At 45.2% G+C, this 124,051-nt stretch overlaps 5 protein-coding genes across 6 annotated transcripts; 1 reads left to right on the forward strand and 4 right to left on the reverse strand.

The window, feature by feature from the left end:
* Positions 1-3,696: 3,696 nt before the first annotated feature.
* elac1 (elaC ribonuclease Z 1) lies at positions 3,697-10,076 on the reverse strand. Its single transcript, XM_007906781.2, has 3 exons — positions 9,877-10,076; positions 7,005-7,475; positions 3,697-4,574 (listed from the first exon to the last, which is right to left on the reverse strand). Exons 1-3 carry the CDS (start codon positions 10,031-10,033, stop codon positions 4,096-4,098), a joined length of 1,107 nt encoding a protein of 368 aa, XP_007904972.1. The 5' UTR covers positions 10,034-10,076; the 3' UTR covers positions 3,697-4,095.
* An 8,064-nt stretch (positions 10,077-18,140) lies between these two features.
* On the reverse strand, positions 18,141-44,452 carry me2 (malic enzyme 2, NAD(+)-dependent, mitochondrial). The gene is made up of 16 exons (XM_042336003.1): positions 44,288-44,452; positions 43,037-43,158; positions 42,325-42,458; positions 41,837-41,986; positions 39,785-39,860; positions 36,472-36,633; positions 35,099-35,202; positions 34,291-34,400; positions 32,223-32,320; positions 28,281-28,394; positions 27,607-27,721; positions 26,329-26,471; positions 25,123-25,225; positions 22,193-22,263; positions 21,233-21,331; positions 18,141-19,625 (listed from the first exon to the last, which is right to left on the reverse strand). The coding sequence occupies exons 2-16, from the start codon at positions 43,142-43,144 to the stop codon at positions 19,464-19,466; spliced, it is 1,749 nt and encodes a 582-aa protein (XP_042191937.1). The 5' UTR covers positions 43,145-43,158; positions 44,288-44,452; the 3' UTR covers positions 18,141-19,463.
* A 13,665-nt stretch (positions 44,453-58,117) lies between these two features.
* LOC103187338 (mitogen-activated protein kinase 4) lies at positions 58,118-75,053 on the reverse strand. Its single transcript, XM_007906783.2, is given in 6 exon segments — positions 58,118-58,923; positions 58,926-59,290; positions 60,071-60,272; positions 61,211-61,372; positions 62,105-62,249; positions 74,473-75,053. Coding segments are annotated over 6 exon segments (1,737 nt in total). The 5' UTR covers positions 75,019-75,053; the 3' UTR covers positions 58,118-58,606.
* Positions 75,054-89,881: 14,828 nt separating this feature from the next.
* ska1 (spindle and kinetochore associated complex subunit 1) lies at positions 89,882-103,692 on the reverse strand. 2 transcript variants are annotated; one of them, XM_042340659.1, is made up of 7 exons: positions 103,590-103,661; positions 101,597-101,717; positions 97,858-97,982; positions 96,631-96,725; positions 95,238-95,372; positions 91,469-91,638; positions 89,882-90,741 (listed from the first exon to the last, which is right to left on the reverse strand). In XM_042340659.1, exons 2-7 carry the CDS (start codon positions 101,682-101,684, stop codon positions 90,593-90,595), a joined length of 762 nt encoding a protein of 253 aa, XP_042196593.1. In that variant the 5' UTR covers positions 101,685-101,717; positions 103,590-103,661; the 3' UTR covers positions 89,882-90,592. The 2 variants fall into 2 exon arrangements, with proteins under 2 accessions (XP_042196593.1, XP_042196600.1); XM_042340666.1 differs by lacking the exon at positions 101,597-101,717 and having other exon boundaries at positions 103,590-103,692.
* Positions 103,693-104,163: 471 nt separating this feature from the next.
* On the forward strand, positions 104,164-117,827 carry cfap53 (cilia and flagella associated protein 53). Its single transcript, XM_042340669.1, has 9 exons — positions 104,164-104,180; positions 105,337-105,445; positions 106,453-106,679; positions 107,348-107,521; positions 108,671-108,974; positions 110,302-110,520; positions 113,840-114,056; positions 116,294-116,396; positions 117,427-117,827. The coding sequence occupies exons 2-9, from the start codon at positions 105,374-105,376 to the stop codon at positions 117,659-117,661; spliced, it is 1,551 nt and encodes a 516-aa protein (XP_042196603.1). The 5' UTR covers positions 104,164-104,180; positions 105,337-105,373; the 3' UTR covers positions 117,662-117,827.
* The last annotated feature ends 6,224 nt before the right edge of the window (positions 117,828-124,051 follow it).

Consider the following 124,051-nt stretch of genomic DNA (forward strand, 5'->3'; position numbering starts at 1 on the left):
AAGGGGAAAAAATCACTGGCTTTTATGGTTAATGGCAATCAACCTATATGTAAAGGGAGCTAACAATTGAGAGGAGAGACCATAGAGATTATATACAAAATATACAGTTAATTCACTTCACAGTGTATTCTGTGAAGGGCTTTGAGAAGTCTCGAATACGTGATAAGGCGCTATATCAAATGCAAGGATTCTTATTATTAAAGGGCAGAATAGAGCAATTTGAAATGACAACATATAAACTCTACGTGTACTCCATGTTCACTGGTGTTTTCAATAGCTGCTTAACCCACTTGAAAATGAGAGGCATTGATGTGACTTCAACAGCCAACAATAGTTTCACATCAATACTTATTTAGGAGATTTTTCAAAGGAAATAATCAAATGGTGTGTATAGAGGTGAAAGTCACCTTTCATTGCTGTGAAGGAGTATTGAAGCATTTTCCACTCAATTTAACAAAGTGTGTGTGTGTTTTTAAATCAGACACTTCAAGTAAATGGAATCCCATTTTCAACATTCATACAATTTATGATCCTCAGTTATAGACACAAACTGTTATTCATGGGCCAAATTCTGCGCTGTATTTTCTTCAATAATATACCATTTGGTTCAGCATCTCACCAACAACAACAAGATTCCATTTATAGAGCGCCCTTCACGTCGGGAGGACGTCCCAAGGCGCTGTACAGTTGGGTCAGGACCCGAGCAGGGGGGAAATGGTCAGGGTGAGGGGAGGGAGCGAGGAGGGGGTAGGGAGTCGAGAGGGGAGCTGAAGGCTGAAGGTCAAAGAGAAAAGTCTTGAGACCGGCCTTGAAGGAGGAAAGGGAGGAGGCGGCGAAGGCACTGGGGGATGGAGTTCCAGAGCCTGGGGGCTGAGAGGCTGAAGGCCTGGCCACCGATGGTAGGGCGGTTGGGGCGGGGGATGTGGAGCAGACCGGAGCCAGAGGAACGGAGGGTACGGGCAGGTAAGTAGGGGGATAGTAGGTCGGAGAGGTAGGAGGGAGCGAGGCCGTGAATGGCCTTGTAGGTGAGGATGAGGATCTTGAATTCGATCCTCTGGGGGATGGGGAGCCAGTGGAGGGGAGCGAGGGTGGGAGTGATGTGGTCGCGAAGACTGGTGCGGGACAGTACACGAGCTGCAGAGTTCTGAATGACCTGCAGTGTGGAGGGAGGTAGCGGGAAGGCCGGCGAGGAGAGAGTTCCCATAGTCCAGCCTTGAGGTGATAAAGGCGTGGACCAGAGTTTCAGCCGCGTGAGGGGTGAGGTAGTGCCGTAGTCTGGCGATATTCCGGAGGTGATGGAAGGCGGTGCCAGTTGTGGCGCGGATATGAGGGAGAAAGGACAGTGTTGAGGCATCTCAAAGCACTTCAAAGGATTTATTGTAAAATGGTGTGATTGTGTATTTTGTGGGAGAACATAACAGCCAATTTATGTACCGTAATGGCCCACAAGCAGCTATGGAGTGAGAAACCAATATTATTTCAGGGATTGTTGGCCACTACACAAAGATAAACTTCCCTATTTTTTGAATAGTGCCATGGGATCTTAGTGCCATGGAATCTTGCCATCCACCCAAACAGGCAGATGGGACCTTGCTTTAACATCTCACCTGAAGGACAGCATCTCGACAATACAACACATTCTCGGATTGATCAGCCTAGACTATATGGATCCCAGGTCTGCCCATCTCTCCAACTCGGTTGTGAATGCTACCAACTGAACCAGACTGACAGTTGTTAATATATCTGGGACCTGCTCACTCCATACACACCTGTCCGTTCCCTGCGTTCAGCTGGCTCAGGCCTGCTCCATGTCTCCTGCCACGTCTGCCCCACCATCGGTGGTTGGCCTTTCTACTCCCACCCTTTGCAGCTTCATCCCATTGTCCCTTCCCCTCCTTCAAGACCGTCCTCTTCGACCACGCCTTCGGTCACCCTCCACCCGTCCTGATCCCAACCCCAGCTCAAGTCCAAATCCATGACTGTCCAGTGCCTTGGGACGTCCTCCCGATGTGAAAGGCCCTGTACAAGTGTAATTTGTTGTTTTGATTTAATACTATTTCAATATCTGATTATCTTCATCTTCAAAAGTCTTAACTTTTTTTCGCCAATTTACTTCTCCTAACATCTGCTGTGGAGAAGTTCCAAGGTTACCAACCACCCAAGTTGACTTGAGCATTCCCTTTTATATAAAGTCTCAGATAATTCTCTAATTCTCATTTTAAAGCTATTATGGATTCAACCAATCATTGTTATAAGGACATTGCATAACACACTGCGGCAAATCAATTTTCACCTGAAAAAATATAGTGGCAAACAGCCATGGAGTGATGACCAATATCCGGAGGATTGTCGGCCAGGACACCAGGAATAGCTCCCTTCACTTTTCAATGCCACAGGATCTTTAATGTCATGAAGGGCCGTCAGGAAATCAGTTTCATGACTCATCCAAGAACAGCACCTCCCATAACCCAGCAAAACTGATGTGTCATCTGACATACAAGGTTTGAATCGCCAATCTTTTGACACAAGTAGTATCAGTTGACACCATAATCTGCATTTGCTTCTTCTTGAACATCCCAGTAAAACCATTTACCTTCAGCGAATATTAGCCTCTTCCTACCAACTCGTCCGCAGTCTGCGTTTTCTCATTTTTTCCCTGCTACTTCAGTCCTGCCCGAAATCTTAACTAGTCTTTCTGTTTTGGATGCCGATCGACTTCAAGCGTTTGTTGCGTTCTGTCAACATCTCTAATTTTGCTTCACTCTTGGTGATTTTGTTCCTATCTTCTAGTCATGCAATCCTGGTTTGAGTTAAATAAATTCCCCAAATATGCGATGAATTAGATGCATCTGCAAAAGTGGGAGGATGGTTAAGACATTTTAAGATTCTCGGCTCTAAAATATACTTTCATTTCTGAAAATAAAGTGAATCCATTAAAGTTTAGAAATGCATACAATACAAAAATTATATTTGTTTAGCACCTTTCACGACGGAAGGACGTCCCAAGACGCTGGACCTGAGCCTGTATATACAGGACCCTTCACCCAGGGCAGCGACTTGGAGCGCTTAACAATAATAATAATCCTTGCATTTGATATAGCGCTTTTCACGTCAGGAGGACGTCCCAAAGCGCTTCACAGAACACACTGTAAAGTGAATTGACTGTATATTTGTGGGCGAACGCGGCAGCCAATTGCGCACACTGATGCCCCAGGAACAGTCGTGGATTCAAAATTACCAATTTCTTATTGATTTTTGTTTTGGAGGGTTTATTATTAGACTCTGTGTGGAGTAAGGAAACTTGCCCAAGGTTTCGCCCTCTGCCTGGAATTGAACTCAGGTCTCTCGTTTGCAAAGCGAGTGTTCTAATCACTGAGCTACAGGACTCCACTTAACAGTGGCGGAGCTTTACACTGAGCCTGGGGTGGAGGCGAGCGTATTCCCGTTAACTATTTTAGGACAATAAAATCGCAACACATAATATTCTTGATAAAAATGATCCCCCTTCCCCTAAACAAATGGATATTTTCTGACTACTCTGCAATTTGTAAGCACTGTCATTCCACACAGCGTACAAGCACATTTGGTACATTGTTCCGGCGCTTCAGAAACAATGTCTGCATTGCTGATGCACATTTCACCAAAACAAGCGCTCAGTTCATTAACAAACGAAGACGCTATCACCAATAAACAGAGAACGTTCAAATGCATTCTCTTTATTGAAGAACGTGAAAACAGCTGCAGACATCATCGCTTCCCCCGCCACACCGCACATTTAAGAGAAGCCACTGGTTAAAGCGTTATCACCAATTTGTACCATTTTAATAAACTTGCATTACAGCAACAAACGGAAGTGGTTGGGAACACTTAGCAGATCAGGCAGCAGCTATGGAGAAAGAAAAGTGAGTCAACATTTCGGGTCCATGACCCTTCGTCAGAACTCTATTCTGTTTTTGTTTCAGGTTTCCAGCGTCTACATTACAGTAAGATGGAATTACAATTAAAGTTCAGCAAAATTAAATCAGCACTGATTTCACAACTAACCTAAGGCTATAATTTACCGCAAGCGATTCTGTCTTTATATGCAGGGAAGGATTATTTGTTGCTTGGTTTTTTTTTGGAAGGAATTTCAAGAACCAGAAAGTCTTCAGCTAGTGTTACCTCCTGTCCTTCCAATATCAACTCAGCCTGCGTCTTCAGTTCCAAGACATTGTCATCTCCTTCATTGATCAGGCTTGCCGGTTTGTACCGCTGACTGAAATGAGTCAGGACCAGCCTTTTAACCTTACACGACTTTGCAAACTCTGCCGCCGTTTTTGGAGTGCAGTGTCCGTGCTCCTTGGCCTTGTCCGCCTGGCTGTCGTCCAGAGTCGCCTCGTGTACCAGAACGTCAGCATCAAGGCAGAGCTTCTTACCTACATCACCCACAATCCCAGAGCAATCTCCTAAAATACAGATTTTTCGGCCCGGTACAGGACCCTCGAGCACATCCATTGGAAAGACAGTCTCTCCATTGTCCAGAGTAATGGCTTGTCCATTTTTCAGTTTCCCATACAAAGGTCCTGGATGAACACCTAGAATCATAAAGATATATATATATATGAACAAAACATTCAGAAACAAAGAACAGATGTAAAAAAATAGAGGTACAGTACGTAAATACTAACTTTTCATTCCTAATCCGCAAGTTGCTCTGCTCCTCTCAATTTCACATTTTGAATATTCAATTAATTTCTAAAGACATCTGAACTGAGAAAAAACGCAAAACTGTAATATGCAATCTCCTAAATTACCTACCGATCACCTCCCTTCCGGACTATTCCTTCCACAAAAGCCTAATGTATCATTCATGTCTAACTCATTTCTCATGTTAAACCAAGTGTCCCATCCGATAATAATAATACTTGCATTTGATAGAGCACCTTATCACACCTTCAAGACATCTCAAAGAGTTTCACAGAATACACTGTAAAAGCAAATTGACTGTATATTATTATTGAACCTCGGTAATTACAAAATGAAGACATTGAACATAGTTACAAAATGAATAGGAGTTAATTGAAGATGTGAAAACAGTGATGGTGAACAAATGCTTAACACGTTACCTGCCTCTCTGGACATTTAAACGGGATTACCATCCATGCCATTATGGCAGAGTACTTTACAGAAGGAAGATGATTTCACCTACTGAGCAACCATTTTAATACAAAGCAAAGAGAAATTCAAAATATTTTACCAGTAATGTTCTTTAGTTCTCATATTAAGCCCTTGATCAACAATGTTTTTCTTCACCTCTGCCACACTGCCCGTCCCTGCCCTCTCACCAAATGCCGCCGAAGACTTTATTCCTGCCGGTTACCTTCTACAAGGACTATTCGGATGTGCACTCTTCGCTCGTTTCCCTAGTTCCATTACCAATAAGCTCCAGCTAATTCAAACCTCCACTATCCACACCAAGCTCCACGGCTCACATCCTCACACACTCAGTACACACGTCCATTAACTCAGTCCTCATTAGTATCCCAGTCTCTCAACAGATGGACTTCAAAGTTCTAACTTCATGCCCTAGAACCAACCTAAGTCCGATCTTCCCCTAACCCACTCCTACGCTTGTCCTTCCTTCCACTGCTACCAGGTTTGCTGTGCATCCCCCGTCTAAAGGATAGAGGGATTAAGGGATATGGGGATAGGGCGGGTGCCCTATAATTGCGAAGCATTTTGACACCTTATTGAATGTGAAGGGTGCCATGCAAGTTGCTGTTGACAACGGCAAATTAAGATGCTCCGCTGAACAGCCAACTGGGAATATATAAAGCTTAATTCCGCAAGTTGTAGTCAACACCTCGGCCGGTGTTGCCAAGTACACCTCCTAACTGTCACACCATGGTTGTGTGATCCGATTCCAAACTCTACCCACTCAAACAGATTTATAAATAGTCGTAGTCGCCTCCAATAGAAACATTTTTAAACTGAATTTTGAGAAGATGAGATCCTTGCGTAAAAGGAAAAATAATTATTTGAGTAAGGCAATCACGGCCCACACATTTAATGAATAATTCAACTAGCAATGAACCGGGAGCATTCTTCTTCTCCTAAGCACCCAGGAAAGGAATCCTGGCAGAGAGAAAGGCAGAGAGAAAATACAATATCTATTATACGCCCACGTTTTTTGAATTTCGACTGTTACCACAAAGAAACAGCCATTTGGTGCCTCAAACCAGAACTGTTTTTTTTCCCCCCACACAGATTTATTCTAATCCCACTCCTACTCACTCACTCCTTTAATTGGCTGCCACCTTTTGGACACAAAATACACAGTTAATTCACTTTACAGAGTATTCTGAAGTCCTTTGAGGCGTCTCAATGATTTTAATATATATCAAATGCAGGGGTTATTATTATTATTTTTAAATGTCCAATTCTTTTTTTAACCTACTGACAATTGACTAGTAGTAATTCCACAGGATCTACTGTACATTGGCTAGTTGTAGGAGCTTGACGGTCAGCACGCCACTCAACTGTAAATGATGTAATTGGCGAGCCTGATCTCTCCCCAACTGGCTATATATATACACATGTGTTCAATCTGTAGTTATATTCTAAATAATTGCCTTTTAACATAATTTATGGACTCCTCCTCAACACAATTTGTAGCAGAGCACTGAAAGAGCGGAAAGAGCCTGAAAGAGCGGTGGAAGTCGACTGAATAATAACTTTCAAAAGGGAATTGTACGTATGCTTGAAAAAATAAAAAAAAGCAAGTTTATGGGGAAAGAGCGGGAGGGTGGGACTAACTGGATCTTTCAAAGAGCTGGCACAGGCACGATGGGACGAATGTCCTCCTTCTGTGCTGTAGGATGCGATCATCCTATGAGAATTCCACATACGGCCGCCCTCTATCCCTGTTACTGCATAATGTCCATTTTCAAAATAACGTTTTAAAGAATAATTTTCTTTAAAAAAGGGAAACAGCATTTAACTAACTGCAGAATGGAAACCAATACCCATATCCTTCAGTTTTTGTGTCAGAAGTCTGCCTGGACGCTCCTTTTCCTCAATGACAAAGCCGAAAGATGGTATTCGATGGAAGAGCTTGAAAGCTTTTACGGTGAAGTGTTTGTGGTCAAGGAGATGATAGCAGTTTTCCTGAGGATCAAGATGAATTGTTTTTCCTTGCTGTTCCTGAGGATGAAGCTGGTCATCTGCCTTTTGATCAGACGGGTATCTCCATTCTTCGGGAAAACATTGATCTTGGGTCGGAATCAGCTCGTGCACCACGTACGGGAAGTTCAACTGCGACTGAGAAATTCCCAAACATGTCCGCAGATATTTCCGTAATCCAACAGGTCCGTAGATCTCCAAAGGCTGCTTTACGGACGTGGAACTGCACTGAAGGCTCACTGTACACAGGAGGCCCGGCAAACCGAACAGGTGATCACCGTGGAGATGAGTAATGAAAACCTTAGAGATTTTTCCTGAAAAACAAAGATTTCAGAGGAAATTACCACATCATTCATTCATTTAAAAAAAAAGGAACCATAGGAGTGGGTTTTAACGAAAAACAGCTCAACTGCGGCAGCAAAATACACTGCAAAGAACCAAGTCCAGGAGCCAATTAAGATGATGTTTGTTGGGGGCGCGGGAGGAGGGATTGAATTTAATAATAATAATCCTTGCATTTGATATAGCGCTTTTCACGTCGGGAGGACGTCCCAAAGCGCTTCACAGAACACACTGTAAAGTGAATTGACTGTATATTTGTGGGCGAACGCGGCAGCCAATTGCGCACAGCAATGTCCCACAAACAGTCGTGATTGAAAATGACCAATTTATTATTGTTTTTGGTTTTGGAGGGATTATTATTAGGTGTGTGGAGTAAGGAAACTTGCCCAAGGTTTCGCCCTCTGCCTGGGATTGAACTCAGGTCTCTCACTTGCAAAGCGAGTGCTCTAACCACTGAGCTACAGGACTCCGATGAATTAATTAATTTGATTAATGACGCAAAAAAAAAGTCTCTTTGCTGCATTTTGTGGGAGATTCGGTGCTTCAGACAAGATCCTTGTCTGATCGCGGGGCGAGGGTCTGATTCTCACGGGGTCCCGTCCCGGCCAACAATCCCTCCAATAAAATCGGTCCACGACTTCACGTGTGTTTGTGGCAGATTTCCGTACGCAAATTGTCAGCAGCGTTCAGCTACAAGATCGGTGCTCCTTAAAGTATATCCTTGGGTTTATAGCCGCTACGCCCCCAAACTCTGGGACGCTCTCCCTTAATCCTAATGCCTTGCCCCCCCCGCTCCCCCTTTTCACACCCCGCCTGAAAACCTTCCTACATCGACCGTGCTTTCGGCCACCACCGGCCCCCCGGCTCGGATTCAGGCTCCGCCACCGTTAAGCGCTCCGAGACCCGACCCTGCGCTGCGCGGAGAGCGCTGTGGAGTCCTGTGGCTCAGTGATTAGAGCACTCGCTTTGCAAGTGAGAGACCGGAGTTCAATTCCAGGCAGAGGGTGAAACCTCGGGCAAGTTTCCTTACTCCACACAGAGCCTAATAATAATCCCTCCAAAACAAAACAATAATAAATTGGTCATTTTCAATCCACGACTGTTTGTGGGACATTGCTGTGCGCAATTGGCTGCCGCGTTCGCCCACAAATATACAGTCAATTCACTTTACAGTGTGTTCTGTGAAGCGCTTTGGGACGTCCTCCCGACGTGAAAAGCGCTATATCAAATGCAAGGATTATTATTATTATTATTATTATTATAAGTTGTGGAGAAGCAATCGGGAGACATCCGACTGGAGTGAAAGGTCATATATTATGTAAAATATAAAAAAGGAGTTTTATACAAACGCGTTATTTAATGAATAGTTATATTAATGAATTAACCATCAATTAATTAATCAACAATTAAATAATGAATAAATAATTAAATGATAACTAAATAATTAATGAACGATTTGTTGACAACTAAATAATGAATTAATAAGAATTAAATAATTAATCGACAACCGGACAATAATTAAATAATTAATTAAAAATTAATGTTAATTGAATAATTAATTAAAAAATAATTTAAAAAATAATTTAAAAAATGTAAAAATAAATAACAATTAAATAATTAATTAATAAACATTCATTGATAATTAAATAATTAATTGATAACTCGTCGATGATTAAATTATGAATTAACAGTTAAATGGTAATTAAACAATTAATTGATAATTAAATAATAATTAAATAATTAATTAGTGATTAAATGATAATTAAACAATTAGTTATTAATTAATAAATAAATAACTAATAATTAATTAACAGTTAAATAATGAATTAATAATAAATAAATAACAATTAATTGACAATTAAATAATGAATTAATAATTAATACATAAATAACAATTAACTAATTAATTGATAATTAATGAATAACTAATAATTAATTAACAGTTATATCGTGAATTAATAATTAATAAATAAATAACAATTAATTAACAATCAACTGATGAATGAATAATTAATAAACAAACAAATAACAATTAATTGACAATCAACTAATGAATTAATAATCAATAAACAAATAAATAACAATTAATTGACCATTAAATAATGAATTAATACATAAATAAATAACGATTAATTAACAATTAACTAATGAATTAATGAATAACTAATAATGAATTAACAATTAAATAATGAATTAACAATTAAATAATGAATTACTGATTAATAAATGAATAACTAATGACTTAATTGACAATGGAATAATGAATCACTAATCCCCGAATGACCGTTAATAGTAATGAACCGTTGACCATATTATTATTATTATGACAGTGTCGCGGCCGCGCAGTGCGGTCTGAGCCCTGAGGGCCATTACCCGCTCTCAGAGCGCTCCTCAGGACCTGTGTCTGAGTGCCTTCGCCGCAGTCGAACAGCCAACACTCGCCCTCGTGACGCCACGCGACCGCCGAGGCTCCGCGGCTCCGGGACGGGAAGGCCGCGCCCGTCCCCAGGAACGTCAGGTCCACCGCCATAGCCTCCCCTCACCCTCACACTCACTCACTCACTCCCTCTCCCTCACTCCCTCTCCCTCTCCCTCACACTCACCCTCACTCCCTCACTCTCTCCCTCTCTCTCTCACTCCCTCCCTCACTCCGCGCCCGTCCCCAGGAACGTCAGGTCCACCGCCATAGCCTCCCCTCACCCTCACCCTCACTCACTCCCTCACTCACTCACTCCCTCACACTCCCTCTCCCTCACACTCCCTCTCACTCACTCCCTCACTCACTCACTCCCTCACACTCCCTCTCCCTCACACTCCCTCACTCACTCTCCTCACTCTCTCACTCCGCGCCCGTCCCCAGGAACGTCAGGTCCACCGCCATAGCCTCCCCTCACTCACTCCTTCCCTTCCTCTCTCTCTCTCTCCCTCTCTTACCTCCTTCTTCCCTCCCCCCTCTCTCTCTCTCCCCCTCACTCCCTCCCTCTCTCTTACTCCCCCCTTCCGTCTCTCTCTCTCACTCTCCCTCACTCTCTCTCACTCACTCTCTCTCACTCCCTCCTTCCCTCTCTCTCTCCCTCCCTCTCTCTCACTCCCTCCCTCCCTCTCTCTCACTCCCTCCCTCCCTCTCTCTCTCACTCCCTCCCTCCCTCTCTCTCACTCCCTCCCCCTCTCTCTCTCACTCCCTCCCTCCTCTCTCTCTCACTCCCTCCCCCTCTCTCTCTCACTCCCTCACTCTCTCTCACTCACTCCCTCCTTCCCTTCCCCTCTCTCTCTCTCACTCCCTCTTACCTCCTTCTTCCCTCCCCCCCTCTCTCCCCCTCACTCCCTCCCTCCCTCTCTCACTCCCTCCCCCTCTCTCTCTCTCACTCTCTCTCACTCACTCCCTCCTTCCCTTCCTCTCTCTCTCTCTCACACTCCCTCTTACCTCCTTCTTCCCTCCCCCCCCTCTCTCTCCCTCTCACTCCTTCCCTCCCTCTCTTACTCCCTCCTTCCCTCTCTCTCTCTCACTCCCTCACTCTCTCTCACTCCCCCCCTCTCCCCCACTCCCCCCCCCTCCCCCCCTCTCCCCCACTCCCCCCCTCCCCCCCTCTCCCCCACTCCCCCCCTCCCCCCCTCTCCCCCACGCCCCAAAATCAATCGGAAATAATCTTTAAAATTAAGTAAAATCGATAAAAGTCTAACAAAAAGACAGGCATCTCACATCGACATCGACTGACCGGTCGGTCAAGGGGAGAGAGAGAGAAAAGATATCTCTATATATAAATATAATACTGAATATTAATATATATATCGATAGATAATTTAATATATATTTATATATAATATATTTTATATATTTTACCTAATAATTATATATAATCTAAATACGAATGCAATCAAAAAATTAGAAATGTTACGACAAATGGGAAATAGCAATGAATCACTTGATAGAAGCGAATAGATATTCACCAGCGAACAAAGAAATTATAAGTTTTGATTTCAATATGAAACAAATGAAAGAAAGGGTCTAAAATCCTGGCAGAGAGTCTCATCCCCTCCCTCGAGCGCCCGAACCAACCGTGCGGCTGAAGGGGAGAGAGATGGAACTGAATTAAATCATTGTAAATGAAATAAATGTTAAAACGATTCAAGAAAAATACGAAATTAAAGCCTTGGCAACGGATCTGCTTCTCTCCTCTGTGGTTTATACACGTGGACTGACTAACGCCATCGCCTGGTCGTCGACTCATTCAATAAAATAAATGTTCAAATGATTAAATAAACCTGAAGAAGAATATAAAAGCCGACAAACCCGGCTGAGCGTCCGGTCCCTGGCGCCAACCAACCAACAACAACAACTTGGATTTATACGGCGCCCTCCGCGCCGGATGGCGTCTCAGAGCGCTTCACGGTAACGGATCCCGGGGCCGAGCCAGGGGGAGGAGGAGGAAGGTGAATAAAGGTGCGTTCGAAAAGAAAGGTCTTCAGCCGAGACCTGAAAGTAGGAAGAGTGGGAGCGAGGCAAAGGCAGTGAGGAAGGCAGTTCCAGAGCCTCGGGGCGTAGTGGCTGAAGTCCATGGCCGCCGATGGAGCGGAGGACTCGGGGGACGAGGAGGAGGTCAGACCCGGTGGAGCGGAGGCGACGGGCACTGTTGTGAGGAGAGGAGAGAGGTGGTCAGAGAGGTCGAGGGTGGGTGGGGGGGGGTGCAGAGGAGTGGAGGGATTTGAAGACGAGAGTGAGGATCTTGAAGTCGATCCTCTCTGGCAGAGGCGGCCAGTGCAGTCTGGCCAGGACTGGGGGGATCGGGGAGCGGAGTTTTGTGCGGGTCAGAATGCAGGCGGCGGAGTTCTGGATGAGAACTGGTCCAACAGGGTTGTTAGACATTAAAATACGTCTCTCGCCCCAATTCAACCAAATACCAGCTCAGTATTCTAAACACAAAACCATGCGTTGCCTCCCTACGGATAGCAAAGTGACCGACTTAGGTTTTGTGCAAAAACAATCCGCCCAATCTGGCCGCATTGCACCCACCTTACGTGCCCACCCACTCATCTACCTGCCTACCTACCCACCCACTCGCCTACCTACCTATCCAACCACCAACCCACCCATCTACCTCTCCGCCCGCCCATCTACCTCCACACCCACCCACCCACCTACCTACCTACCTACCTACCATACCGACAATGTTGACCGGGTTCTTCTGCGAAAACAAAATTGGCCGCCGTGTTTCCCCCACAAAAATATACAATTGACTTTACAGTATATTCTGCGAAGAAGCACTTTGAGACGTCTCGAAGACGTGATAAGACGCTATATCAGGTGCAAGGATTATTATTATTTCTGTGCATGGAAAAAAAACAGCTTTGGGTGGGTGCCTAATATTTTTTAAACCGCTATGAAGACCTTTTCCTATACAAAAGGACTATAACCTAAATCTGCCCACTCATCTACCCACAGTAGGCAACGCTTAATGTTGGCCGAGTTTTGGGCTACTGTTTGGTTGTCTTTGGGCTAAAACGTTATTTTAATTTCTGGTAAACCTGCACACCTGATGGCCAAGAGGGAAGAGGGAAATAAAATAAAGAAATAAACACGTTAGAAGAAGAACAAATTCGAAGGGTGAGAGGACGAGTGAATGGAACAAATTGCATAACGAAATTAACCGAATCAGTTAAATAAAGGAAATAAAATAGGATGTACTGTAAAGTATTGTGACTGGGCCATTTGAGAGTGAAATCAGGAAGAATTTTTTCACTCAAAGGTGGGAGAAATCTGGAATTCTCTCCCCCCAAAAGACCGTGGATGCTGGATCCATCCAGACCTTCAAGAGTGAGGTTGATAGGTTGGTAGGTCAGGGGATTAAGGGATATGGAGAAAGCAGAAATTGGAATTGAAACGATTAGTTGAGGTACAGATCAGCCATGATCTAATTAAATGGCGGAACAGGCTCAAAAGCCTGAACGGCCTCCTTATGTTGCTATATATATATATTTTGTAGGTGAAACGCATTCTTACCCGCACCAAACTCCACTCGCCGATCCCCCCAGTCCTGGCCAGACTGCACTGGCTGCCTGTCCCAGAGAGGATTGACTTCAAGATCCTCACTCGTCTTCAAATCCCTCCACTCCTCTGCACCCCCCCCACCTCTCTGACCTCCTTTCTCCTCACAACAGTGCCCGTCGCCTTCGCTCCACCAGGTCTGGCCTCCTCTTTGTCCCCCGAGTCCTCCACTCCACCCTCGGCGGCCATGCCTTCAGCCACTATGCTCTGAGGTTCTGAAACTCCCTTCCTCACTCCCTTCGCCTCACCCCCTCTCTTCCTATTTTCAGGTCTCGGCTGAAGACCTTTCTTTTCAACCGCGCCTTAGGTCACCTTCCTCCCTCCCCGTGGCTCGGCCCCGAGATCCGTCACTGTGAAGCGCTCTGAGATGGCGCCCGGCGTGGAGGGCGCCATATAAATCCAAGTTGTTGTTGTTATTGTAGCAGCCAATTGGCAAAGCAGTGTCCCACAAACAGCCGTGGATTGCATGACTAAATTATTATTATTATTTTTGAAGGGATTAATTCCTCCGGAAAAGCGATCTGCCATTCGACTAACATCCGGATTCCTACTTACTGCGAGGTAAACAGAGACGTGTGGTGTAAGGAAACTTCCCTAAGGTTTTGCCCTGAAATAAAAATATTAATACCAATCCTTGCATTCGGTACAGCACCTTATCACGTCAATGAGACGTCACAAAGCGCTTCACGGAATATATCGTGAAGTGAATTAACTGTGTATCTTGCGGGCGAAACGCAGCAGCCAATTGGGGATTATCATCCCATGATAATTAATTAATTAAACAATTGATTAAATGATTAGTTGATTGAAGAAACCCAGGAGGGGACGCCGAGAGCAGAGTTCGCCGTCCCTTTTTCTTCGCCAACCGCCTCGCTGGGCTGACGGAAAAAACGGGAGCGAAAAATAAACTCGGGCGACGATACAAGTCACAGACCAAAAAAAAGTACAGCCGATATTTTGTGAGTTATTCACAGTACGTTCCGCGCGGCGCTTTGGAGAGGTCTCGGTGAGGACGCGACGACCGCTGTCGTCATTAAGAATAATCCGTAAAAAATATCAACTCGGAAACGCTTCACCAGGATGTGCCGTAAAGTGTAGTGACTGTTGTCTTTTCTTTTTGCGCGGGCGATAACGCGGCAGCCGACTCCGCGGGGCAGCGTCGCCCACAAACAGCCGCGGATTCAAGCCACCAAACTATTATTATTATTTTTTTTAAAAAATCTCATTAAAATATAATTTATTTTAAAAAAGAATTGTTTTTTTTTAAAAAAAGCAGGAAAACAATGAGATGAAATAAATAAGAACAAAACGATATTAGAGGAAGAAAACGCCGAGAAACCCCTCCCCCCCCGTCTCACCCTCGGTAACCGTCACTTTCTCCAACTTTCCTTTTAAAAGATAACGGACTTTCGAGACCACTGCTGTTTGAAATCGCCGGCCTTCGCGCGCTCGGTTTCACGCCCCTCCTCTACGCCCCCCACCCGCATCGGGCGGTTTCACGCCCGAATTAGGCGGTTGCGCTCTCTCTCGCTGCTTTGTGCTTGAAGCTATATATATATATACAACTCCTTATCATGTCATTGAGACGTTTCAAAGCGCTTCACAGGATACGCTAAAGCAAAGCCTTGAGACCCTAAAAGACGTGAAAAGCGCTATATCAAATGCAAGGATTATTATTATTTTATTATTATTTATTATCGTACACTGTAAAGGGGAATGACTGTAAATTGCAGGCGAACGCAGCAGCTAATTTGCGTGCAGCAGTGGCCCCCCCCAAACAGCCATGGAGTGAGTGACCAATTTTATTTGGGGGATCTTTTTGGACAGGATACGATAAAACCACTTCCCTCACCCACCCCCTCTTAATCTCTTTTAATCTTAATCTTAATCTCTTAACCATGTCTCTTAATCTCTTTTTTTTTATTGTCGGATAGGTGTCTCAGCCCCATGGAAAACAGCCATCATGTGTCCAAAGAATACCCAAACCAGCCAATTCCAGAGGGCGTGAGGCACAGTTGGCAAGAGCCAAGGATTGAAAACCCAAGGGTCCTCTGAGAGCGTAACTCCTGGAGTTACCACAGCTTGCCATTGAAAACAAACGTCGAGCAAGCTTCCCACTGCTTATCCAGCTCGGAAGATTGAACTGGGTAGGGAGTTAAAGCATTATGAGCCCCTGACAAAGTACAGTAAGTCCAAGTCAACCTGGTTCAGTTGGAAGTGCTCTTGCCTTAGATCAGAAGGTTCTGGGTTTAGGCTCCATGTCATAAATCTGAACTCAGTCTTGGCTGATAATGCAGCGCTGGAGGTGCCATCCTTTCAGAGATGTTAAACGGAGTTCTCAGCTGCCTTTCCAGGTTGGTGATGAAGGTTCCAGGGTAGTAAAAAAAAAAGTTCTCTTAAAAAGAGAAAGGAGTTCCTCCCGGTGTCTTGGTGTCCTGGCTAACAATCCCACAGATAAAATGGTCTATTCGCTTTACGGCTGTTACTGTGCATAGATTTGGCTGTCAAGAATTTTGACAAGAATGCACTCTTCACGTCAGGATGACATCCCAAAGCACCTGGATAGGCACCTAAACTAGGATGCCCTGAATAATATGTGCTCTGAATGAGAGTAGGGATAGAGTCAGAGGGACTCCGGGATGGTGTTCCAGAGAGCAGCTGCAGAATGGCTGAAAGGTTGCTGACAGTGGAGAAGACAGGACAGGGACATGAGGCAGGTTGATGCTCGCTGAGCAAAGGGAGTGGCCGGGTCAAGAGGGTTGAGGAGATTGCAGAGATCCACTGGAGGATAGAGAGCCAAAGCAGCCGAGCGACAATAATAATAATAATCCTTGCATTTGATATAGCGCCTTATCACATCTTCGAGAAATCTCGAAACGCTTCGCAGAATATACTGTAAAGTGACTGTACATTTTGTGGCCAAAACACAGCAGCCAATTGCTGTGTCCCATTTATTAGTGACCAATTTATTATTTTATTTGTTTATTTATTTTTTAGAGGGGACTTTTATTCCCAGAAAAGCTTTCTGCCAATCGCCCAAAACCAGGTTCCTATATAGGTAAACAGAGGTGTGTGGAGTAAGGAAACCTGCCCAATGTTTCGTCTTGTCCAGGAATCAAACCCAGGTCTCTCGCTTGCAAGGCGAGTGCTCTAACCACTGAGCTACAGGACTTCTACGTGGGGGTGATAGGCTCACAGAGACACAAGGCTTTGTGCTAATAGCAGGAATGATTATTACCACAAGTTGAAGTGAATCTTTGCTGTCTCTAAATGTCCGTGGTTATGAACCAATCTACTATCCACTGCTCATGGTCTGTTCATGTCGCCACTATCTTTCTGAAACAATAACAAATTACACATGTACAGCGTCTTTCACGTCACGGGGACGACCCAAGGCATTGGACAGTTAGGGGTTTGTACCCGAGCTGGGGGCTGGGATCAGGAGGGTATGGGAGGGCAGAGGGGGTAGGGGTAGGAGGGTGACCGATGATGAAACTGGCTGTTGTGAATTGGACAGCATATCCGACAGTGGTGACAAGAATACATAAAGATTGCTGACAAAGCCAACCATCTGCAGCAAAATGTAGAGATGTTTAGGATACAGCCTTGCTGGAGAAAGGAAATACTGTATTCTGGGTTTCCGCTTGAGATCATTCACGCAATAACTCGCTTTGTTCGGCTTGGCAAACAGGACCGACAGTTGCACCAGTCTTTTTAAAATAAACTTTATTCCAAGATAAGCAAAGACACGTTATACCAATTAAAAAATTGCACCACATGAACCTCATTTCACACTTTACGTCCAATATATAAGTCACATTAACCGATCACATGAAACCTCCAAAACATAAGGAAAAAATTGGTTAGGGTGAGAAAGAGGACGACTGATGGAAAATAATTCAATACTATTCTCAACACTTAAGGACTAGCCAGCCGGTATTACATAAGTTAACCTGTAAAAGTTGAACTCTTTCCACAAAGTGCACATTGTTACAATAACAAGACTTGCCGTTCATTTTCAGGGTTGCAGACAATCTCCATTTGCACAGAAACTGCATCAAACTCCAGTGGTAAAGATCGAAGAGGGGACAATCTTTCACTCACTTTTACTTCTTAAAATACCTTTGCCTTACAGATTTGCTTATAGGCTCTCAAATAATGCTGGTATCTCAAGCTGTCACATCAAAGCCACCCTACACTGTATCACAGCCTTAGACATGGATCAAGAGGCTCAATGGACTCCTTTAACATTGGCTTCAGGAACTTATTTGCCCAGAAATCTTGTGGACTGAAGGGACGGGTGGCATTTGGCCAACTATTATGTGCAACATGTGAGCACTCATGATTTTAACAGAAAAACTGATATTTGTCAATTTGAAGCCAGCTAGTTTTTTTCTGCATGAAGTACAATAAGAACAAATTACACTTATGTAGCGCCTTTCATGTCAGAAGAACGTCCCAAGGCGCTGGACAGTCAGTGGTCCACACCCGAGCTGGTGGTTGGGATAAGGAGGGGTGGAGGGCGGGGAGGGTAGGGGCAGCAAGGTGACCAAAGACACGGTCTTGAAGAAAAGGGAGCGAGGCGGAGGGACTGTGGGATGGAGTTCCAGAGGGTGGGGGACAAAAGGCTGAAGACCTGCCTGCCAATAGTGGGGCCGGCAGGGGGGGGGACATGAAGCAGGTCGGAGCCCGCTGAGCGGAGGGAGTGGACAGGTTGGTAGGCGGTTAGAAGGTCACAGAGGTAGGGAGCAAGGCCATGCAGGGCTTTGAAGGTGAGGGCTAGGATCTTTAACACGTCATCACTTGCCATTATTTGTCTACGTACCAATTCACAGTATCTAAACTGATTCCCTTAATTTCATTGCACAAGATACTGGAGAAGTGGAAAACTAAAAACTAAATTTATATGTAAATAAAACCAAAGATTTCTCAATTTTCCCACATCTAACAAGCACACTTAATCACTGCAGCCCTATCCCTTTGTTAGCCACTTCAAGTGCTTTCGTCTCTCCAAGGGCAGTCTAGAACACACAGGGCAGTCTACTCAAATATTTACAGCAAACCCGATATTACAGTTATATTTAAATAGTGCAGCACCTCCTGAAATAGTGCCATGAGCAGTCATGATCACAAACCTACCACGTTAGGAAAGAGTCAGTCCTGCCATCACCTCTCTTATTAAAAAAAATCATTCATTCATTCCTTTCACCGCTGCACATAGATGGTAAAGAAGGCACTGCACCGCTCTCCCCTGATTTCCGAAACCACTCATAAAGGGACTTTTAACAATAAATTACCAACAATTTGGACAGGGGTGGAAAAAGAAATAATGTCACAACTCAAATACTATGGTTCACACTGACAGTGTAAACATGGCTTCGATATTGCTCCACTCCAGCAATGCGAACACAGCAATACCAAATGTGCAAAACATTATGGGAACACCTTAATGAAGCATCTCAACATTTAGACATACTAAGTATTCTTAAAACAGAAGCTGCATTTATGTTAAAGAGGGAGCAAATAGGATTTGTCAGAGGGAGAGGTGGGTCAAATGTTTTTGTCGAGTGCAAATCAGTCTCTTTATTCTCTACTGAAACGTCAACACATCTTGAACTGAAGGTAGAGGAAAACTAGTTCAGCGCTATAACTTAGTGGGTTATGAGAGAGATAGAACTCCTCGTGAGTTTAACAAATACAGAAACCGTTACTTTCCAATAAAAATATTAAATGACCAAAGTTTAGTAAAAATCTCGAAGAAGAAGGCTTTTCATATGTGAAATTATTTTAAATGTTACTTAACCCAAAATAAAATTTGGCAAGTGAGATCTAGGAGCAGTTAGATACCAGTAAAGACAACATATTCAGTGTAGTTTTTGTACTGACGGTCCCTTCTTCAGCAAGATAAGTGCTATTACTAATTATTTGTCATTTTCGTTACAGATTCTGGCCAGTCGTAAACATCAGGCAGAAAGGACTCGTAGTCTGTCCGCCAGAGTTTTCTTCGAATGTACTCCTCCTTGTTCTTGGGCTCTGGGTATTGGAAAGCCATTTTGTTCGAATACAAGAACTCTGCCACCTGCAACAAAGCGAGACGGTGAACGCAAAAATTATCCAATAATAAGTAACATTCCTTACACTTGATATAGAGTCTATAATGTCAAAATATCTTGGGAGCACTTCACAGGGAATTTCTATCAAGTATGGGCTTCAAGACTGAGGCACTGATTGGCTCGCGCCAGCGCCTCTGCATCTCAGGCTCAGGCAACATCAACCTCCATGGTTGCACAGTACAACTCACTGCCAGTCAGGAACCTCGGTGTCTTGTTCGACCCTCAACTGTCTTTTCTTCCCCACATTCAAACTATGACCCGCTCTGCCTTCCCTCACCTCCATAACATTGCCCGACTCCGCCACTACCTCTCCCCTCAGGCCGCTGAAACTCTTGTTCATGCCTTCATCACCTCCAGGCTGCAAATGCTCTGCTTGTCGGCCTTCCCAACTCCTCCCTCCACTGCCTGCAGATAATCCAGAACTCTGCAGCCCGTGTCCTCCCGCACCAAACTCCGTGACCCCATCTCCCCCACTCCTCTGGCTCCCTATCCTTCAGAGGATCCAGTTCAAGATCCTGGTCCTCACCTACAAAGCCCTCCATGGCCTCGCCCCACTCTGCGATCGCCTAAACCCTACCAACCCACCCGTCCCTCCGCTCAGCCGGCTCTGGCCTGCTCCACGTCCCCTGACCCATCCGCCCCACCATTGACCGGAGAGCCTTCAGCCACTCTGCCCCCAGCCTCTGGAATTCCATCCCCCAGTCACTCCGCCTCGCCCCCTCCTCAACCTCCTTCAAGTCCCGCCTCAACACCCTCCTCTTCGACCATGCCATCGGCCCCCCTTCCCCTCCCCTCTCCCCCCGACCCCAGCTCGGGTCTGAAATGCTGTGCACTGTCCAGCACCTTGGGATGTCCTCCCGACGTGTAAGGTGTTATACAAATATAATCTTGTTGTTGTTGTAAGCCTTCAGCAGCCAATTTTAAGGGCAATTGTGAGAAACTCTTTTCTCAATAGTATCAAGAATCTTAACGTACACTTAATAGGCAGACGGAACCCCAGGTTTTAAAGGCTTAACGAATGTACAGTATATCGAAAAATGGAGCACATATCGGCATTACTGACCTGTTTGCTCCCTCTGCTCGCCAGGCCCTGGCCCACTCCACATCCTGTGCTCAGCCCGGCCCACCAACGGCAGTCGGGCTTTCAGCCTTTCTGCCCCCACCCTTTGGAACTCCATCTCACAGTCCCTTCGCCTTGTTTCCTCCCTGCCCCCTTTCAAGGCACGTCTCAAGTTCTTCTTGTTTGACCGCACCTAGGGTCACCCTCCGACCCTCCCTGCCCTCCACCCCTCCTGATCCCAAACCCCTGCTCGGGTCCCAATCTTTGACTGTTCAACGCCTTGGGACGTCCTCCTGATGTGAAAGGCGCTATACAAATGTAATTTGATGTTGTTTCATCAGGTCATTTCCCATAAAGAACCGAAATGAGTCCCAGAGTACATCCTTCAGGATTTTTGAATGAAGGAGAGCAGGATAACAAGGTATTGAGGTGTGGTTATCTTCAAACCTCAACAGGTCACTTAGTGCAATTGGTATCTTATGCTTAAACAATTAAAAATAAAAATGCACTCACCTTAACTGCAATGCGGATGGAGACTTCATGAATATTAGACATGTGTGGGTAAAGTCCACCTTCCTCCAGTTCCTTATCGGTCACCTGCTCAGCTAATGTCTGTGGGTGGTTAAGAAAGATTATGCAGGACTGATTTTAAAGCCTCCTGGTGCACAGTAGGAGAATGGCACCATTGAATTAAAATGATATTTTAAAGCAATTTCAACCACAAACTGCAACACCACATCAAACGACTGCAGCTTCAGTAGCCAACTCTAAGGTTAATTCTCCTTGAAAACTGCAGATTGTAGACGATATGGATATGGAGGCAAAGTGAACAAACAAAGACAAATGGAACTTATAGAAACAGAAGTAGGCCATTCTGTCCTGCAAGCCTGTTCCACTATTCTATTAGCTCGTGGCTGATCTGTACCTCAAGTAATAATTAAAAATGGGGGGGGGAATAGAAGAGATAGAAAAACTGCGCGGTCCATCCTTTTTCAAAAATAAAACAGGACCCAAACTCAGACACCTCAGGCCCTTTTTACTTTAAAAATAAACAGCTCTCTACAGGAGAGCGCTCACCTCATAATATAGCTCTCATCTCACCCAATCAATGCTCCAATGAGTACAAGGATGTTTGAACTCTGACCGGAATTTGAAGAGGACTGTCGGGATGAAAAAGGCCCTTCAGCCAATTTGATCGCCACCTCCTAGAATACTCATGCAAAACTTTATTACAGCTTCAAAACATTTCTCAAATGAGACCAGCATCCTGACCTCAACCACTCTTCCTTGTAACCCAGTCAACTGTTAATTAGCCTCCGAGTAAAGGAATCTCCAGCTAAGATTGGAACAAAAACCTTTAGAGCTACAAAGCTCCCTGTACTAACACTGGAGTTTGTGGGTAGAGGGTGTCAGTGAGAAGACTATTTTGTCTCTCAATTCAAATGCCACTTCATGAAAATCTGAACTACAAACCTTAGACGCTTCCAAGAAGACCTCATCACTGATATGACGGGCCTTACTTGAGATCACCCCCAATGCCACACCTGCAATGGGAAACGGCTACATGTAATGATGGTAAGATGACAACACTGAATAAATGTAAAAATAAAAGGAATGGGTATTTGAGAAAGAATTGCTTACAGATTATGTTCAGTTAAAAATAACGTTTCAAACAAGATATTAAACATTAAATAATTTTGCTTATTCACTCGGGGCGGGGAAATCACAAACTGAGTTTCTTCAAAGGCACTGACTTTACAGACAGGAGTAAAATTCCTAGAGTCCATCAATGGCATCAAACTACTTCAACATAAATATATCCGAAGGGCTTAGTTGATAAATACAGCAAATTGTGTTTACATAGCCCTTTCATGTCAGGAGATGTCCCAAGGCCCTGGATAATCGAGTGGGGACAGATAGGCTGAAAGCCTAATTGCCAATGGTAGAGGGGAGTAAATATGAACTCAGGCCAGTGCAAAACTAAAACATCAACAACATTAAATTTGTATAGCACCTTACATGTCAGGAGGATGTCCCAAGGTGCTGGACAGACAGTTTCGGACCCGAGCTGGGGTTCAGGATCAGGGAGGGTGGAGGGCGGGGGATGGGGTGGGGGAAGTAGGGAGATCGAAAGCACAGTCAAAGAGGAGGGTCTTGAGATGGGTCTTCAAGGAGGCAAGGGAGGGGTTTTTTCTTCAAAAAAAACCTCTTGACTCAGTGCAACAACAAGATTCCATTTATAGAGCGCCTTTCACGTCGGGAGGACGTCCCAAGGCGCTGTACAGTTGGGTCAGGACCCGAGCATTGGGGGGAAATGGTCAGGGTGAGGGAAGGGAGGGAGTGAGGAGGGGGTAGAGAGTCGAGAGGGGAGCTGAAGGCACGGTCAAAGAGAAAGGTCTTGAGACCGGCCTTGAAGGAGGAAAGGGAGGAGGCGGCGAAGGCACTAGGGATGGAGTTCCAGAGCCTCGGGGCTGAGAGGCTGAAGGCCCGGCCACCGATGGTAGGGCAGTTGGGGTAGGGGATGTGGAGCAGACCGGAGCCAGAGGAACGGAGGGTACGGGCAGCTAAGTAGGGGGATAGTAGGTCAGAGAGGTAGGAGGGAGCAAGGCCGTGAATGGACTTGTAAGTGAGGATGAGGATCTTGAATTCGATCCTCTGGGGGATGGGGAGCCAGTGGAGGCGAGCGAGGGTGGGAGTGATGTGGTCACGAAGCCTGGTGCGGGACAGTACACGACCTGCAGCTTGTGGAGGGAGGTGCCTGGAAGGCCGGCGAGGAGAGAGTTCCCATAGTGAGGGGTGAGGTAGTGCCATAGTCTGGGGATGTTTCGGAGGTGATGGAAGGCGGTGCCAATTGTGGCGCGGATATGAGGAAGAAAGGACAGCTCAGGGTCGAACAGAACACCGAGGTTCCTGACCGGCTTTGAGAGGTAGAGAGTGCAGCCTTGGATGCTGATGCTGTCAGCGGAGGCGCTGACGTGAGCCAATCAGGAGGGCCTCAGTTTTGCGCACGTTGAGCTGAAGAAAGTTGTCTCTCGTCCAGGACTCGATGTCGGACAGGCAGCTGTCAGGACATCGGTGGTCGTGGAGTTGAGGGTAGAGGAGGAAAGGTAGAGTTGGGTGTCATCCGCATACATGTGGAAGTTAACCCCAAGTCTGCAGATGATGTCACCGAGGGGGAGCATATAGAGGGTGAAGAGGAGGGAACCGAGGACAGAGCCCTGAGGGACACCGCACGAGACAGTGCGGGGGGTGGAGGAAAAGCCGTTTGTGGAGACAGTGGGAGAGGTACGACCTGAACCACTCAAGGACAGGGTCTTGAAGGTTGAGGTGGGAGGACAAGCGGTGGAGGAGGATAGCATGGTCGACCGTATCGAATGCTGCCGATAGGTCGAGGAGGACGAGGAGGCAGAGGGAGCCCTGGTCACAGATGGTCAAGATGTCATTGGTGACCTTGACCAGGGCGGTTTCTGTGCTATGGGCAGCACGGAAACCCGACTGAAAGGGTTCGAATAATGCATGGGTGGAGAGGAAAGAGCACAATGGTATGGTTGTGAGCTGGACAGATAAAAATGACCCCGGTTGCTCAGGAGCACCGCTGAATGAGTGAATGAATGAGCTGAGGAACAATGATGCAGCTAAAAGCGTAGCAACACTCAGCTGATTTTTCTAATAGACATCCAAGGCATATAGGTATCCAAGTGCTTACATTTAAGTTTCCTTTATGCACCATCACAACTATAAAATTAAAGCAGCTTTATGGTGCCATGAGAGCCTTCCGACTCAATAACAATATATCGCCCTTCACAATAGGTGGAGCCTGATGTTGAGCCGGGTGTGGGGGTGGGGGTGGGGGGGGGCAGGGAGACGGGGACCTTAAGCAGTCTTCAGTTGTAATCTAAAAGAGGGGAAGGAGGGGGCAAGGCCGAGGGATTGAGTAGCGGAGTTCCAAAGCTTCGGGGAATAGTGACTGAAAGTGCCTTCGCCAATGGTGAGGGACAAGCAGGAGGCCAAAGTCAGCTGAGCGAAGGCAACAGGTAGTGGAGTGGGAGAAAGGAGGTCAGAGCCAATTTTTCATTTAAGCATTGAGTATATTAATTACCTAAATAACAGGTAATTATAATAGTTAAATTAAATGAAACAAATTAGCTCTGCACAAGCATGGAGGATGGGTAGAGGGTCGGGTCGGATTTTATACTGAAATAATTTCTCTTCAGTTAACAAAAATCAGGTACCTTACCAGAAAACAACTTGACTTAAATCTAGAATTGGGATATGTGGACGGACAGTCATTATCACAGGAATGTAACCATTAGGCTTGTGTTTTATTAATGAAAATCTGCAATCATATGGGCAGTGCAGAAAAATAAATATGCAAAAGCTGCAGTATCATCCCCAGCACTAACCAGGAAAGATGTAAGCATTATTTCCTTGTCCCGATTTGAATGTGCGTCCATCTGGCAGGGTCACTGGGTCAAATGGGCTGCCGCTAGCAAAAAGGCACTTCCCCTGTGAACGCAAATGTAAAATTTGCATTTTTACAGCTCCTAGAATATCAAAACATCTCAAAACTACTTTACAGTAACTACTATCACTGTTGTGACTGTTTTTGTCAGTAAACACAGCAGTCATTTTGCACCCAATAAAACCCACAAACAGCCATGAGGTGAATGACTGTAATCTGCAAACTGTTGCTGTAGTCAGCCTGACACAGCAATGCTGAAGAGGCACTGAGCATCTGAAATAAGCAATTTTAATTTCAAATATTCCCATTCCCCAATATTTTTTTTGGTCATGTGGAAACCCATCACCGTGCTTACGAGTTTACACTCTCAATCCCTCCGCCTTGCCCCCCCTTCTCTCTCCTCTTTCAAGTCCCGCCTGAACACTTTCCTGTTCGACCATGCTTATGGTCATCTCCCCCCGGCTCAGAGTCAGACTCCGGGGGGAGAGTTAAGCACTCTGAGACGCTACCCTGCGTGGAGGGCGCAAGTTGTTCTTATTGTTGTTGAGATCCAAACTAAGAATTCCGTGCATCCCTCCTATACACGGAAATCCCAGAGATAGATTGTTGGACTGGAATGCGCTCTCTCTTTCCCTGGAGGGAAGTATCTTCTTACCTAATTCTGGAAAGTGTTAGGCACAGGTTAGCAAGAGCCAAGGCTTGGGGACCTCCAGGGTGTGTAAAATCACACAGCTTTCCATTGAGAGCAATGTCTGTCAAGCTTTCCTGTCCAGCTAGGATCATCGTACCCAATATGGCTTTGGTTTGCAGGGTTAAAAGGAACTGAGTGGGATGATTCCTTGCCCCCAGTGACTGATCTGAAACTCCTGGGTTGCAAACCAAAATTCCTTTTTTATTTAATTGCAGCTCCATAACTGACCAGACGGTGTCACAAGAGGACAGACATTTTGAGATCTTTCTTTTAACCGCAACAACAAAATCGCATTTGTTTAGCGCAACTGGCTGCCAAGTTTCACCCACAAACCAGTCAATCCACTTCACAATGTATTCTGCAAAGCGCTTTAAGACGTCTCAATGATGTGATAAAGCACTATATCAAACCAAAGATTATTATTTGCCCCATCCTACTTCATTTGGCATTCCATACCTCTGTAATCGTGTATGCGTCCTCTGCACTGCATTCAGCCTTTGTAGTTGGATTACTCAGTGCAAAAATGATGGGACGCTCATTGATGGTCCCCATGGCACTAATCACTTCCCTGGTGAACAGTCTGCCAGCACCTGCCACTCCTACAAAACAGATTACACAGAATAAACCTTAAGCGATCAGGGCACGTGGCGTTGAACAAATACATTGCAAGCAAAATGACCCGGGTTTGATTCCCAGGTGGGCGAAACCTTAGTCAAGTTTCCTTTCGCAAAACATACAGAAAATACAGTCACTCCACTTTACAGTATATTCTGAGTGCTTTGAGACATTCTCAAAGACGTGATAAGGCGCTATATGCAAGGATTGGTATCATTATTATTTGAGAAAGCAGTTGGCTCCAAATCAACAACAACAACAAGATTCCATTTATAGAGCGCCTTTCACGTCGGGAGGTCGTCCTAAGGCGCTGGACAGTTGGGTCAGGAGCTGAGCAGGAGGGAAATGGTCAGGGTGAGGGGAGGGAAGAGAGGGAGCGAGGAGGGGGTAAATGGTCAGGGTGATGGGAGGGAAGGGAGAAGAGGGGGTAGAGGAGGGGAGCTGAAGGCACAGTCAAAGAGAAAGGTCTTGAGACCGGCCTTGAAGGAGGAAAGGGAGGAGGCGGCAAAGGCACTGGGGGATGGAGTTCCAGAGCCTCGGGGCTGAGAGGCTGAAGGCCCGGCCACCGATGGTAGGGCGGTTGGGGCGGGGGATGTGGAGCAGACCAGAGCCAGAGGAACGGAGGGTACGGGCAGGTAGGTAGGGGGATAGTAGGTCGGAGAGGTAGGAGGGAGCGAGGCCGTGAATGGCCTTGTAGGTGAGGATGAGGATCTTGAATTTGATCCTCTGGGGGATGGGGAACCAGTGGAGGCGAGCGAGGGTGGGAGTGATGTGGTCGCGAAGCCTGGTGCGGGACAGTACACGAGCTGCAGAGTTCTGAATGACCTGCAGTGTGGAGGGAGGGCCGGGAAGGCCGGCGAGGAGAGAGTTCCCATAGTCCAGCCTTGAGGTGATAAAGGCGTGGACCAGAGTTTCAGCCGCGTGAGGGGTGAGGTAGTGCCGTAGTCTAGCGATGTTCCAAATCAGTTTGTGAAAGCCATTGAGCCGGCGCTCAGCTCCTTTTGAACCTACTACCTTGTTTTTAAAGAAAATATCAGAATTTTAAGATTCCAATAAAAGACCAGTTGCAGGGTTGCAGACATGCAGACATAGCAGCTAAGTTGAAGCCTCACCACTTACCGATAATCGCTGTAGGCCGGATTATATTAACTGCATCTAAAAACGTCTTCGCTTGGCGGTTAGGACTTGGTTGGGCAAAGGATTCCTGGTCACTTTGAATCCCCTCTGAACGCCCCTAATAGACAGACACAAACATGCTTCGAACTTTTAAAGAGAGTTATTCACATACAGTCAGTATAAAACTAGAGGGATAGAGCACATGTCAAGGGAAGCAATACATATTGTACAAAGAACTGGTTTGGCTCCACTGAATACATGTACAATTCTGTACATGAAGCATACAGAATTGAAGCATTGAACCAACATAGGATGTTTATATGACTAAAGGACAGAGTGAGGGAGGAACCAATCAATAAAGCAGGAATTTGCAGGTACGCAAGTTACAAGGAGAGGCTATGGAAGATGCGAATGCTCACTTTGATGAGCATTATTCACAATCAACCTTGAAACTAAGATGGATTTGCCTGTGCTGACTAGAACTCAAAATATCCAATGGATCCACAATTCATCTCCAAGGGAACAGAAGATACGAGAGGGGAGAGGGGGTAGGAGGGAGGGTAGAGAACGTGGAGTATAAACATGGTCACGTTATTGGGCTGGATGCAATCTGAAGGAAAATCTAGACTCCTTTAAACCAAAATATTTTAATAAATCCATCCAGTCTCCTCACTCACCAGGACAAGCAAGCCATCCTTGTCAAACATCCAGATTTTCCGCTGTGCTTCCTCCTGAGGCACTCCAGTCTCCTTCATTGCCATTACAATCAGATTAGCTATGCCCAGTGCTGCCTGAGTGAAGTAACAAAGGAGAAACAGGCACTTAACTCACAGGCTTAACAATACACAATGTCCATCACTTACTGTAATATTACAGAGGCCATTACTGATAAAATAGGCACTGGATCAGAAACTGCATCATCATGACTCCTGTAATATACTGTATTTAAAAAAAATCCTGACCTCCTACGTCACCTCTAGGTATCAGAAATTATTTGCAAAGATTATTATTTGGCAGAGGTGACTACTTCGCAATCTCTTTAGAAACCAAATCAGTAACCCTTCATACAGGCCACAACTGCCTTCTTGGTAACAGTGCCTTATCACGTCATTGAGATGTCTCAAAGCGCTTCACAGAATATATTGTAAATAATAATAATAATAATCCTTGCATTTGATATAGCGCTTTTCACATCGGGAGGACGTCCCAAAGCGCTTCACAGAACACACTGTAAAGTCAATTGACTGTATATTTTGGGGCCGAAACGCAGCAGCCAATTGAACACAGCAGTGTCCCACAAACAGTCGTAAATATTATTATTTTATTTCTTTTTTTGAAGGGATTATTACGCCATTTAAGTGATATGCCAGCCAAATAATCGTAAACAGAGACATGTGATATAAAGAAACTTGCCTAAGGTTTTGCCCTACCCGGAAATCAAACCCAGGTCCTCTTGCTCATGAGTCGAATGCTCTAACCAATTCGCTACAAGACTCCACCAAATTTCCTCCCATCCCCATAAATTTGTAGAGATTACAAATGAGAGATTACCTGCCCTGCCATCTTCAAAGAGGGGAGGTAAGGATTTTTATATTGCTTCTCCTTATTCTTCCTCCCAAAATACATCACTTTGCATAAACTTAATCTGCCACGTGTCTGCCCATTTTACCAGTCTGTCTATATCCATTTGCAGTCTGCTACTATCCTCCTCACAGTTTACTACTTTTCCCAGCTTAGTATCATATGCAAACTTGGAAATTGCACTCCTTATCCCAGGTCCAGGTCATTTATATAGATCAAAGACAGCAATGGTCCCCCTGGGGGACACCACTGAACACTTCCCTCCAGTCAGAAAAACAACCATTCACCACCACTCTCTGGTTTCTGTCTCCCAGCCACCTTTAAGTCCCATCTCAAGACCCTCCTCTTCGATCGTGCTTTCAATCTCCCTGCTTCCCCCACCCTCCCCCCTCCCCAATCCCCAGCTCGGGTCCATAACTCTGTCTGTCCAGCGCCTTGGGACATCTTCCCGACGTGAAAGATGCTATACAAATGTAATTTTGTTGTTGTTGTTTATCCCTTCTGTCCCTGTTTGTATAGGGAAGTAACATTTGCAATCCTCTAGTCCTCTGGCATCACCCCGGTGTACAAGGAGGATTGAAAGATTGTGGCCATAGCCTCCGTTCTTTCCACCCTTACTTCCCTCAGTAACCTAGGATGCATCCCGTCCGGACTGGGTGAGTTATCTACCTTGAGCACCGACAACCTTTTTAGTACCTCCTCTCGGTTTATTCTTATCTTATCCAATTTCTGTGATACTGTGGCATTGTCTGCATCCTCTTCCTTTTGTGAAGACAGATGCAGAGTACTCATTCAGTACGTCAGCCATGCCCTCTGCCTCCACAAGAAGATTTCCTCTTTGGTCCCAAGTTGGACCCACTCTACCTTTAACTATCCTTTTATATGCTTATAAAATACCTTAGGGTTCACTTTTATGTTACCCGCTAATCCTTTCTCATAAAATCTCTTTGCCCCTCTTATTTCCTTTTCCAGTTCTCCTCTACTTTCTATATACTATTTCCTATAGCTCAGTGGTTAGAGCTAGCGAGAAACCTGAGTTCAATTCCAGGCAGGGCGAAACCTTGGGCAAGTTTCCTTACTCTACACGCCTGATAATAATCCCTCCGAAACAAAACAATAATAAATTGGTCATTTTCAATCCACGACTGTTTGTGGGACACTGCTCAGCCAATTGGCTGCTGCGTTTCACCCACAAATATACAGTCAATTCACTTTACAGTATATTCTGTGAAGCGCTTTGAGATGTCTAGAAGACGTGAAAAGCCCTATATCAAAATGCAAGGATTATTATCTTCTGTATTTTGGACCTGACATTTATCATAAGCCTCCCTTTTCTGTTTGATTTTAAATCCAATTTCCTTATTCATCCAGGGATGTTTGGATGCCCTACCTTTCCCTTTTGTGGGAATGTATTTGTTCTGTCTTCAAACTGTCTCCAGATATCCAGATGCTCTCCTATTGAAACCTACTCCACTTACCCCACTTCATTCCCCAGAACTAGATCCAGCACTGCTTCCTTCCTCATTCGACTGGAAATATACTGCTCCAGAAAGTTCTCCTGCATGCATCTCAGGAATCCTTCCCCCTCCTTGCCCTTTATACTGTTATTTTGCCAGTCTATTTTAGGATCATTGAAGTCCCCGCATTATCACCACTCTATTGGTTTTGAATCTTTCTGAAATCTGCTTGCAGATTTGCTCGTCTATCTCCTTCCCACTATTTGGTGGTTTATAGTATACATCTAACAGAGTAACAGCTCCTTTTATGCTCCTTAACTCTAACCAAATAGATTCTGTTTTTGTACCTTCTATCATCCCTTTCCAGAGCTATAACTGTGTCTTTAATCAATATTGCCATCGCCACCCCCACCTCCTTTTTTCCTTCCTTATCCCTCCTGAATACATTGTAGCCAGGAATATTCAGCTCCCATTCCTGCCCTTGTTTGAGCCATGTCTCCATTAATGCCACTACATCATAACAACACAACAACAAAATTACATTTATAGAGTGCCTTTCATGTCGGGAGGACGTCCCAAGGCGCTGGACAGTCAGGGATCAGGACCCGAACGTGGGGGAGGTATTAGGGAAATCAAGAGAGGTGGGAGAGTGACTGAAGTTACAATCGAAGAGGAGGGTCTTGAGACTGGCCTTGAAGGAGGCAAGGGAGGAAGCGAGGCGAAGGGACCATGGGATGGAGTTCCAGAGTGTGGGGGCAGAGAGGCTGAAAGCCCGGACACCGATGGTAAGGTGGGTCAGGCGCGAGACATGGAGCCCGCTGAATGGAAGGAGAGGGCAGGGTGGTAGGGAGTCAGCAGATCAGAGAGGTAGGAGGGGGCAAGGCCATGGATGGCCTTGAAAGTGAGGACGATGATCTTGAACTCGATCTTGAGGGATGGGGAGCCAGTGGAGTCGGGCGAGGGTGGGAGTGATGGGGTCGCGGAGCCTGGTGCGCGAGAGTACACGAGCTGCAGAGTTTTGAGTGGATGATCTACAGCTTGTGAAGGGAAGAGTTGGGAAGGCCGATGAGGAGGGAGTTTCCATAATCGAGCCTTGAGGTGATGAATGTGTGGGTGAGGGTTTCGGCAGCCTGAAGGTGAGGCAGTGGTGGAGTCTGGCAATGTTGCGGAGGTGGTGTTAGGCAGTGCCGGTCATGGCGTGGATGTGGGGGAAGAAAGGACAGTTCAGGGTCAAACAAGACACCCAAGTTCCTGACTGGCTTAGTGAGGTAACCCCATGTGGCAACTTGAGCCTGCAGCTCACCAATCGTATTTGTCACACGCCGTGCATTCACGCACATGCACTCCAAGACCGACTTAGTCTGTTCTGCATTCTCCCCCGTCTAATTCATCCTTTTTCTGGATTACACCTTATTACATTGCTATTTGTCTCTCCCAGCCCTCTATGCAACTTGTTTGTAATTGCTAAGACATCAATATTGTTAAGGGTCTTACGTATGCAGAATGATATTTGCCGTAAACGGTGTCTGAATGTCATTTAAAACCGCCAGCTTTAAGGTAATAAAGATTCAATTAACTCACCTCTCCAGCCCCAAGAAACAGAAAACAGTGCTCACTGATTGGTTTGTTAATCACCCTCCGTGCTGACAACAACCCCGCCAACGCCACTGCTGCAGTCCCTGTACAGATACAAACACAAAACAAAGGCTACAGAAGCAAATCGAAGAATCTGAATTAATACACAGCATTTATTAAGAAAGGACATTGTGAACTACAGTGCTGGGGGACACTGCATTGTCAGAGATGCCACATGATGAGATTCCTGCCTGTTCAGGTGGTCAGTAAAAATCCAGCAAAACTACTCGAAAAGAGAATGGCTAGACCAACAATTCACTAGATGCAATTGTCTGAAATGTTTCAATGATGTTATAAAGTACTATAGCAAATGCAAGGAGTATTATTATATAAATTTGTCACTCACTCCTTGGCTGTTTGTCGGACATTGCTGTACACAAATCTGTTTGCCACGTTCACCTACAAATTCACTTGCCAGGAAATACCTTTTGAGACTGAGGCTTTGAGATGTTTTGACATTAGACATAATATCAGATACAAGGATTATGAAAATATTCTTGTGTTCTTGTACAATTTAGGGAATACACTTACAATTTAGGAACCACACTTACACATATTTCATCAGATTTGATGTATGAATCATTTAACTGTTATGAAACGATGCAAATTTACCACCTTAATTTTTACCCACTTGAAGACAGGCTAAATTACATTTGGATTACATTTGGATTAGGATTGCTTGCTGTTAAAATTCAGGCAATATCCTGAAACATAATCCCTTACAAGGTTATAAATAGATCACCATTTCCGTTGGATTAAGTTACTTAAGAAGAGCATCAACCCAGTGAAGAACCGAGTGGCTTTAAAGCTTAAAGTGAATGAATTTCAATAGCTTCGCTATATTGTCTCAACAAAGCCAAATGTCTGTACTGAACAATACATCAATGAAATCAAAGGACAACTGTGGTTAAATGGAGCCATTGAATTCAGTTACATTAGAAGAATAAGTTTGTGTTGTACTTTTTTGCAAGAGAATGAATCCATTTTTGAGTTAGTGGCATGATCAAGTCATGAAAGCGTAACAAAAATGTCTTTTGTGTCTCAGACATAAAACACAGCTGAGGACAAGTAGCATGAATTTCAAGAGTTCTTCAATTCCAAAATCAAGATGACCTCAGAGAGACCAGATTACAATAACTTCATCTGTTGAACTTCAGGGAGACAGTAGGCATTTCATTCCAGACACAGGAATTCACATGTGTATGTGGCATGCATTGAACTTGGTCTGGTTTGGATACTCTAAAGCATAGTAATGGGTTTCTGTACTCCCGCCCCCCCCAAAAAAAGAGTTCCTGATGAAATTTCTTTTTTAGGTAGCTGTGTAGTCAGTTTGGATCTTATGATGTCCACCTATCCATGGGGTTTGTGAATCTGTTACGGTTCCATGCCAATTAGTGTGGAAAATCGACTATCTTCTCTAGTTGTGGGATCTTTAAAGTCCACTTGAATAGGAAGATGAGATCTTGGGTTCACCTCTCATTTGGAGGACAGCACCTCTGACAATTCAGTGCTTTCCTCAATACACTGTTATAAACCCAGTTATAACTGGGGGAATGTGGAACTAGCTACCTATCACAAGGAGTAGTTGAGGCGAATAGCTTAGATGCATTTAAGGGGAACCTAGGTAAGTACATGAGGGAGAAAGGAATAGAAGGTTATGCTGATAGGTTTTTAGTTGAGGAAGGGCAAGAGGAGTCTCACGTTGAGAATAAACCCTGGCATAGACCAGTTGGGCCAAATGACCTGTTTCTGTGCTGTATATTCTATGTAATCCTATGTAAATGTCCTTCATTACTAACAAAAATTTGGATTTATATAGCAGCCTTCATGCAGTGTTTTTTTACAACACTGCTTCGCTTATAATAAGGCATTCATGGGCCAGACGTTTACGCTTGACTCTCCCCACTCTTCTCCCCCCTTAAACAATACATCCCTCGAGCAGGTGATATGTATTCTGTGTGATACCACAAACCCAGAAGTGCTGGCTGTTGATAGTTAATCTGTAAAAACATACCTTGAATATCATCATTAAATGTACAATACTTCTCTCTATATTTCTTTAGAAATGTGAAGGCATTGTGGTTTCCGAAATCTTCAAACTGAATGAGTGTGCCTTGACCGTACCTGTACAAAAATATTGTTGGAGCATAATTAAAAAGCAAATTCTACTGCAGTTCCATAAACAATAAAGTCATTACACAAATTTAATTCATAAAGCGGCTCATAGTATTTTCTAGTTCAACTAAATAGAGAATCAAATATTTACAGCTCAGGTCATTTGAGTCCTGATTCCTGTAGTGTCTCCTCACAAGCGAGAGGACCCAGGTTTGATTTCCAGACAGGGCGAAACCTTTGGCAAGGTTTGCTTATTCAAATGTCTCTGTTTACCTATCAGCACTTAGGAACCCAGCTGTTAGTCGATTTGAGGATTGCTTTTAATATTGCGTATAATAATCCCTTAAAAAAAATAAAAATGATAATAAAAACAATTGGTCACTCAATCCATGACTGTTTATGGGACACTGCTGTGCACAATCACTGCAGCATTTAGCCCACACATATATAGTCAATTCACTTTACAGTATACTCTGTGAAGCGCTTTGAGAAGTCTCAATGACGCGATAAGCTCTATATCAGATTGATGATTATTATTATCTGGCCCAGGTGCTCCAAGTAAGCAATTCATCTCATGGCTAAGACCACATAGTAAGACCTAACTGGCTGCCAAGTTTCAATGAAACAGCCACTTCAAATACTAGAAGGAACCTTGAGATTCTGTGATATAAAAGACGCTTCAAAGATATAGTTCTTCTTCTACTTACTTATCTGTAATCGCTTCCATAAACTCGTCAATGAGATCGTAATAGCGTTGTGAACGGTCTCTCTTCTGATAAAGACCCAGGTAGAAGGGATCTTTCAGTAGATCCTGCAAGAGAAAAGCAAAATTTAAAAAGGATGTTAAATCAATTCAAAAGATACATTAAGCATATTAAAGCAAGATCTTCATCGTGCTTCATCTGTCCTATAAATCATACAAAATAAATTATGTAGAAAGTGTTATAAATGACAATTTCAGGCTGGAATACTCCAGCATCTGTTGGCCGATGAAGAATAAACTCCTCATCTTTGGATAAACTGTGATTAAAAGAAGCAATAGAGCAGCCTACATGAATGAGATTCCTCGCTTCAGACCCAAATATTAGGCAAGTTTCTTTTTATATTTCTGTCTGCAATTTATCCTTTGTACCCCGTCATAGCTCTTTGTCATCCAACTACTAAATGAGTGGGGGGAAAGGAAAGTGAAGACTTATCAAGTCAAAAATGGCAATCTGTTTAGAATTCATTATACAAAGAAGAGCGTAGCCAGTTGAATTTTACCCCATAGTTCCACAGTGATCTACATCAACAGCAATTAAGGATCAAATTCCAATAAGACCTCTTAGAATAATGGTGGTGTGGTGGGGGAGGGAGAGGAAAAAAATTCAGGAGAATTTTGCCAGAATTGACAAAATAAACTTTAAAACAAAAAGACTTCATGTCATGAGGAACATCTATTCATAACATCAACACATTTATATAGCGCCCCTCACGCAGGGTAGCGTCCCAGAGCACTTGATTTGTTCATACATTGAACACCTGGGTACAAAATGCTGTTAGGATTAACTGAATCCCTTCATCAGCTGGGCAGGTGCAATGAAAGACGAGGCCATGAAGAAAAAAACAAGGAAGCAGGTAGAAGGCTTTTGGTTGAACTATGGTTTTAATTGGCACTCACAAGTGCTAGAAAAATAGTAACAACTCAGAACAGCTCCATACACATCCTGATGAAAAAAAACGGATTCTTTGACTGAACTGAAGCAATTTGAAGTTTTAAAGTGGGGAAGTTTCAGGCTTCATTTAAGATTGAAGACCAGCAGAAAAAGCAGAGAATTAAAAAAATACAACTGAGCACTTTACGAAAAGTCTCACCTTCTGAAAAATGGGGGGAAAAAAATCAATCAAGTGGCATAAAAGCAGGGGAGTGGGACTAGTTGGACAGCTCTTTCAAAGAGCTGGCACAGACACAATGGGCCAAATGGCCTCCTTTTGTGCTGTAAAATTGCATGATTTTAAGTATGATCCAAACAGTAGTACAATTTTCAGAGATAAGTTAGACAAGCACCAAAACCCAATTCTGTATCATGGACTGACTTACTTTATTGTCGGTACCAACATCGATGCAGACAGGAAGGCACATCTGAGGTTTGATTCCAGCACATGCTGTATACAAGCACAACTTTCCAACTGGTATTCCCATTCCATAAACCCCCAAATCTCCAAGGCCCAATATGCGTTCTCCATCAGTTACCACCACAGCCTGGGACAACAAATTGCAGACATTAATACCACTACACTCTACAGAGGAACACAACATAAGAATTTGCTGGGCGAAAGAAGACCAAGGTTCATCCTGTTCGCCTAATAGCAATCTGGCAGTCGCATGACATGTCGTGTCCCAAACTATAGATTATATCCCAAGATATTATTCCCTAACAGAAATCTAATTTGTTCAATGAATCAGCACTTCCTGCTTTCACCAACTCCCTAGGGAGCCAGCTCCACACATTTACTACTGGCTCACTGAAGTAAAATTTGTGCAGATTGGTTCTGAATTCACTATCTATAATCTAACAAGCAACAGATCTATATTTTCCAATCATGTAATAAGCACTTTGAAAGAAAATTACAGCACAAGTGCCCAATTACATTGAACCTACACCTTTCATGTACAATGTTTCAAAACACTTGAGAAAATAAGATTGCAGGCAATCTGTGCCGTAAAGAACGAAATGAGCAGCCAATTTCAATCTGGCAGTAAATCTGGATGAGTAAGGAATATGAGCCAAGATAACAAGAGAAAAACTCCACATTCCTTTGAAACAAACGTGTGAGCAGGCGGCAAAAAGCAGTGCCTTGCACACAATCTAATAATATCAAAAAGGAGATACAGAAATACAATTTTATTTAATATAGAATTCTATACATTGCATAAAATAGTATATTAGTTGACAGCCACATTTTATATATCTAGAACAGGTATGAGAGAAAAGTTATCTAATTGCCCATTGTGCTAGTCCTATGGATTTCAGGACTAATGCTGCTCTGGCCAATTAATTGCCTGTCAGACATCAAGTCCTGGATAAGCTCCAACTTCCTTCAGCTGAATGTCGACAAGACAAAGTCTCTACTGCTTGGTTCCCATCAGCACCTTCTCACCTCAGACATTCACAGTACCACAAGAGATCAACAGCAAATCACTCACTCAGTTCTCTTTCCAACATTATATAAGTTTATAGACGCCAATACAACAACAACAAAATTACATTTGTATAGTGCCTTTCACATCGGGAGGACGTCCTAAGGCACTGGACAGATTGGAGCATTTCAGACCCGAGCTGGGGTTGGGGGGGTAAGGGAAGGGAGGGGAGAGGAAGGGAGTGCCCGATGGCATAGTCAAAGAGGAGTGTCTTGAGGCGGAACTTGAAGGAGGCTAAGGAGGGGGCGAGGCGGAGTAACTGGGGGATGGAATTCCAGAGATTGAAAGCAGAGCGGCTGAAGGCTCTCCCGCCAATGGTGGGTTGGGGGACGTGGAGCAGGCCAGAGCCGGCTGAGCGGAGGGAACGGGCGGGTTGATAGGGGGTTAGAGGTCACAGAGGTAGGGTGGGGCGAGACCATGGAGGGCTTTGAATGTGAGGACCATGATCTTGAACTGGATCCTCTGAAGGATAGGGAGCCAGTGGAGTCGGGCGAGTGGGGGAGATGGGGTCACGGAGTTTGGTGCGGGAGAGGGCTGCAGAGTTGTGGATTATCTACAGCCTGTGGAGGGAGGGGTTGGGAAGGCCGACACGCAGGGCGTTTGCATAGTCGAGCCTGGAGGTGATGAAGGCATGAACAAAAGTTTCAGTGGCCTGAGGGGTGAGGTAGTGGCAGAGTCGGGCGATGTTACGGAGGTGAGGGAAGGCAGAGTGGGTCATGGCTTGGATGTGGGGGAGAAAAGACAAAGGTTGATACTGCCAGAGCCTGAGCTGCAGAGGCGCTGGCACGAGCCAATCAGGAGGTCCTCAGTCTTGTTCACATTCAACTGTAGGAAATCTGCCCTCATCCAGGACTTGATGTTCGACAGACAGTCTGTCAGGACAGCAGTGATCCTGGAGTTCAGGGTAGAGACAGAAAGATAAGAGTTGGGTGGAAGTTGACCCCATGTCTGCGGATGATGTCACCAAGGAGGGAGCATGTAGGTATTAAACAGGAGAGGGCCAAGGACAGAGCCCTGGGGGACGCGAGACGTGACAGTGCGGGGCCTGGAGGAGAAAGCATTAAAGGCAACGAAGTGGAGACGGTGAGAGAGATAGGAACCGAACCAGGCAAGGGCAGATCCATGTAGATTGAGTGAAGCGGAGTGGCGATGTTTGAGGATGGAGTGATCGAGAGTGTCGAAGTCGGCAGAGAGGTCAAGGAGGACAAGGAGGCAGAGGATGCCCTGATCATGGATGTTCAGAATATCATTAGTGACTTTGACCAGAGCTGTTTCCGTGCTATGGGCAGCGCGGAAGCTGGATTGGAGGGGTTCAAAGAGGGAATGGCGAGAGAGAAAGGAGCGGAGTTGGGATGCAACGACTCGTTCCAGGACTTTGGAGAGGAATGGGAGGTTAGAGATAGGGCGGTAGCTGGAGAGAAGGGATGGATCCAGGGAAGGTTTTTTCAGGATGGGGTTGATCAAGGCTGTTTTTAGGGGAGTGGGAAATGAACCGGTGGACAGGGCATCGGACAGGAGAGGGGCCAGAAGGTGGAGCTGGGAGATGAGGAGAGAGGTGGGGATGGGATTGAGGGAGCAGTGGGTTTGAGTTTGTGGACAGTCGTGACGAGGGAGGAGGGAGAGATAGGGTCGAAGGAGTATGGGGTGGGGTGGGTGGGGGAGTGGTTCATGAGGGAGAGGTGATGTGGGGGTGGCTGTGGACGGGGTTGAGGTAGCTGAATGTATCCCCTCGATTTTAGATTCCAGGAAATCCAGCATCTCCTCACAGTTGGCGTTTGAGGAGAGGATGGGCGAGGTATGGGAAGGTGGACAGAGGAGACGGTTTGTGGTGGAAAATAGAAGCCGGGGGTTGTCCTTTGCCTCCAAGATAACCGTGGAGTAGAAGCGAGAATTTGGCGGAGGCAATATACATCATGTCACCCAGTTACACAAGTTATGGCAACTCACTTGCCAAATAGTCCTTTCAGCCAAAATCCTGAGGCGGTTTTGCATACGTGTGCACAGATTGAAAAGAGATAAAAAGGTGGAAAATCCCTGGATTCAAGCCACAGACACCTGCACAAGTTTTGGGCAAACATCTAATTCTTGAACTGGGTCACTTGCCAGTGCTTGTTCCTTACTCTTCAGATTATATGTAACTACATGTACAGTTAACATTATGCACACTGGAGGGTTGCCAACAAGGGTGTTTAATCACACATTTATTTTTTACCTGCACATCTGGTTCTGGCCAGTTCTCTACGATCGACCTAACGTGACCTTGGTCCAGGATAGAAATAAACAAACCTCTGTTCCAAACAAAAAAAAGTTAACATCTCGTACTCAGGGATAAATAGACAAAACTGAAAAAGTGCATAAGGCACCAATTATTAAGTTTAATTATTGGAGAGAAGTCAAATATTATATCACTAAAATGAACTATTCAGCACAATATATTTGCTAGCCATCTGAAAGAGCCATTGTTTAGTCCCATTGCTTCTTTATTTTACACTTCAAGTATACTGGAGCCATTGGAACGTACTGTTCTGAATTAAATTTCTCTATTCTGTTCAGCATACCTCTACAATTAAAAGGTGGCCTCTCCAGAATCATTGCATTTGAGAGGCTTAATTAAGTACCTTGTTACTCCGCTCAGCAGACTCCGGCCTGCTCCATGTCCCCTGCCCAGCCCATCCCACCATCGGCAGTCGGACCTTCAGTCTCTTTGCCCCACCCATTGGAACTTGACCCCACAGTCCCTTAGCTTCGCTCCCTCGTTTACCTCCTTCAAGGCATGACTCAAGACCCTCCTCTTCGGTCACCCTCCAACAACAAGAAGATTACATTTATATAGCGCCTTTCACGTCGGGAGAACGTCCCAAGGCGCTGGATATTGTACAACATTTTGGACCCGAGCTGGGGTCAGGGTTGCGAAGGGAAGGGAGGGGAAAGGGGTTGACCGATGGCATGGTCGAAGATGAGGGTTTTGAAGCGGAACTTGAAGGAGGCTAAGGAGGGGGCGAGGTGGAGTGATTGGGAATGGAATTCCAGAGATTGGGGCCAGAGTGGCTGAAGGCTCTCTTGACAATGGTGGGGTGGGTGGAGGGGGGGATGTGGAGCAGGCCGGAGCCGGCTGAGCGAAGGGAGCGGGCGGGTTGGTAGGGTTTAGGAGATCGCAGAGTGGGGCGAGGCCATGGAGGGCTTTGTAGGTGAGGACCAGGATCTTGAACTGGATCCTCTGAAGGATAGGGAGCCAATGGAGTCGGGCGAGAATGGGGGAAATGGGGTCACGTTTGGTGCAGGAGAGGACACGGGTTGCAGAATTCTGGATTATCTGCAGCCTGTGGAGGGAGGAGTTGGGAAGGCCGATAAGCAGAGCGTTTGCATAGTCGAGCCTGGAGGTGATGAAGGCATGAACAAGAGTTTCAGCGGCCTGAGGGGTGAGGTAGTGGCGGAGTCGCGTGATGTTATGAAGGTGAGGGAAGGCAGAGCGGGTCATGGTTTGGATGTCCTCCTACCTCTATCCTTCCTGCCATCTGCCCCCCCAGATCCCATCCCTGACCGCCCAGTGCCTTGAGACATCCTGCTACCATGAAAGGTGTTATACAAATGTAATTTGCTGTTGCTGTTGTTATCTAGCTTTTATAGGCCAATTCTATCTCTGGATGGTAATCAGTCATGTTATTTGCACTAGAAAACTTAAAAGCACTACTTATGGAAATGTGATTAGCAATGCAGCCCAGAATTTAACACGGCGAGTGACAAGTTAATTAAAACTACTCTGCTCCTGTCTATAAAGTAACTGTCACTGAGCAAACAATACATGTTGTTGATTTATCCTAACAAGAACACCAGTATCAGATGGATAAGCTATGAGAAACAACTGGATAAACTAGTTCGGCTTTGAAACAACAATACTTAGAAAAACTGATGGCTGATGCATAAAGAAAATAAACCCAAGATACACTATAGCAGAAGGATAAAAGGGGTCACGTTTGGCATTGTGAAGGGCAATTTAAGACAGAGGCTTAAAGATGTTTATTTACACAAAGTTCTGGCTAACAGAAACAGTGATTGATTACAGGGCACTGTACCCTATGAAGCACTTTAAAATTGTGAGATAATTCAGCAGAATATACAGGAGGGTGGGGGTGGAATAGAGAAAGCAAGAATTGCCCTTCACAACGTCTTTTGTCCTTCTGCTTTTTGTCCTTTTGAGCCGCCCTCCATAGGTCAAAAACCTAAGAGGTCCATAAAACACAATGGCTGAAAGTTTAAGGCTTACTTTGGTCTCCTAAATATTTGTCCATACTGTGAGCAGGCCAAACCTACTGTAGGAGTGTAAACAATTGGCATCAGCCTTTCAATGTCATCACGTAGAACTCTATAGAACAGCTTTTCGTTTCGTTCCTGGATTCCCATCACATAAATATACCTGTAACAAAACAGCAAAATGTGCAACACATTGACACAAAACCACGTTGCAAAGTTTTTAAACAATGATGACACCAACATCTCCAAGCTTTGAGTTTGCGCTATATATTGGAATCCTTTTATCTGACACAGCACCTAGAACATAACATTTCACAATAGTTGCCATCCAGTGTAGTGACTATTTGTAGGCAAAAGTGGTGGAAAATTTATAGAGAAGCAAAAAGTGAATGGGCAATTTATCTGGAGGATTTCTAGCGAGAATACCGGGAGAAAGTTTATTGTTTATTCTCATTTCAAACAGTGCACAGGATCTTAGATATCCAAAGTAAATGATCTTACTTTACTAGATCATTGGCCATATCACCTAGGTTCTTCTTGAAACGCAATGCTTGTATGTCCTGAGTTTCTACTTTGGGAGGTAGAAGTCCATGCAGCCCAAGAATCTGACGTTCTTCCAATGTGAATGCCATGCCCTGGAAGCAACAAACTGTAAATTTCACTTTGTCCAAATAAATGCTCCTTTTGTGCCAATAACTTCAAAAGATTTCAAAATATGACTTCACAGTAATTCGGTGATTTGTAGTAATGCAAATAGCCAATAGGGTAATGTATTGAAAGGCTCCTCTTTGAAGAATACAGCAGCAACAAATTACATTCGTATAGCGCCTTTCATGTCGGGAGGACATCCCAAGGTGCTGGACAGTCAAAGATTGGACCCAAGCTGAAGGTTGGGATCGGGATTGGTGGATGGCCGGAAGGGTAGGGTAGGAAGGTCGATGAGGAGGGTCTTGAAATGGGCCTTGAAGGGGGCAAGGAAGGAGGTGAGGCAAAGGGACTGAGGGATGAAGTTCCAACGGGTGGGGACAGAGAGGAAGGCTGAAGGCCCGACCGGTGGACAGGATACGAACAAGTTAAAATATACAGCGCACAAAGCCTTGGAATGGAAAGGTAAAAAAAAATCCAGTTTCAGACACTTTCAACACTATTACCCCTTTCCTCATGGCTAGATATTATAGCTTCCTTTGAGCAGGTTTTATTTTTCCTCAGTTACCTTGTTTGTTCGGGGACTCAGCATCAATGGTTTGCCCATCTCCTTTAGGTGGATGTATCTGCACGTGGATGCACATGATTTCACAGCCAATTTTAGTTGCGTCAACATGTTTGCGACTAAATCTGTTAATGAAAAATGTAATGTCAGTTAACATCTTCAGATATGCTCAAACATCTACAGGTCTTAACAGACAAATGGTCAAAGCACATTAAACACAAATATTAACAATTTACCATAGTTACTTGCTACAAGAAAGATCTTCAGTTTCCAGGTAGATAGAATGATCACCACATCAAGACGTCAATAGTACTCCACAGGTAATTACTGTCAAATGCAGTGATTGTATCCATATGCAACTACAGCAGACAATTGGGCGAAAAAGACTGGAGAGCTGTTTGCCAGGCAAACTAACCATCTTTTATTAATATTGAAGGCATTTGAGGAATATTTATCATAATAATCCTTACATTTGATAGCGCCTTTCACGTCAGGACAACTCACTGGCTTCCCAGAATATACTGTGAAGTGTTTCTATATTTTGTAAGCGAACACCTACAAAGGTAGAGCTCCTGAGTTAAGCTAACATCATGAACAGTGGCTCATTGTGTAACTGGTGTTTTTATTGCATTTAGGTGTTGTTCTAGAAACTGATGAACTGTACTATTTGCCAGAGATCCCCTGCTCTTTTTGAATAGTGTCATGAGATCTTTGGTATCTACCTGACCAGGCAGACTTTTACTGACTCATCCGACCAGATAACCCAGAGTCCAAGTGCTATTGCCTAAGCCAAAGAGTTCTCTCTGCTGGAGTCCTATGGAAGCATGAAACATATAATATAAAAGAAGCTTTTTAAAATTATACTTTATAATATTATTAAAAATATTATATATTATATTCACAATATAATACAATATAAGCTGTCCGGAGGTAATAATCCCTTCAAAAAAATATAATAACGTGGTCATTCAATCCATGGCTGTTTGGAGATACTGCTGTGTGAATTGCTGCTGCGTTTCCCCCCCAAAAAAATACAATCAATTCACTTTACAGTATACTCTGTGAAGCGCTTTGAGACACATCAACACCTGACAAGGAGCTATATCAAATGCAAGGATTATTATTATTAAAATCTGACAGCAGCTTCTGGCGGATTAGAGAGGGAGAGGGAGGGAGGGAGAGAGGGAGGGAAAGGGCTTCACTTTCTTTATCCTCCCGGGTATCACATCACACACGAACACCAGCCGCTGTTACCTGGCCTGACTGACTGTGAGGGAACGCTTGCTCTGCCCGAGGGAAAGCAATCCCCCCCCTTCTCTCTCGTCGCCGCCCTCAGGTACTTCCTCGCGCCATCGGACCTGATCGACGCCGCTCTGACTACTCCTCGCGTGCCGGCGCCCACCAACTGTCACATTCTCCCCGCCCCCCCACCTGACCGCTACGCGCCACCCTATTGGCGCACAGGCCATGATTGACTACTGGAATGACCAATCGGAAAACGAACCGGGGTTGGAGGGAGGGGTGGGGTGGGCTGTGATTGAGGGGTGACGCTGATTGACGGCTGCATTGGCCAATCCATCGCCGCCTCTCGTTGGGACTAGAAACCAACCAATGAAGTAGATGCAACACGTACGAGGGCGCGTTGACGGACGCACACGTGACCCGCCCCTCCAGACGAGAACCAATAGTCGAATGAAAGAGCGAGCAAGAGGGCGGGGCAGACAGTGATTGACGTAGCAATTGGCCAATCGTTTACGGATGCCTCTCTGGGCTGAGCCAATGGAGCGAGAGGAAAGGCGCGGTGGAGGCGGGGGAAGCGGCGCTGATTGACAGAGACTGGACTGGCCCGGTTGCTATGGCCAAATTCTGGTTGCTATGGACATGTTGGCAGGAAGGAGAACAACAACAACAACAACAGCAGCAGCAAAATTATTCGTGTAAAGCGCCTTTCAGGTCCGGAGGGAGTCCGGAGGCGCTGGACAGACAGCGTTACGGACCCGAGCCGGGGGTGGGGGGGGAGGGGGGGAGGGGGGAAGCGGGGAGATCGCAAGAGGGGTCGAAGAGGAGGGTCTTGAGATGGGTCTTGAAGGTGGTGAGGGAGGGGGCGAGGCGGAGGGACTGCGGGATGCAGTTCCAGAGGGTGGGGGCGGAGTGGCGGAAGGCCCGCCCGCCATTGGTGGGGCGAGCGAAGCGGGGGGACGTGAAGCAGAGCGGAGGGAGCGAGCAGGATGGTAGGGGGTTAGGAGTCCGAGAGGTAGGGGGGAGCAAGACCATGGAGGGCTGAAGGTGAGGACCAGGATCTTGAATTCTGTCAGCACAGCAGTGGTCCTGGAGTCAAGGGTTGTAGACAGAAAGGTACAGTTGGGTGTCATCGCATACATGTGGAAGTTGACCCCATGTCTGCGGATGATGTCACAAGAGGGAGCATATAGATGTCCCCCAAATCCTCCGCTCCACCATCGCCGTGCCTTCAGCCACCTGAAGTGATCCAGGTTTGGTTAGAGCACTCTCGAGACCTGGGTTCAATTCCTGGCAGGATGGAACTTTCCTTGCTCCACACGCCTGATAATAATTCCACCTGGCAATCTTCCAAGTAACAGACATCTGACATTTAACGTAGAATAATGATTCACTTTAACAAAGTGCTTAGTATCTTGGTGACTCATTCAGTCAGCCTATTCCTGAAAAACATCTCAACTTTAACCACAATACTCACGAGTCTATATAACGGGATTCTCTACGACCTTCTGGCATTATCAGTGAATGTTACACCTGCTTTAAGAAATTTTAATTTAAGGGAAAAGTCATTACATCCATCAAAGCTGCTCCTCCCACATAGAATAAGGTGACACAACACCTATTAAATGCCTCTGTCGCTCTTTCCCTTGAGAAAAATCTCTGAATAGATCCTGTACTTCCTAATACCCCAAAAGCAATCAAGCAAACCTTCAGAATCTCCATTATCCCGCTTTTAAAGGATGACCTCAGCCTGGGGTGATTTGCTAGCAGAAAATAGACCAAGGTTCATCAAGTTCACCTTCTACCATCCAGGCAGGCACATGCTACAATAATGGAGATGTTGATAGCAATTAATTCTGTACGGATTACTCTACAACAGAGTGGAAAGCTTTTGGAACCGTAGATCCAAAGTTGCCTGGTTTCTTCCAAGCATACTAGGAACATAGGAACATAGGCCATTGAGCCCCTCGAGCCTGTTCTTCCATTCTATAAGATCATGGCTGATCTGTACCTCTCAACCCGCCCTTGCACCATATCCCTTGATATCCTTACCTAAGAAACAAATCTACTGCACTTACGATATGTCATGTCTCAAATTACTCAGATACTATTTTCTAAATCTGTAATTTTTTTACAGATGTTTGTTACACATCACTGGGCATAAATTGGATTCCGTGTTTACCCACAAATACACAGTCACAACACTTTATTTTAAAAATCCTGTCACACGCTCTGATCACACGTCCCATCATGTGTGACTGGTGCTATACAAATACTAGTTGTTGTTGATCAAAAGCACATTGTCAATTTCAAGGATTAATTTGTCTACACTCACTACACTTGGCAACGATTCCTGATGAAGCACTTTGGGATGCTTCAAATGCAGGACGCTTCAAATGCAAATGCAAGGTAATAGTAAATATCATAATAATCCTTGCATTATGATAAGATATAACATCCTATCATGTCTTCGAGACGTCTCAAAGCGCTTCACAGGATATACTGTAAACTGAATTGACTGTTTCCCCTGGTTGGATAAACTAAAACCAGGGGTGACAACCTTAAAATCAGAGGCCAGCCCTTTCACATTGCATTGAGGAAGAACTTCTTCACTCAAAGGATGGTGAATGTATGGAACTCGCTACCCCAAAGGGCTGTTGACGCTCAGTGCTTGAACATATTCAAGACTGAGATAGATAGATTTCTTATTGCAAAAGGGATTAAGGGATATGGGGATAAATCAGGGTCAGGTTATTAGCTGGAGTTAGATTAGAAGATCAGCCACGATTGAATGGCGGGGCAGGCTCGAAGGGCCGAATGGCCTACTCCTGCTCCTACATGTTATGTTATGTACATGTTATGTAGCTCAGTGGTTAGAGCACTCGCTTTGCAAGTGAGAGACCTGAGTTCAATTCCAGGCAGAGGGCGAAACCTTGGGCAAGTTTCCTTACTCACACAGAGCCTAACTCTTTTTGAAAAGTTCCACGGCATCTTTAACATCCACTGAACAGGCAGTCAGGACCTCGCAGGACCACACCTCCGACAATGCAGCATACTAACAAAATTGGAGTGTGATCTTAACAAAATACATTTCAAGTCCCAAAGTGGAGCTTGAACCCACAATTTTACAACCCAAAGGCTAGAGTGCTACCAACTGAGCCACTAAGTATTCCAACAAAATATAATACCAGCAATTCCATGAACTGCAAAAAAGAATATTTTCTCTGAAATTAAAATGTGCATGACATACCAAAACTGCACAGTTTACCCAGTTTTCCTTCAGAGAATGTGGGTTCCCCTCCCTCTTTAAGTGGTTACTTCCATCAGCGTAATGCTGGTTAGTTTACGTGCACAAAGGCTCCTTTTAGCCAATGCTACTTGTGACTATGGTTCTATCAAAGAAAACCACAAACAGAATGCAGAACAGAATCTCTAACAGACAGCACAATCATTGAATTTGTCATCGAACTTCCCTTTTTTGAATAACAGATGGGAGATAAAATATCAGTTGGATTTCAAAACAGCAATGAAATAAAATCACTGCGATTAAATAATTTGCAATAAAAACAGTTTAGGTATACCCATCCTTATATTTAGAATATATTTCTGACTTGTATTACGCTAGTAACAGCTCCGGGGCACTACCCCGCATGAAGGGCGCTACATAAATACAAGTTGTTTTAGTACAGCTAAAGAAAACTAATCCAACACTGCAATTAAAAGCTCCAAATCCATTCCTCATGGTGACCACGAGTACAGTCAAAGAGGAAACTCTTCAGTCATGATACAAAGGAGAAGGCGTAGGCAAGACAGAAGGATTGAGAGAGAGAGAGAGTGCATTTGACAGGGAGCACGTGTGCCCATATTAGAGAGACGATTTTCTTTTGATAGGCTATTGGGATAGTTGAAAGTCATGGTTCTTTAAGTATTGTAATGAAAACGTCCTGCATTTGGCAAAGCGCCTTTCACTTCAGAAGGACGTCCCAAAATGCATCACAGGATATAATGACTGGGTGTTTTGTGATCGAGCGAAGCAGCAATAGGAAGCGTGTCTGCACTCACTGATTTTTCCGGCTGCATCAGTCAATTGCAGATTTATTTAAGAACAGACACAGATGACACCGAGGGATCTGAAAACTAAAGACCAACCGAGGGCATCAATCAACAAGGAAAATGCATTGATTAGCAACTTGCAATAACACCTCATTTACACAGCTGGTTATGAAAGAATACAGGGCAGGACAGTTCGGCAACTTTTCAAAATGAAAGCATATATTGCGGTTTGGAATTATAGTAAACATTTAACCAAACGGATTAACAAATCCTATTTATTTTTTTAAAAAATGTATTACAGTAACTTGTGAATAATGTTTGAATTTTTTGATACTCAGCAAATGATACAGAGCCTTACCATGACGCTGAGATGTCTCGTAGCCCTTCATGGAATATACCACAAAGTGAAATGACTGTATTTGTTGGCAAAACGCCAACGTTTCAGAGGGAGTCAGTGCAGTCTGGAGAGGATTGGAGTAATGGGCGTGCGGGGTTTAGAGTGAGTAAATGGGGAGTAAAGTTTCGAATTTGTTTTTTTTAAGCGCAGTGGAGTCAGGGAGACCTGCAGGAGTGCATTGGAATAATCGAGGCGTGAGGGGACCAAAGCCTGGTGGAGGGTTTCAGACGGGGTTGGGTTAAGGGCCAGGATAACACTTGCAGATGCCACTGAGCATCCCAAAGGTTGCTACGGAAGCGGTGGCAGGAGTTAAGTTAAATTGAATTCCATCCCGCTACCTTCATCCGCGTCTCTATCATCGTACTCGTCTCTATGAGCGTATTAGTCGGAGCGCTCGCTGAAACGCCGGGCAAGTTTTCCTCACTCTACGCGCCTGTGTTTGCCTCGCAAGAAATAAGAACCCGGCAGTTAGCCGACCGGCGGGTTGCTTTACCGGGGTGGGTGGTAAAAGTCCGTGACTATTTGCGGGACGCCCGCTGCGTTTCGCCCGCGAACCGCACAGCCGTTCCGCTTTCCGTGGCATCCGGCGACGCGCTTTCGGGGCGCCGCCGCAGGGCAAACGCAAGGGCGGGGGGGGGAGGAGGGGGGGGGGGGTTTGGTTCTCGCCTCAATTTTAATCGCCTCAAATGATTTCCGACCGCCGCCGGTGCGATTCAAGGAGAGAAAAGGAAAGAAACACACACGAAAGGGGGAAGAGGGAAGCAAGTTCGGGGTTCGCAAAGAGACACGAGAGAGTGAGAGAGAGGAGAGAGAGAGAGAGAGTGAGAGAGAGAGAGAGTGAGAGAGAGAGAGCATTTCCTTATACAGACGAATCACGTCCCTCGACAAACTAATCTAATAATAATAATATTAAACTGATATACTCCGTGAAGCGCTTTGAGGCGTCTCGAAGACCTGATCGGGCGCTACATCAAATGCGAGGGTTATTATCGGTGTTGTTGTTTTACTATGAACTATAAAATCTGACAGCAGCTTCTGGCGGATTAGAGAGGGAGAGGGAGGGAGGGAGAGAGGGAGGGAAAGGGCTTCACTTTCTTTATCCTCCCGGGTATCACATCACACACGAACACCAGCCGCTGTTACCTGGCCTGACTGACTGTGAGGGAACGCTTGCTCTGCCCGAGGGAAAGCAATCCCCCCCCTTCTCTCTCGTCGCCGCCCTCAGGTACTTCCTCGCGCCATCGGACCTGATCGACGCCGCTCTGACTACTCCTCGCGTGCCGGCGCCCACCAACTGTCACATTCTCCCCGCCCCCCTCCCCACCTGACCGCTACGCGCCACCCTATTGGCGCACAGGCCATGATTGACTACTGGAATGACCAATCGAAAAACGAACCGGGGTTGGAGGGCGGGGTGGGGTGGGCTGTGATTGAGGGGTGACGCTGATTGACGGCTGCATTGGCCAATCCATCGCCGCCTCTCGTTGGGACTAGAAACCAACCAATGAAGTAGATGCAACACGTACGAGGGCGCGTTGACGGACGCACACGTGACCCGCCCCTCCAGACGAGAACCAATAGTCGAATGAAAGAGCGAGCAAGAGGGCGGGGCAGACAGTGATTGACGTAGCAATTGGCCAATCGTTTACGGATGCCTCTCTGGGCTGAGCCAATGGAGCGAGAGGAAAGGCGCGGTGGAGGCGGGGGAAGCGGCGCTGATTGACAGAGACATGGACTGGCCCGGTTGCTATGGCCAAATTCTGGTTGCTATGGACATGTTGGCAGGAAGGAGAACAACAACAACAATAACAGCAGCAGCAAAATTATTCGTGTAAAGCGCCTTTCAGGTCCGGAGGGAGTCCGGAGGCGCTGGACAGACAGCGTTACGGACCCGAGCCGGGGGTGGGGGGGGGAGGGGGGGAGGGGGGAAGCGGGGAGATCGCAAGAGGGGGTCGAAGAGGAGGGTCTTGAGATGGGTCTTGAAGGTGGTGAGGGAGGGGGCGAGGCGGAGGGACTGCGGGATGCAGTTCCAGAGGGTGGGGGCGGAGTGGCGGAAGGCCCGCCCGCCATTGGTGGGGCGAGCGAAGCGGGGGGACGTGAAGCAGAGCGGAGGGAGCGAGCAGGATGGTAGGGGGTTAGGAGGTCCGAGAGGTAGGGGGGAGCAAGACCATGGAGGGCTGAAGGTGAGGACCAGGATCTTGAATTCTGTCAGCACAGCAGTGGTCCTGGAGTCAAGGGTTGTAGACAGAAAGGTACAGTTGGGTGTCATCCGCATACATGTGGAAGTTGACCCCATGTCTGCGGATGATGTCATCAAGAGGGAGCATATAGATGTCCCCCAAATCCTCCGCTCCACCATCGCCGTGCCTTCAGCCACCTGAAGTGATCCAGGTTTGGTTAGAGCACTCTCGAGACCTGGGTTCAATTCCTGGCAGGATGGAACTTTCCTTGCTCCACACGCCTGATAATAATTCCACCTGGCAATCTTCCAAGTAACAGACATCTGACATTTAACGTAGAATAATGATTCACTTTAACAAAGTGCTTAGTATCTTGGTGACTCATTCAGTCAGCCTATTCCTGAAAAACATCTCAACTTTAACCACAATACTCACGAGTCTATATAACGGGATTCTCTACGACCTTCTGGCATTATCAGTGAATGTTACACCTGCTTTAAGAAATTTTAATTTAAGGGAAAAGTCATTACATCCATCAAAGCTGCTCCTCCCACATAGAATAAGGTGACACAACACCTATTAAATGCCTCTGTCGCTCTTTCCCTTGAGAAAAATCTCTGAATAGATCCTGTACTTCCTAATACCCCAAAAGCAATCAAGCAAACCTTCAGAATCTCCATTATCCCAGCTTTTAAAGGATGACCTCAGCCTGGGGTGATTTGCTAGCAGAAAATAGACCAAGGTTCATCAAGTTCACCTTCTACCATCCAGGCAGGCACATGCTACAATAATGGAGATGTTGATAGCAATTAATTCTGTACGGATTACTCTACAACAGAGTGGAAAGCTTTTGGAACCGTAGATCCAAAGTTGCCTGGTTTCTTCCAAGCATACTAGGAACATAGGAACATAGGCCATTGAGCCCCTCGAGCCTGTTCTTCCATTCTATAAGATCATGGCTGATCTGTACCTCTCAACCCGCCCTTGCACCATATCCCTTGATATCCTTACCTAAGAAACAAATCTACTGCACTTACGATATGTCATGTCTCAAATTACTCAGATACTATTTTCTAAATCTGTAATTTTTTTACAGATGTTTGTTACACATCACTGGGCATAAATTGGATTCCGTGTTTACCCACAAATACACAGTCACAACACTTTATTTTAAAAATCCTGTCACACGCTCTGATCACACGTCCCATCATGTGTGACTGGTGCTATACAAATACTAGTTGTTGTTGATCAAAAGCACATTGTTAATTTCAAGGATTAATTTGTCTACACTCACTACACTTGGCAACGATTCCTGATGAAGCACTTTGGGATGCTTCAAATGCAGGACGCTTCAAATGCAAATGCAAGGTAATAGTAAATATCATAATAATCCTTGCATTATGATAAGATATAACATCCTATCATGTCTTCGAGACGTCTCAAAGCGCTTCACAGGATATACTGTAAACTGAATTGACTGTTTCCCCTGGTTGGATAAACTAAAACCAGGGGTGACAACCTTAAAATCAGAGGCAGCCCTTTCACATTGCGTTGAGGAAGAACTTCTTCACTCAAAGGATGGTGAATGTATGGAACTCGCTACCCCAAAGGGCTGTTGACGCTCAGTGCTTGAACATATTCAAGACTGAGATAGATAGATTTCTTATTGCAAAAGGGATTAAGGGATATGGGGATAAATCAGGGTCAGGTTATTAGCTGGAGTTAGATTAGAAGATCAGCCACGATTGAATGGCGGGGCAGGCTCGAAGGGCCGAATGGCCTACTCCTGCTCCTACATGTTATGTTATGTACATGTTATGTAGCTCAGTGGTTAGAGCACTCGCTTTGCAAGTGAGAGACCTGAGTTCAATTCCAGGCAGAGGGCGAAACCTTGGGCAAGTTTCCTTACTCCACACAGAGCCTAATAATAATCCCTCCAAAAAAACAAAACAATAATAAATTGGTCATTTTCAATCTACGACTGTTTGTGGGACATTGCTGTGCGCAATTGGCTGCCGCGTTCGCCCACAAATATACAGTCAATTCACTTTACAGTGTGTTCTGTGAAGCGCCTTGGGACGTCCTCCTGACGTGAAAAGCGCTATATCAAATGCAAGGATTATTATTATTATTATTATATTTGTGGGCGAAATATTCTACAGTACAGCTAGCATTAGTGCAAGTAACATTCTTTTTGTGCACCCAGTATAGTAAATACAAGTAGAAAATGTTGAACAAAAGGCAAGTGCAGTGCACTCCAATTGAACAACAAAGCATAATCACATTAAAATTACCACCAGGAGATAATTCTGAAAACAAACCGACTTTTAATCTGGAGTTATTTACATCTACAATGCGTAATATTTCCAACAAAAGGAATAACATAGCAATTATGGTTTTAAAAAATAAAACACCAAAAGCACTTGTTTCCATTTCAGACATTCCCGAGATACCTCGATGTACTCTCTTTATAAAAAAAACGCACGTTGGAAATTATGTATTGTCTAAGGATTACAGTATTGTGCAAGACATTCATTTCTGTCACTATTTGCAAGTACAGATTTTGTTAATACAGTGCATTATCATGAGTCGATTTCAACTAAGGAGCAACAGTACCCATTCCCACTTCCTCTTCGCTCCATGGCCCCCCGACGTTCACAGTAAAGTATAATGAAACCCTCTGTGTCCACTTTGAGGCAGATCCAATGAGCTGCCAACCTCCCTCCCCACACGACTAGGTTGTTTCAAAGGGTGGTGAAAACGCCCAATCCCTATCCCATTTTGCTAGCCACGATTTGAGGCTCAAAATCCAACCCACTCTTAACCCGCGAGACAACCTTGTCTTAACATTATAAGTTGGCGCTAAATTATGCAGAATTTTTGCGCAGACTAAGGCAAGGTGGAAGGAATCTCCTGCCTCTGAATCGTAACTGCCATTTGCTTGGGACAAATGGTCCCCAACTCTTTGTCGGCTCTTCTTCTTTTCTCAACACCATTCTCCCACACAGAGTCACTCCACTTTGCAGCGTTCCCTGCGAAGTGCTCCAGGACGTCCTCCTGACGCGAACCAATTGTAAGGGTTATTAAAAAACTTTTTTTTACATAAAGGAGGCCTCCATGTTTAACCAGAGAGGGAGAAAGTAATAACTTGGAAGAGCTAACAGCGTAATTATAAGGCACAGCTATGGTCACACGTCCCTTCTTGCTAGACATCAGTGTGAGGGGTTTGTTGGAGCTTGCTGGATTGAGGGTTGAGGATTTGGGTAGAATTATGGTTTATTATTCGCCAAACTGCTTGCCCTGTTATTAGTAGAGTTCTCACCCGTACCAAACTCTGCATGTCCATCATTCCAATCCCTCGCCAGGCACGCCATGACTCCAAAACGATCGATTCCAAGATCCTTACTCTCACACACAAATTCCTTCACATCCAAGCACCTCCCTACCTCTCTCTGATCTGCTCGTACACCACTCGCCCAACCCTTTTCGCTCAGCTAATACAGTGCCCTATACACGATCATTCGTGGCGGAACCACCAATTGTTATTGTTTTTAGTGATTGGGTTTAGTGAATACTGTTGCATTGGATAAGTTGGGAGTTACTGTCGCAGGATTCACATTGAACTGTAATACACAAAGCGGTCATTAGGTGGCAGCACCACACTGCCCATTCTGAATATGATACACTACCTCAAGCCAAGTCCCTGATCTCAATCTGAGTGGAAAAATATTTCTGGGTCACAATTTTGCTCTTCCCCCCAACCTCAACTTATATAATAATAATAATAATAATAATAATGCTTGCATTTGATATAGCGCTTTTCACGTCGGGAGGACGTCCCAAAGCGCTTCACAGAACACACTGTAAAGTGAATTGACTGTATATTTGTGGGCAAACGCGGCAGCCAATTGCGCACAGCAATGTCCCACAAACAGTCGTAGATTGAAAATGACCAATTTATTATTGTTTTTGGTTTTTGGAGGGATTATTATTAGGCTCTGTGTGGAATAAGGAAACTTGCCCGAGGTTTCGCCCTCTGCCTGGAATTGAACTCTGGTCTCTCGTTTGCAAAGCGAGTGTTCTAACCACTGAGCTATCGCGCCCCTCAGGGGCATCCTAGAATGTTTGATGGTGGTGGAGCACGATAAGGCGGGGGGGGAGGTGACCATAGGGACGGTTGAAGAGAAAGGACATCGACGGGACCTGAAGATGGGGAAGGAGTGGGGCAAGGCAGAGGGATAGAGGAAGAGTGTTCCAGAGTTTCGGGATAACCCGCCCCCTCCCTCCCGAATCTGCAGATCCAGCCCACAAAAAAAACCTATTAAGCACTGAGTTAGAACATACTCCAAGAGTGGAGGTGGGGGGGGGGAGAGCTACAATAGGAAAAAGTGACTGGTTCAAAAACAATATGGCAGTGTGCAAGCTGAGAGCTGGTGGAGGCATTGCCACCTCGTGGCAGTTTGCTGCCTCGCACCATGTGTCGTCTGAATCTCACTTGTAACCAGTGCCGAGCAAGTGAGCAATGTGCACAATAAACCTCACATAACAACAACTTGCACTTCTATATCGCTCTCCGCCCAGGGTAGCATCTCAGAGCGCTTAACATTTGCGGAGCCTGGGGGGGTGGGAGGTGGCCGTAAGCATGGTTGAAGAGGAAGGTTTTCAGGCGGGACTTGAAAAAGGGGAGAGCGCGGACAAGGCGGAGGGATTAAGGGAGAGTGTGCCACAGTTTTGGGGAGTAGTGGCTGAAAGCGCAACTTCCGATGGTGGGGCGGAGGGTACCAGTTGAGCGGAAGTGCCGGGTGGTGGATTGGGTAGTGAGGAGGTCGGAGAGGTAGGCAGGTGCAGGGATTTAAAGAACAACGACAACAACAAAATTACATTTGTAAAGCGCTTTTCACGTCGGGAGGACGGCCCAAAGTGCTGGACAGACAGAGTTACGGACCCGAGCTGGGGGGTCGGGGTGGGGGAAGGTGGAGGGCAGGGGGGAAGCAGGGAGATCGAAAGCACGGTCGAAGAGGAAGGTCGAGTTGGGTCTTGAAGGTGGTGAGGGAGGGGGCGAGGCAGAGGGACTGCAGGATGGAGTTCCAGAGGGTAGGGGCAGAGTGGCCGAAGGCGAGCCCACCATTAGTGGGCAAGCGAGGCGGGGGACATGAAGGTGGCCGGAGCCTGCTAGGTTGTTAGGAGGTGAGCAAGACCATGGAAGGCTTTGAAGGTGAGGACCAGGATCTTGAACTGTATCCTCTGTGTGATGGGAGCCAGTGGAGAAGGATGGGGGTGATAGGGTCGAGGTGCCTGGTGCGGGAGAGGACACGGGATGCAGAGTTCTGGATGATCTGCAGCCTGTGGAGGGAGGAGTTGGGGAGACCGACAAGCAGTGAGTTTGCAAAGTCAAGCCTGGATGTAATGAGGGTTTCGGTGGCCTGCGGTGTGAGACAGCATCGGAGCCGGGCGACTTGCAGAGAGAAGGCAGAGCGGGTCATGGCACAGATGTGGGGTAGAAAGCACAGTGTGGGGAATAAATACGAGAGTGAGTATCTTGAAGTCGATGGGGAGCCAGTGGAGCCTGGCCAGAACTGGTGAGATGTGGGTATGGAGTCTGGTCCAGGTCAGTATGCGGGCGGCAGTTCTGAATGAGCTGGATCTTCTGAATAGTGGAGCTGGGGAGACTGGTGAGTAATCCAGGCGGAATGTAACAAGCGCATGCACGAGGATTTCGGCTGAATTTGGGGTTAAGGTACAGTCGACGTAAGTCGTATCAGTTGGGACCATTCATTTAATGTAACTTATGCAAAGTATGAGTTATGTCAAACTTGCATAGAACATAAACTCTTGAACGGGACTCAGGTGATCGTACAACTTAAGAGAGAGCAGACCAATGCGGGTTTTACTGTGGAGGTCACTGTGCACAATGGAACCAAACCTCTTGCAATCGTGAGTTTGTGCATCAAATTGCTGCTGTCAAAGTGTTTCACCATTGTGGCTTTCCCCCTCCATAGGCCACTGAAACAGTGACCAGTGGCATGGGTTTAACGTTCAATAATTTAGCAGTTTATGAAACACCCTAAGGTTAACCCAAAATCCTTGTCAGCCTAGACACCATTTCATCTTAAAATGTTAAGGTGGCGTAGGAAGATGGAGAGTTCTCAGGTTCAAGTCTCAATTCGTGGATGGCAATTCTTAAGGAAAAACAGCTTCCAAAATGAGAGTTTTCTTGCCCATTAAATTTTGAGAGGCTTTCAGCTGTGCACTGTGGAAGGAGTGAGTCTGAACAGCGAACTAGCCTTGCTCCCCAGTTTACTGTGTGAGTTCTTACACGGTCAGAAAAAGAGATGTACTGTCACCTCGCTGTGAAATCGGCTGTGCAAATGGGAATTTACCCCTAGCTCTAAGAATCAGCCGCCGGAGGAAAAGTTTGCAGCGTTCGTTAATTATTGCCACCAGAAGGCAGCACGCCCCTCTAGCGAAGTAGTTTATTCCTTCCTTGCAGCCCCCATTTTCTTAAAATGAATCTTTGTTTTCATAAATTTTAGACCCTGGCCTAGCCTCGCCTCCATGGTAATAATATAACAACAAAAATCCTTACAATTGATACAGGGCACTATCACGTCGTTGAGATGTCTCAAAAGCGCGTCACAGAAGATATAGTAAAATGAATTGACTGTTATCTTTTGTGGGCAGAACCCGGCAACCGGTGTCCCTTAAACAGTCGTGGATTGAATGACCTAATTTTTTGTAAGTAATTATTATCCCCCAGAAAGCGATCTGCCAATCGATTGACAACCGGGTTTCTACTTACTGCTAGGAAAACAGAGTAAGGAAACTTGTCTGAGGTTCCCCCCGCCCGGGAAATCTGGGTCCTCTCGCTTGCAAGGTGAGTGCGTCGGAGTCCTGTGGCTCAGTGGTTAGAGCACTCGCTTTGCAAGTGAGAGACCTGAGTTCAATTCCAGGCAGAGGGCGAAACCTTGGGCAAGTTTCCTTACTCCACACAGAGCCTAATAATAATCCCTCCAAAACAAAAACAATAATAAATTGGTCATTTTCAATCTACGACTGTTTGTGGGACATTGCTGTGCGCAATTGGCTGCCGCGTTCGCCCTCAAATATACAGTCAATTCACTTTACAGTGTGTTCTGTGAAGCGCTTTGGGACGTCCTCCCTACGTGAAAAGCGCTATATCAAATGCAAGGATTATTATTATTATTATTAGTGCGCTATTCACCATACTAGGGCATTCCACAATGATGGATTGTGTTTTATTTCATGATTATTTTTCTTCAGGACTCGAGCTCCACTCTGCCCTCTCGGCAAAAAGGTCTCGAACATCTCAACGATCTGAGGCCATGTATCAAATGCAAAGATTATTATTATTATTATCAGTGTCTGTCGACTCTCTGAAAGGATTATCTGTTCAGTCCCCTACCCGTCCCCTCCCCCCACATCTTTTTTCTTTTTTTCTTTTCCAAATATTGGTCTAATTCCCTTTTGTATGGATCGTATGGATTCTGTATGTCATAGGGTCCCAATAAGAGCCCCCCACCCTCTTTCTCCATACTTAAAAAAACACATTCTCTTCGCCTCTCTTGTTTACAATAATCATTGTAAACATGTATGGGTGGGGGGGGTTGGTTGCCCGCTTGTACATCACCCAGTTAACACTGGCGATAGTTAAGGAACGCCGCAAAGTTTCACCCTCCCTGAAGTCTACCACCTCTCCCTCTCGGTCATGTCTGCCTGTACAAGTTCGTTGGTGTGCTCTGGCTTGCAGGTGCTGTTGAGTTCGTTCAGTTTCACGTCAGCCATCTCCTCCTGCTTCCCGCACAGCTTCAAAGCTCGGGATATGAAGACGTCAAAATCGAACTGCGCGGCCCCTCTGCCCGTCATCTCGGTAGAACCCAGGTTCCGAGGGCTCGAGGGAGGACTCCTCTCCTGGATGTTGGGCAGCGAGCTGGAGCAGTCGATCTTCAAGGGGCTTCGTTCGCCCTTGCAGTCGGACACCTTCAGGAGGAGGTCGGACTTCCTTCGTCCAGCGAGACGGCCACACAGGAGGTGGTCACCGTCCGCTTCCTGTGCGACAGATCCAAGATGAGTTTGGGCTCCGAGTAGTGGTGGGGTTTGTTGTCTCTCCACAGCAGCCTGTCCAGGTAGGAGGGAGACCCGATTTTGTACTCGCACGAGCGTCCATAGTCCATCTCGCATGGTCGGTCCACCGAGGCATGGGAGCGCTCCAGTAGCCGCTCGGACACGCTCTGGGAGTACTTGCGGGGGTCGATCTGGACTTCCTCGGCCGCCCCCTTGGACATGGCTCGAGGGTCTCGCTGCACTTCATCTGGATTGTGGTACTTGTCTTGCAGCCACTCCAGGTCCGAGGACAGACTGGCCTGATACCTGCAGCAAAGGCGAAACAAACAGCGGTGAAAGAGTCAGACCCATCGACCTGCTTTGTGCATATCCAGACCACAGCGTAAATCCACAACAACTTCTTGCATTTTTATAGGCCCCCTCTTGCTGTCTAATATCTCAAGAGTGTTTATCGATTCGATAACATCTTATAAAAATGCGGTGGACGGATATTTGAGGAGGACGGGTTTGCAGGGTTATGGGGAAAGGGCTGGGGAGTAGGATTGACATTAATTGCTCTATTCAAAGAGCCGGCACAGACTCGATGGGCCGAATGGCCTCTTTTTGTGGTGTACGATTCTATGATAATATAGCAATAGTATAGTCCCTTAATGGTGTAGGCTCGCCTGACACGTGAACGGACCCGGGTTCGATTCCTGGGCAGGGTGAAACATTAGGCAAGTTTCCTTACTCCTCACGCCTCTGTTTTCCTACCAGTAAGTAGGAATAACCAGCCCGCCAATCGAATAACAACCGGGTTCCACTTACTGCTGGTTAAACAGAGGAGTAAGGAAACTTGCCTAAGGCTTCACTCTGCCCAGGAATTGAATCCAGGTCCTCTTGTTTGCGAGACGATGCTCTAACCACTGCAGTTTCAACGTACAGGTGGTGTATCGAAGTTGTATTATTAATATCGGGGCAAAATGTGTGTTTCATAACCAACACAAGGAACGCGTTATGAAACGTCGCAAATTGCTCCCCTCTACCGCGTTTCAGGGCAATCTGACTTTACCATCGCTGAGCACGGTTCGTGTCCAGAAATAATACCTCTCCCAGTTGGCCAGCTGACTCTGGCTGGCTTCCATCAGCAGGATGTCATCAATCTCATCTTCAATCCTGAATGGATGCTGAGATACGGGTTCATCCTGTGGACAGGTGTAAGGGCTCATATAGGGATGTGCCAGCGCCTCCTCTCCTGTCAGCCGGTCCATGGAGTTAAACGTCAGTATCTTCTCCAGGAAATCGATGGCTACCAAGAGCACAACAACAATAATAATAATAATCCTCGCATTTGATATAGTGCCTTATCATGTCGTTACGAGGTTTCAAAGCACTTCACAGAATATATTGTAAAGTAGATTAACTGTGTATTTTGTGGGCGAAACATGGAAGCCAATTACACAGAGCAGTGTCCCACAAACAGTTGTGGATTGAGTGACTAATTTATTTTTTTGAAGGAATTATTTCCCGAGGCCCCATCTGTGCCTGTTCCGCTGGATGTTACAAGATCCTGGGCACTATTCGAAAACAGTTTCTCACTGTGTCCTGGCCGACAATCCCCCAAATAAAATTGGTCACTCATCCATGACTGTCTTTGATTTTAAGAATTGAATGGTCCTATGGGCTAAGAGTACAACAACTCACACTAATATGACACCTTTTAAATAGAAGAACATTACAGAGGAGATCAAAGCATCTGAAAGCGCGCCCAAGGATGGTGGGGCGGAGGACGTGAGCAGGTCTGGTTCTGTTGCAGTGCAGGAAGCAAATGGTAGTGAATTGAAGGAGATCATAGAGGCAAGGTTAGCGGTGGGTGGGGGGGGGGTGCTGTGTAGGAGTCTTTGGAGCAATTTAATGATAAAAATATGAATCTTTTGAGTCTAGGCGCTCCAATACAGTGTTGGGGGAGCGCTGCATTGTTGGATGTGTCATCCCTGTGATGTGTTAAGGCTCATCAAAAATAAGGATAATTAGCATTATCCTAACACTTGTCTATAAATGGGTTCATGCCCTGGAACCTCCCTACCTGCTATCTCCCCACTCCACGACCCGCCGCTTCTGCTCAGCTGGCTCTAACCTCCTGCTTGTCCCTGGTCCCATCCGCTTCAGCATCAGTGGCCGTGCTTTTAGCCACTGATCCCCAAAGCTTTGCAACTCCCGCCCCCAATCTCTCTGTGAATGATTTACCTTCTGAATTGACTTCAAGCAGCAGTTTCCGGAGTGGCCTGGGCACGTCCCACTTGGGTCTGATGTACGCTGGCATAACACGGAGAAGCTCCTGCTTATCCTCCTCCCGGAGAACGGGAATGGTCTTCAGGATCAGCTGCATCTGTTCCAGCTCGTGAGACCCTGGGAAGACACGAGTAGGGGAGGGAGGGAAAGAGAGAGAGAGAGAGAGAGAGAGAGAGAGAGAGAGATAGGGAGAAAAACCACAGCATGTTAACAGAGGATGCTCCAGCTATGGGAAAACTTGTCATCTTCCTACGGGGCAGATTGTGCTTTCCACTATGGTTGGTGGGGAGCTCGGTGGGGGAGAAGGGGAGGAGGGTAAAATCGCTAGGTCTCCGTCAATCAGATCTCAGGAGGTGCCTGGATTAAAGACGGCCAAATGAAAGGTGTCAGAGGCACAAAAGTGACAACACGACCAAGGTTTGTGAGGATGTAGCTATCGGTGGAGGAAGCTTTTTTACGCCAGGATCCAAACATACAACAACAACTTGCATGTATATAGTGCCCTTCGCTCAGGGTAGTGCCTCGGAGCGCTCAACACTAGCAGTGCCTGGCGCCGAACCAGGGGAAGGGAGGAGGTGACCGTAAGCACGGTCGAAGAGGAAAGTCTTCAATTGGGATCTGAAAGAGGGAAGGAGGGGGCAAGATGGAGGGATTGAGGGAGACAATTCCAAAGTTTCGCACACTGCACCCTGAAGTTTTCCCTAAGATAAGCGGTGAAACTTCCAAGTTTATGTCTCAAGTTCATGTCCCACCCATCAGAACTATTCCATCATTGAGCTTTCCGGGGCAGAGAGAGTGAGGCTGGGGGAGTTGGCAGGTGGTGGGCAAAAGGGGAGGGAATCATCTCACCAGCAAAAAGCATCTTCCCGGTCAGCATCTCCCCCAGTATACAGCCAGCCGCCCACATGTCAATCGCCTTTGTGTAGTTGTTGGGCGACAGAAGGAGGCGAGGCGATCGATACCATTTTGTAACCAAACCTTCAGAAAGGTGACCCTGGAGATCGGAAAGGAGAGACATTAGACTATGTTCAAAACATCCCACCCCAGCACCTCCCTACCTCTCTGATCTACTCATACCTTATTCCTCTGACCTTGCTTAGCTAACACAGGCCTGGTATGTGTTCCCCCAACCCCTTCACGCCACAATCAGTGCACCTTAACCTCCCTGCCTCAATCCCTCTGCTTGAAGCGCACATTCATCTTTAAATCCACACTCTCCACAGTCTTGCTCCTCCCTACCTCTGTAACTTATTAAAACTTCATCAACCTGTCCTCTCCCTCCGCTCGCGGGACACCTGCCTGCTTCAGGTCCCCCGCACTTCCCGCCCCACCATTGGCGGTTGGGCATTCAGCATCTCTGCCCCCACACTCTGGAGCTCTGTCCTGCAATCCCTCCATCTAACCCCCTCCCTTGCCTCCTTCAAGGCCCATCTCAAGACAACAACAACAAAAAAAAATTACATTTATAGAGTGCCTTACACGTCGGAAGGACCTCCCAAAGCGCTGAACAGTCAGATGTCGGGGCCCGAGCATGGAGGAGAGGTGGTGTAGAGGTGAGGGAAGGCAGAGAGGTGGGAGGGAGACCAAAGGCACGGTCAAAGAGAAGGGTCTTGAGACCGGCCTTGAAGGAGGCAAGGGAGGAAGCGAGACGAAGGGATCCTGGGATGGAGTTCCAGAGTGTGGAGGCAGAGAGGCTGAAAGCCCGGCCACCGATGGTAGGGCAGGTCGGGCGAGAGACATGGAGCATTCCGGAGCCTGATGAGCGGAGGGAGCGGGCAGGTTGGTAGGAAGTCAGCAGGTCAGAGAGGTAGGAGGGGGCAAGGCCATGGATGGCCTTAAAGGTAAGGACGAGGATCTTGAACTCAATCCTCTGGGGGATGGGGAGCCAGTGGAGTCGGGCAAGGGTGGGAGTGATGGGATGGCTGAGCCTGGTGCGTGAGAGTACACGAGCTGCAGAGTTTTGGATGGTTTGGAAGACCCTCCTCTTTGACCGTGCCTTCAGTCACCCTCCTACCCCCACTCTCTCTGCCCGCCATCTAACCAACCCCCCCAGTTCAGGTGCAAATCCTTGACTGTCCACTGCCTTAGGATGTCCTCCTGACGTGAAAGGCACTTTAGAAATGTAATTTGTTGTTGTTGTTGCATTTGTCTACAAAATTCCTCTGTGTAGGTGGGATGCATGGAACTCAGTTTGGTTTGGATACTCTTAAGCATGGTGATGGGTTTCCATTTGTGTCAGATCAAAATAGATAGTGTATTATCAGAATATGATTAAATTTAAATTCAAGTTAAGTACACTAAGTGAAATTATTAATCTTAGATCTGACATAGTTATGTGCAACTTTAAAACTAAAATTGCTGAATCAATAGAATTAAATTATACTGTAATGCAATTCATCAACTGTACAGGTTATTTCGCCCACAAAATATACAGTCAATTCACTTTACAGTATATTCTGTGAAGGGCTTTGAGATGTCTCAAAGTGATATAAAATGCAATTTTTTTTATTTTTATGTGAAATACAGTCTCTACACTTTACAGTTATTTTCTGCCATGTGCACTATACTTTTATGATTTTATCCCTCAAGATAAAAAACCCAATAAGAATTTGGTCACTCAATCCACGACTGTTTGTGGGACACTGCTGTGCGCAAATGGCTGCCATGTTTCGCCCACAAATATACAGTCAATTCACTTTACAGTATATTCTGTGAAGCGCTTTGAGACGTCTAGAAGACGTGAAAAGCGCTAATTCAAATGCAAGGATTATTATTATTATTATTATTATTATGTGTTGGCTTTAGCCAACCTGCGCCTAACACTCTCCGGAATTAGGTAAGCAGGATGCGTCATTTGAGTTGAGGGAAAGATCGTTCATTCCAGACACAAGGAAATGTTTCTGTCCAGGTTGGATACATGGAACTCTGTTTGGTTTGGACACTAAATAAATAGTGTAATATCAGAGTATGATTAAATTTAAGTTCAAGTTAAATACAGTGAGTGAAATTATTAATCTTAGCTCTGACATGGTAAAACTAAAATTGCTGAATCAATATCATTCAATTATACGATAATGCAAATCATCAACTGTACAGATTGTGTCAGTCTGGCTCAGTTGGTAGCAATCTTGCCTCTGAATCAGAAGGTTGTGGGTTCAAGCCCCACATCTGGACTTGAAACTCGTATGGTCTAAGGTGGACATTAAAATTTGAGTTTGAATTTGACCTGAGTTCAATTCCAGGCAGAGGGCGAAACCTTGGGCAAGTTTCCTTACTCCACACAGAGCCTAATAATAATCCCTCCAAAACCAAAAACAATAATAAATTGGTCATTTTCAATCTACGACTGTTTGTGGGACATTGCTGTGCGCAATTGGCTGCCGCGTTCGCCCACAAATATACAGTCAATTCACTTTACAGTGTGTTCTGTGAAGCACTTTGGGACGTCGAGAAGACGTGAAAAGCACTGTATCAAATGTAAGGATTATTATTATTATTAAAATGGACTGCCTGTTCAGGTGGACATTAAAGATCCCATGGCAAAGATAAGAGTCTTTTTCTCTCTCCTCGTGTCCTGGCTGACAATCCACCAAATAAAATTGGTCATTCACTTCATGGCTGTTCGCAAGGTCATTGCTGTGCACAAAACTGTCTTGTCACATTTACTCACAAAACACAAAATCACTCTACTTTATACCTCATATTGTGAAGCCCACAAAACATACAGTCAATTCACTTTACAGTATATTCTGTGAAGCACTTGAGAGGTCTCGAAGACGTGATAAGGCACTATATTATATTACAATAATGCAAGGATTATCCTGTGAAGTGCTTTGGGACATCCTCCTGTTGTGAAAGGTGCTGTGAGATGTAAGAATTATTATTATTACAGAGGAGGGTTTGGGGTACCTCATTCTGGTGATAATATTCACAGGCACGGATGAGAGAGGAAAGAAAGAACTCGTGAATTTGCGACATTGACATCACAAACAGCTTCACAGGGAATTGACTGTGACTAATTGACGAGAGTAACTACATTTGAAGGCAAATCTAAGCAGCCAATTTACGCACAGCAGGAACCCAACATAGAGGGAAGATTCACTGGGACAGCACCAAAGAGCTTAGATCTGTGGAGAGACTTCACAAGTTCAGACTGTTCTCGTGAGAACAGAGAGGCAGTCGGGGAATCTAACCGAGGTTTACAAAAACATGAATGGAATTGAAAGGGAAAGCAGAGAGCAAGATAATAATAATAATCCTTCAATCTGATATAGCATTTTATCACGTCGTTGAGACGTCTCAAAACGCTTCACAGAATATATTGTAAAGATAGAGAGAGACTATTTCCAAGTGGTTGCAAATCCGTTTCGCTCACAAAATACAGTCAATTCACTTTACAGTATATCTTCTAAAGCACTTTGAGACTTTGCGATGGCATGAAAGGCTCTGTATCATTCGCGAGGATTATTATTAACAATTATCACCAGAAAGAGCGGAAATTGAAAGATTTAACACAGAGAAGGAGTTGTATAATACTGTATATATTAATGCTTGAAATTGATAGAGCACATTATCACATTGGAAGGATGTCGCAAAGTGATTCACCGGATTCTACCGTGGAATGGAGTGACTGTGTATTTGTAGCAGCCCAATTGCGCACAGCAATGTCCCACAAACAGCCACGAAACGATGACCAATTTTTATTTGGGGGATTGCTCGCCAGGACACCAGGAAAGAGAAACTCTCTTCTCTTTTCGAGTCGTGCCGTGGGATCTTTAACATCCACCTGAACAGGCAGACGGGAACTCAGTTGTTGGAATGAGAATATTTCTGACTACAAACGTAATGTTAAGATTAAAATCCTCAATTCGTTAGACAGAACGGACACCCTCTTAATTCAAGCGCTCATGTGAGGGACTTTGAGTTCGCAGTCTAGGCTGACACACCAATGTAGTGCTGCAAGGGTGGGGTTGGGCGGAGATGCAATGTCTTAGATACTTTGGATAAGACATTAAACCGAGATCCAGACTGTGCCTGTTCAGGTGGACGTTAAAGATCCCGAGACTCTTATTCGAAAAGAGGAAGGAGTTTCTCTTGGTGTCCCGTCCAAAAATCACCCCCACCCCCAATAAATAAAATTGTTCATTCTCTTCTCTTCATGGCTGTTTGTGGGATATTACTGTGCACAAAAATTGGCTGGTTTGACACAAGACAGTCACTACACGTCTCAGTTAAAAAAAATACACATTTTTTAAAAATCCTGCAAAGTGCTTTGACCTCAGCGTGATAAACTACAGACCTCCATAATAATACTTGCATTCAATATCACCCTTTTCACTCTGGGAGGACATCTCAAAGCTCTTTACCACAAAGTAACTGTATGTTATAGGCCACATAACCGTGGCCCACAAACAGCCATGAGGTGAATGAACGACTGTATTTGGCAACATCAATTCGAAGGGGGTTTGCAATCGCTTGCAAGATCTGCCTCGCTTGCGTCCTGTGACCTTCAGCACTTTATGTGGAGGCTGAATGGATTCCCTCTACCTGCTGGAACCAGACTGGGCCAAAAGAATAGCCTTGACTTGACGGAGGCACACTTGCTGTGGGACAATAAACACAAGTTCTTTGTTCTTCTGGTTAAAAAGAAAATCAGTGTTTGAAAAGGATTCAAGAATTCTATATGGGTGTGGGACAGGGCAGGATGGGAGAAATGTGCCCTATTATTATAATAACATAATTCATATGTAGTGATTGCAAATGTGACAGCCATTTTGTGCACCCAAGTCCCGCAAACAGTCAGGGGCAAATGACCGAATGATATGTCACTTTACGCTAAATGTTGCTGAGAGCTTTCAGATGTTCTCCTGAGGTGAGACGTGCTGTATCAAATTCAAGGATTATTATTATTACAATAAACTTCTGACCCCGAGTTCAAGATTTCTTAACTCTCTCTCTCTCTGTTGCTTGCGTCAGGAATCAATCCGGTTCCCTCTTGACCAGCCTCATATTATTCCAGGTGCTGAATATCACATCGATCAAAACTGCAAATAAACTGCATACACTGAGCTTATAATGTCAAGATGTCTCTCAGTGCATTGCAGGGTTAATGTTGAGTGCAGTGACTGTATTTGTCAGAGAACGCAGCATCCAAGTTGGGTACAGCAATGCCCCACAAATCACTTCAATGTCCCCAAAAAAATGCACAACTAATTTTTCTGTAGGATTCCTGTCCTGTCCTAGGAGAAACCACCTTCCCTTCTCAAATAGTCCCACCCGAGTGAGACATACGGGACTTCGGGTTAATAACTCATCTGAAAGATGAGCTGCATTTGCTGTGAGCTCAAAGACAACGGGGAAGAGTGTTACCTACTGAGTAAGTAAGAAACCTAAAAGGGAGTTTAGGTGGAACTCCTTCACTCAGAGAATGTAGAGAAGGGAGATAATAATAATAATCCTTGCATTTGCTATAGTGCCTTATTATGTCTTCGAGAGTCTCAAAGAATATACTATAAAGTGAATTGATTGTATATTTTGTGGGCGAAACGGGCCAACCAATTGCACACAGCAGTGTCCCACAAACAGTCGTGGATTGAGTGACCAATTTATTATTTTTTTTGAAGGAATTATTACCCCTGGAAAAGCGATCCGGATTTCTACTTACTGCTCGGTAAACACAGAGGTGTGGAGTAAGGAAACTTGCGCAACATTTCGCCCTACCGGGAATCAAACCCAGGTCTCTCGCTTGTGAGGCGAGTGCTTCAAACACTGAGCTGCAGGACTCCACAGTTTGGAGAAATTTTGGGAAAGACATCATGTTAGATTGTTTGAAAAGTATCCTTCATTTTTAGTTGTGTGTAGTCATAGGTCTCGCTAGCTGGTGACAAGTCTAAATTTACCATCTAATCCTATGCCCTTCAGTGACTTTCACCGGAAATCTATCTTTCATCTCAAATGACTGTCACCTGGTTCAGGTGGTAGCACTCTGGCCTGTGGGCCAGAATGCTGTGGGTTCACATCAGGAATTTTAGCTGACACCAGGTTAGGGGGAGGAGGTGTGTTTGTCAGAGGTGTTCTTCAGATGAGATGTTAAACCAAGGTCCAGTCTAACTATTCTTCAGGTGGATGTTGGATAGAGAAGGGTGTTCCTTCCTCTTAGTGTTGCAGCTGAGAATCACAAGGTCGGTTTGGACACAGAAGCCTTTTGGCCCATACCTCTCATCCCTCCACATTATCCACTGAACTGTCCCATCCAACATAGCACTGAGCTGTGTTTTTGCAGTCCCAATGGCCTGGCCATAGTCACTAGGCCTAATAAAGCTGGTCATTCACCTCACTGCTGATTGTCATGAGGTTATGAGCAAATTTGCTTTGTGCTTTCCTACAATAAATACAACAAGAACTTGCATTCATTCATGTAGCGCTCTTCACAGAGTGCTTTATAGAGACGGAGGGAGGTAACCATAGGCATGATAGATGAGATGGCTTTTGAAGATAGATAGAGAAGGAATGAGACCGCGGAGTTGATAGAAGGAGTTCCAGTAAATGGGGGTATGAGTGCTCCGAGACACTGCCCAGTGTGCGGGACACACAAATTGTTGTTGTTGTTGAAGTGGCTGAAGGAATATTAAAATGGATGGAGATCAAGCAAGAGAATAGGCTAAGAATAAGCAAAGTACGTGAAGAGAAATACCAGTAAAGACTTGATGGTCAAGGGTCAGTCCACCCTCGACTCCAGCACCACTGCTGTGCTGACAGAACGTCTGTCAGACATCAAGTCCTGGATGAGAGCTAATTTCCTTCAGTTGAACGTCAACAAGCCCGAGGCTCTCCTGATTGGCTCCCGTCAGCGCCTCCTCACCTCAGGCGCTGACAGCATCACCATCCATGGTTGCACACTCCATTTTGCTAAACCAGAACTCTGGAGGCCATGTCCTCTCCTGCACTAGGCTCTGTGACCCTATCACCCCTATCTTTGCCCAACTCCACTGGCTTCCCATTACTCAGAGGATACACTTCAAGATCCTGGTCCTCACCTTCAAAGCCCTCCACAGTCTTGCTCCCCCACCTGCCCTCCCCCCAACCCCCAGCTCGGGTACGTAACTCTGTCTATCCAGCGCCTTGGGATGTCCTCCCAACGTGAAAGGCGCTATACAAATGTAATTTTTTTTGTTGTTGCTGTTGATGATGAGTTGAATGACTTGTTCCTGTGCATTCTATGGTTATATCATTAAAAGTTAATGTTCATTATAAGCGCTCTGAAAAGCTACTCTGTATGAAGAGCATTGTATATAAATGCAAGTTGTTGTAAGATGTCTGCCCAGCTTAGCTGGTAGCACTCTGTAGATTAACTGTATATTTTCTGGGCAAAACACAGCAGCCAATTGTCCAGGGCATTGTCCCACAAACAGTTGTGGATTAAGTGACCAAATTATTATTATTTTATTTTATTGAAAGGATTATTACTCCCGGAAAGTGATCCACTAATCGATTAACAACCGGGTTCCTACTTACTGCTCGGTAAACAAGAGGCGTGTGGAGTAAGGAAAATTGCCCAAGATTTCGCCCCGCCTGGGAACCGAAACAGGGTCCCTATCGCTTTCGAGGCAAGTGCTCTAACCACTGAGCTACAGCACTCCAGGTTGGTGTTGTTATTATTAATAATATAATTCTGATTCTATGGGGGGGGGAAAAAAAAAATCGCACAAGAGAAAACAGACACCAAACAAACAGCTAATATTAACAATCGCACAGTCAGCTCTCAGCGACACTTCACCCCACAGTCTGGCAGAGGACTCACTACACTTGAAGTGCTGTAGGCAGCAATCCCATTGATATATCCCAGAGCTAAGGGCCCCTCACACTGCAAAAGGCATTGTTCCAATTGAGCGAGAATGTTTCTGGAGGGTAAACCTTGAACCCATGTCTCCCGCGTCAGAGTTAAGTGTGTGGCTCAGTCGATTAGGGGTCAGAACGTCGTGGGTTCGAGCCTCACGTGGGGGACTTTGAGCTCACAGTCCAGGCTGATGCTCCAGCGCAGTGATGGGAAAAAAAGGGAAAGGGGTTTCTCCCAGTGTCCTAGCCAACAATAAAACCTCTCTCTTTGTGGCTGTTCATACGACCTAACAATAATAACCCTTGCATTTGATATAGCTCCTTACCATGTCGTTGAGAAGTCTCGAAGCACTTCACAGGAGAAACTGTAAAGTGAATTGATTCTATATTTTGTGGGCGAAACGTGTCGGCCAGTGGTGCACAGCAGTGTCCCACAAACGTGGATTGAGTGACCAAATGATTTTTATGATTTTGTTTCTTTTTTTTGAAGGGATTATTACTCCCAGAAAGCTATCCATCAATCGACCAACAACCAAGTTCCTACTTGAAGCTAGGTTAACAGACACGTGTGGAGTAAAGAAAATTTGCCCAACCTTTCGCCCTACTAGGAATCGAACCCAGGTCTCTCGCTGGCAAGGCAAGCGCTCTAACCACTGAGCTACAGAACTCCACAAATAATAATTCTTATACAACGTTCGAGAAAGTGTCTGCAACATCTCAACATCTCAAAGCACTTTAAATACCTCAGTCAGATCCTCCGCTCCAGGGAAAACAAACCTAAGTTTATCCAGCCTCTCATCACTGCTGTGTCCCAGGCATTAATCTTCACACAAGCGTGCAGAATATATCAGTGGGGGGGGGGGGGGGGCAGGGATTCTTCCCATTCGGCTCCTGTTAACCAAAGCTCTAATGCGTAGGGTGGTTCTAGCTGGATAAACAGCAGGAGGCTTGCCAGACTGCGCTTTAGCTGCTAAAACTAAAGCAGTTTACCCCAAAGTGCCAGAAGCAACGTGAAGTGAATGCACAATTTTATTTGGGGATTTGTTGACCAGGAATCCAAGAGAGAGAAACTCCCTTCTCTTTTCGAATAGTGCCATGGGATCTTTAACGTCCACCTGAACAGGCAGAGGTGCCTTGGTTTGATGTCTCATACAAAGGACGGCACCTCCATTAATTGAGAGCACTCTTCCTCCCACCCCCACACACTGCATTGGAGTGTCAGCCTAGAGTGTGTGAGCTCAAGGTCCCAATGTGGGGCTTAACTCAGAGGCGAGACTGCTTCTAACTGACCCAGGCTGACACCGAATATAGAGATAATAATGATAATCCCTGCATTTAATAATATTGATAATCCTTGCATTTGATACAGCGCCTTATCAGAAGGCATCTTCGAATGTCTCAAAGCGCTTCACATAATATACTGTGAAGTGAATTGACTGTATTTTGCGGGAGAAATGCAGCAGCTAATTGCACACAGGAGTGTCCCACAAACAGTCGAGGATTGAGGGGGCGGATTAGTACCTCACTGGGAGGGAGCGGATTATTATCCTCTTGGAAAGCGATCCGCCAATTGACTAACAACCCGGTTACTATTTACTGCGAGGTAAACAGAGGCGTGTGGAGTAAGGAAACTTGCCTAAGGTTTCGCCCGGCCTGGGAATCGAGCCTGGGACCTCTCGCTTGCGAGGCGAGCGCTCTAACCATTAGTCTATAGGACTCCAATATGAAGACACAGAAAATAGGTGGATTGAGAAAAGAAAAGATGGAGCCTTGATGGAGAAAAGACTCTTATAGTGGGCTGAGGGTTCGGTGATGTGCCGATTGCCTTGGATCTGAATGATTGGAAGATGCCTGAGGGGGTTAAAGGTTTAAATGTTCCTGCCTCTTTCTGTGAAACAGATTTTCTACTTGACGTCAGCCGCAGCCCATATGTTTGTGTTTCACTTGCCCAGTGCAGGCCATTCATTAATCTAATCAGCTCTGTTGGCCGGCACTGCTGGCTACAGAGCAATATAGACCTATTCCAGAGGAATCTTTTAACTTGATCTAGAGCTTTAGCACGTCAAAGCATTTCAAAGCACTTCACTGGTAATTTCTGTCAAGTGTAGTGACTATATTTGTAGGCAAACACAGTGGCCAATTTTCACACATAATCCCGCAGTAATTATAATATAATCACAATACTTGCATTTGATATAGCACCTTATCACGTCATTGCGACGTCTTAAAGCGTTTCACAGAACACATTGTAAAGTGAATTAACTGTGTATTTTGTCAGGCAGCCAATTGCGCACAGCAGTGTCCCACAAACAGTCGTGGATTGAGGGACCAAATTATTATTATTTTTATTTATTTATTTATTTGAAGGGATTATTATCCTCAAAAAATGATCCGCCAATTGACTAACTTGCACTTGATATAGCGCCTTATCACATCTTCGAGACGTCTCAAAGTGCTTCACAGAATATACCGTAAACTGAATCGACTGTATATTTTGTGGGCGGAATTTTGTAGGTTAAGAGTTACTGCTAGATAAACAGCGTGTAATAAGGAAACTTGCCTACGGTTTCGCCCTGGCTGGGAACCAAACCCAGTCCTCTCGCTTGTGAGGGAGTGCTCTAAGCAATACAATATCCATCTGTTTATCAGGGCACTGAGAGAAACTCACTTCCCTTTTCCAATAGCATTGCGGGATCTTTAACGTCCACCTTAACAAGCACAGATGGGATCCTGTTTTAACTTCTCATCCAAAGGATGGGAGGGCAACCAACTGAGCCAGGCTGTCAAATTCGAAGAAGGCTTTGTGTTAGTGAGGGGAAGTGTGAAGAGAGGGGACATGAACGGAATCTGGATTGGATTTGGATGAGTGCGCAGTGTGTAAATGAGACTGGATTCGATAAATTGACCCCTTCCTTGAAAATCCTTCTTGTGCTTGGGGGGAGGGAGGGGGAGCGGGGAATGCTGCATTGTCAGAGCGGCCGTCCCTTGGACGAGTTGTGTTTCAGCCTGGCTCAGTGAGTTACGCTCTCAGAAAGTTGAATCCCAGTGAAAGCTGACACTCCAATGCAGCATTGGCTCAGTGCTGCATTGTCAGGAGTTGCTGTTCTTCAGATGAGACAACAATGAATGACATTCGTGTCGAGAGGACAGCCCAAAGCGCTGGACAGTCAGGGATTTGAACCCGAGCGAAGGGTTGCGATCAAGAGGTGCAGGCAGGGAGGGTAAAGGTTGCAATGTGACCAAAGGTGCGGTCGAAGAGGACGGGGAGACATTAAAAACAGGCCCCCGCCCGCCTGATCAGGTGGATGTGACAATATTCGAAAAGAGAAGAGAGTTTCTCTCTTAACAGCAACAACAATATTTCATTTGTAAAGCGTTTCATTTGTATTTTCAAGTTACATTTCATACTCTCCAGTATCCCGGCCAACAATCCGCGGATAAAATTGGTCAGTCACTTCATTGTTTGGTGGACAGTACAATCACTTTGCATCACTTTGCCTCTATTGCTGACAGATACACAGTCACTACACTGTGACGCTCTCTGAGGTTACAGTTTCTGTATTAATTATTGGTATCATTATTATTAACAGTATTATTAGTATTAATGATTATTATCATCAGATGGGGAGGAGAATTTTTTTTACCCGGCGAGTTGTTAAGAGTCTGGAATACATTACCTGAAAGGTTGGTGGAAGCAGAATCAATAGTATCTTTCAAAAGAGAATTACAAAGGGAAATGTGCAGGCTTATAATAATAATAAAATAATAATAATAATAATCCTTGTATTCGATTATCATGTTTTCGGGACGTCTGAAAGCGCTTCACAGAATAATAAAAATAAAAATAAATAAATAAATAGTAATAAAATAATAGTGCGAAGTGAATTAATAATAATAATAATCCTTGCATTTGATATAGCGCTTTTCACGTCGGGAGGACGTCCCAAAGCGCTTCACAGAACACACTGTAAAGTGAATTGACTGTATATTTTGCGGCAAACTATATCTTATATGTTTGATTTTATAAAATATTTATTATGGGGAAAGAGCGGGGGGAGTGGGACTAGTTGAACAGCTCTTTCAAAGAGCCAGCACAGGCGCGATGGGTCGAATGACCTCCTTGTGAGCTGTAAGATTCTATAAGATGAAAATTAAATGCACGAGTTGGTGATTATTGATATTAACATTTTATCAAGTTACATTTCATACTCTCCAGTGTCCTGGCCAACAATCCTCGGATAAAATTGGTCACTCACTTCATTGTTTGTTGGACAGTACAATCACTTTGCATCACTTTGCATCACTTTGCCTACGGATACACAGTCACTACACTGTTACCCGCTCTGAGGTTACAGTTTCTGTGTTAATTATTAATATCTTACTTTGTGTGAATAATGAGGGTCCACGATCCTCGCCAGCCCGAAGTCCCCGATCTTCAGCAGGAGGTCCTCAGTGTTGATGAAGACGTTGGCCGGCTTGAGGTCACGGTGCAGGATATTGGCCGAATGGATGTACTTGAGCCCTCGGAGTAGTTGGTACATAAAGAGCTTAGCGTGTTCCTCCGTGAGGGAGCCCTGCTCCAAGAGACGTGCCAGATCTGTGTCCATGTGCTCCTGGACTATATAGACCACAGTCAGTCCGCACATGTCCCTGGGCACGTGGCTCCCTTTGGGGCCCAGGACCTCGAAGACCTTGACCACGTTATCGTGCTCCAGCCGGCGGATGATCTTGACCTCCCGCAGGGCGTGCTTGACGCTGAGCGAGTCGCTGATGGTGATCTTTTTGACGGCCACCTTGCGGTAACTCTGGCTGTCGATGGCCGCGAAGACCAGCCCGTTGGCGCCGTAGCCGAGCGGCTTCAGCTCAACGTAGCGCACGCCCAGGTCGAAGCCATGCACACGGCCGGCGAGGTCTGACTTGCCCGCCATCGCTCGGTCAGTCAACCACCTGCAGGACCGGTCTCCTCCCTTCTCATCTGAAGGCCAATCAAGTAAACAAAGGTCTGTATCAATTTCTGCTGGAACCAAACTCAAACCGAAGCTCCTGGCGGCGTGTTGCCCAAGAGTATCCGCCTCTTGCTCAACATACCCTTTCCTCCCAGCCCTGCCCCTCAGCCAGCACGGTCTGTGCCCACAATATCTTTGGTGGAAGCCCCCATTCCAAGTGGGATCGAGAACGTCACAGCAGAATACGTCAAGGACAGGCAGGACAAGAGCCGCAAGTGATGGTGCGTGAAGGGCAATTTCAGTTTGTTCACCAGAAAGTATTTCTTTACATAGAACGGGGAATCGATACCCAGAGCAGGTTGTCCGCCAGGGCTGTTGAGGATGCTAGGTTCACTGAAGAAACTGCTGGATGTTGTGATGGGAGGGAGGGGAGCCTGGAAGGATGAGACGCTCTTGTGATCTGGTGAACACACACACTGTGTCTGCAGCCAGAGACACAGCGGGTTTCCCTACTAAGTAGCCTCTCTCTCTCTTTCTCAAGAGAGACAGAGAAGAGCTCTTTCTCTCTCTCTCTCTCTCTTGCAGCTCCTTTGAATTCCCAGTTGCTACACAGCGAGGCTGGCTGTGGTCCACATCGCCTCTCACTCCTGAAAGAGAAACAATTAACAACAACAACAACAACAACAACATTATATTTATAGAGTGCCTTTCACGTCAGGGGGACGTCCCAAGGCGCTGAGGTAGAAGATTCTCAAAAGCCGTGCTCGGACTGTATTTCTGTATCGTCTCAAAATGATTCACAGGTAATTGTTGTTAGGTCCACTGACTGTAGACAACACAAAACACAGCAGCCAAGGTCCCACAAACATTATTTTGGTCAGCCTGATGTCTGAGACATGCGGAAACCCAACCCGTGCTTAAGAGTATCCAAACCAAGATGGGAATTCCATGCATCCCACCTATAAGTGGAAACCCCAGAGATAGATTGTCGGAATGGCAAACAAATGATGCAAGTCTATTGTACCTGAGGGATTGTTGGCCAGAGGAAACGCTCTTCTGTTTTCCAATAGTATCATAGCAATGTTAACATCCTTACTGCTTTTTTTGCATTTGGTAATGGGCCTTTCATGCAAAGTGCTTCATGGTGCTGTTCGAAAAGAGGAGGGGATTTCTCTCAGTGGCCTGACCCCCAAATGAAATTGATCATGCACTCCATGGCTATTTGTGGGATACAACTGGCCTCCACGTTTGACCCACAAAATATACAGTCACTCCACTATACAGTGTGTACTGTGAAGCGCTTTGAAACATCTCAGTGAAGTGATCAAGCGCTAAATATCAAAAGCAAGGATTATTTATTATTGTTATTGAAATCCACCTGAACAAGCAGATGGCACTGCAAGAAAAGCAGCATATCCCCAGCACCGCTTGAGTTGACTTGAGGCTTAACGCACAACCATCTAACTCAGAAACAAGGGTACTACCACTGAGCGAGGATGACACCCACTGAGCCAGCCACCTAAAGAAGCAGACAAGTCCTCAGTTTTGCATCTCATCTGAAGGACGACATCTCAGTATTACACTGGAGAGTTAGCCTGGACTGCGTGAGCTCAATATCCCATCCTGGGGCTTGAACCCACGTCTGACCAGTAGATTAGAGCATCACTGACTGAGTCAGGCTGACACCTGGTGTCGTGGCCACGATTTCCCCAGATAAAATTGGGCCTTTGCCTCCTGATTTTGGAACGTGTCTATGTGCAAATTAGCAGCTGCGTTCACCTATAGTGCAATGATAATTGCTGTGAAGAATCATTTGGCATGAAAAGGCTCTATATGAAAGGCAAGGATTACTATTAAAGTCTTTGTTCGTTAATCCCAACCCAAACAATGGATTTGCAGATACAAGAGCAGATATTCTGACGTCTAATTCTCCCTGTCCCTAGACCTGCGTGACACGATCAACTGATAATAATGAATCGACGTTTAGTAGGTGACAACAATGGAGACGTGATAATGGAGAATAAATAATTAATGAAGAGGGGGCAAGCAAGGCTAGAGCTGTTTAACCCAGCAGTAACCCCTGTAAATTGCTCACTATTGCTGTCAAACTACATGAGGGAGTTACAGACATTGAGAATAATCCCTGCATTTGATATGGTACCTCCTCACATCTTTGAGACATCTCAAAGCGCTTCAGATTCACCGTATTTTCTGGGTGAAACGTGGCAACCAGTGCATTTACCAGTGAAATCAGGAAGCATTTTGCATGCAGAGCGTAGTGGAAATTGCAACTCTCTTCACCAAAAGGCTATCGATGCTGAATCCATTAAAATTTTCAAGACTAAGATGGATAGATTTTTGTTAGGTAACAACAAGATTACATTTGTATAGTGCCTTTCACGTCGGAAGGATGTCCCAAAGCGCTGGAGAGAATACAGCATTTCAGACGCGAGCTGAGGTCTGGGGGGGGGGGGGGGGGAGAAGGGGGGGAGGGGAATGGGTGGCCGATGGCATGGTCGAAGAGAAGGGTTTTGAGGCAGGACTTGAAGGAGGCTAAGGAGGGGCGAGGCGGAGTGACTGGGGGATGGAATTCCAGAGGTTGGGGGCAGAGTGGCTGAAGGCTCTCCCGCCAATGGTGGGGCGGGTGGGTCGGGGGACGTGGTGCAGCCAGAGCCGGCTGAGCGGAGGGAATGGGCGGGTTGGTAGAGGGTTAGGAGGTCGCAGAGGTAGGATGGGGCGAGGCCATGGAGGGCTTTATAGGTGAGGACCAAGATCTTGAACTGGATCCTCTGAAGGATAGGGAGCCAGTGGAGTCGGGCGAGAATGGGGGAGATGGGGTCATGGAGTTTGGTGCGGGAGAGGACACGGGCTGCAGAGTTGTGGATTATCTACAGCTTGTGGAGGGAGGAGTTGGGAAGGCTGACAAGCAGGGCATTTGCATAGTCGAGCCTGGAGGTGACGAAGGCAGGTGAGGTATTGGCGGAGTCGGGTGATGTTATGGAGGTGAGGGAAGGCAGAGCGGGTCATGGCTTGGATGTGGGGAAGAAGAGATAGTTGAGGGTTGAACAAGACACCGAGGTTCCTGACTGGAAGGGTATCAGTCAGTAAGGGTATCAAGGGATGATAATAATATTAAACTTTTGATATCGCCCCTTTTATTACGTCTTCTAGATGTCTCAAAGTGTTTCACAGAATTTCCTGTAAAATGAATTGTTTTGTGGGCGAAAAGTGGCAGCCAATTGTCCACAGCGGGGTCCCACAAACAGTCGTGGATTGACTGACCAAATTAGTATATTTATATATATTTTTTAAGGGATATGGGGCAAATTCCAGTCAGTTGGAGTTGAGGTACAGATTATTAGCCATCATCTAATAGAATGGCGGAACAGGGTTGAATGTCCAACTCCTGTTCCTATGCAATACCCCTCCACTCAGCAAGCAATGTCCTCCTCCCTAACCGCCACTCTGCCCTCGCTCTCTGAAATTCCACCGTAGACTCGCCTCTGGAATGATTTAGTGCTCCCCCACCACTGTGCTGGAATGTTGGCCTGGATGGGGAGTCTCAAAGTCGCTGACGTTGGCTCGAACCCAACTGAGAGTGCTACCAACTGAGCCAAGCTGACGCCGTGATGAGCACAGGTTCCTGGGAACCTGATCCAAAGTTATTTCCAGCTTCAGTTTTCCTATTTATACACAATCTAATACATTTTACATGGAGAATAATGGATGCACGAGAGACTCATCCAACAGCTGCGAACCTGAGAGGAATGGAAGGAATCACACGGTCACTGACTGAATGATGGTGACTGACAACCGTTCCCAGTTTGGCTCAGTTCTTTGTGCTCTAATCTTGGAGTCAAAAGGTTGTGGGTTAAACCACCAAGTCACGACCATCAAACACACAGGTTCATATACATCATTTTACAATATATCCTGTGAAACGCTTTGAGACATCATATATCAAAATGCAAGGATTGTTATTATTATTAACTGGCACTCCAGTGCATTGTCAGAGAGGTTAGAGAGCGGTTAAACTGCGTACTTATTATAATAATAATCCTTGCATTTGGTATAGCATCTTATTACATAATTGAGACGTCTGACACTATTCAAAAAGAGAAAGGAGTTTACCTCTCCCAGGGTCCTGGCCAACAAACTCCCAAATAAAATTGGTACTTCACAGAATATACTGCAAAGTGGATTGATTATATTTTGCAAAGCATATCCTGCAAAGTGCTTTGAGACTCAACGATGTGATAAAATACAAGGATTTTTACGATTCTACTTCGAGTCATCGCTGTGCGAAGAAAGACTCCACATTTGCTGAACAAAATTGTCACTAAAGTTGAAAGTTATTAGGTGTGAAGCACTTTGCAATGTTCGAACACTCAAGGTGCTATAAAAATCAATGCTTTTTACCATTTTTCCACAAGTCTCCATATCAGCAGCTACAACGCAGGCAGTTAATCTGGAGATTTTTCAGCCAGGACACTGCGAAAAACTCCCTTCTCTTCTCCAATAATGGGATCTTTACCAACTGAACCAGGCAGATGGGACCTCAGTTTAACATCTAATCCAAACCTCCCTCAGGACTACAGGGTCAAGCTATTTATGAGCTCAAGCTACGTGGTTTTAGTTGGTTAGACTCCAGCAGTTACCCCCAAAGCACACTCTGGGGTCCCCAAAACTTGTCTCTTGCCAACCTGTGCCTAATACTTTCTGGAATTAGGTAAACAGGATGTGTCCCTCCGGGGAGAGAAAGAGAGAGCGCATTCCATTCCAACAATCTATCTCTGGGATTTCCATGTGGGATGCATGGAATTTCACCCACAAATATACGGTCGATTCACTTTACAGTCTACTCTGTGAAGCGATTTGAGCCGTCGAGAAGACGTGAAAAGCACTATATCAAATGCAAGGATTATATTATTATTATTGTTGTTATAATTCTCAGTTTGGTTTGGATACTGTTAAGCAAAGTGATGGGTTTCCGCACGTGTCAGATACCCGGCTGACCAAAAAAAATAATAATCCTTGAATTTGAATTTGCGCCTTATCGTGGCAAGACATCTCAAAGTGCTCGACAGATTATACTGTAAAGTGAATTAACTGTACATTTTGCAGGCAAAGTGAGCCCGTAAAATTACCTCAAAGTCCAGATTATAGGGGTGAATCCTTCTGACCCAGAGGCAAGAGCGCTACGTGACTGACCCAAGTGGAAATTGCACACAAAACCTACCTGGATTATTCAGTTGATACAGTAGATTTTTCCACCAAGAATAAAAGTCTGTGATGCACCCACACATACTTAATGCTTCCTGTTAACCAGAGAGCATCGATCAATTTTGTCTCTTCTATTTACACCGAGTACCCCAAGGTAACAAGATAAATGCTGAGACACTGCTGGGGGGGTGGGGGGGGGGAGAACTGGGATAGAACCAATCAGTAAACCGCCGTAGAGGCGGAGAGAGAGATGGGGACAGACAGATACATAATGCAAACACACATACAATAGATCAATAGAGATTTCAGAGATAGATATTTAGAGACAAACATTTTAGAGAGGAGATTTTAAAGATACAGTATGCGCAACATTTTAGAGAAATAGATCTATGGAAAAGATGAAACAGACACACAGCAATATGATAGCAATATTCCTTGCATTTGGCATAATAATCCTTATATAAATACAGCACTTCATCACATCGTTGAGACAGATACATAGACAGACAGAGACAGTTATCACATCGTTGAGACAGATAGATACAGACAGACAGACAGACAGACAGACAGACAGACAGACAGAGAGAGAGAGAGAGAGAGATAGATAGATAGATAGATAGATAGATAGATAGATAGATAGATAGATAGATAGATAGATAGATAGATAGATAGATAGATAGATAAACACTGCACCTGTTAATATATTATTTATGCAATTCCAGTTGACGTGCAAAGCTATTTCTTTGCTGGAGATCAGACGAACGCAGGTAATTGGAGGCAACGACACAGTGGATAACGAGAGGGGAAGACAAAGGCAAAGTCCTGAGTAAATATTCCTCTCCACCCCATCTGCTGCTGGTCCGCAGCTGGGAATAGATCTGTGATATGGACCGCCTCTCTCTCTCTCTCTCTCTCTCTCCTATCTCTCCATCACACCGACCCTAACCCCCAGCGCCCCGCACAGGAGGGGCTGCATTGCACTGACTGCAAAAAGCGATGCATCCATTGATGCCCGTGAAAGGCTCCTGAGAGAGAGAGAGAGAGAGAGCGAGAGGAGAGAGAGAGAGAGAGAGGAGAGAGAAGAGCAATCTCTTTGCAGCAATTGTTTCCCAATTGCAAAGGAAAGTCACTCACCATCACAGCTCAGCCGGGACAGGGGTGGGGGGGTCTGGTCAGGGTGTCGGGTGTCGGGGTCTCTCTGTCTCCCTCTGTCTCTCTCTCTCCCTCTCTCTCTTCGTCTGTGTCTGTCTCTCTCTCTCTGTGTTTTGGGGCAATTGATCCGAGTCTCAGCAGCGAGAGCTCAGCCCCCACAGCACTGACGTCACTGCTGCTGTCAATCACCGCTACATATAAACACCCGGCTACCCCATACACACCCATAAACACCCGGCTACCCATACACACCCCATAAATACCCGGCTACCCCATACACACCCATAAACACCCGGCTACCCGTACACACCCCATAAACACCCGGCTACCCATACACACCCCATAAACACCCGGCTACCCATACACACCCCATAAACACCCGGCTACCCCATACACACCCATAAACACCCGGCTACCCATACACACCCCATAAATACCCGGCTACCCCATACACACCCATAAACACCCGGCTACCCGTACACACCCCATAAACACCCGGCTACCCATACACACCCATAAACACCCGGCTACCCATACACACCCCATAAACACCCGGCTACCCCATACACACCCATAAACACCCGGCTACCCATACACACCCCATAAACACCCGGCTACCCATACACACCCCATAAACACCCGGCTACCCATACACACCCCATAAACACCCGGCTACCCATACACACCCCATAAACACCCGGCTACCCATACACACCCCATAAACACCCGGCTACCCATACACACCCCATAAACACCCGGCTACCCCACCCACATCCCATAAACACCTGGCTACCCATCCACACCCCATAAACACCCGGCTACCCCACCCACACCCCATAAACACCCGGCTACCCCATACACACCCCATAAACACCCGGCTACCCATACACACCCCATAAACACCCTGCCATCCCACACACAACCCATAAACACCTGGCTACCCACACACACCATAAACACCCGGCTACCCCATACACACCCCATAAACACCCAGCTACCCCATCCACACCCCATAAACACCCGGCCACACCATCCACACCCCATATACACCCGAATACCCCATCCACACCCCACAAACACCCGGCTACCCCATCCTCACCCCATAAACACCCGGCTACCCCACCCACACTCCATAAACACCCGGCTACCCCACCCACACCCCATAAACACTCGGCTATCCCATACACACCCCATAAACACCCGGCTACCCCATACACACCTAATAAACACCCAGCTACCACACCCCATAAACACCCGGCTACCCCACACCCAGCTACCCCATATATACACCCCACAATAATAATAATAATAATAATCCTTGCATTTGATATAGCGCTTTTCACGTCTTCTCGACGTCCCAAAGTGCTTCACAGAACACACTGTAAAGTGAATTGACTGTATATTTGTGGGCGAACGCGGCAGCCAATTGCGCACAGCAATGTCCCACAAACAGTCGTGGATTGAAAATGACCAATTTATTATTGTTTTGTTTTGGAGGGATTATTATTAGGCTCTGTGTGGAGTAAGGAAACTTGCCCGAGGTTTCGCCCTCTGCCTGGAATTGAACTCGGGTATCTCGCTTGCAAAGCGAGTGCTCTAACCACTGAGCTGCAAGACTCCATATACACGCAGCTACTACATATAAACACCCAGTTACCCCATATACACACCATATACACCCAGCTAGCTACCCCATATACAAACCCAACTACCCCATATATACCCCATATACACCCAGCTACCCAATATACACCCCATATACACCCAGCTAGCTACCCCATATACAAACCCAGCTACCCCATATATACCCCATATACACCCCATATACACCCAGCTACCCCATATGCACACCATATACACCCAACTACCCCATATACACCCATATACACCCAACTACTCCATATACACTCCCAGCTACCCCATATACACCCAGCTACCCCATATACACACCATATACACCCAGCTACCCCATATACACCCCATATATATACAGCTACCCCATATACACACCATATACACCCAACTACCCCATATACACCCCATATACACCCAGCTACCCCATATATACACCCAACTACCCCATATACACCCCATATACACCCAGCTACCCCATATACACACCATATACACCCAGCTATCCCATATACACCCCATATACACCCAGCTACCCCATATACACACCATATACATCCAGCTACCCCATATACACATCTTATACACTCCCAGGTACCCCATATACACCCCATATACACCCAGCTACCCCATATACACACCATATACACCCAGCTACCCCATATACACACCATATACACCCAGATACCCCATATACACCCCATATACACACCCAGCTACCCCATATATACCCAGATACCCCATATACACCCCATAATAATAATAATCCTTGCATTTGATATAGCGCTTTTCACGTCAGGAGGACGTCCCAAAGCGCTTCACAGAACACACTATAAAGTGAATTGACTGTATATTTGTGGGCGAACGCAGCAGCCAATTGCGCACAGCAATGTCCCACAAATGTGGATTGAAAATGACCAATTTATTATTGTTTTGTTTTGGAGGGATTATTATTAGGCTCTGTGTGGAGTAAGGAAACTTGCCCAAGGTTTCGCCCTCTGCCTGGGATTGAACTCAGGTCTCTCGCTTGCAAAGTGAGTGCTCTAACCACTGAGCTACAGGACTCTTAGAGATGCAGAACACAAACATATATCACAAAGATACCGCATACCGCACATAGCGAACTGATACATGAATAACAAACAGTCAGCACCCTTCACGTAGGGTAATCAATACTCTGTGTAAGTTTAACAGTAAGGTAATGTGTGGGAGATCGTCTCAGAGAGCTTCACTGTGGCAGGGTTGGATACTGAGATCGGGTGACTGGAGGAGACCGTGATCCTGGTTGGAGAGGTGGCAGATAAAGATAGAGACAGTGAGATGGAGGGACAGGGCAGGGAGGTGCAGGGGTTGGAAGTGTTGTGACTAAAGGCTCGGACACTGATGGTGGAGCAGACGGGACAGGGGACCTGCTGGTTTATGAGATCTGTAACACACGCCTGACATTTTTCTTCAAACTGTTTCTTTCCCCCTCAAGCTCTGCTCAGTGATTGCCACCTACCGGTCACGCCTGTGTAAATCCGGATCCATCTGCCAAGATGTTGCTGTTATTAATTAACATTCTGCTCTCTGTGTGTGAGAAGCTTTGTAATCTGCTCGTTTATTGTCCCAGTGACAATGCCAAGTCTAATATTCAACAGTCAGCAGCAAAACCCTTTCACTCTGTTTCCATCTCTTGATTTAACCTTGATTTAGGTCTTGCTCCTCCCTATCTCTGTGCCCTGCTAACTCCATACTGGCCTGTCCTTACCCTCCGCTCGACGGACTCTGGGCTCATCCCTATCCCCCGCCTCACTTTTCCAACGGTGTCACATTTTGTGGGAAATTGCTGTTCACAATTCGCTGCTGCGTTTCACCCATAAAATATGCAGTCGGTCCACTTTGCAGTATATCCTGTGAAGCGCTTTGAGATGTCTCAACGACGTGATAAGGCGCAAGGATTATGATTACCTCAACATCTTGTGTGAAGGACTTGCAGCACCTCTGACAATATGGCAAACTCCGTCCAGCATTGCACTGGAGGGTCAGCCTGAACTGATCCTGATGTGAGGTTAGGATCAGTCCAGGCTGACAACCTTGTGACACAGACAAGAGTGCTATTGATTCAACCAAACTGACAACCCAATACAATGGTGTAGTCCTCACCGAACCAGCCAGGTACGGTGTACAGTGAGAGTAGAACACATTGGCCGGATCCAGGGAAAGGACACACAGACTAGTTAGTCCTGTTTCCGTGCCTATCACTATATGTATGTCAGGAGAATTCTTACTTCACCCCCTTCCCCCACTCTGTACAAAATTACTTTCATGAAAAAGTTTTCAAACGAGAATACAAATGGATGTAAAGAGGATGAACCCCAGTGTTGGAGTGAGATTGAGCGAGATTTTTAAAAACTTAAAGGGATTAAGAGATATGGGGATAGGGCGGGAAAATGGAATTAGGTTAGAAAATCAGCCGTGATCTTATTAAATGGCGGGGCACAGGCTCGAGGGGCCGAATAGCCTACTCCTGCTCTTATTTCTTACGTCTTATGAGATGAGCTATCTATAAGTTGAATCCTGTAGCTCAGGGATTAGAGCATTCGCTTTGCAAGAGAGAGATCTGGGTTCGATTCCCGGCAGGGTGAAACCTTGGGCCAGTTTCTTTACTCCACACGCCTGATAATAATCCCTCAAGAAAAAAAAATAATAAGTTGGTCATTTCAATCCACGACTATTTGTGGGACACTGCTGTGCGCAATTGACTGCCGCATTTCGCCCACAAATATCAATTCACTTTACAGTCTATTCTGTGAAGCGCTTTGAGACGTCGAGAAGACGTGCAAAGCGCTATATCAAATGTAAGGATTATTATTATTATAAGAAACACAGTAATCCACAGCTAGAAGGAGGCCATTCGGCCGATTGAGTCCGCACAAGCTCATAGTGTGGATATACAAGGTTCTAAATATTACTGAGCAAGTAAATCCCGGTTATTAGTTGATTGGCAGATCACTTTTTGCAGGCAATAATCCTTTTTAAAGAAAAATTGGTCACTCAGTTCATGAGTGTTTGTGGGACACTGCTGTATGCAATTGGCTACTGCATTCCTCCCACAAATATAGTCAATTCACTGCAGTATATTCTGTGAAGTTCTTTGAGACGTCTCAATGATGTGATAAGGATTGCAAGGATGATTATTGTTATTACATAAATACAAGTTGTTACTGGAACAAACTACTATTTATTCTTAATATTATTATTTATAGAGCACCCTTCGTGGAGCCAAATGGCTTGAAGCACCAAACAATGATAGGATTCAAGGCTGTGAACATCAACTTCAGAAGTTTTTCTTCACACAGATGGTAATTAATGAGTGGAACAGGGATAATGGGAGAATTACAGGCTGGGAATTTTAGAAGATTGAGATCAAATGGTCCATATTTCTTATCTGCCCACTAATGGGATTTGCACTCCTAACCAGGAAGGAAAGGTTTGGAAAAAAAGCCTGAAATTGTGACAGAATTTCTGTTCTGAGGCTTAGGTATCACCAGGGGCCCCGAATCATACCTGGTCTTTGCCATAAAATTATTTAGTCTAAAAGGTACAACTACACAGTTACCACACTTTACAGTAGATCCTGTGAAGACAATTCAACAATGTGACATTGTGACATTGAAGACAATGTCTGCATACAATAAAGATTATAAAGAATTTTCCACAACAACTTGCACTTATTGAGCACCCTCCACGCAGGGCAGCGTCTCAGAGCGCTTAACAGTGGAGGAGCCTGACTCCAAGTCAGGGATTGGGGTGGGGGGGAGAGATGGCCATAAGTCTGGTCAAAGAGGAAGGTTTTCAGGTAGGACTTGAAAAAGGGGAGAGGGGGAGCAAAGCGGATGGTTTGAGGGAGAGTTCCAGAGTTTTGGGGCGTAGTGACTGAAAGCGCGACCTCCAATGGTGGGGTGGAGGGTGTGAGGGTCGAGCAGGAGGCTGGTGCCAGTCAAGTGGAAGCGCCGGATGGTGGATTGGGGAGTGAGGAGTGAGGAGGTTGGAGAGGTCGGGAGGTGCCAGTGAATCAGTGGATTTGAACACGAGTGTGATTTGAACACAGACAGCGCCTTTCACATCGGGAGGGCGTCCCACACACTGGGATTTGGGATAAGGAGGGGTGGAGAGCATGGAAAGTAGATATAGAAGACTGACCAAAGATGTGGTCGAAGAGGACGGTCTTGAGATGGACCTTGAAGGAGGCAAGAGACTGTGGGATGGAGTTCCAAAGGCTGGGGCTGAAAGGCAGAATTGCTCAACAGTTTGGGGAGACCTTAAATCTTTAAGACAAAATAATCTCAGGGGCTAAGATTGGGTGGAATTTGGTGCATTGCGGTCAAAACACCAAATCTCTCGAATCATTGAGTTGAAGAGGTTGGCTCCATCATTCCAGGAAACTGGCCATCATAATGGAGCGTGGAGTAAGGAAACTTGCCTAAGGTTTCGCCCCGCCCGGGAATCAAACCCGGGCTCTCTCGCTTACAATGAGTGCTCTAACCACTAAGCTACAGGATTCCAGTGCATTAGTTCCCCTCACACACAAAACCAACACCACATACACATTTGTTAAATAATTACAGAAAGAGAAATCAACATTCAAATTCAGAGCAGCACGTGCGGTCATTTGAAATGAAATGAAACCAGTATGAATGAGGCACTTTCTTTTATTAAGCTGTTTCCCTTTAGTTCAAGGGTAAGAGTTGCCCTCGAGGGTAAAACTTTAAAGAGTGAGTTTACACCCAAGCTTGGAAGGAGACAGAGCGACAGTGGGGAGATGGTATCGAGATATTTTCCGATACCTTATGCATTTGAAACAGCACCTTATCACCCAAAAGCACCTCAAAGCACTTCAGATTTTTTTCTGTGAAGTGTAGTGTACGTAACGGCCAATGGACAGACAATCTTCACAACGGTAAAGGGAAAAAATAGGAATTTTTTTTTACTTTACAAAGAGAGTTGTTCAGATGTAGAATATTGCCCTGTGGCGATCTCTGAGGTCTAGTTCCTGAGCCAGTGTTACAGGGCACTGCTGATGACAGCACAGCTAGTTCCAGTAGTTACCCCAACACACTTTCTGGGGTCCCCCGACTCTTGCCACCCTGCACCTAATACCCCATCTAGCACTGCGCTAGAATTAGATAAGCAGAACGCATCACTCCAGGAAGAGAGCACATTCCATTTTAATAAACATCGCTGGAATTTCCACTTGGATCGTGGATCCTCTATTTGGTTTGGATACTCTTAAGCAACATGATGGGTTTCCGCATGCGTCAAACGAGTTGACCAAAAAAATCATATACTCTGATGTTAGAGCAGAGCAAGCACCACTATAAAGCAGGAGTGTCCCTCTGGGGAGAGATTGAACACATCACAAATAATAATTCTTGCAATTGATGTAGCACCTTATACATTCCTCAGTGTTTAAAGTGCAGTGACTATAGGTCAGTGGTGGTCAACCTCTATTGCTGGCCATAAAATACATTTTCTTGATTGAATATTCACTTCCATACTCTTTCACACTTGGCTTTGTTAGCTTTCCTGGTGAGTTGCTCAAAACTGTACACAATACCATGTACACAATACAGTGCCTCGGGACATCCTCCCGACGTGAAAGGCTCTATACAAATGTAATTTGCGATTGTAGTGTTCATCTTTGACAGCAGAGCTAACAGAAGGTGCGTCAGAGGGGCTTTGGTTTGATTACAAATTAGCCATTCCTCCTCCACTTCAGAGCGCTGAGTGCTGAGCACAGGATGCTACCTTCCCACTTCATCGCCTCCTTAGCCATTAAGCGAGTCTCTCAGGTTAAAATTACTCAACAACGGCTAAACACCCAAAAGCTTCTTAACAGTAGGAGATAGCTTACATTTCATAAATATATTTTAATGGATTTCTTCCACTGCCAAAAAAACACTTCTACCTCCAAATCATCATCATTGAACCTCCCCTCCCAAATCTGAGGTGTTGCGTAAGATATTTAACCTGTTCAGTGGCATCATTCGATAAGGTCGTTTCTCCTGGTCAAAAATCACCCAGATAATTGTTTCATTTAATTCATGGCTGTTTATGATATTAATGTACGCAAATCAACTATCCTCCCGGGAGTCTCTGATGATGATTTACCAGATATTAATACCTTGTGTGAAGCTGTTTAGCTGTGAGGATCAGGTTAGGCAAATCAACTTTCGTTCATTGGAGCCAAGGCGATTAAGGAATGATTGGGTTGATGAAAATAATGCAGGAAATTGACAAGCTAAGTAGGGGAAACTCTTCCCCCTGGTGGAGGAATCCCTAAAATAGGAGAAATTATAATAATAATCCTGGCATTTGATATAGTGCATTATCAGGTTATTGAGACGTCTCAAAGTGCTTCACGGAATATACTGTAAAGTGGTTGACTGTATATTTTGTAAAATTCAGCAGCCAACTGCACCCAGCAGTGTGGCAGTTGCGGATTGATTTTTTTACCCCCAGAAAGCAACCCCCCACCAATCAACCAACAACTGGCTTCTTACTTGTTGCTAGTTAAACAGAGGGAGTAAGGAAAATTGCCTAATGTTTCGCCCTGCCAGGGTATGGAACCTAGACCCTCTTGCTTGCGAGGGCGCTAACCACTGCAGGCATAAGCCGTACATTACATGCCTTATGTCGACAAAACATCACAAGGTACTTCACAGTACTTACTGTAAAATGTAGTGACTGTATCTACAGGTGAATACCTCCACTTACCATAGTGCAATGATTTAAAGCTTCCCCCTGTTTTAAGCGCTCTGAGACTGTGTAGAGGTTGCTATATAAGTGTAAGTTGTTGTTATAAACAGAAGCAGTTTATTTTATTGTTTAATCTACAAAAATAAAGCAATAAAATTAGAACAACTTTCAAAAGAAAAACTCTCTGCAGAGTCCACAAATCTTTGTGATCACTATTACGCAGCATAAGGAACACAAAGTAACTTGCACTCCCACTGATGAAGGAAGGTGAAATACAGATCACAAGATAGTTGCCTTTTTAATGGGCTGAATGGCCTATTCTGACACGGTTTCCTAATCGTCTTATCTGAAAGGAACTGCTGGACTCGCACCTTGCAAAGGAAATCCCACAGATCCCCCCCAAAAAACCCTCAGAAAGTAAATTCTCAAAACTCGCAATAGATTTCCGTTCCAACCAAATCCCCAAATTAACACGGCCGAGTTAGTAGCACTCTCGCCTTCCAAAAGCACACATTGAGCCTTGGTTGCGGGCAAAGTACTGGAATCATTGGAATAATTAGAAAGTTTATTAATTTGCCAAATTATGGAGCTATCCTTTTCAGATCACGTTGAGAGTTTGAGTAAATATCCCCACAGGATAGCAAAGTCCTTTGGTAAGTATGGCCGTAGTGTACTTCTTTTAAGCAATGAAATCAGAGCAAACAGTAATTTCTCTAACAAATCTTCCTTGGGTTGATCCATTTCCGGCCTTAATTACAGGATACACTTCCTTCGGTTTCCAATCTAAGTCCAACATGGAAAGGATTTCCTAAAGCAGCATGTAGCGGACCAGCTTCCCTCCACGGACCTCCCGCATTCGCTGGCAGTGCCGCAGGACGTTAAAGACTCCGTGCAGCTTCTTATCAACCCTGAGGTTGGAAAATTCCTTGATGTCGGCTTCTACAAAGAAATATTGACCTTCAGAAGAAAGAGAAACGCATGAAAGTTTATTAATTTGAGCTTGCAAATGCATTGGAACTATCCTTTCTGGATCACGTTCAGAGGTCGACTGCACTAAACTGTTGAGCAAATATCTTGTGGAGTTTAAAGACAGGCTTTGAACACAACAACAACAAATTGCCTTTCACATTGAGGGGTTCTTTGAACATCCCTCACCTTTGTAATCTTCAGCACGTTTCAAATCTCAAAGGATGATTGGAAGATTGTGGGCAGAGTATGTATGTATGTATGTATGTATGTATGTATGCAGTTTGCCTACACTTATACAGTCTTTTACTACACTTTACAGTAAATTATGTGTGGCACTTTGAGACAGTTCAATGACATAAGGCGCAATATTAAATGCAATAATATTATCAACACTGACAGCTTAGACACTGAAGTGTGTAATATGGTTGGGGAGGGGAAGAGAAAGGAACCTTATTAATAATAATAATCCTTGCATTTCATACAGCACCTAATCACATTGTTGAGATGGCTCAAAGCGCTTCATAGAATATTCTGTAAAGTGTAGCGGCTGTGGATTTTTTGGGCGAACGCTGGCACCCAATTGTGCACATTTTTTCTCCCTCGCTCGCTTTCTTACTATCACCTAATTGTGCACAGTAATGTCCCACAAAAGGTAGGGAAGTGAGTGACCAATTTTTTAAAGTTTCATTTATTCTTAGGATCTCTTGCCCCCTACCTTTTGTTTCCTTGACCTCCTGTTCTTTAAAGGAATGGTATTGGTTGCGAGTGGTGTTATTCATGGATTTCAGTGGCTGGTTCAGAATCTTGTATTTTGCTTTCACAATATCGTTCAACTCCTTGATCACAGCATTGATCTGATCGTACGTCATTCGGCCCTTCATGTACCTGCAAGATGTGAAAGAAACAGCCCCAAAATGAAGAAACAGAAATTCAGGGAGGATACGATGAGATAAGAACAAATTTATTCAAGAGAATAATAAGGAATTTTGGGGACTCTTATATAGACATCTGCTCAACGGGCTCCGGTCTGCTCCACAACCCTCACCCGACCACCGACGGTCAGGCCTTCAGCCTCTCTGCCGCCATCGTTTGGATCTCCATCCCTGTCTCTTCGCCTTGTTCCATCCCTTGCCTCCTTCAAGACTCATCTAAAGACCCTCTTCTTCGATTGCATATTTGGTGATCTTCCTAATCTACCCTCCCTGCCGTTCACCTGATCCTAATCCCCAGCTCGGGTCCAACTTGCTGACTGTTCATTGTCTTGGCACGTCGTCCAGACATGAAAGGCGCTGTACAAATCTAAGTTGTTGTTGCTGTTTGTTGGATATATCTGTAAATTTAGCACCTGACCTGTCAGGGGTTGGGACTGCAGGATAGAGGACATCTACATCTTTGTCTCATTTATGTGCCAGACTAGCTGACCACCAGCTGTGACTTGAATTACTACGGTTCTTGCTGGCTTTGATCTAAGGTTTTGCTTCTCAGGGCAGTTCAATCCAGAGGACACACTAGTTTACCTATCACCTCCCCTCCCTCCTTATGTTTTATAGGAATAGAATGGAGGCCAAACAGAGAGCCTTTTCCCTTCTCTTGTCATGCTCCTTTGCTGTGAATCGGTTCTTTCCTTGGGCAGTCAGAAACCAGACCATTTACAATGTTTAATGGAGGGAACACAAAGCAATTCTAAATCCCTTTGCAGACGAGTCATCCATTTTAAAGGAACGGTGAATGGGTCAAGCCATGCATTACACAGGGGAGCTTTATCAGCTCACTCGCACGTGATAGAACAGTTCTGTGAAATAATACTACCATTTATCTTTATTTATAAATCTTCTACCTTTATCAGGAAGCTATACATCTTCCTCTGAGCCACTTAATAATAATAATCCTTGCATTTGATATAGCGCTTTTCACATCGGAGGACGTCCGAAAGCGCTTCATAGAACACTGTAAAGTGAATTGACTGTATATTTGTGGGCGAACGCGGCAGCCAATTGCGCACAGCAATGTCCCACAAACAGTTGTAGATTGAAAATGACCAATTTATTATTGTTTTTGAGGGATTATTATTAGGCTCTGTGTGGAGTAAGGAAACTTGCCCAAGGGTTCGCCCTCTGCCTGGAATTGAACTCCGGTCTCTTACTTGCAAAGCGAGTGCTCTAACCGAGCTACAGGACTTGCACGATGTTTATACAGCTAATGCAATTAATGGAAAGGTCCCTATAAGACAGGTTTGTGGAAATAAAAGTATCAGGTTGTGTGTATGATCTGTTGCAAAGATAGAAAATGTAGCTTTAAAATCAGGTGTCAGATGACAAAAGAACTGCTACTAGAAAACTGGTAAAGCACACTTGGAGAAATGACAGCAGCTCTAATTTAGGACGTAGATCAGAGCGGTTAGAGAGATTTAACTCAATTGTTTTGAGAATTTATTAATATTAATAATAATCCTTGCATGGATATAGAACTTTATCACATCATCAAAGCATCTCAAAGAGCTGTAAAGTGGAGTGACTGTGTTTTGTGGGCAAAACACTCCAGCCATTTGCCATTTACAGATTTACAGATTACATCCATTTACAGATCATCAGCCATGATCTTATTGAATGTCGGGGAAGGCTCGAGGGGCAGAATGGTCTACTCCTGCTCCTAATTCTTATGTTCAATGTCCCACAAACAGTCATGAAGTGAGTGCCCAATTTTATTTGGGGGATTATTGTACAGCACCCTGGGAGAAACTTCTTTTTTTCTTTTTAAATAATGCCTTGGGATCTTTAACGTCTGCCTGAATAGGCAATTGGTATGAGAAGTGAAATTGGTTTAACGTCTCATATAAAGGATGGCACCTCCGCCAATGCAACAACCTCAGCACTGCATTGGAGTGTCAGCTTAGACCATGTGATTTCATAGCCGGATGTGGGGCTTGGACCCACAACCATCATACTCAGAGGCAAGAGTGCTACCACTGCGCCTGGCTGACACATAGCTCAGGGATATGCATAGAGTAGAGCAGATACCCCACAGCACATGATGCCAGCGTCCATGTATTGAGAAGCATCCTCGGTATATTCCAAAGTCGGGTGGGTATTCCAAAGCACAGTTTAACACGTAATGGAGAACCTTTAGTAATACCAAATCTTGTCCCTATCAACTAGAACTGTACCTGTTCTTTAGAAGTTTTGCCCACAAAATACAGTCAATCCACTATTCGATATATTCTGTGAAACGCTTTGAGACATCTCAAAGACATGATATAGCAATATAGCTATAGCAAATGCAGAGATTATTATTATAAATAGACAAAGAGAACAATTTGTAGGTGAAATAAACAGACGACAACAACAAATTACATTTATATAATTACTCCTGCTTATATAATTAATAATAATCCCTCCAAAACCAAAAACAATAATAAAATTGGTCATTTTCAATCTACGACTGTTTGTGGGACATTGCTGTGCGCAATTGGCTGCCGCGTTCGCCCACAAATATAGTCAATTCACTTTACAGTGTGTTCTATGAAGCGCTTTGGGACGTCCTCCCGACGTGAAAAGCGCTATATCAAATGCAAGGATTATTATTATTATTATTATATAGCGACTTTCACGTCAGGACATCTCAAGGCGCTGGACAAACAGTGATTTGGACCCACCCAGAGGTTGAGATCAGGGGGGCAAGAGGGGTGGGGGTAGGAGGGTGAGAAAAGGTGCGGTCTTGAGAAATGCCTTGAAGGGGGTAAGGGAGGAAACAAGGTGAGGATCCTCAGTCTTGTTGACATTGAACTGTAGAAAGTTAGCTCTCATGCAGGACTTCATGTCTGACAGATATTGTGGCCAGATAGCAGGGGTCCTGGAGTCGAGGGCGGAGGCAGAGTTAGATAGAGTTACGTATCATCCGCATACTTGGACCGCATGTTTCAGATGATGTTACAAAGTAGGAGCACGTAGATATTGAAGAGGAGAGGACCAACGCAGAGCCCTGAGATGGTGCGGCGGCTGGAGGAGAAGCCATTTGTGTAGACAAAGTGGAGACAGTGCGGAAATGTAGGATCTGAACCATTCAAGGACAGAACTGTGAAGGTTGAGGTGAGAGGTGGTGGTGGAGGACAGAATGGTCAACAGTGTCAAAGGCAGAAGAAAGGGCAAGGCTAATGAGGAGGCCGAGGGAGCCCTGATCGCAGATGGACAAAATGCCATTTGTCATTTTGACCAAGGCCATTTCTTGCTGTGGGCAGCACGGAAACCTGATTGGAGGATTCGTGAGGAACGTGGCGGAAGAGGAAGGAACCAAGCTGGGAAGCAACGACTCATTCCCGAACTTTGGAAAGGGAGGATGGAGATGGGGTGGGGACAAGACAAACAAGTTCAACTAAACACATCTTATAATCTCTTTAGTCTAGTTTTCAGTATTTTTTACAAAAATAAACTGGAATATACAAACATTTTAGACAAAATCATTAACATTTCAGGGAGTCTGCTACTTACGTGGGAATCTGGTTGAATTCCTCGATCACAAGGAACTCCATCCCTCGAACAAATTGCTTGGGTTTGGTGGAATTCTTTGTGTGTTCTGGTTTATCAGGATCCGGTTGCACTGCTTCAGTTTTCTGGGTTGCTGAGCTAGAGATACAAGCACAGGATGACAAATAGTAGATGGTGCAGATGGCAATGTGTGGAGATGGAAGGGATGCTTATGATTTTGGACAAAATGAGATAACGAGATAACAAAAAGAATAACTTTGAACCCTAGATCTGATGCAGGTTTAAGAGTTGCACTGCTGATAAAACAGACCATTTAGCCACTTGTTAAAGAAAAAAATTAATGCAGCACTTTTACATTTTTACAAATATTTCAAGTGTTCTTTACAATAAGTATTGTGAAGTTTGGAGACTACTTTTCGGGAGGGATTTTTGCAAGAGCTAAGGACCTACAAACAAACAGCCTAAAGTGCTTAAATTGCTTAATATGGAGGAGGATTGTTGGCAAGACACTGGTAGTAGACTCCCTTGTAGTTTCCAATTTAATCTTGGGATCCTTAATATTTATCTGAACAAGCATTGGTTTAACATCTAATGTTCAAGTGCTCTGAGACGTTACCCGTGTAGCATGATGGGTGCTATACATAAAGGCAAGTTGTTGTTGTAGTAAAGGACAGCATTTAATATTATTCAACATTTAAAGGACAGCAACTCCAACAATGCACTCACCAGTATCGTATTGGAATGTGGGGCTTTGAACTTTCTGAGCCATGAGCTCTATCTGACCAATATTCCTACCTAATTCCAGATTTGAAAAAAATGCAGACCACTTGGTATTTTCGTAATTTAAGTAACTACATTAGTTTATAACTAATATAATAACTATACTAGTTAAAAAGCCCAAATTAACCAAATGATCCCTTTAAGGGGTAACGTAAACCTTTTCCAAATAGAGTAGTGAAATCCTTTACAGGATCAAGCAACTCAGCCTTCGATAACTGACTGAGGCCAATGTCTCACTAACAGTATTATAAACCAGGAGCATAAAAAATAAACTGACTTCCGGTTTGCCGTTGAAATTTGTCAGATGCGCTGCCTTCAGAGGGCGCAGAAAGTTACGCGTGCATAGGAGGAAGTGACATCAACGACACTTTCTATGCATATCTTGCAGAAAATGATAACAGCGGCAACCTGGTGATCTGGAAGTCAGACCTTGGCTAGTCAGAACCAGAAGCATGGTGCTTGCTTTTGCACAGTAGATCTTCACTATATCGAAGGACGCTTATAACTGAGACCTCCTGTATTTCCCGCTGAATAATATTTCTACTGGATTAGGAACAGTTATGACAAACACATTCACGTACTACACAATCATCTCTTGTATGAGATCTCGACATACCTGGTTGGAGCAGCTTTCTTTGGTAGATGAGATGGGACATTTTCTACGAGGTGCTGTGCTGTTTTATGAGTTTCATCAACTGAATTTCTGAGATCCTAGAATAATCAAATCATTGAACGTCAAAAATTGGGCAAAACTAATGGACTGTCAACTGTTATAATAATAATTATTGCATTTGATATAACCCCTTATCAAGTCTTTGAGACATCTCAAAGCGCTTCACAGAATATATTGTAAAGTGAATTGACTGTATACTTTGTTGGAAATACACAACAGCCAATTGCGCACAGTAGTGTCCTACAAACAGTTGTGGACTGAGTATCCAAATTATTTTTTTGATTAAGGGTTTATTATCCCCAGAAAAAGCAATCTGCTAATTGACTAACAACCGGGTTCCTACTTACTGCTAGGTAAATGGAGAGTGTGGAGTAAGGAAACTTGCCTAAGGTTTTCCTGACAGGGAACCAAACTCGGAACCTCTCGCTTGTGAGTGCGCTGAACAATATGCTACAGGTCCACAAGTAGTAGTGCCATGGGATCTTTAAAATCCACCTGAAGCAAGGTTTAACATCTCATCCGGAGGTTATCATCTCCAACAATGCAGCACATCCCAGCAATACTTGAGTGTTAGCCTAGATTATTTGAGTTTGAAGTCCTGATGTGGGGCGAACCCACAACCTTCTGATTCAGAAGTGAAAGTGCTACCAACTGAGCCAGACTGATACCTAATTTATCTCAATCTGCCTCCCTTAAAGCAACATCTGGATACTATTTCTAGCCAATTAAAAGATGCTTTATTCTACTCTCCATTGGTCTTGAATCCAACACACCAAGCAAAAGTTTCACAGAAGCCCATTGTCCAAAAGCTGCGAGTGTGTTCAGATCTAAATTTAGTTATAATTATCACCTGAAATTTTGTCTCTTCATAACAGATACACTGTGAAAATGCACATTAAATTGGTTAGGAAATGTTGTAAATTTCCCGCCCCCCACCCCCACCTTTTGATTCTATAAACAACAACTTGCACTTATATAGCGCCCGTCCCCCACTCAGGGCAATGTTTAACAGTGGCGGAACCTGATTCCGAGCTGGAAGGAGGTCGGTGACCAGAGTGAAACATAAAATGAAAGATAAGACACTACAGTTCACAGATACAACATACAATAACCAGAAAAACGTAGGACATTTTGGAGAAGTTCCAGTGAATGGAATATGAAGGATTTTACCTTGATAACTTTCAGGTCAGTTTTCTGTCGCAGTATCTCTGCCTGAAATGTATCTAACAGATACCAGATGTCAGATAATTCTTGCTCAATCTTCTGCAGCACTTTTGTCTGAGAAGGATCATAACCTAATGACAGAAATGTTGGGATTGTGTATAAGGAAGGAGTCATCTTGCCTCAGTTCATAATACTGGTATCTTGGTCAATGTGGATTCAAACTCCATGTCATGAGCTCAAGTTCTAGGCTGACACTCCCAACAGTAGTGTGGGGGATCTGTTGTCAGAAGTTCAGTCTTTCAGATGAGATCCTGTCTGCCTCTTCAGGTGGATGTGAAAGATTCCATAACATTATTGGAAAAGAGAAAGGAATTTCCTCCAGAGTCCTGGTCAAAAATCCTAACCTAATGGTTGCTTGTGAAATTTTGTACACAAATACAGTAATTAATGAAGCGTTCTTTGAGAAGGAAAATGTACATTATGGCACCGTAATTACATAACAGTAATAACATAACAGTAATAATGAAAATGTTCCTTCTTACCATATTAGATAATCTCTGAAGCTGAAGAGCCCAAGTTTATTTTTAAAAACTAAAGGGATTAAGGGATATGGGGATAGGGCGGGTAAATGGAATTAGGTTACAATGTAAAGCATCACAAACAGGTCAATCTGCATTGTCCTACTGTTTATCATAGGAACAGGAGTAGGCCATTCAGCCCATTGAGCCTGTTCCACCATTCTATAAGATCATGGCTGATCTGTACCTCAAGTCCATTTACCTGTCCTTGTCTCACATCCCTTGATAATAATAATCGTTGTATTTGATATTGCGCATCATCACAACTTTGAGACTTCTCAAAGATATACTGTAAAGTGAGTTGACTGTATATTTTGTGGGCGAAACGTGGCAGCCAATTGTGCACAGCAATTGATACCCTTATCTTACCCCACAAATATCTATCCACCTCAGTCTCGAAAATGTGAATGGATCCAGCATCCACAGCCTTTTTGGTGGGGAGAGAGTTCCAAATTTCCACTGCACTTTGTGTGAAAATCTGCCTCCTGATTTCACTCCTAAATGGCCTAGCTCTAATTCTAAGATTAATCCCCCTTGTTCTGGATTCCCTCACCAGTGAAAAAGTTACTCTGTAGCTGCCCTATCGAATCCCTTTATTATTTTAAAACCTCAATTTAGATCCACCCTCAACCTTCTAAAAGGGATTGAAGCAGTAGAAGGGGGTGGAGGGGAAGGTCACATTGACTCTCAAAGGTACCGGATCAGCTTTGTGGTGCAGCTTTCTCAGATTCCACCTGTGGAGATGTTCCCTGTAACAGTCTCCTTAATTGGAGAACGCAGTCAGCGCAGTATGAAACAGTATGAGGCCGGACAAGCACAGAGAGAACACAATATTTAAAATCAATTAACTTTGCATAACGATCCAGCTCATAAAAAACTCCACAATTTAACTGGCTTAAGTCAACTTTAATATGGTATTCGACAAAGCAGCTCAGAAATGCTGCCACCCACAAGGTGGCAGCTTCAAAAGGAGCTGAAGGCTGGCTCAATAGCTTTCACAAACTGATTTGGGGCCAACTGGTTTGTCAAATAATAATAATAATCCTTGCATTTGCCTTGTCACATCATTGAGATATCTCAAAGCCCTCCACAGAATATATTGTAAAGTGAATTGATCGTATATTTTGTGATCAAAACACAGCAGTCAATTACACACAGCAGTGTCCCACAATCAGCCGTGGATTCTTTTTAAAAAAAGGGATTATTACCCCGCAAAGCTATCTGCTAATCAACTAACAACAGATAGCTACTTACTGTTAGGTAAACAGAGATGCGTGGAGGAAAGAAGCTTTCCTAAGGTTTCACTCTACCGGGAATCAAACCCAGGTCCTTTTGTTTGCGTGGCGAGTGCTCCACCAAATTACTACAGGACTCCAAAGCCTGGGAAGGGGGAGGGTGTAGGGCAATGGGGAATGACATACAGCTTCCCCTTGAAGCAGCAATACCTTTCGATAAATGAAACACACTTTCCAATCTGGGACTTACTCAGTCTGTCATTTTTCTGACAGTGTAAAAACGAAGGCCTGCCATTTCCCATGAGTATGCGTGGAGTCCTGTGGCTCAGTGGTTAGAGCACTCGCTTTACAAGCGAGATACCCGAGTTCAATTCCAGGCAGAGGGCGAAACCTTGGGCAAGTTTCCTTACTCCAAACAGAGCCTAATAATAATCCCTCCAAAAAACAAAACAATAATAAATTGGTCATGTTCAATCCACGACTGTTTGTGGGACATTGCTGTGCGCAATTGGCTGCCGCGTTCGCCCACAAATATACAGTCAGTTCACTTTACAGTCTATTCTGTGAAGCGCTTTGGGACGTCTAGAAGACGTGAAAAGCGCTATATCAAATGCAAGGATTATTATTATTATTATGCACTTGCCAATTTTCACCTCCAAAACTCAATGGCAATTCTTTTCACAATAGTGAAAACACAAAAATGAGGACAAAAGATGTTTAACAGAGAGCCCTTGAAATGGCAATGAATCAACTTGTTGTCTCCTGTGTGAGCTGCGATTTCTAAAGTTCATCAAAATGCCATCACATCTGCCATCTATTCAAATTCTCCTATTGTATTTGCAGACACAGATGTATTAAATAAACTAAAGGCCTTTTGTATCACATACTGGCTCAGTTTGCAACACTCTTGCCTCTGAATCAGAAGGTTTGTGATTCAAACCCAATGATGGATTTTGATAAATAATAGATACGTGCATTTGAATAAATAATAAAGATCCTTGCACCTTATCACATAGCTGAGACATCTCAAAGCACTTCACAGAATATACTGTAAAGTGAATTGACTCTGCATCTTGGGGGAGAAACAGCTCAGCACAAAAAGTCAGATTGAGTATCGAAATAATATCTTTTTGGAGGAGAGATTACTACCCCAACAACCCAGTTCCTACTTACTGCTAAGTAAACAGAGGCATGTGGAGTAAGGAAATTTGCCTAAAGTTTTGCCCCAGGTACTCTCGCTTGCAAAGTGATGTCCTCCCGACGTGAAAGGCACTCCATAAATGTAATTTTGTTTTGTTGCTGTGAGCGTGCTAACCAATATGTTACAAGATTCTTGTGGATAACTAATTTTATAGTTCAGGCTGGCTCTTCAGTGCAGTACTGAGGGATCATTACATTATCAGATGTGTGCTTTTCACCACATCAGGCTTCACTATCCTCCCATAGTGAAAAGGGCTGTATAACAACAACAACCTGCATTTATATAGCAACCCTCAGGGATTTTAGTGTCACAGAGCTCTTGACAGTGGGGGGGGAGCATGACACGATGTGGTGGGGGGAGGGCTGTAGGCACCGTCAAATAGGAAGATCTTCAGGAGCGACCTGAAGATGGGGAAGCAAGGGGAAAGGCAGAGGGATAGAAGAAGAGTGTTCCAGAGTTTCAGAAGTGTGGCTACCAATGGTGGAATGGAGGGCACGAGTGACTTTCAGGAGGCCAGAGACAGTCGAGTGGAGGCTGTGCGTAAGCAGGTCGGAGAGGTATGGAGGTGGCAGAGCATGAAGGGATTTGAAAATCAGTGTGAGGGTCTTGAAATTGATCCGTCCGGCGATAGGCTAGAACTTGTGTAATGGGAATACAGAGTTTAGTACAGGTGAGTATGCAGGCTGCAGAGTATAATTGTAAATAGTTTTTGTTCTTGTAGTTAAACTCACCCATTTTCTTCAGTTGTAGGGACCTTTTAATCAAAGATATCTTGTTGTTCATGTGAACTGATAAATCCTGCAAATCCGTCGAGGTCATCCTTAGCAAATCAGGACAGCTCTTCAACCAAATCTAACAACATCAAATCAAATGGCTTAGTATGGGAATTTACCTCATTGGCGCATTCTGCTCTACAGTGATATACTTCTTAAGCATTTGTAAAGAGGCAACTGTCCACCTCTCAGATAGTCTACAGCTCTGGCTAAAATCCATTGAGAACAAAGACTGGCCAAAAATAGTGCAATAAATAGAGGGTGAAAAACTGAATATTCTATGTCATAACACCCAAAAGTACGATCTAAACCTGCCTTTAATTATTGCACATGTGTACAATTGGCTGCCGAGTTTCGCCCACAAATATTCAGTCAATTCACTTTACAGCATATTCTGTGAAATGCTTTGGGACGTCTAGAAGACGTGAAAAGCGCTATATCAAATGCAAGGATTATTATTATTAAGAACATATTGCATATAATATAATAATAGTACTAACATTTAATATAGTGCCTTATCACTTTGGTGAGACATCTCAAAGCGCTTCACAGACTGGGCATTTGTGATCAAGATTATAATTACAGTATTATACACACACATAATATAAACACACACACATATCTCTCCCTATATAATGTACATATAATATCTATACACTTTATTGTGATAATTAGTGTCCTAAAAACATGAAAGCATGGCCATTTGCGCTTCTTTCCGGATCACTGTTGTTGTTAGCGAGTTCCACCGTGCATTATACTCAGGAATCAGGTCAATAAGCCCCTTTCTTCGCAAACCATTGAGGGAATCAGGGAGTCAGTATACCAGGGATCTACTGTTCCATTCAAGCGAATGGCGTACTGATTGATGTCCACTACAAAAGCTGCAATGATGCGTTAGATGTGCAGGGTGAGATATATAGCTCCTTGGGCTCACAGAAACCTGGCTGTCCCAGTGACTCCACCCCCCTCATCAAAACCTCCCGCCTGGTCACACCTTACACCCCCGACTGCCCCCGTCTCCCAAATCTCCCTCGGTTCATTCCCCTATTCCTCCCGCTCCTTCATCTCCTTCAAGCACTTCACCCATTACCAACTCCTGCTCTCTCGCTCTCTCTCTCCATCAAAATCTTCCTAGTCCGCACCGCACCGCCCCCACAAAACCTTCCTCTCAAACAGCCCATCTTTGTGTTACATTTCTCAGGAATAAATTGGGGTGATTTAAATTTAAGGTCATGTAGTACGACTTCAATGCCACAGGATGGCACAAGCATCCTATATATAATCACACCCACAGAGCAAGCGTTCCCAAAGGCACAGCACTTGCCCACGCAAGCGGCCAATATTTTGTGTGCAAAATTTTGTGTATTTTATTCCTATGCCCAGAAGTTCCATCACTCGAGAGTTTCACCTCCAAGTCGGAAAGTGGTGGGTTGAAGCCCACCCGCGCGCGCGGGCGGCGGCTTTGAGCTCACGGTCCAGGGCTGACGCTCCAGTGCCGTGTTAAGGTCAATAATAATCCCTCCCAAAACTATAATAAATTGGGTCATTTTCAATCCGCGGCTGTCTGCGGGGGCACCGCTGTGCGCCATCGGCTGCCGCGTCCGCCCACAAATATACAGTCAATTCACTTTACAGTGCGTTCTGCGAAGCGCTTCGCGCGCAGCGGTGTCCCCACAGACAGTCGTGGATTGAAAATGACCCAATTTATTACAGGTTTTTTTTTGTGTGGGGGGGGGGGAGGGAGGGGAGGGCTCGTTATTTATTAATAACATTATTATTGTTCGTTTGCTTTGAAGGGTTTAATTAATTAATTTGGAGTGTGGGGAGGGGGGGGGGGACCTGCCTGAGGTACCTCTTGGCTGTTTGCTCTCCTCTTGGGGACATGTGGGTGACTTTTACCTTCTAAAATCACTCAGTAACGCTGACCAAAGCCTCTCGGGCTTTTCCTTACCTTTCTGACGCGAGGCCCCGGTCTCAGGTCCCGCTCGACTCTCGCAGCCGTTAACGGTCGTCCTCGCTTCAAACATTTGAATCTTCCCGCCCAGTCGGGCTCGCGCCGCGGGGGGGGGGGGAGGGGGGCGGGGGGAACGACGACAGCCAATCAGCGGCCGCCGCGCGCAGAGGGCGTGACCCGAGCGAGTGAGGGGCTGGGACGAGGGAGAAATTATTTTTAACTCGTCTTGAAATTAACTTCAGGTCCGACCATTCGATTTGAAATGGACCTGAAAGATTTTTGTCCCCTCCAGAAGAGGGAAATGACTGACTTTGGGCGGCGTGACGACGGCGGGGCGGCCCAGCTGCCATGGTGACGGGGCTTTCATCGCGTCCACGCAGCCGGTTCTCGCGATAACTCGCGGTTGCCATGGCGAGGCGACCTGGTTGCCATGGAGAGGACGCGCTCCCTGAACACCCCCCCTCCCCACACACACACACACACCACATCGCCTCCCCCCGCCCCACTCCTCTTCGGTCTCTGGCGTTGGCTCCAGGGCTCGGATTAGAGCAAGAGGGGCAGAAAGTGAGGGAGTGAGGAGTTGAATGAGTGAGAGTTTGAGGGATTGAGTGAGTGAGAGTTTGAGGGAGTGAGAGTTTGAGGGATTGAGTGAGTGAGAGTTTGAGGAGTGAGTGAGTGAGAGTTTGAGGGAGTGAGTGAGAGAATTTGAGGGAGTGAGTGAATGTTTGATGGAGTGAGCGAGTGAGAGTTTGAGGGAGTGAGTGAGAGTTGAGAGAGTGAGTGAATGAGAGTTTGAGGGAGTGAGTGAGAGTTTGAGGGAGCGAGTGAGTAAGAGTTTGAGGGAGTGAGTGAGGGAAAGTTTGAGGGAGTGAGTGAGAGAGTTTGAGGGAGTGAGTGAGATAATTTGAGGGAGTGAGTGAGTGTTTGAGGGAGTGAGTGAGTGAGAGTTTGAGGGAGGGAGAGAGTTAGAGTTTGAGGGAGGGAGTGAGTGAGAGTTTGAGGGAGGGAGTGAGTGAGAGTTTGAGCGAGTGAGTGAGTGAGAGTTTGAAGGACTGACTGAGTGAGAGTTTGAGGGAGTGAGAGTTTGAGGGATTGAGTGAGTGAGAGTTTGAGGAGTGAGTGAGTGAGAGTTTGAGTGAGTGAGAGAATTTGAGGGAGTGAGTGAATGTTTGATGGAGTGAGCGAGTGAGAGTTTGAGGGAGTGAGTGAGAGTTGAGAGAGTGAGTGAATGAGAGTTTGAGGGAGTGAGTGAGAGTTTGAGGGAGCGAGTGAGTAAGAGTTTGAGGGAGTGAGTGAGGGAAAGTTTGAGGGAGTGAGTGAGAGAGTTTGAGGGAGTGAGTGAGATAATTTGAGGGAGTGAGTGAGTGTTTGAGGGAGTGAGTGAGTGAGAGTTTGAGGGAGGGAGAGAGTGAGAGTTTGAGGGAGGGAGTGAGTGAGAGTTTGAGGGAGGGAGTGAGTGAGAGTTTGAGGGAGGGAGTGAGTGAGAGTTGGAGAGAGGAAGTGAGTGAGAGTTTGAGGGAGGGAGTGAGAGTTTGAGGGAGGGAGTGAGTGAGAGTTTGAGGGAGGGAGTGAGAGTTTGAGGGAGTGAGTGAGAGTTTGAGGGAGTGAGTGAGAGTTTGAGGGAGTGAGTGAGAATTTGAGGGAGTGAGTGAGAGTTTGAGGGAGTGAGTGAGAGTTTGAGGGAGGGAGTGCTGCCTTTATGTTTTGACTCAATCGCGACACAGTTGTTATTGTTTTACCTCAGATCTTTAAAAGCACGAGGAAAAAGGAGGAAGAGGATCATGGCGGCTACTTGTCGGGAGGGGCAGAGATGCAGGGAGGTTAAAGGGCCGAAGCCATGTTCTGTGGCTGTGGTTAGTATTGTTGGATTGCCCGTGTCCTCTCCTGCACCGGGCTCTATATCACCCCCATCTGCGCCCATCTCCATCGCTCAGGGGATACAGTTCAAGATCCTGGTCCTCACCTTCAGTGGCCTCTTTCTTTCTAGTTTATCTTTATTTAACTTTACCTGTAGAAAGACAAGAGGGAGCACGGAATGGGAAATGGGCCATTTCAACCCAATAAGCTTGCGACTTGAGATATCAACTGTGTTGTTGTTGATCATTTTAGACACAGGTGAGAAATGGGCTGATTCTCCCTCTGCCTGTTCAGGTGGACGTTGAAGATCCCCTGGCACTGTTCAAAAAGAAACGGGAGTTTATAATAATAATAATAATAATAATCCTTGCATTTGATATAGCGCTTTTCATGTCTTCTCGACGTCTCAAAGCACTTCACATAATAGACTGTAAAGTGAATTGACCGTATATTTGTGGGCGAACGCGGCAGCCAATTGCGCACAGCAATGTCCCACAAACAGTCGTGGATTGAAAATGTCCAATTTATTATTGTTTTGTTTTGGAGGGATTATTATTAGGCTCTGTGTGGAGTAAGGAAACTTGCCCAAGGTTTCACCCTCTGCCTGGAATTGAACCCCAGGTGTCTCGCTTGCAAGGCAAGTGCTCTAACCACTGAGCTACAGGACTCCAAACAATTTCCCCTTGGGTCCTGGCCAACAATCTCTCAAATAAAATTAGTCATTTGTTTCATGGTTGTTTGTGTTAATCTGCAGTGCGCAATTGTGCTGCTGCATTCATCTACAAATGTGTGAATTGATTTCATACTAAATCCCATGAAGCAATTTGAGACGTCCTTCCGACGTGATAAGGATTGATACCAAATGCAAGGTTTTTTTTATTTATTATTATTCTGTGTTAAGGCAGAAAATGATGTGCTCGCGTTGGGGATGTAGGGAGGGGGGATTGCTATTGTACCTATTCTGAAAATCCCACCTTTGTGAATTTCGTCCTTTTGTTGTTAGAAAGCAAAAGCTATGCATAAAGGCATGCAAGCGAAAATTGAAAAACAAAAAAAGCTAGAGATTGCTTTGGAAGAGGCCTTAGCCTTCGAGAAGTACCAGAGAGATGGTCTGACCAGGAATAAGCTGGAGAGAATAGAGGAGCAAAAGAGAATGAGATTCAAGATCAACCAAAACTTCAAAGGAATAATGCTGGAGTATAAAGCCAGCATAGATGACAGGAGAGACAGGTAAATGGGAGTACAGTGTTTATTTCAATTAACTCCTAGATAAAATTGGCCATTCACTTCCTGGCTTGTGGGACACTGCTGTGTGAAGAATGGCTGCTGCGTTCACCTGCAAATAAAATCCCGTGAAGCACTTCAAGAAGGCTATATCACATGCACGGATTATTGTAAGCAAAAAGTTGATTGTGGATTCACAAGAGCAAGATATAAAGTGTGTGCATTGGTCTGGATGAAGAAGACCCTTTGGCCCATCTGATCTCATTCTTTCCAAATATCTATCCTTCCGTCAACATGATTTTTAAATGAGTCCCATTGTTCTGGCCTCAACCTGTCCTGGCAACCTGTTCCAGTTGTTAATTATCCTCTGAGTAAAGAAAAACTTGCTGATGTGTGTCATAAAATTTCCTTTACAACTCTAAGACTCTGCCCTATTGAGTACTGTTGTGGCTCTATTTGAAAAGAGAAGGGAGTTTTCCCTGGTTTCCTAGCCAACAATCCCCAAATAAAGTTGGTCATTCTCTTCATGGCTATTTGTGAGACTTTGCTGTGTGCAAATTGGTTGTCATGTTTGCCTAAAAGTACAAAGTAAAATCCCATGATATGAAAGGTTCTGTATTAAATGCAATAATCATTATTATGATGATTAATGTTCTTTGTTTCATTTCTCCAAGGCTGCGAGAGCTCCTGGAAACCGAAGAGGAGGCATTGCTGAAAGAATTTGTTGGTCTTGGTGATACTGTATTCGACCGGCAAGAAAAAATGAGGGAAAGAGCGAAATTCCTTCGGGATAAAAACGAGAAGGAAAGGCAGCAACTGGTGGCTGATAAACGTGATCAGCAGTTTAGGTACCAGTTGATGAAACACACAATACAGGTTTTAGGGTGACTCCAAACAGAATTAAAGGGGAGTTCAAAGAAAAAAAAATCCTTACCACAGACGGAGAGAGGGTTGAGATTAACTGGCATAAACTGTTGTTGAGGCGAAGTGCTTAAAATCTTTTCTAAGGCGAATTTGACATATGTAGTGTAGTGGTTAGCATGCTCGCTTCGCAAGTGAGAGGCCCCAGGTTCGATTCCCAGATGTGGAGAAACCTTAGGTAAGTTACATTGCTTCACATGCCTGTATACCTAGCAGTAAGTAGGAACCTGGTTGTTAGTTGATTGACGGATCGCTTTCTGGGAGTAATAATCCCTTCAAATTAATGATAATAATTTGGACACGGCGGTTTGTGGTACATTGCTGTACGCAATTGGCTGCGTGTTTCACCCACACAATATACAGTCAGTTAACAGTATATTCTGGAGAATATTAGGAGGTTAAATGGGTCGAAAAGTCTTCTTCATCCAAACTTCTCATGATCTGTGTCTTTTGTGCCTTGTTGTTGTTTCTTGTTCATGCCTTCATCACCTCCAGGCTCGACTATGCAAACGCTCTGCTTGTCGGCCTTCCCAACTCCTCCCTCCACAGGCTGCAGATAATCCAGAACTCTGCAGCCCGTGTCCTCTCCCGCACCAAACTCCGTGACCCCATCTCCCCCATTCTCGTCTGACTCCACTGACTCCCTATCCTTCAGAGGATCCAGTTCAAGATCCTGGTCCTCAAATACAAAGCCCTCCATGGCCTCGCCCCACCCTACCTCTGCGACCTCCTAACCCCCTACCAACCCGCCCGTTCCCTCCGCTCAGCCGGCTCCGGCCTGCTCCACGTCCCCTAACCCACCCGCCCCACTATTGGCGGGAGAGCCTTCAGCCACTCTGCCCCCAACCTCTGGAATTCCATCCCCCAGTCACTCCACCTCGCCCCCTCCTTAGCCTCCTTCAAGTCCTGCCTCAAGCCCCTCCGCTTCGACCATTGGCCACCCCCCTTCCCCTCCCCTCCCCCCCCAACCCCAGCTCGGGTCTGAAATGCTGTACTCTGTCCAGCGCCTTGGGACCTCCTCCCGACGTGAAAGGCGCTATACAAATGTAATCTTGTTGTTGTTGTTTTGGTGCTAGGGAGCAGAGCGAGGAACTGCGCAAGATGATGTTTCATAAGCACCAGCTGGAGGTCAACAAAGACAGGCTGGTGCAGCTGGAGATGAAGAAGGAGCTTGAAAGGAAGAAGGAGGAAGAAGAGGATCTCTTTGCTGAGCTGTGGAAAAAGGACCAGCAAGCGAAAGAGGAACGTCTGGCAAAGGAGATACAGGAGGAAAAGACTCGAAACCTGGAACTGCTCGCTGTTCAGCAAAGCCAGATGGTAGAAGCCAATGCCAAACGTATGGAAGCGAGGCGCTTGATACAAGAGGAGGCACAGTTAATGGTAAGAGTGTCCAACTGACAGCTGGTGGGGGTTGGGGGAGGGTGGGGGTTGGGAGAGGGCGGGGGGTTCTTTAGCTTGCTTTTGATTTGTAGACTCTAGGAAAATAACTAAGAATCGTTTTATTTCATGTCAGGAGGACGGACGTCTCAAACCGCTTCACAGAAATCACTAAAATAATTATAATAATAATCCTTTCATTTGATTTAACAACAAACAATAACAAAGTATGAAGCGCTTTTCACGTCAGAAGAACATCCCTTATCATGTCGATGAGATGTCTCAAAGTGATATTACTGTAAAATGTAACTACTTTGTAGTTGTAGGCAAACGCGGTAGCCAATTTTATTTACAGGAACGTCCCACAAAAAGCCATGAAGCGAATGATAAAATTTATTTTGGGATAATGTTGGCCAGGATACCGGAGAAACTCATTTCTCTTTTGGAGCAGAGGGCTCTTATTTTTTTTCACATCTCATCTGAAGGATGGAACCTCTGACAATCTAGCACATTGTACATTGTGGGGTCCCGTAGTGCAGTGGTCAGCGAGCATGCCTCAAAAGCAAGAGGAACCAGATTTGATTCCCAAGGTTTCGCCAAGTTTCCATATTCCATACATCGCTTTACTTATCAGTAAGAAGGAATCCAGCTGGCGGATTGCTTTCCAGAGTTAAAAATCCCTCCAAAAAACAATTTGGTCACTCAATCCATGACTGCTTGTGGGACACTGTTGTGCGCAATTGGTTGCTGCATTTCGCCCACAAAATGCAGTCAATCCACTTTACAATATATTGTGTGAAACAACGTGATCAGGCTCTATATCAGACGCAAGGAATATTTATTTATTTTATTGGATTGCCAGCCTAATCTGTGACTTCAAAGTCCTGACATGAGGATTGCGCTTGCTTTCAGTATGTAGAATTTGTGAAACATACATAGATTGAATTGTGACTGAGCATCCAAAGCTCTCTTTTGCTCTGGAGCTCCGGAAGCTCTGATCTGCTCCATGTCCCCCACCCAGCCCACCCCACCATCAGCGGTTGGGCCTTCAGCCTTTTTGCCTCCAACTTTTTGAACTGCATGCCATAGTCCCTTCACCTCGCTTGGTTTCTTCAAGGCACGTCTCAAAACCTCCTCTTCAACTGCGCCTCTGGTCACCCACTTACCCCTACCCTCCCTGCTCTCCTGATCACAATCTGCAGCTCAGGTCCAAATCTCTGACTGTCCAACGCCTTGGGACGTCCTCCTTACGTGAAATGGGCTTTGCAAATGTAATTTGTTATTGGTGAGAATAAAAGATTTGCTAATTGGTAATGTGGACATGTCACAGAAAGAGTTGGAGCGTCAGAAGAAGCTGGAGGATGAGCAGGATGAGATCAAGAAGGCCCAGAAACAGCTGGAAACCCGCAGCATGCTGCAGAAGTCCATCCAGATGAAGAATAAGCGTCTGGCAGAGCAGCAGAAGGAGGAGGAGGCCTTGGACACCAAGATCAATGAGCAGATGCTGAAGGAGTACCATGACGATGCTGAGGAGCAGAAGCAAAGAAAGGTAATGAGAGGCCATGAGGGGTGGGGGGGGAGGGCGGGTCCAGGCAGGTCAGCAACATGCTTCAACAAGGCTGAAAGAGAGTCCTGTAACGTAGTAGTTAGAGGAAGGTGGTTAGAGCACTCGTCTCACAAGAGAGAGGACCCGGATTTGATTCCCGGGTCGGGTAAAACCTTAGGCAAGTTTCCTGACTCCACACGTTTCTGTTTATCTAGCAGTAAGTAGGAACCTGGTTGTTAGTCGATTGGCAGATCGCTTTCTGGGGATAATAATCCTTTTTTTAAAAAAAATGTCACTCAATCCACCACTGTTTGTGGACACTGCTGTGCGCAATTGGATGAGAGATTGAAAGCGAGCAAGGGAGAGAAAATGGGAGAGAGAAAAGAGAACATAAGCAAACAACAGTGAGAGAGTGTAAAAAGGAGAGAAAGAATGTGAGCAAGAGGGAGAAAGGGAGTGAAGGACAGAAAGAGAAAGCAAGCAATACCCCCATACCCCTTTATTCCTCCCAGACCTGTCTACTGTATTTGTCAGCCTGGCTCAGCTGGTAGATCTCTCACCTTTAATAGAATCATGGAATATTGCAGCACAGAAGGAGGCCATTCGGCCCTTTGTGCCTGTGCAGGCTCTTTGGAAGAGCCACCCAAACAGTCCCACTCCCTCGCTCTTACACTCGCTCCTTGCAATTTTTTTCTTTTTAAGTACCTATCCAATTCCCTTTTGAAAATTGTTATTGAATCACTTAGAAAAATATGGGTTAATAAAGGACAACTAACATGGATCTTCAACCGTGCCTTCAGCTCCCCTCTCGACTCTCTACCCCCTCCTCGCTCCCTTCCTTCCCTCCCCTCACCCTGACCATTTCCCCAATGCTCGGGTCCCGACCCAACTGTCCAGCACCTTGGGACGTCCTCCCGATGTGAAAGGCGCACTATAAATCTTGTTGTTGTTGTTAAAAGTCAAATCGTATCTAACAAACCTGATATACAGGCACAGAAACAGCCCTGTTCAAAGTGACAAATGCCATTCTGTCCATCTGCAACCAGGGCTCCCTCTGACTCCTCGTCCTCCTTGACCTCTGCTGCCTTCAACACCATTGATCACTTTATCCTCATCCATTGCCTCTCCTCTCACCTCAACGGCTCTGTCCTTGACTGGTTCAGATCATACCTCTCACATCGCCTCCACTTCATCTCCACAAACGGTTTCTCCTCTACCCCCCGCACCGTCTCATGCGGCGTTCCTCAAGGCTCTGTCCTTGGTCCCCTCCTCTTCAATATCCATATGCTCCCTCTTGGTGACATCATCCACAGACATGAGGTCAACTTCCATTTGTATGCGGATGACACCCAACTCTACCTCTCTGTCTCCACTCTTAACTCCAGGACCACTGCTGTGCTGACAGAATGTCTGTCAGACATCAAGTCCTGGATGAGAGCGAACTTTCTTCAGTTGAACGTCAGCAAGACCGAGGCTCTCCTGATTGGCTCCTGTAAGCGCCTCCTCACCTCAGGCGCTGACAGCATCACCATCCATGGTTGCGCACTTCACCTCGCTAAGCCAGTCCGGAACCTTGGCATCTTATTTGACCCTCAACTATCCTTTGTATCCTACATCCGTGCCCCGACCCGCTCTGCCTTTCACCACCTCCATCCACAACATTGCTTGGCTCCGCCACTGTCTCACATCATAGGCTGCCGAAATCCTCATACACGCATTCATATATTGAGGTTTGACTATGCAAACTCCTTGCTTGTTGGCCTCCCCAACTTCTCCCTCCATAGGCTGCAGATCTTCCAGGAATCTGCAGCCCGTGTCCTCTCCCGCACCAGGTTCCATGACCCTATTACCCCCTTCCTCACCTGACTCCACTGGCTTCCCATCACGCAGAGAATACTTCAAGATAACGGTCCTAACCTTCAAAGCCCTCCATGGCCTCACTCCCCCCTACCTCTGTGACCCTTACCATCCTGCCCGCATCCTCCGCTCAGCGGGCTCCGGCCTGCTTCACGTCCCCCGCCTCGCCTGCCGCACCATTAGCAGGCGAGCTTTCTGCCACTCTGTCCCCATCCTCTGGAACTCAATCCCACAGTCCCTCCGCCTTGCCCCCTCCCTTTCCTCCTTCATTCCCATCTCAAGACCCTTCTCTTCGACCGTGCTTTCGATCATCCTGCTTCCCACCTACCCTCGAGCCTCCCACAGTCACGACCCCCACCTCAGGTCCAAAACTGTCCAGCATCTTGGGACGTCCTCCCAATGTGAAAGATGCTATACAAATGTAATTTTGTTGTTGTTATTGATATAGTTTTTTAATGAATCCATATAAATTAATGAATCCATATAAACTACATCAAGTGCAGTTGTTATCAAACACAAAAGGTAAAATGGGCAGAAACGTAGCAGATGAAGTTTAATGTGGAGAAATGCAAAGTGTTGCATTTTGGGAGGAAGAATGAGGAGAGACAATATACGCTGATGGTACAATCTTAAAGGGAGTGAAGGAACAGAGAGACCTGGGGGTCATATAGTAAATCTTTGGAGGTGGCCGGACAGGGAGATAAAGCTGTTAAAAAAGCATACGGCTTTATAAATAGGGTCATAGAATACAAAAGTCAGGAAGTTATGATGAACCTTTATAAAACACTGGTTAGGTCTCAGCGAGAGACTGTGTTCAGTTCTGGTCCCCTTCATTTTAGGTATAGATGTCAAGGCAATGAAGAAGGTGCAAAGAAGATTTACCAGGATGGTATCAGAAATGAGGGACTTTAGTTATGAAGAGAGGCGAGAGACGCTAGGATTATTCTCCTTGGAGCAGAGAAGGTTAAGAGGAGACTTAATAGAAGTTTTCTAAATTATGAGGGGATTCGATAGGGTGAACAAGGAGAAACTATTTCCACTGACAGGAGGGTTGGTAACCAGAGGACAACAATTTAAAATAGTTGTTAAAAGAAACAGAGGGGAGGTGAGGAGAAATGTTTTCACACAGCGAGTTGTTCAGATCTGGAATGCATTGCCTGAAAGGCTGGTGGAAGCCGATTCGATAACAACATTTAAGAGAGAAATAGATAAATATTTGGGGAGGACAAGTTTGCAGGGCTATGGGGAGAGAGCGGGGGAGTGGGATTGATTTGGATAGCTCTTTTCAAAGAGCCGGCACAGACATGATGGGCCGAATGGCCTCCTTCTGTGCTGTATAATTCTATGATTTTATGATAAGATGGTGGAATAGCCTAGCCTGGCTCAGCATTTCTACGTTTCTATAAGGTAACAGTTTGATTTTACTTATTAACGTTTGAGTTTTGCTTATGGAATCTGTTTGCAGTTTGAGCTTCAGAGAGAACAGCATGCATATCGGCAATACCTGGCCCGGCAGGTGGAGGAACAGAAACTCCAAGAGAAGGAGATGGATCAGCTGATTGAGGCTGACCTCCAGAAGGCCCTAGCCAAACGCCTTGAAGAACTGAAGATGAAGAAAGGGGCTCGAGACCGGCTCCTAAAAGAGGTCATGGCGGCCCGCAAGCTTCAAGTCCAACAGAAACGTAAGAGTGTCTTAGAATTACATCTTTTGCTCTTGCCTGTGCCTAATACTCTCCGGAATAGAGGCAGCAACTTGCATTTATATAGTGCACCTCACACAGGGTAGAGCCTCAGAGCACTTGACAGTAGTGAGGATAGTGCATATACAGTAATAATAATAATCCTTGCATTTGATATAGCGTCTTATCACATCTTTGAGAAGTCTCAAAGCACTTCACAGATGGAACTCCATCCCCCAGTGCCTTCGCCTTGCTTCCTCCCTTTCCTCCTTCAAGGCCGGTCTCAAAACCTTTCTCTTTGACCGTGCCTTCAGTCCCCTCTCGACTCTCTTCCCCCTCCTCGCTCCCTCCCTTCCCTCCCTCACCCTGACCATTTCCCCCTCCTTGCTCCCTCCCTTCCCCTCACCCTGACCATTTCCCCCCTCCTCGCTCCCTCCCTTCCCTCCCCTCACCCTGACCATTTCCCCCCTGCTCGGGTCATGACCCAACTGTGCAGCGCCTTGGGACGTCCTCCTGACGTGAAAGGCGCTTTATAAATGGAATCTTGTTGTTGTTGTTGTTGTTGATGTCACATACATCCTGTAAAATAAAAACCTAAATGGGGTAGAGGACCAAAGGGACCGAGGGGTACACATACACAATTCACTATAAGGAGCAAAGCAGGTTAATAAGGCCATTAAAAAAAGCGAACCAGGCATTCCAGTTCATTTCTAGAGGAATATAAATGAAAAGTAGGGAAGTTATGGTAAACTTCTATAGAACCTGGGTTAGACCAGACTTAGAATACCGTGTGCAGTTCTGGTCCCCACATTATAGAAGGGATGTAGAGGCACTGAAGAGGGTGCAAAGGAGATTCACAAGGATGATCCCAGAACTGAGAGGCTATACCTATCAGGAAAGGCTGAACATGCTTGGACTCTTTTGTCTTGAAAGGCGGAGGGTAAGAGGTGACCTGATAGAGGTCTTAAAACGATGAAAGGTTTTGATAGGGTAGACATAAGGAAGATGATTCCAATTGTGGGGGAGATCAAAACCAGGGGCCATCAAAGTAAAATAGTCACAAATAGATCAAATAGGGAAGTTAGAAGAAGGTGAATTGACTGTATTTTGTGGGTAAAATACAGCAGCCAATTGCCCACAGCAATGTCCCACAAACAGTCATGGGTGACTAATTTATTATTTGAACTTTGACGTGAAAAGCACCATGTAAATGTAAGGTGTCTTACATTCTCTTTGACCGAGCCTTCAGCTCCCCTCTCGACTCTCTTCCCCCTCCTCGCTCCCTCCCTTCCCTCCCCTCACCCTGACCATTTCCCCTCTCCTCGCTCCCTCCCTTCCCTCCCCTCACCCTGACCATTTCCCCCCAATGCTCGGGTCATGACCCAACTGTGCAGCGCCTTGGGACGTCCTCCTGACATGAAAGGCGCTTTATAAATGGAATCTTGTTGTTGTTGTCTTGCACATCAACAGACCATTCACTGTGCGTTTACAGGTTGTCGCAATAGCTGACTGTCCAACACCTTGAGACGTCCTTCTGACCAGTTCTGGCCCAATATCCTCACACTCGTGTTCAAATCCATTCACTCCCTGGCACCTCCATAACTCTCTGATCTCCTCAATGCCCAATCTACCAACTGAAGCCTCCGTTCCACTGGCACCAGCCTCCTGCTTGTCCCTCGCACCCTCCGCTCCACCATTGTAGGTTGCACTTTCAGCCACTATCCTCCGAAACTCTGGAACACTCTCCCTAAATCTCTCCGCCTTGCCCCCACTCTCCCCTTTTTCAAGTCCTTCCTTTTCAACTGTGCTTATGGTCACCCCCTGGCTCGGAGTCAGGCTCCACCACTGTTAAAACACTCTGAGACTCTACCCTGCGTGGAGGGCGCTATATAAAGCTGTTGTTGATGATGTGTGAGCTTTGGCAGTGAGTGTCGGCAGGCTACTCATCTGTAGAGGGTGCTACAGCCTAAATCCCCACCGGAAGAAACTCTGTTCTATTTCCATGTCCACCTGAACAGATACAGACAGAACCTTGCCTTAACACCTCATCCGAAGAACAGCGGAGCCCTTCCCTAGACTGTGAGCTCAAAGTCCTAATATGGGGCTGGAACTCACAACCCTCTGACTCAGAGATGAGAGTGCTCCTGACCGAGCCAGGCTACGTTAAGGTGTAAAAACTGGGAAGCGTTTGTCATCCCCGCAAAGCATTTTTGATCAGAATTATGCTTCTGTGCTTTTAGTGGAAGAAAATGCAAAGAAACAGGAGGAATTGGCGGAGGAGCAGGACAGGATCGCAAAGGTCGTCAAAGAAATGAAAGAATTAAACAATGAAAGGGAGCAAAGGTACGGATTTGTAAGACGTGCCCGGTTTCAACCATAACACACTCATCAAGCAGCCCGACCGTAATCTTCCATACAAAATATAGAGTCACTGCACTTTACAATATATTGTGGTGAAGTACTCTGAGACATCTCAATGAGATGATATGGCACTATATCAAATGCAAGCATTATTATTATTCCTCAGCCCGACAGAGTTTAAAAAATTCCCTAATCACATACTCTATTCGAATAGTGCACTAGCATCTTTAACATCTAACTGACAGGCAGGTGGGTCCTTGGCTTAACGTCTCATCTGAAGAATGGCATCCCCCAGTACTGCACTGCATCTTATTGTCTCCATGATCTTCTCCTACCTCACTGCCCTGCTCCGGTGATCAGGCCTTCAATTTCTACGCTCCCCACCTCTGGAACCCCTTGCCTTCTAACCTCTCCATCTCGCACCCTCCCATCCCCCTGCCCCTCTCTGTCTCTCTCTCTCTCTCGCTCTCTCTCTCTGGCTCTCTCTCTAACTCTAAGTCCCGTTTTAAAAACTTGCTTCTTCAACTGCCACTTCCCTTCTCTCCCGTTCCGTGCTCAGTGTCTGACAGCCCCACCCCCCCCCACCCCCAAAGCATTCCGAGACATTACCATGAAGTGTGCTATATCAGTGAATGTTATTGTAATTACAATATTCCGTGCAGCGCTTTGAGATGATGTTATAAGGCACTATGTCAAACGTAACGGTTATTTTATTGCTAATAGGAGTCCTGTAGTGTATTGGTTAGTGCTCTTGCCTCGTATGCAAGAAGACCCGGGTTCGATTCCCAGGCGGGCCACCAACTATACAGTCAATTCACTTTACAGTATATTCTGTGTAGCGCTTTGAGACGACCTGATAATAATAATCCTTGCATTTCATATCATAATAAGGAACTATATGAATTTCACTGATAATTTTATTGCTAATATAAACAGTCATTTGCACACCAATGACCTTGGTGGCCATACTGACCTCCCGAGTCACTAAAATCCACTCTCTCCTTGGCTGCAGAGTCAGGAAGATCAACAAGGACCTCCAGCAGGACCTTGCTGATCAGATCGAGTACCAGCAGCGGATTCGGGAGGCGGAGAAAGTGGAGGAGCAGACGAGGGCCGACATTATGAAGATGGAGGAAAAGAATTACCAGAAGAAAGTACAAGATGCCATCTCACAGTCTGGCGTTGAATCCGACAAGTCACATCCCTGGAAAAAGTACTGCAAGGTCCACAAGGACGTGGAGTGTTAGAACCACAGATCACTACACTGTAGACGCTGACATGAAGAATGAACGTAACATCAAATGATCTAGATTTTATCTATTGTCTGAAAGTATACAGTATTTTATAATTCAACAGTGTCTTATGATGTGTTTTACTTTTTTGTTTGTTTAAGATGGATTTAAACCTGTTGATTTGAAAAGACTCTCGCGCACGTGTGTGTATTTTTCCCTTGTGTTGGCTTTGGTTTCTTTCTTCTTGCTATACCATCCTCCAAGGCAATTCAATGCAACCTGTTGCAGATCATAACACAGGTCATAGACTCATAGAATTATACAGCACAGGAACAGGTCGTCTGGCCCATCAACTCTGAGCCAGTGTTTTTCTCCCATATAAGGACCTAGTCTACCAAATACATCGTTGCCTACAAAATACGCAGTCACTGTGCTTTACAGTAAATCTTGTGAAGTGCTTTAAGACATCCTCCTGACACAAAAGGCACTGTATCAAATGTGAGGCTTATTTTTTTATTAGTCTAATTCCATGTTCTTCCATGTTCCTCCATAACCTTCCATTTCAAGAATCTATGCAACTCCCTCTTAAAGTAATTTATGCCTCAACAACACGTTAAGCAGCGATCTCCATGCACTCACTGCCCACTGTGAGAATAGTTTCTAATCTCCCACCCTTTTAATACTTTCTATGGTTATCTTAAATATGTTTAGTGTTAAAACTGACTCACTGACAAGTGGAAACAATCCATCACAATTTCCTGTAAGAATCTGTTGCTCTCCGTAGGGACTTCATTATCCGGGAGAGCCCCATCAGGTCACCTTTTCCATTCCCCAGACCTGAGGAACATAGGAACAGGAGTAAGCCATTAAGCCCTTCAAGACTGTTACACCACTCTGTTAGATCACAGCTGATCTGTACCTCAGCTCCATTTACCCATCTTTCCTCGATATCCCTTCATACGCTTACCTAAACCTATCTATCAACCTCAGCCTTGAAAATTCTAACTGGCCCAACGTCCACAGCCTTTAGGGGGAGAGTTTTGTATTCTTTGTGTGTAAAACTACTTCCTGATTTCACTCCTAGATGCCTTAGCTCCAATTTTAAGATGATGCCCCCCTTGTTTAGAGGAAACAGTTTCACAGTATCTACCCTACTGAGTCTCTTTATCATTTTAAGCACAGAGTGGCCCAAGGATGGCATGATTTTGGTGATTAGAGGTGAGGAGATTGTGCTCAGGTGTTTTCAAACCCTTCTGATCTAATGTCCCTTCCTTATGGAATAAATTGTTGGTTGATTTGTAAACATAAATTGTGCGTTTAAATCATGGAGTCCTGTAGCAAAGTGGTTAGCGCGCTCACCTAGCAAGCGAGAGGACCCAGGTTTGATTCCCGGGCAGGGTGAGATTAGATTAGATTGGTGGATCACTTTGCTGGGGGTAATAATTCCCTTAAAATTAATAATAATAATTTTGTCACTCAATCCATGACTGTTTGTGGGACATTGCTATGCAGTCAATCCAGTCAATATGTCTTGTGAAGCCCTTTGAGACGTCTAAACAACATTATAAGGATGTCCTGTAGCTCAGTGGTTAGAGCATTCGCTTTGTAAGCGAGACACCTGGGTTCAATTCCAGGCAGAGGGCGAAACCTCGGGCAAGTTTCCTTACTCCACACACCTGATAATAATCCCTCCAAAACAAAACAATAATAAATTGGTCATTTTCAATCTACGACTGTTTGTGGGACGCTGCTGTGCGCAATTGGCTGCCGCGTTCGCCCACAAATATACGGTCAATTCACTTTACAGTATATTCCGTGAAGCGCTTTGAGACGTCGAGAAGACGTGAGAAGCGCTATATCAAATGCACGGATTATTATTATTATAAGGATCATTATTATCAAATGCAAGGATTATTAAAATTAAATTGGAATTTAAATGAAGGTGTTTCAAAAAAGGAGGGGAGAGAACGAGGTATGTAATGTGACACTACACGTGTTACATGTCTTAAGTGGTGATCATGATCACATGTGGTATGTGTCACGTATTTGGTGATAACTATATGTTACATGTTGTATGATGATTACATGTTAGCTCAGCAAACACAGGCCAACAGCACGTCCTACAGCATCTTTCAGTTATCTTGCTTCCAACCTGTAGAGCCTCTGCCTCTACCCCCTTTGGGGTAAGATGGATGGTTGAGGCTAGAAGTTATTTAACAACTCATGTTCATGTGGACCACCTATTTCAAATGGGGAAATTTTAAAAACCTCTATCATGTCACCTTTGCTTTACAGGTAAAACAGCCCAAGTTCCTTTTGCTTGCATTGAGGTCAGCCAATACACACAGCAGTGCCCCACAAATAATCGCGGATTGAGTGACCACATTTTTTTTTGGAGGGATTATTACCCCCGGGCTTCACAAGACATATTGACTGGATTGACTGCACAGCAATGTCCCACAAACAGTCACAAACTAACAAGCGGGTTCCTACTTACTGCTAGATAAACAGAGGCGTGTGAAGTAAGGAAATTCGTCTTAGGTTTCGTTCCACCCGTAAATTCAACCCAGGTCCTCTGAGATGTCAAAATGTTTCATAGACTACAGAGGCAATTGGACCATATTGATCATTTCTTATCTGGCCCAGATGGCAAGACGGGACTGGAGCCTTAGATATCCATTAGAGTATTTGATCATCTGTGACTGTAGTTTGCTGTAATTTTCAATCCCTTTTCTGTCTGTGTAAATCACAGATTAGTGTCTCAGGAAAGTGGCACACAGATTAATATTCAAAATCTAGGGTGGATTTCGTCTGACCATAATCATTAAAAAAAAGGAAATCCTTGCATTTGATACAGTGTCTTATCACATCTTTGAGACGTCACAAAGGGTTTCATAAAATATACTATAAAGTGAATTGACTATATATTTTGTGGGCAAAACGCACAAATAATAATAATCCTTACATTTGATACAACAGTGCCTTATCACATCTTCAAGACGTCTCCAGTTTGAATTTTGTCTGACCGCAATCATTAAAAAAAAGTCAACTGTGCACAGCACTGTAAGTAGGAACCTGGTTGTTAGTCAATCTGGGGTAATAAACCCTTACTCCACACGCCTCCGGTTATCTAGCAGTACGTAGGAATCCGGTTGTCAGTCAATTGGCGAATCACTTAATACCTTCAAAAAAATAGTCCCTTCAAGAAAAATAATAATTTGGTCACTCAATCCCTGATTGTTTGCGGGACACTGATATGCGCAATTGGCTACCAATTGCCAATTTCAGCGCCTCGTATTCTCGTTGATGTTGTTGCCACGAATCGCCCACAAAATATAGTCAACTCACTTAACAATATATTCTATGACGCGCTTTGAGACGTCTCGAAGACATGATAAAGCGTTATATCAAATTTAGGATTATTATTTATCATACATTTCGTGAAGCGCTTTGAGAAGTCGGGTAATGGAGTGTGACCATAAACCCTACCCAAGAAGAACTTGCATTTTTAATTGCTCCTTACACGTCGGATTTTGGTGGAAATTACCCAAAATTGGTAAACCTTGATATTCAGAAAGTTTTGCGACGTTTCGCAATCTGACAAAATCAAACTTTCAGTGAAAAGAAAATCAAATGATATTACTTCCTATACACTGAACGGGCACATTGCACAGAGTGACATCTACGGCAATCGAATGAGTCAGGGATCGGCCATTTTGTAGTTGAAAACTTCGAATGGGAAAGAAATGAATTAAAAGTCAAATTTTATCCATTGAAAATGAAACCCAGTCAGCGGGAAAAATGAGTCAAGCGGATTCAGGAGGGAAGTGGGGCGAGAGAATCGGTGGCGAGAAAACAAAATCATTTAAATTGCAAGTGCATTCAGTGTTAAACGATGACGTAAGTAAAGAAACTTGTTAAAGGTTACGGAGCGAGAGAGTGGAAGGGAGTGGAAGGGAGTCAGAGGACTTGCTCAATGGTTTTGTCCATAAGATACAGATAGTCACATCAGTTCATAGTATATCTATGGCTTCTGATTTTCGGTTTTAATTTTATATATGTTGTGAAACGATTTGAGACGCCTCAACGATGTCTATTATTATAGGATTATTATTACTATACTCTGTGATGCGCTTTGAAACATCTCAATGAACTGGTGCTATATCATATGCAAGGATTATTATTATTAGAATGAGGTGGTATAACAGCGAAAATAGGGTGTTTGAAGGTTTAAAGGATCTTTGGCTGTTTCAGCTGCGTGTGTTAATTGTACATCCTCAACCCACAGAGCTCAGCACCTCCTCCTAAACCATTCATCTCACCAGCACTCCCCATTTTCAACTACAAAGCTACAATTGAGTGAATCCACGTTCTCAGTTCCTGAGCCAGGTGGGTCTGCAGTACCCTAGGACATTGCTGAAGACAACACAGCCCAGACCGGCTCACGCAGGACCTGGAAGGGCAGATCCAATCACCGGGGACTGGGAATCTTCCCACTCAGCTTCTGGGAACCCCACAAACCAAAGCCCTAATGGCTCGGATGGTCTTAGCTGGACAAACATCGGAAAAGTTTGCCAGATCTTGACATGTGATGTTAGCTGGTTAGCTTCCAGCAGGGGCCCCAATACAAGAATTTCTCCAGTCTTCCCACTATATAGACATCATGGAAACAGACCATCCGGCCCCACAGGTGTGTGTGTTTACACTCTAGATGAGTCTCCACCACAATCTATCTCTGGGATTTCCATGTGTAGGTGGGATGCATGGAATTCTCAGTTGGTTTGGATAATATTAAGCAACGGTGATGGGTTTCCGCATGTGTAAGATACCCATTGCCTCTCCCTCTCCCCCCACCCCAAAAAAAAAATCCTAAATGGATCTCTCGATTTGTTTCTATTGGAATCAGTCAAGCATAGTTAAGCCTATCTCATGCATCAAACATCACTGCACTTCAAAAGCTATTACATTGCGCAAAGAAATGGAATGGGTGAGGCCGAGTGCACAAGAGCATTGATTTCTGTGTCATGTTATTAGGCAGGTTACAAGCTGATCAGCCAATCAGTTGGTAGCACACTCACCTCTGGGTCATAAGGTTGTGGGTTCAAGCCCCACCCTGGCGCTTGAGCTCACACCCAAGGCTGGGGAGAAGGGGGGGGGGCAGGTGTCCTCTGTATTGTGGGAAGTACCACCCTTCACATAAAATTTGATTTGCAGGCAGGATGCAGCCTTAGGTAAGTTTCCTTACTCTCCACACCTCTACCTTGCAAGCGAGTAGGAACCTGGACTTTAATGGATTGACGGATTACTTTCTGAGGGTAATCATCACTTAATAAAAATCATAATAATTCAAGATCACCCATTCCAAGACTGTTTTGGGGGGAATTGTTGGCCAGGGCAAGGGGACAGGAAACTCCCTTCCCCTTTTCAAATAGAGCCACAGGATCTTTAACATCCACCCGAACAGGCAGACAGCACCTCGGATTAACGTCTCGTCTGACGGACGGCACTTGCCACAGCACAGCAGACCCCTGATCACATCGTTGAGACATCTCAAAGCTCTTCACAGGATATATTTTAAAGCGAATTGACTGTATTTTGTGGGGGAAACGCGGCAGCCAATCGTGGACAGCAGCGTCCCACACACAGTCGCGGATTGAGTGACCAAATTATTATTATTATTTATCTACTTTGAAAGGATTATTAACCCCGGTTAGCGAACCGCCGATCGATCGACCGACCCAGTTCCTCTATATTTAATGAAGCGATGCCGTTTACCTCGCAGCAAGAAAGAACCCTACGTGTCAGTGGATCGTTTTCTGGTGGCAATAATCCATCCCCCCCCAAAAAAAATCCGTCACTTCAACCCACGACCGTTTGGGGGTGTGGGGGGGTGGGGGGAGACACTGCCGTGCGCCATTTGGCGGCCCGCGTCTCGCCCCCCCAAAATATCGCTCAGCTTGCCGCACGGCCCGCGAAGTCGCTTCGAGGCGTCTTCGAAGGTCAAATGCAAGGGTTGGTGTAATTATTAGTGGTAAAGGTGAGGAGATGTTTCCTCACACCTGTCCCTCTCTCTCTCTCTCTCTTTCCTCACAGGTGAATGTGACTCTGATGATAAACATGAAGCGGAAGTCACCAGCAGATGGCAAAGTCTCCACAGCCTCTCAGGTTCAGGCTGTTTTTTTTTGCTGTTGAGGTGAGACACCAACAGGAGACATAGAAGTGGGAGCACCTGCTCTGTCTCGGACACATCTGGCGCCTGGGGGACCAGCTGTAAAGTTTATTTAAATCCAAAGGAAAGCATCACAGACCCTCCACCTTTCCCGGGACCCCCCAACACCATCGCCAACGAGGAACCCCGGTTTAACAGGAGCAGCGACCGGGGCGCGGATCGGGGGAGGTTCTCCC

The sequence above is a fragment of the Callorhinchus milii genome, unplaced genomic scaffold (genome assembly GCF_018977255.1).
Source record: "Callorhinchus milii isolate IMCB2004 unplaced genomic scaffold, IMCB_Cmil_1.0 Scaffold1, whole genome shotgun sequence".
Classification (NCBI taxonomy): domain Eukaryota; kingdom Metazoa; phylum Chordata; class Chondrichthyes; order Chimaeriformes; family Callorhinchidae; genus Callorhinchus; species Callorhinchus milii.

Excerpts from the sequence above, each read along its gene's own strand:
- elac1 (XM_007906781.2), bottom strand. The coding sequence starts at position 10,033 with ATGGCGGTGGACCTGACGTTCCTGGGGACGGGCGCGGCCTTCCCGTCC. Across the intron at positions 7,476-9,876 it reads GAGGAGCGCTCTGAGAGCGG|GAAAAATCTCTAAGGTTTTC; the intron begins GTAATGGCCCTC and ends TTTGTTTTTCAG. Across the intron at positions 4,575-7,004 it reads ACAAAAACTGAAGGATATGG|GTGTTCATCCAGGACCTTTG; the intron begins GTATTGGTTTCC and ends TTATGATTCTAG.
- ska1 (XM_042340659.1), bottom strand. The coding sequence starts at position 101,684 with ATGACCTCGACGGATTTGCAGGATTTATCAGTTCACATGAACAACAAG. Across the intron at positions 95,373-96,630 it reads AAGAAAGCTGCTCCAACCAG|CTCAGCAACCCAGAAAACTG; the intron begins GTATGTCGAGAT and ends TTGTATCTCTAG. Across the intron at positions 91,639-95,237 it reads GAATTCAACCAGATTCCCAC|GTACATGAAGGGCCGAATGA; the intron begins GTAAGTAGCAGA and ends CACATCTTGCAG.
- cfap53 (XM_042340669.1), top strand. The coding sequence starts at position 105,374 with ATGGCGGCTACTTGTCGGGAGGGGCAGAGATGCAGGGAGGTTAAAGGG. Across the intron at positions 108,975-110,301 it reads AAGAGGAGGCACAGTTAATG|AAAGAGTTGGAGCGTCAGAA; the intron begins GTAAGAGTGTCC and ends GACATGTCACAG. Across the intron at positions 114,057-116,293 it reads GCTTCAAGTCCAACAGAAAC|TGGAAGAAAATGCAAAGAAA; the intron begins GTAAGAGTGTCT and ends CTGTGCTTTTAG.
- me2 (XM_042336003.1), bottom strand. The coding sequence starts at position 43,144 with ATGTTGACGCAACTAAAATTGGCTGTGAAATCATGTGCATCCACGTGC. Across the intron at positions 35,203-36,471 it reads ATGTTGGTACCGACAATAAA|GATCTACTGAAAGATCCCTT; the intron begins GTAAGTCAGTCC and ends TTTCTCTTGCAG. Across the intron at positions 34,401-35,098 it reads ATGGAAGCGATTACAGATAA|GTACGGTCAAGGCACACTCA; the intron begins GTAAGTAGAAGA and ends ATTTTTGTACAG.